At 43.0% G+C, this 144,179-nt stretch overlaps 3 protein-coding genes across 7 annotated transcripts in view; 2 read left to right on the top strand and 1 right to left on the bottom strand.

The window, feature by feature from the left end:
* Positions 1-28,762: 28,762 nt before the first annotated feature.
* Positions 28,763-102,224, top strand: LOC123824456 (aldehyde oxidase 2). Its single transcript, XM_045847600.1, has 36 exons — positions 28,763-28,816; positions 31,415-31,472; positions 33,686-33,782; positions 34,708-34,816; positions 36,214-36,340; positions 38,160-38,221; positions 39,285-39,374; positions 42,243-42,323; positions 44,113-44,257; positions 44,803-44,895; positions 49,581-49,732; positions 51,330-51,423; positions 53,392-53,501; positions 54,829-55,013; positions 55,717-55,894; positions 57,143-57,235; positions 58,351-58,520; positions 59,106-59,220; positions 60,733-60,855; positions 63,418-63,514; positions 63,988-64,112; positions 64,831-64,964; positions 67,141-67,228; positions 69,423-69,509; positions 69,694-69,885; positions 73,092-73,319; positions 77,352-77,447; positions 79,925-80,053; positions 82,054-82,128; positions 82,871-82,923; positions 84,317-84,431; positions 86,924-86,989; positions 87,101-87,289; positions 89,514-89,681; positions 98,712-98,788; positions 100,814-102,224. The coding sequence occupies exons 1-35, from the start codon at positions 28,763-28,765 to the stop codon at positions 98,763-98,765; spliced, it is 4,032 nt and encodes a 1,343-aa protein (XP_045703556.1). The 3' UTR covers positions 98,766-98,788; positions 100,814-102,224.
* A 12,889-nt stretch (positions 102,225-115,113) lies between these two features.
* On the top strand, positions 115,114-129,932 carry BZW1 (basic leucine zipper and W2 domains 1). 2 transcript variants are annotated; one of them, XM_045847589.1, is made up of 12 exons: positions 115,114-115,457; positions 116,826-116,899; positions 118,999-119,175; positions 120,294-120,388; positions 121,183-121,248; positions 123,005-123,140; positions 123,889-123,998; positions 124,141-124,311; positions 124,760-124,906; positions 125,416-125,554; positions 127,078-127,200; positions 127,607-129,932. In XM_045847589.1, the coding sequence occupies exons 2-12, from the start codon at positions 116,836-116,838 to the stop codon at positions 127,636-127,638; spliced, it is 1,260 nt and encodes a 419-aa protein (XP_045703545.1). In that variant the 5' UTR covers positions 115,114-115,457; positions 116,826-116,835; the 3' UTR covers positions 127,639-129,932. The 2 variants fall into 2 exon arrangements, with proteins under 2 accessions (XP_045703545.1, XP_045703546.1); XM_045847590.1 differs by lacking the exons at positions 115,114-115,457; positions 116,826-116,899 and having other exon boundaries at positions 119,098-119,175; positions 120,294-120,299.
* A 7,065-nt stretch (positions 129,933-136,997) lies between these two features.
* CLK1 (CDC like kinase 1) overlaps positions 136,998-144,179 on the bottom strand; it is an 8,583-nt gene continuing 1,401 nt past the window's right edge. The window contains exons 2-13 of one of the 4 annotated variants that reach the window (XM_045847602.1): positions 144,178-144,179; positions 143,538-143,766; positions 142,451-142,541; positions 141,962-142,028; positions 140,810-140,926; positions 140,553-140,719; positions 139,720-139,814; positions 139,496-139,625; positions 138,903-138,985; positions 138,221-138,300; positions 137,484-137,547; positions 136,998-137,366 (exon numbers count right to left, since the gene is read on the bottom strand). The exon at positions 144,178-144,179 is cut by the window's right edge and continues 159 nt beyond it. In XM_045847602.1, the coding sequence (XP_045703558.1) occupies positions 137,223-137,366; positions 137,484-137,547; positions 138,221-138,300; positions 138,903-138,985; positions 139,496-139,625; positions 139,720-139,814; positions 140,553-140,719; positions 140,810-140,926; positions 141,962-142,028; positions 142,451-142,541; positions 143,538-143,766; positions 144,178-144,179 (1,269 nt within the window). In that variant the 3' untranslated portion in view covers positions 136,998-137,222. Of the gene's footprint in view, positions 137,367-137,483; positions 137,575-138,220; positions 138,301-138,902; positions 138,986-139,495; positions 139,626-139,719; positions 139,815-140,552; positions 140,720-140,809; positions 140,927-141,961; positions 142,029-142,450; positions 142,542-143,537; positions 143,767-144,177 lie in introns of those variants that run through there. The other 3 variants (XM_045847601.1, XM_045847603.1, XM_045847605.1) reach the window with 3 other exon arrangements.

Raw genomic sequence — 144,179 nt, forward strand, 5'->3', positions numbered from 1 at the left:
AACTTACTTTTTGCAACAGCCTGGATGGACCTAGAGGTAATTATGCTAAGTGAAATAAGCAAGTCAGAGAAAAGCAAATGTCATATGATCTCATTTATATGTGTAACCTAATGAACGAAATAAACTGATGAACAAAGTAGAAACAGAGGCATGAACACGTGGAACAGACTGACAGCTGTCCGAGGGGAGAAGGGAGGGATGGGCTGGATGAAATAAGGTGAAGGCATTAGCCGAAGGACACACATGCATGACCCACAGACACAGACACCAGTGTGGTGACGGCCAGAGGGAAGCGGGGCAGGGGCTGGGTGGAGGTGGGCAAAGGGGGGAAAGTTCAGACATCTGTAAGAGTGTCAACAATAAAAATAAAGTTAAAAATAATAATAAAAATGAGAGTTGCAAAGTTTATTTCAGATTCTTTTTACAGGAGCCTTCCTTACTTTCTGTCCAACTTCCCAAAATTAAAGCATGAGCTCCCTCTGCTGAGTGAATTAATATGTCGATGAAACAGAATTGAAAACATTTGTGCAATGCTTTTTTTGCCATAACGTTCTTAGAAATTTGAGCAATTATGAACTACAAAAATATATTTAAAAAAACTTACGACTGTAATGTGGGGTGTAATGTAAAGGTAGACAAAAGTAATTTAGAAGGTAAAGACTCATAAAAATAAGATTCATTTACTTACATTGTTCATAGCAGTCTTTCCAGATGTGTCAGCCCCAGGCTGAAACACGTGTGTGGTGGACCCACCGACCACACCCCCGTGAAACCTGACAGAACATTTCCAAGGACGACATCAGGACCTGACGCAGTGATCAGCTACGCCTGACCCCAGCACCAACAATCAGTAGAGCCTATGACCCCAGCTCCTTCAGCCACCATTATTAATGTTTTTCCCCATATAACCCATCTCCTAAAAGCAATCGGAAGCCAGGTCTTTGAGCACTAGCTTACCTGTGATTCCAGGACTAGAACCATTACTTCAACTAATAAACCCTTACTTTCTTGGCTGAAAAAAAAAGACTTAGAAATTCACTAGTTGAGTTTTTTGCCTAAGCACCGACTCCTGTCATGGTGATGCTTTGTAACTGCCATTGATATAATTGCCAGGAAGTATTCTCAAGCCCCTGTTCTTACACCTTCCCTATTGTCTGGCTTCAGTTCCTCATAGTACTAATATGTGAAATTATATTACTTATTTATTCATTGGTCTTCTGCTGCTAGAATGCTGACTTCCTGAAAGCAGACACCTTGTCCGTGCTTCCAGCCCCTAGAACCATGCTTGGCACACAGTAGGTGCAAGGGAGGCAGGCAGGTCAACAGTTACTTACAGAAAGTCACTCAGCATTAGGATTTAATCAAAGAACAATTCAGTACCAATCATAGGAAACTGGACACAAATTTCGTAGGAAATGAGAGGAAGGAGAGAATTAATGAAAGCATGGTGGAAGAGGTATGGAATGAAAGCTCGACTTTAAAGATGGGGAGGGTTTAGTCAAGTAAGACCACAGAGGATAGGGCGAGGGGAACCATTGTGCTAGACGCTGGAGATTTTTTTTTTTTAAGAAAAGGCATGGACACTGCTCTCATGAATCCTACAGCCTGGTGGTAAAAACAGATCTCAAACAAATAACCACACAAATAAACTATGAAATGTCAACTTGGACAAGTGCTGCAAAGGAGAGGCACATGATGTCAGAGGAACAGGTAACAGGATGACCTGACTTTAATGGAGGTTAGGGAAGGCTTCTCCCAGCTGAGATCCAAGGATAAGTGGGTATAACCAGGTAGCGGTGGTGGGCGCAGGGCATGCCAAGCGCCAGAGACCAGGAGCAGCGCTGTGGCTGGAGAGTGAGGGGAGAAGGCAGGTAGACCAGACAGCACCTGGTAAGGGAGCACTGTCTTTGTCCCAGAAGCAGTAAATGATCTAATGGTTTCAGTAGTTTTTAAAGAATTCCAAGTTATTTTTATTCACTTTTCCCTACTTTTCTGTCCTTACAAGATAGTCTACAAAAAGCATGCTACTCAAATAATCAGAAAAATATGCAACATTTGGGAACAAGAAAGGTGGCATTATATGCCCACTCTAGCCTCCACACCTTATTCTTTCCCAGGTTGACAAAATACGAAGGTGTCTCCTTTTCAGGGCTGTCCCTAGATACTGGCCACAGCCTGGCACAGCCTCAGGACATCCTGGAGGATGTCACCCCAAAGCTCCCAGAGGAGAAGACGCAGATGTAAATCATCAGAGAGCTGGACAACAGATCAGGAAATGGCAGTTTGTTCTCTTCCCTACCCTCTGGGTGTGGGCGCCCTAGTAAGGAAAGGTCGTATCTTCCAATATTTCTACTGTTTCCTGCTGAGTCACAGAGGTTGCCTAATCTCAGGTATTTGTGGCATAAGCCACTTAAATGATCGGGATTTAAGGAAGGAGGGCTGTTAATGCCCTCCTGGTGCCCCCGCCCATGACCTAGATCTTGTCTGAAATTATCTGTTGAGGACCTATCTTGTCCCAAAAGGTCTATATTTAACAGTGCCCAAAGGAGCTCTTTAACTTGTTATCTAATAAGGACAACCAATGGATTTATAAAGAATAACTGACCTGGTGACAAATACAAATGAGAAAACACAATTTACTCAAAATTCGAGGGTAATTCTATATGATAACAACTATAATATATAACACACAGGTATAAAATATTCATATAAACTATAGTATTCATATCAGCAACTATCAACTACAATAACACAGCAGAGTTATCCTTGTTAACTCTCAGCCTCTCGGCACAAGAGAATCATTGGGTTGTGTCTGCAGCCCAGTCTGAGTTCTCTTTTTGCATTTCTTCTGGCCTCTCCTGGACCCTGTAAATCTCACATTCAAGGCTGCCTCCGGTAGAATGGTCGCATCTCTTAGGAGGGCCTTTAACCAGTGAGAGCAATCGGAGCAATCTCAGTCATCTTCTCTGCCATCCGTTGTTCAAAGTGAATTCTTCAAAGATGAAATTCTCATCAAGGGCCTTCCCTAGGAAGCAGCTTCCCCAGACGGAAGGTTGTGACTGTGTGTTACCCACAGACACCTCCCCCCAACACACACACAACTATTTCCTCGCCTGTAAGCACTGTGCTGCTGTCGTACTGCAGCCAATTTTGTTAGATTGTATTGTGACAGCAGTCATATTAGTGTGCCTTTTAAAAAGGGGGAGAGGGGTGTTCACAGTGCCTGCTGGGAGGGTAAAAGCTTTGCCCGTCCTGCAGATAATCCCTGTCTCAGGAGTGCTGCCTGGTCCCCTCTTTTCAAATGCCCTGCCTCACCCACACCTCACCTTCTCATTGCTCATCCTCCTTTTCCCTTCCTCCTCTTCATCTTAGTCAGTTTAGGCTGTTATAACAAAATGCCACAGGCTGGTCATTTGTAAACAACAGAAATTTATTTTCTCATTGTTCTGGAGGCTGGAAATCTCAGATCATGCCACCAGCACGGTCACATTCTAGCAAAAACCCCCCTCCTGGTTCATAGCCATGGCCTTTGCACTGTGTCCTCCTGTGGTAGAAGGGACTAGGCGTCTCACTGGAGCCCCATTTATAAGGTACGAATCCCATTTGTAAGTGCTTAGGTCACCCTCATAAACTAAGCCCTTCCCCAAGGCTCCCTCTGCTAATGCCATTGTCTTTGGGAGTTAGGGTTTCAGCACATGAATTTGGAGAGGTCACACTCAGACCATAACCCCCCCCACACACACACACACACAGCCCACCCTGCTACTGCCACCCAGCGGCAAGCACCCAAGCCTGCCCTGGCCGACCTTTTCTTGTCTATCATGCAAGCTACACATGCATAGTTTCAGAATGAACTCTTCACACATCACGCATAATTTGAGTCCCTTCAAGTCAGAAACTAGAAATAGGTGGCAATGAAGTGATTTTCACTGTCTTCACAGTTGCTGTTTTATAAAGAAAATAAAAATAAATATTTTCAAGGATTCACTATGCCTGGAGGTTTTTTTTTATTATCATTCTAATTACCTTGTTAGGTTGGAAAGAAATATTATTGTTTATTTAATTCAGCATTCACAGTAAAAGCCCCAACGTTACTGATTAATCTTTCTTTTAGTCCTTAGTAGGTCATATTCTGAGCAGACGTTCCACTTCTGACACCAACCTCATCTGGGGTGCAGGTAATTATATCCTTGACGTGGTTTCAAACGGTGGGCTGCTGATGCCAGTTTCATAAACATAGTGAACACAGAACTGAGGGGTAATATGAACCCCTCATTTATGTCATTGGATACAGAACTAGCTTTCCCTTTTGCTGTGGATAGAACTGAAAGCACACAGGTCGTGAGGTTAGTAGGTGGAAATGAGATATTTCAGCTAATCGGGAAGCACTAGTAAATGCATCTCCATTTGTCTTTCTACTTTTCTATTCATTATCAAGAGAGAAAACACCTACAGTTGAAATATGGGGCTGGCCAAAAAGTTCATATGGTTTTTCCCATAAGATGTCTCTAATAGCGTTTAGTTGTCTGAACTTCATTTGAAACAATTTTGTTAGATTGTATTGTGACAGCAGTCATATCAGTGTGCCTTTTTTAAAAAACTTATCAAAATTGGTGAATTGTTGTATAGCCATTTTAATATTGAAAATGGAAGAAAATAAGTGAGGTTTTCAACATATTATGCTTTATTATTTCAAGAAAGGTAAATACACAACTGAAATACACACAAAAAACATTGTGCAGTGTATGGAGAAGGTGATGTGCTTAAATGTGTCAAAAGTGGTTTGCAGCCCTGGCTGGTGTAACTCAGTGGGTTCAGTGCTAGGCTACCAGCCAACGGGTTGTTGGTTCGATTCCCAGTCAGGGCACATGCCTGGACTGCGGGCCAGGTCCCCAGTGGGAGCTGTGTGAGAGACAACCACACATTGGTGTTTCTTTCCTTCTCTTTAACAATGATTAAAATTTAAAAAAAAAGAAAAAAAAAGTGGTTTGCAAAGTTTCAGGCTGGAGATTTCTTGCTGGAAGAAGCTCCATGGTTAGGTAGACCAGTGGAAGTTGATTGCAATCAAATTGAGACATTAATTGAGAACAATCAATGTTACACCACACAGGAGATAGCCAACTCAAAATATCCACATCAATAAAGTTATTGGTGAAATTGAAAATGCACCTTTTGTTTTATGGGAAAAAAACACAGGAACTTTTTGGCTGACTCAATAAGTTTGTGATCAGTGTTATACAACAAGACTATGATGTAACAGACACTAGAGTTTTATTTTAGTGGCAGATTTACTTTAATAACTTTATGACTTACTATCTGTCCCAGACTTATATGTTTAGTCTCTAAAGAGATCCATTACTTTTCTAAGGTTCATACTTTTGTACCTTTCATGGGTAAAGTATAACAGTAGTGAAATCCTCAGGAAAAGATTCATGAGGATAACAAGACATCTTTCATGGTGTCAAGAGCCTATTAAATATAAAATATCTCATTTTATTTTGACCTTGTCAGGTAAATTAATTGGAAAAGCAAGTTCCAATCGGACCAGCCTGGTGAGGGGCCCCTATGTGGTGAAACAGAAGACAAAACAGAACACTTCTTGGTTTACCAATGACACGCAAAAAATCAGTTTCTTTTTCACTTGATTTTGACTAAAAATTTTGAGTCAGTTTGACCCACTATTTTATCCATCAAGCTGGCTTCTGAATGTCTTCCACCTCCTTCCACGAATCAAATCCACCTTCAAAGGGTAAAGATTTATCACCACAGAGACCACAGGCTTTCAAAGAGTTCCCAAAGTGCCCGAGGAGGACAGCACTACTAAGATAAATGAGTAATCCCTCCCAAGGTAACTACTTCAAGGAATGTAACATTCGTTTGCAAGTCCACGTTTCAGGATTTGGGTTTAAAATAATCACATGTGTTGTGGCTGTCTTCCACATATTGATGTTACTGCTGTCATTGGCATTTTGTTTGCTGATGTCACTATGCTCATGAGCAATACACCTGTGTTCACCACCAACCCCCTCGGGGCATTTCAACTCTTCAAACTCACCCACACGCTCTCTTCCACAACACACCTATCTGGCTGTCATTGTTGCCACATTCACCCACTGATTCAGATCACTCTGCCCTATAAATCACACATTGTAACCTTGGCAGGGTGCCTCTCATTAGCTGGAAGAGTTCTGCTCTGTTAGCACTGGCAGGCTATTTTTTCCAAGCCAGGGCCCCGAGATACTTCAGGATATAAACAGATCAGGGAAGAGTCATGATGGCATTGTAATCATGTGAAAGCTCCAACTGCTTGCAGCACACAGCCAATAAGTCAAGTGACAAGGAGCTGGGGCAAAGAAAGTGACTTTATTCGGGAAGCCAGCAAGCTAAGAAAATGGCAGACTAGCATCCTAAAGAACCGTCTTGAGAAAGGACAGAATGCAGACTTCTTTTCTATCCGAGACAGGAGGGGGTTGCCATCAGCAGGTGACTGACGATCACAGACATCTGGACGTCAGCAAGGGTGCAAGGGTGATGGTGGAACTTCAAACTCTGCTTGCCGTGGTCTCGGTCACAAGGTTCCTACAAATCCTTTGATAAACAATCATTATTTTTGTACATACCTTCCTTATCTCCTTGGGGAGGAATTCTTGAGCGGGGAGGTTGTTTTAGTAATGTCTAGGCTGCAGGCAAGATTCCTTTAATGATCAGCAGGTCTGTGTGCAGGTCTAAGCAGAAGTTGCTGACTTGACGTGTTGTGGGAACGGGGCAGCCGCAAGCAGAATGAAGTCAGGGAGACTGATTATTTTGTTCTGTTGCCGTATGTCTAGCTACTCTTCAATTTCTATTACAATATGTGTGACTACTCTTCAATTTGATTTTAACTTTACAATGCATTTTAATAACAAGGAGACTACTGGATTTAATGAAATATAATGTAGTTCAGTAGTATATGGTATCTTTAAATGAAAGGCTTTTTTTTCCTTAACAGATGGAACACTGCAAATTCCTTTAAAGGATCATTTTCTTGCTGGAGCAGCAACTGCAAACCTTAAGCCAGAACAAGTCCTTGTGTCTGTTTTTATTCTTGTCACCAGAAAGGTACAAGATTAAGAAATATATCATGTCCACTTTCATTTGTTTGGTTTCAGCCACTTTATTTTTATCTTGAATTACATTCAACGTCATAAAAATAGAATTTGCAGCAAATATGTTATACATGCCTGGGTTAAAACAATAATAGCAGGCTCAGTGTTGACCTGATTTATTTGGAACTTCAGAACAGTGCATTGCTTTCTTATTCTTCTTCAAATGTTCTAAACCTAGGATCCTTGGAATCACAAATCATGTCACTGAAAAAGACTGATATGCTTATTGTGCAGGTAAGAAGATTGAGGCCAAAAGAAATGTAATTATTTCAATATGATTTCACAGTGAATGGGTGGCAGAACCAGGACTAAAACTCCATGGGGCACATAGAAAAGGCATTGTGATGCTCCCCAAAACTAATCTGCAATGCTGGCGGAACACAGGTTAATGTTGACAAAATCCATTTCCACCTTCAGCGGAGATGGGCATAGGACCAACTTCTTTAGTGGGAACTGAGGACAAATGCCTGAATGAGCACCTCCTTCATGGATGGAAACTAGATAAAAATTCTGAAATTGAAAGGCATTCTTCAATTTTCAAAATAAGATGTTTGGGGTTAATAGCATCCCACCAACAGGGGGCAGCAGAGGCCATTTGTCCCACGGTCCAGTTTTATGAAAAGGGGTTTTCCTCTTGAGCCTTCTCTGAGGCTTTAGAGTGCGGCGAGAAGACAGATGTTATCAGATTTGTTATCAGAGTGACAGTCAGCCCTGTCAGCTTCAAAGCCACTTTTAGAAGTCTTGGGGGGAGTTCCAGCAAGATGGAGGAATAGGTGGACGCACCGTACCTCCTTGCACAACCAAGATTAGAACAACAATAATTTACAGATAGAATAATACTCAGAACTGATAGAGGATTTATCTGAATGGAAATTGGACAGCCAAGAAGTTGAAGTAGACCCATACATCCAGACTGGTAGGAGAAGATGAGCCGGGCGGGCGCAGGGCTGGTGCGGGTCGGCGGCGCACAGAGGTCGGGGAAACTTTGGCGCAAAATCGGCGCGACAGCCATCCAGGGTGCCAGAATGCAGTGGTGATCCCTGAGTACGCAAGCTGCGGCTGGCAGGCCCAGTGAGGTGGCGATTGTGGACCAGGGCAGAGCTCGCAGCCCAGGATCCCAGAGAAGGGTCTGAGCCCAGGAGAACGGAACTACCGCCATTGTTCCCTCCCATCCCCACTCCCGCCCCCACCCCCACATATAATGTCACAATCTAGCCACTGGGGTGCCCAGCCCCGGTGAACACCTAAGGCTCCACCCCCCACCGTAACAGGAGCGACCAGACCAAAAAAAAAAAAGAGAGAGATGCTCAAATAGAAGAACAAATCAGTGCCCCAAAACTCATCCTTTTGAGCGACTAAGAAACAGCCAGTTTATCAGATGCGCAGTTCAAAACACTGGTGATCAGAAAGCTCACAGAATTGGTTGATTTTGGGCGCAATTTAGATGAAAGGATGCAGGTTACCATAAAAGAGATGCAGGAAGATACACGGAGGAGAGCCAATAGTGAAAGGAAGGAATCTGAGTCTCAAAACAATACAGTGGACCAGAAGGAAGATAGAATCAACCAAGCAGGAAAGCATGATGAAATAAGAATTCAAAAAATCAAGGAAAAGCTTAAGAGCATCCAGGACACCTTTAAACGTTCCAACATCCGAATTATAGGGTGACCAGAATGGGAAGGGGAAAAGCAACAAATTGAGCACGTATTTGAACAAATAATAAAGGAGAACTTCCCCATTCTAGCAAAGGAAATAGACTTCCAGGAAATCCAGGAAGCTCAGAGAGCCCCAAAGAAGTTGGACCCAAGAAGAAACACACCAAGGCACATCATAATTACATTAGCCAAGGTAAAAACGAAGGAGAGAATCCTAGAAGCAGCAAGAGATAAGGGGACAGTAACCTACAAAGGAGTTCCCATCAGACTGTCAGCTGATTTCTCCAAAGAGACCTTATAGGCAAGAAGGGGCTGGAAAGAAATATTCCAAGTCATGAAAGACAAGGACCTACATCCCAGATTACTCTATCCAGCAAAGCTCTCATTTAGAATGGAAGGGCAGATAAAGTGCTTCTCAGATAAGGTCAAGTTAAAGGAGTTCATCATCACCAAGCCCTTATTTTATGAAATGTTAAAGGGACTTATCTAAGAAAAGAAGATAAAGAAAAGACATGTATAGTAAAAGGTCAGCAAACTCACAATTATGAACAACCACACCTAAAGCAAAACCAAAAGAAACTAAGTAAACAACTAGAACAGGAACACAACCACAGAAATGGAGGGCACATGGAGGGTTAGCAGCAGGGGGTGGGAGGAGGAGAGAGGGGGAAAAGGTATAGAGAATAAGTAGCATAGAATGTAGGTTGAAAATAGATAGGGGGAGGGTAAGAATAGTACAGGAAATGTAGAAGCTAAAGAACTCATAAGTATGACACATGGACATGAACTAAAAGGGGAAACGTGGGTGGGAGAGGGAGTACAGGGTGGAGGGGAGAGAAGGGGGAAATGGGACAACTGTAATAGCATAATCAATAAAATATAATTAAAAAAAGAAGTCTTGGGGGAAGTAGGCTCTTCACTGGGAACAGGGCTAAGTGGGGACTAAGAAATCAATACACAATACACCTGTATGCACATACAATACATATTTTATCTTCCTTATTACAAAAGTGAAACATGTCCTTTAATGAACATTTCACAAAATTGGAAAAATATAAAGAAGAAAATTAAAATCTGTAAGCCCACATAAGTAATTTGAAAATATTAAAAACTTGATTCTCATGCAAATCTGAAGTAAGCACATGTCAAAGATTTCTGTAACTCACTAACAAGGGAAACAGCAAAATGGCATAACTAAATGAAGGTAAACTTAAAACACTGAGTCAACAGGCACTGAAAGGATGATGAAAGATTTCCAGTTTAGATACTCAACTGGTTAATATCTTGCAAAGAATAAAAGTAGGAACTTTGAGAGCACAAATAATTTAATTCATTACTGGAAAAAAATCCACATGTTTTCATGTAATTTCACAGATTCTAGGCTCTAATCAATAGTAAATAACAACTCAAAGAAATGTTCCCCATGAGAATCATTGGGTGAGTCTGTTAGCGTGTTCCAATATGACATGCAAAGGACATACGGTCATTCTTTTGCCTTTCCAAGTCTTGGATAATTTTTCTCAACACAACACTATAATTTTAATAGATCCTGTTCAGTCTTAAGTGTTGTTAGGGTGTAGGAAGAAGGTGGAAGCTACGCTCACCTCTTCCCAGGACCAAACTGGAATTACGACTAAATTAAAGATCATCCTTGACTTCCAGTCAAGATAGTGACATAAGTCAACACACCTCACCTCCTCACGTGGCTACATCAAAATTACAACTAAACTGTAGAACAACCATCATTCAGAACTGTCAGGAATTGAGCTAAATGGAAGTTCTACAAGTATGGAATTAAAGAACAAACTACATCAGGACTGTTAGGAGGGGTGGAGATGTGGAAGGTCTAGTGGTGGATAAAAATTAGGAGGGATATGTCAGGAACACAGGGTCCCAGCCCCATACCAGGCTCCCCAGCCCAAGGTTCCAGTGCCAGGAAGTGCCATTGCCATAATTTCCAGCTGTAAAAACCAGTGGAAATTGAGGGATTTTCCTCAATTCACTCAGACAAGCAGCATCTGCCTTCAGTGAACCCCATATCTCTCACTAAATTGCCCCAGGCCCAGCACTAGCAGCAGCCAGCCTTGGTTCACAGATTGGCCTCACCAGAACACCTCCAAGCCCAGCACAAGTATCAGCCATCTGAGATCACTTTGTAGCTTATGCTGTGCAACCCTGGACAGAACACAGGTGGTGGGTGACCTTGGACACGCCAACAGCAATCAAAGATCAACTACAATAGGAGGGTATATATAACCCACATGATGCACATACCTCAAGTACCAGCTTGGGTGATAGAGGAGGCTGTGCCACTGGATCCTACAGGACACCTACTACATTAGGCCACTCTACAAAGCTTGGGAGATGTGGCAGCCTTACCTAATTCAGAGAAACAAACATAGGGAGGCTGCCAAAATGGGGAGACAAAGAAACATGGCCTAAATAAAAGAACAGACAAAATTCTAGTAAAAGAACTAAACAAAATGGAAACAAACAAGATACTAGATCAAGAGTTCAAAACACTGGTTATATGTATGCTCAGTGAACTCAGGAGCAGAGCAGATGAACTCAGAGAGAACTTCAACAGCATAAAAAAGGGTGTAAAATCTGTAAAAAGGAGACAGTCCAAAATGAAGGATACACTAATTAAAATCAAGAATAACTTACAGCAGCTGTCCTCAACCTTTCTGGCACCAAGAGGCAGTTTTTCCATGTCAGGGGAGGAGGACAGATAAGAGGCAGAGTTCAGGAGGGGGTGGGGGGACAGGAGTTGGAGCTCAGGAGAGCTTCACTTGCTCACCGCCCCTCACCTCCTGCTGTGGACCAGGTGGGAGGGAGCAGGAGAGAGAACAGAGTCAGAAGGCAGAGCTCAGACAAAAGGTTTCCCTTGTGTCCCAGTTTCTAACAGGCTATGACCCAGGGTTTGGGGGTCCCTCATTAACAGGAAATCAACAACAGAGTGGATGAATCCAAGAATCAAACCAGCAATTTGGAATATAAGAAAGCAACAACAACAACAACAACAAAACAAAAACAGCAGAACAGCAAGAAGAAAAAAGAATCCAAAAACTTGAGGATAGTGTAAGGAGCCCCTGGAACAAGTTCAAGTGTACCAACATTCACTTCATGGGGGTGCTGGAAGGAGAAGAGAGAGAGCAAGAAATTGGAAACCTACTTGAAGAAAATAATTCCCTAAGTTGGTGAAGGAAATAGACATACAAATCCAGAAAGAGTAGAGAGTACCAAACAGGATAAACCCAAAAAGGCCCACACCAAGACACATCATAATTAAAATGCTAAAGGCTAAAGACAAAGAGAGAATCTTAAAACCAGCAAGAGAAAAGCAGTTAGTTACCTACAAGGGAGCTCCCGTAAGACTGTCAGCTGATTTCTCAAAAGAAACTTTGCAGGCTAGAATGGCCTGGCAAGAAATATTCAAAATGATGAAAAGCAAGGACCTACAGCCAAGATTACTCTACTCAGCAAAGCTATCATTTAGAACTGAAGAACAGATAAAAAGCTCCCCAGACACACACACACACAAAAAAAGCTAAAGAAGTGCAACACCACCAAACTGGCATTATATGAAATAAGAGTCACAAAACACCAATTCGAAAGAACTTATGCACCCAATGTTTATAACAGCATTATTTACAATAGCCAAGAGTTGGAAATAGCCTAAGTGCCCATTGGTAGATGACTGGATTAAAAAATTGTGGTACATTTACAAGATCAAATATTATGCAGCAGAAAGAAAGAAGAAGGAATTCCTACCCTTCGCAACAGCATGGATGGAACTGGAGATTATTATGCTAAGGGAAATAAGCCAATTGGTTAAAGACAAATACCATATGATCTCACTTATAAGAGGAATCTAATGAGCAAAATAAACTAATGAGTAAAACAGAACCAGAGACATTGAAATAGGGAACAGACTGACCACTGCCAGAGGAAAAGGGGGATGGAAAAATGGTGGAAAGAAAGGAAAGGAAACAGCCAAAAAACATATATGAATGACCCATGGACATGGACAACGGTGTGGGGAATGACTATGGGTGCAGGGAGTGGGCAGAACAGAGGAGGGAAAAGGGGGAAAAATTGGGACAACTATAATAGAATAAATAAGAATAAATAATAAATAAAAGAAAAAGAAGATAAAAAATACGAACAATAAAATGGCAATTAATACATATCCATCAATAAGTGAATCTAAAAAACAAAATAAGCGAACAAGCAGAACAGAAATATAATCATAGATATGGAGAACATTTTGATGGTTGCCAGATGGGAGGGGGGCAGTGGTGTGGGTGAGAAAGCTGAAGGGATTAGGAAGTACAGTTTGGTAGTTACAGAACCGTCATGAGGATGTACAGTGCAGCACAGGAAATAGAGGCGCCAAAGAGCACATACGCATGACCCAGGGACATGGACAACAGGGTGAGTGTTGCCTGAGGGATTGTGTGGGGGAGGGCAAAGGGGGAAAATGGGATAACTGCAATAGCATAATCAATAAAATATAATAATAATTTTAACAATGCAAGATCCACCAGAATATTTGTTTCTTTCAAAGGGGTTTTACACATTACTCAAGTTTAAGTACCCTGCTGAGAAGACTAGGAAGCAGGTTCACAAACTGACGGTCCACATTTGATTTAATTTAAATATTGAATATTTTGCTATTCCCTGTGCCTTTTATTTCTGATGTCGTTCCAAATATTCGTTTTTAGAATGCCTGCCAAATTCTAATGGCCCATCTTCAGCCAGTCATCAGGAAAAACCCAAAGGAAAGATGGGAGGACTGGGTGAGTGTCCTCTTTATTATCTCTGCCAGGAAAAGGCAAAACTTGTGTTGGCCACAAAGCCCATTTAGTTTTTTCTGTAAAGTAGAAGACACATTTTTCCTTTTAACCAATAACTTATGGATTTGGATATTTTGAGTGTGTCGGCTGTCACCTGCATGGTTGAGCATTCTTGTTCTCAATGTCTCAGTCTGATCACTGTCAACTTCATCCGGTCTACCTGACCATGGAGCATCGTCCAGCAAGAAATTTTCAGCACAAAACTTCGCAGCACTTTTGACACATTTGAGCAGTCACAGCACCTTCTCCATACACTGCACAAATCGTTTTTAGTTTTTGCATTTCTGTTGCATTTTTACCTTTCTTGACATAATAAGCATAATGTGTTGAAAACATCACTTATTTTCTCCCATCTTCAATATTAAAATGGCTACACAAAAATTCACCAATTTTGATAAGATTTTCGAATGCACGCTGATTATGACTGCTGTCACAATACAATCTAACGGAATTTTTTCAAATGAAGTTCAAGACAAGTAAGTGCTACTAGAGCCATCTTATATGGGGGGAAAACCAAATGAACTTTTTGGCCAACCCAGTACATCCAGATATGTGTAAGTCCTAAGTGTGTGGGCTGGTTGCTGGTGCCCATTCAAGAAACAAAGCATTTATTAGCGTTTACCTCTGCTTTTCCAAAAGAGTGAAAGAGATGCCTGTGTTCATTACTCATCTTTGTGGAAGAGTCTGATTTCTCGCAGCATGGTAACAGGGGAGGCTCTAGTGTGAAGCACACCGGGGCTGCTGCTCCTGCTGTCACTGCCTGCTGGGACAAGTCGCTCCGCCCTGCCTCAGGGCCTTGGTTTTCTCAGCAGAGCAGTGGAGATAATAACAGTCCTAATAGCAGGACTATTTTTAATAATAATTATTACACTTAGCATTAGTATTATTATTTCCAGCTCTACCCAGTCTACTCCAGCAGAGAAGCTGACACAATATACTGAGATAGCCAATCAAATAATTTGGAAAAAGTCGGGGTAAAAATACATACATACATGCACACACATACACATACATGTGTGTATTTGTGTGTAGCTATACATCTACCTGTGTACATGCCTATGTAACATAAGTACAGGAATATGGACTAGCCCCTTCTTAATTTAAAAAAAAATTCCAGCCCTGGCTAGTGTAGCTCAGTGAATTGAGCACAGGCCTGCAAACCAAAGGGTCATCGGTTTGATTCCCAGTCCAAGGCATATGCCTCAGTTGTGGGCCCGGTCCCCCATTGGGGAGCGGGCAACCACACATTAATGTTTCTCCCCCTCTCTTTCTCCTTCCCTTCCCATCTCTCTAAAAATAAATAAATAAAATCTTTTTTTAAGCAACTCCAAAACCACAGGGTCCCAGAGCACAGCTAGCAACTGCTTTTAAGCACCTCCCTTGAAAAGCGTGACCTACGGCTTGTACCAAGCACAAATCTCACGTGAGATGAATGCGCAGAGCTTGGTGCAAACAAGAGGAGGCAAGCCCAGCATGGAATTTTTTATTACTTTCCCTAAACTTATATTTCTTTGTAACCAATCATCCCTTCTGGATTGCAAAAGCCTACAGAGGACCAACCAGCCTGTCAGCTACTGGATATTTCATGTAAAGGATGTTTTTGCTTTGGTTTAGGTTGCACTTGGGCAGGGATGCTCATCAATCTGAACAGATACCTGCAGAGCCCTGCAGCTCTGCTGTGCCTGGTGTTAACCCTTCAGCCATGGGTGCTAGGGGTGTGGAAGGAGGTCTAGAGGAGGGCCAGGGACTCCTTGGGGCCATAGGTGTTTACCAACCAGGAGGGACACACACTGACCCACCGCAATAACTGCGCACTGGAGGGGAGGGCTCAGACACCAATAGACCTTCTCCCTGGGTCTGCACTGGTACTCTTGCTGCTCTGATCACCGTGGCCCATTATGGGAGAAGCAGAGAGAGGCCTTCAGCCATGGGTGGGAGCTCTGTTCATCTCCAGGACCCAGAGCACTACAGGTAATCAGACCACCGGTGGGGAAAGTGCCTTTTCTTTCATTCCTGATTTCTCTTCTCAGCGGCTACCTGGCGCATATGGGTGGGGAGAAGAAGGAAGGTGAGCCTCGTTCATATGTTGTTTTCAGAACCTGCTGTTCTGAGACTGAAGTCGACTGCCCAACTGGGGCTCCAAGGTAGAGCGGGACCATGGTGTTCACTGCCTTCACAGTGTGCAGTGTGCACACGGACACATTTCTATGCTGTAAATAACAATCAGTCTCATCCTGCCAGCGGAAGAACCAGGGACAGGTATAAAACTGTAGTAAAGGTCTATTTTAAGTAAATAGTATTTCCATCATGTGTTTTCTCTCAGCACAGGTCCTTAGGACTGACATCTTTATGGATGCTCCTCTCAGCACAAACCCAGCCCTGGACATTGGGCAGGTGCGTGGTACCAGACCACCCCACGGGGACCTGTTGTCGATTCCATTCAGAGTACGATTTCCCAGAGTTCTCCAAAAGTTGTTTATACCGGGTACAAGTATTCTGCACTATATATCATATATCAGTATTACACAAAAAATAGATAAAAATTGAAAGACAATTCAAGAAACAGTTAACAATAATTGTCTTTGTATGGCAGAAATATGTATTTTATATCCTGCTTTATAATTCTCCGTGCCTTCTCATTTTTCTTCAATGAACATGAATTAATGTTTGTACTTAGGGAATATTATATAAGCACATAATCATACAGTTACATTATTATTCATATTAATATTGAATATAAGTAGACTGAAAATTTTAGAGAAATATAAGAGAAAAAGAAATGCTTAAAAACAACTTTTCTCCTCTTGCTGTTCTGTTTTTTTATCTCACAAGTAATTAATTAACACACCCAAAATCTTTTTAAAATTTAAGTTAAAACCTTTCCAGCTGTTGGTGTAGCTTTGCCATTTTCCCCCACCCCCCAGCCTTGTTACTCAAAGTGGGGCCAACGGGCCAGCTCGCCCAGACCTTCCAAGTAGCACCCAGGGGAGGCAAGGCTGCCGGTCCACAGCCTGGACCTGAGGAGCTGGACAGCTTGAGCAGCTTGGCATCGAACCCCAACCCACATGTTGGTTTCATCTGCCAACAGCTTCCTCCCTCCCTAAGTCCTGAGGAGCTGGTTTGCCTAGATTGGCCAATGGGCTTTCTAAGGAACAATTTAATTGGTCCCTCGGTGTTTCTCAGAATGTGGTTCTCAGACTCTGCAACAAAAGCATCTATAGTGTTTCTTGGAAATGTGGATTCTTGTGCCCACCCAGGTCCAGACTTCTCCATTGTAAGTTTGCTGGGCTGGGACTTCTACTCTGCACATTTAACCTGCACCTGAAACTCATCTTAAGTCTGTAAGTCTGACAACCGCAGCTTGCCTCAGGTCCCACCTCTTCTTCCCCTTCCAATTCCCTCCTACCAGCATGTTCCTGCCTCTTTATTGCCTAACCAGGGGTGTCAAACTCATTTTCATCGGGGGTCACATCAGCTTCGAGGTTGCCTTCAAAGGGTCAAAATAATTTTAGGACTATATAAGTATAACTACTCCTTAACTGTTAAGGAGTTGAAATTATATCTGGCCCTTTGAAGGCAACTGTGAGGCTGATGTGACCCCTGGTGAAAATGAGTTTGACACCCCTGACTTAAGCAAAGGCCAAAGGGAAAATGTTATGGTCGGGAAAACCCTACATTTGTCCCACTGGCAAAGGAAAGAAAGCCAGAAGTGTCTCACACCGGAACTCTTAGAATTTGATCTTTTCCTTTAGGGACTAGCAATTGGATGTATCCAAATTGAGCATTTAAATTTGTTTACTTTATTCTATAATTTCATAATTCAATAAAATGCAATGTGTAGCTCTCCTTCAATTTTTTTAACCTTAAACCTTTTTTTCCTAAGAGCATAATAGCTTATAAATAGGACTTAATACAGCTTTTAACAAAAAAAATTAATTTAATAAAAATATTTCTTCCAACCCACCATGTTTAAAATTGATCTACTCTCCATCATAATTTATAAAAGGAAGTAAAGAAACCTGGTATTATAATAAATACAGTATCCTAGTTTCATTTATTCTAGTTCACGTTCCTTTAATGTTAGCCTCTTTTTCATCTAATTCAACAGGCATTAACTGAGAATTTACATGCCAGGCACCATGCTAAGAACAGAATACAAGGCCAGGCCTCAGAATGCTCAGTGAGAGAGGAAGTGAAGCAAGAATGAGAAAGAGAGAGGGAGGGAGAGAGAAAGGGGTGAACGAGGAAAATACCCTGAGGACCACCTTGATGGGGGTTCAAATGCAGTGAGCTCGGAGGAAGCAGGTCATAAATCCACCCAGTGGGTGGTGGGAGGATTCAAGAGTCTCTGAAGTGTCAGTTATTCTTCAGCTGGAACTTGAAGGAAGAACAGGAGTTTTCCAAGTGGACAAGCTGAGGAGGGGATCAGGGAAGAGAGTCGGGAGAAACTGCCTTCACAAAGAACTGGAGGTCTGAATGAATATGGTGTGTTTGGAGACTTGCCCAGAACTTGGCCAGTGCTGAAGTCCTGGAATGTGGGATACCTGGGCGAGAAGAGCTAAGGGTGAGGCCAGGCAGAATGGCAAGCACCAGACCCTGAAAGACCCTTGTAAACACTGCAGTGCTTTTCAGAATGGCTGGCTGTGGTTCAGAGCTCCATTTTTAATCACGTTGGAATACTTTTTCGACCAACATCATATGCTTATAAACTGAAATGTTTGCCTGTGGATTGAAGGAGCACTGATCTGAGGCATGGCATTAGATGCCCTGGAGACACTGAAATACTGCCCGGCAGCATGCTTTATTTTCGGAGCCCAGTTGACTACAAAGTCCCCACTGTCGCTGAAATACCAGAAGCATTGTATGTCCCTTTGGTGTGTTCCCAAAATCCCATAGCCGTCTATTCATCCAAGGTAAGAACTCAAGACCCCTCTCTCAGCCTCTAGGGCTGCCATAACAGGGTTCCAGATGGGCTGCTTAAACAACAGAGGTCTATTTGCTCACAGGTCTGGAGGCTGGAAGTCTGAGATCAAGGTTTGATTTTTCTCAACGGCTTGTCTTTGGCTTGCAGATGGTCATCCTCACTGGGTCCTCACATGACCATCCTTCCGTGTGTACATATGTCTGATGCCTCTGTGTGTGTCCTAATTTCCTTTTCTTATAAGCACACCCTACAGACCTCATTTTAACTAAATGGCCTTTCTAAAGACCTTATCTCCAAATACCATCACATACTGAGGTACTAGGGGTCAGGACTTCAATATATGAATTGGAGGGGAGCGCAGTTCAGCTCATAACAACCTAAACCTTCAAGAAATAATAAAACAGTCCCCTGAATTTGCTTACTTCTTGAAAGTGCAGATCCCAAAGGGAGAGGGCGGGGGGGGTGCTGAGGCGGCGGGGGGCAAACATGGCTGAGTGGGGCTCACTGCCTTCAGAAGTACAAGTAGAGTCTTCACTCTTGAGAGACATCGTGAAGCATATTTAAATCAAACAAAAAGTCAAACATTTTGGTTCATGAGGCTAAGTGCCACCGTGAGATAAAAGTGAAGCTGTAGGCAAATTTCACCAGCCCAGAGCCTTCGTTACTCATTCATCCTGCATGTCCTCCCAGCTCAATTCTTTCTTGCTTGCTGAGTCTCCTCACACGCTCCCCAAGTCAGAATGGGCTTTCAAACAAGTGTCTCACTGAGGATTGATTTGCTCTGAGGTGTTCACAGCCACAGATACAAGAAGCATTGACCCACACTCCCTGGAAGCCCTGGGGTCTAACTGGCCTACGTAGACTTCAGCCAATATTCTCAAACACAAGCGTACAAAAAAACACATCTTCTCCAACTTAAGTGCTATTCTGGGCCCGCATGTGGCCAAGACAGATAGCAACTTTAACCTCAGATTTTCAGGAAATTACCTCTCTTTCTTAGGAGTAGGTTGAAGTGTAGAGGAAGGTAAGACTCTCTCTATGAACAGCCCTTGTCTTCACTTCTGCCGCAGACTTTGGCCAGGGATGTTTCTAAAGATGGTCCTGACACAACCCTGCCTCTAGGGGTCTAGCCACACCCCTGCCAGTTCTGCTCCAAATAGGGATAGGACCTCTCTGCTCTCACCTCCCCTCTCCTCTCAGAGGAAGCACCCCCTCCTCACTTCAAAGAAACCCCTTCTTTCCCCCACTCCACATTTCCCTCTACGTTTGCTTCAGAGGAAAACCACAGCCTGGGACAGTCTTTGTCTGCTTTAAACCCTTTGTCCCATCTCTCTACTAAGGCCCTAGGCACAGACCAAGGACCAGACTACTTTGAAAGAAGAAAGAAAAATCAGTACAAGAAACATGGGTGAATTATTCAAACTATTATGTTTCCAAAGGAATTCCAGTCAAGATAGTGGTGTAGGAAGACATGGCTCACCTCTTCGCACAACCACATCAAAATTATAACCAAAATATAGAACAACCACCACTCAGAACCGTCAGAAATTGAGTTGAATGGAAGTCTGACAACTATGAAATTAAAGAAACGACATCCATCCAGATTGGTAGAAAGGGTGTAGACATGGATTGAGCTGGTCCCACATCTGCATGTGGTGGATAAAAATTCAGGAAGGATATCTCGGGAGTGAGGAGTCCCAGCCCGACACCAGGCCCCCTCAGCCCACAGTTCCAGTGGCAGCAAAATAAGTCCCCACAACTTCTGGCTGCAAAAAACCATAAGGGACTGAGTTGGTGGAAGAACCTTCTGGAGCCCCAAGCAGTCCCTGTTAAAGAACCCACACTCAGACTCACATTCCCTCTGAGCTCCAGCACTCTTAGCAGCTTGAAAGGCACCAGTGGTATACAGGGAGAAACTGAAGCGTCTGGCATCAAGGCCAGCAGAGGTCATTGTCCCTTTTTTAAACCCTCATCCCACAGACCTGGTAAGCGGGTATCTTATCTGAGACTCCATCAACCTGGCTACGACTGTTTAACCTGCCTTGGAGATCCCCAGAGACTCCACCCCACCCAACTTATGTGCCCACCCAAGCTGCTTTTCTATATGAATGGCTGGTCTTGGCCCATGCTTCACAACTTTCTAAATCCTCTCAAACAAGGAACAGTTGGCTTCAGTAAGCCCCAAGCCCTGCACTAGCAGCAGCCAGCCTAGATTCACAGCTTGGCTTTGCCTGGGAATCTCCAAGCCCAGCACAAGTAGCAGCCATTTCAGGCTGATTTATAGCTCAGGCAGGGTGGCCCAGGCAAAACACAGGTGGTGGCTGACCTTAACCCCAGGACCAGTGCACCCAGTGTAAGGACATTATATATATACAATGTGTCCACGCTGTTGATTCAAAAGTACCCAACACACACCAGGGAAGCTGGTGCATGTGAAAACTTCAACAGGCCACTCTCGGAGGCAATCACCTCACTGTCTTTCAGGCTCAGCTACAAAGACTGTGGCTGTTTTGTTGTTGGTTGAGCTAAACACAGATTGTTTAGGGCAGCCATTTCCAACAGGTGTGCCACGGCACACTGGTGTACTGTAAGAATTTTTAAACACGCGATACCAGACTGAAAGAGGTCAGTGTCCCTGACCAAATAGTCTGGTATTGCATGTTTTTAAAAATTCTGCAGCACACTGGTTGAATTCTTGCTGGTCTAAAGGCCAAGTTGAAATACCCTAGAGGGCACCAAAGGCTTTGGTCTTCTTGACCTGGGCAGAGAACAGGAGTTTTCAGCTGCCCTGCTGTCCTGATGTCCTGAGGAGGACCCCACACACACATCAGCATGGGGGTGTAGACGCTGGCCATTCAGATGCACTCTACTCAGAGGGTTATAAAGCCAGAAGAGGTGAGTGTGTACATGAGAGTGTGCGAGTGTGTGTGTGTGTGTGTGTGTGTGAACACAAACTAGTAGTCCTAAATGAACCATGCACTTCTGACAGACTTTTGCCCTCCTTCTCAGGGATCAGGTAAGGCTGATATGTTCTTGGGGTCCTCTGTGTTTTTTGCCTTATCTGATGCAGTGACTGCTGCCCGAAGGGACAGAGGGTTGACCAAGACCTTCACCCTAAAAAGCTGAGCACCTCCTGAGCCGACCAGGAGTTGGCTGGGCTGACCTGTGTGGACCAGTTCACTGATGAGGCACAGGTGGTGAGTGCAGGCTCCTGGGACAACCCCCCCTTTACATGGACATTTAGGTGCTCCATATGAGTTTGCTGACTGTGACAAAATTAAAGGGCAGGTTTATTTTTTCCCCAATGAAAATTCTCATTTTTCCTCCACTTGCTACTTCCTATATGCTTCAAAGCAACTGCAAAGTGAGTGAACCTCTTTAAATGATGGTTTCATTGTTTCCAGCCCCAAAGAAAAGCACAGTCCATCGTGTCAGTGCTCTGAGCAAATGGACATGTTGGTTATTTCTTTAAACATTTGGTCAAAATGCAGTTGATGTGGTATTTTAATCACCTCAGTAACTAAATGAGATTAAATAGATTTCTGATCTGGTCAATTATCAGGAAAGTATCTGTTAAGCAAACCAATATAAAGAATCTAAATGACAATATCAAGTCATGGGCACACACTAAAATGAAACTAAAAAAAATAGTTTCATTTTCCAGCTGCTAAAAAATATATCTACAACTATCATAAGAGATTATTCCTACATTCAGCTGCTTACTCTAGCCCTAAATGAGTCTGACATGAAATTAGATTGCACTTTATGTCTTTTGAAATTATAGGGCTTAGAATAAGATGCATTTTATCCCAGACATAAGTTTGTGAGAATGAAGAGATTTATGACTCAAAGTTTGAAAGAAATATGAAAAATATATTATTTTGGTAAGAATAAAAGGACATTGACTTGTTCTTTTAAAAAAAACTATTTTTCTTCTAAACTACAATGTTTTTCATATGATACTTTTTTAATAAAAAAGAAATTTATTTTCCTGAAATAAAACGAAGTTCTGGAGGAGCCCAGGGCAGCCCCATGATGCCATCGGGGCTCCAGGCTGCTTCCACGCTCCTGCTCACTCTCCCTGGAGTGTGGCTTCCAGTCAGTCCCGTGCAGACAGGATGCTGGCGGCACCCCCGGCGCCCTGACTGTGTCCCAGGAGGACAAAGGAACAGAGATAACAGGCTCGATGGACACGCCAACAGAATTCAGACCTCTTTTGGTCTCAGTTATTTTGTTTTATTTTAATGGCTCTGAATTTCAGAAGTTTTTATTTTATTTCCATCATTAAACAGATTTTCTTCTTTGGCCTATGTAATTTTTTTTTGCTTTGTTTTGTTTTATATTTTTCAGTTGCAGGGGACATTCAATATAGTCTTGGTTTCGGGTGTACAGCATGGTGGTTAGACATTTATGTGACTTACAAAGTGACCCCCCAGATAAATCTAGTACCCACCTGACACCACACATAATTATTACAATATTATTGACTATACTCTATGCTGTGCTTTCCATCCTGTGACTGCTTTGTAAGGGACAACTTTGTACTTCACCTTTTTCACCCATCCCCCACACCTCCTTCCATCTGACAGCCAATAGTTAGCACCTTTTAATTATTCTCTGTGGTTTCAGTCACTGCATGACCATGTTTAGGATGCACATTTTCACCAAAATACACAATAAAGAATCAAAATTCTTCTGAAGATCTAGAGCATCCAGGGGTTATTGTCTTAGTCCATTTGGGACTATAACAAAATACTATAAACTAGGTGACTTTAAAAAAACAAATATTTTTTTCTCAGTTCTAAAGTCCAGGAAGTCCAAGGTCAAGGTGCCAGCAGATTTGGTGTCTGCTGAGCACCTGCTTCCTGGTTCACAGGCTGTTCTCTTCTCACCGAGTCCTGATTTGTAGGAAGGGACAAAGGAGCTCTCTGAAGCCTCTTTTATAAAGGCACTAATCCCACATATGAGGGCTTGGTCCTCCTTATTTAATCATCCCCCAAAGGCTCCATCGCCTAATGCCATCACCGTGAGGGTTAGGAGTTAACCTATGAACTTGGGCAGAACACAAGCGTTCAGACCAGAGTCTTCTGCAGCTAGTTATAGTCCAAAATTCATGTCCTCATAGGCAGGGAAATTGCTCTCCATCTGTGAACTTGTGAAATTAAATATGTTCTATCCTTCCAAAATGCATGGTGGGACAGGTATAAAATACACATTCTTGTTCCAAAAAAAGAAGTAGGAAAAAAAAAAAAGGGATGGCAAGTCCTAAGCAAGTTCAAATTCTTAAGGCTTGGTAATACTTGTCTTTGGCCAGATATTCTGCCCTCTGAGCCCATTCCTCATGCTCACCCAGATCCAGGGTAGGAAGGGGTTAAACAACTCATTTGGCATTCCTGACTTTCTCCTTGCCCTAAGGACCAAGCTGTCCTCCAGATCACAGTCCTTGGGGTGCAAATTTCCAAGCACTTCCCCAGCTTGTGGGGAGGGGACCCCTCCCACACACAGCCTGAGGCCTCTCTGGTATCAGCTTCCCATAAGCCCAACTGCCACCTGGCTCAGCAGAGGCTGACCAATCAGAGCTGGGAGGGGGGGGAAGAGGCCTCATAGTCAAAAGGGTTGAGAATGGAGGGTCTGGAACCAGGACCACCCCAAGGCTCAGAAACAGTGCCCCACTCGTGGTCTGCTCACCGTGAGTTCCGTCTTTGGCTTTTGAAGAGCTCACAACAGACAGCGGCACACCAGGGACATGGAAGTGTGGACAGAACTTTTCCATTTACATCAGCAAATGGAAATGGCAAGGAGTTGTTACAGGTTTTCTAAAAATAGGTTTGTTTGTGTTGTCGGGGAGAGCAGTGTCATTCTCAATATTAAATCTGTCATTGGGTAACAGGGTTCTTTGACATAACTGTTAGGTAGGATAGGAAGTAAACCAAGGCAGGGAGGAGGAGAGAGACCTGTCTCACCCACTGGGCCAGCAGCCCCAAGCCTGGTCCGAGGAGATGGCCAGGTGTTCTGAACACAACATGCAAAGACAGCACGGGAGGAGGGGAGGACTCAGTGAGACTCAGCGCTGGGAAAGGGAGACTCTGTAACAATTACACCAAGACAAAGAGCCTTTACCAGCTGAGAAAGAAAGGCTTTGTAGCTATACATTATTCCCAAGGTTCAGAAGGGGGAAGGAGGAGAGGAACCTAAAAGCTAAGGTATGTAATCCCTGAACCCCAATAGTCGGAGCACTCAGATTAGCTGAATGTCCACTTGTAACCTCGGCTCAAGTGTATAGAACAAACTTACTAACAACTTTATTTCCTTTCTACGTGGGACATTCAGACTACCCGGGTGCCAGCTTGCAGATTTGTGCTTGTGTGTGTTTCATAAATAAACTTGCTGTCTCATTTCCAGTTTACGTGTGTGTCTCTCATTTGAATGGGTCTCTTGCAAGCAAGGCAAGAACCAAGAAACAAGCTGGTATCATAACTAACTCATAAAACCTTTCTTATAACAAGTATACAAACCCCTGAGTCTTCGATGGGAGTTTCTCTCATTCACCGGAACAATCCATTTAAAAGTGAAGAAACTGAGTCTGGAATAAGATCTGAGAGAAACACTTGGCAGAGACGGCCTCCCACCTTTGTTCACTCTGCAGCGAGGGATTTTTAGACGGAGCTCCCAGAGCCCTGGGGCTTCTGAAGGAGGAAAACGTGAGGTCTTCAGGCTTCGCTCCCAGCGCACTGAGCTAAGCAGTAGCCTTTCTGTTGAATTTGTTCACATCTCTGGGGGTGGGGGGTGGGGGGGCTCAGGGCGGGGAGAAAGGGGAAGTAGAGACAACTGTACCTGAACATCGATAAAAATGATAATAGTAATTTGCTCACACCTGATAAAATTTCATTCAAACAAAAGTTTCCCTGGTCAAAACAAGTTTGAAAACACTCTTGAAAGTTATTCAAGGTCAGTTTTCAGTTTCCCAGTAATTGATGTATTTAGTTCCCTTAATTCAAAGTACTTTTATATCTTCCAACTCTAATACTATAATCTGGTTTAAGAACCCTAAAACTGGTCTTCTCCATTAAACGCTTGTATTTTATGTTGACGCTGGAGGGTTTCTTCCTACAAACATGGGGAAACGCCGTGACCCACGGGAGGTCATGGCAGCGTCCCCACTCCTGCAGATAGGAAGTGTGTGCTCTTTTGCTCACTGGTTTCCCTCTGTTAAGGGGCAAAGTGGAACGGTGAAGAGACTGTAGACCCTTAACAAACCCTGTATCAGCCTTCCCCTGCGTGCAAGCAGCCATAAGAAGGGTCTTCGTCTCCATTCTCTCCTTCCCCAGCCTGCCCCCGCCATTCCCGGTCTCACAGAATCAACTCCTACTCATCCTTCAGGCCTAGCTGAACCTTCCTCAGGCCTTCCCTGACTGTTCTCCCCAAAACAAAGCTCATCTTCCTGTTCTCACAATGGTAAATATTTAATTGCATGTTAATTTTCCCTCCTATTAACCATGAACTCCTTGGAGGAAGAAAACTTGTAGTGAAAACGTGTTTTTCAGTGTGCCTTATCATTTAGTGTATGGCCTGGTGCAAGATGGATGCTCAGTATCTACTGGGTGAATGAATGAGTGAATGAATGATGTCTTCTTCATTTAAAGTGTTTTAGATTATCAGTCAAGCATTTATTAACCCCTGCAAAGAACAAGTTGTCATTCACACTGACCATCATGATTGGTACAACCAGCTATTCTAACCTCCAGGAGCATGTTACCTAACTGGGAAAATGAAATGCAAGCATTGAAAAGATGACTACCAGTGTCAAATAAGAGACTAGTTTTCTGGTTCCTGGTTTATTAAATGAAAAGTAAAGAAGTGATTGTTTGGCTCTGCAAATGTTTTTAGAATTGGGAAAAAGGACACAAGGGAAGTTTGACGCTGCTTTTTGATGGTAGATAGAGAGGGAGGGGAGGGAGGGGGGAGGGAAAGGAAAGGGAAGGTGACCACAGCGGTACAGGAACAGGGGTGTTATCCCTGCAGACAGAAGAGCCTCTTCCCACGTTCAACAAATACTTATGGGGCATTTACTCTTCGGTGAGCACCAGGCTAGGCCCAGGGGTACAGTAATGTCTGCCCTCATGGAGCTTTCATTCCAGTGGAGAAGGCAAACAATTTGAACCAGAATCCATGTAGGTGGTAATGAGAGCTATAGAGAAAATGAAACGGGGTGGTAGAAGTGAGCATGACAGAGATGCGACTTCAGATTGAGTGATCGGGGAAGCGCTCAAATATCAAGAAGGCATCAGCCCTGCCAAAGTCTGGGGGGAAAGGCAGAATACATAACATGCACTAAGGCCTTGGGACAGGAAGAAATCCAGCACATTCCAGGAGCAGGGAAAGGGCCAATGTGGCAGGGATTATGAACACGGGAGAGACTGGGTGACTGCATACTCAGAGAAGGGGTGGGGCCAACCCCAAGGGCCCTCCACGGAAAGCTTATGGGGTTTTGCTAGGTGTGATGGGAGGCCAGTGGAAGCGTTCAAGTAGAGAAATGCTAGGTTTAGGCAGAAGAATGATGAGAAGAGTAGTCTGGCTGGAGCAGGAGACTGTTTTTGAAGAGCAAAAAAGAGTCTGAGGCCAGAAACCGGGACAGATTTTGGAGGGCTTTGCACATGGGGGCAAGGAATTTGGTTCCCGTGTTGTAGGCCTCAGAGAGCCACTGGAACTATTGTTGGCAGAAGTAGCGTGATCAAAAATTCTGACCCGGGGGCCCTACCTTACTCACAGCCTGCATCATCTCCAACTTCCACTCTCACAGCCCTGTTGTGGGTTAATTCAGCAACTTTATAACACGTATGAAACACTCACAGACACCCTCAAATACATGCACATGCGCTGAAACACTCATCTCCACAGGTGCACGAGGAAGGGTATGCCTGGGACCTAGGTACAGAATTATAAAGTTGGAAGCTTCCAGCTGCATTCGCATTAGGGATGTTTCTGGACTAGCTCTGTGGTGGGAAAGATCCTGAAGCCACATCTGGACCATGTGGGAAAGAAAGTCTTCCTTCGTTATCCAGGCCAAGAGGACGGCAGGTGTGTGCTCTCGCTGGCCTGAGGCACAGCCACACTGTGGAGGACACAGGGTTGACTCTAGCACGGCACGCCAGGGTTCTGCGCACTCATGAAGGAAGTGTTGGAAACAGAGAGGTCTTGCCTCCTCCCCTGAAACCAGACCACCTGAGCAGCTACCTGCATCACCCATAGGTGAGGCCAACTCCTGGGCATTGCTTTGGCTGAAAAAATAAGAACTAGTGATTTTATCTAGAGATATCTAACTAGAGCTATTCAGCAAGATCAAAAATGAGATTTTTCTTTTTATCAGGGAATCTGTCTATACGCTCGCAGGTGTTGGGGTTTTCTTACTTTCTTTTTTTATTGCATTTTTGTCCATTACCACTTATCACTGATAGGTGTTTTAATCCAGGAGATCTTGGTTTTAGTTCCCACTTTGTCGCTTACTTTCTGCATGGTCCTGAGCTACACAGGTCTTGTATCTGTCAGAGCCTCTGTTTATTTATCTGCAAAGTGGTTGCCTTGGCTAGATCACTCTTTTCCAGCGGCCCAGTCCTGTGGGTGGGAGGAAGTGGGAGGGTACACAGGGGCCAGGTGGATGCAACAGCCCACACCTCCACTTTAGGGCACAGACTGGAATTGTCTGTATGATTCCCTTCGAGGATGTATTTCTGCAACTAGAGTCAGATAAGAGTTGGGAAAAGTGGGAGGTCCACTTCTAGCTCTCCTTGAGAAGAAGGAAATCCACCCAGGATATATTGCTGGGGCTGAGACGGTGTGCAAGGTGGTTTTAAGCTTAAATGGCTGTTAGGGTTTTCACGCTGAGGTCCTCCGACTTCAGAGAAAGTGAGAAGAAATGTGGCTTCTGCACAGAGCAAGCTTTGAAGCCGGGATTGGTGGGAGGCAAAGTGATGGTGAGAGGCGGGGCCACACAGGAGCCCTAGATTAAAGAGGCCAGAGAGCCAAGGAGTCTCTGCCTCCTGTCAAGCTCTCTAGGACTGAGCTTTCTGCTGCAGGAGGGATTTTAGTGCTTGGCTTCAAATCCTTTGTGCCCAGTTCCGAGACTGGTGCCGAAGCACATCTCCACTTAGAGTTGTAAAGCGACACCTATTTACAGCTGCAATGCCTGATCAGTGGAGATCGGATGAGTTGGTTTTCTTTGTGAACGGGAGGAAGGTAAGTGTTGGGTATTTGTGATAGCGGAAAACTACTAGCTTGGGAGGAGCCTTTGTGGCCCATTTGGGTGGAAACCCCTCCAGTCAGGGATTGGGAAACCATACTAACTTGGTCTGTTCCCCACTCAGCCAGGCTCAGCCTCTGGAATATGGGGAGGCAGTACGGCACTGAGGTTAACCCATTAGTCAAATATGCTGGTTCTAATCCAGCTCTGTTATTTCCTGTATAAACTTGTGTAAGTTACTGCTCCTCCCTGAGCCTCAGAGTACCCATCTTCAGAGCTGACTTTCTACAGAGATCGTCAAGATTAAAAGAGAGATGCTTCTTCATGGATTAAGAATCCCCTCAATGCCTGTAAAACGTAGCATTGAGCTGGAAGCACTTTACCTAGTGGCATATCTTGATCTTCCAACTCAAGAGGAGAAGAAAGAGAGCTTTCTTTATTTTTCTATCTATTTATTTTTCTATTTCTCCATTGTACAGAATTGGTTGAAATGTAATTGCAGTCAGTTTTGAGTCCCCTCTTTCCTTGGGTTATGGAAACAGAGAAACTTTTCCTAAGTCTCAGGAGGAAGCTCTATGACACCAGGAGGGGGCGGGCTCTCCCCTTGTCAGCTTCCCTGGTGTCCTCCCCTCCCGTCCACACAGGCCACGAGTTAAGCCTCATGCCCTCTGCCAGAACCCATCCTTTCCTGAGTCCCTGTCTTTTTTTAAGCATTTTTAAGGTTTATTTATTCATTTCTAGAGAGGGGAAGGGAGGAACAAAAAGAGGGAGAGAAACATCAATGTGTGAGAGAAACACCTGAATAGGTTGCCTCTCGCTCACCACCAACCGGAGACCTGGCTCACAACCCAGACATATACTCTGGCTGGGAATTGAACTGATGACTTTTCGGTGCGCAGGCTGGCACTCAACCCACTGAGTCACACTAGCCACCTCTATCTATCTCTTAATAGAATCATGCTGTAGCTCCCAAGGCAGGTGGCTCCTCTGGGGTCTCACTACCTGTCCTCCAGGGCACCACACACCTAACTGGGACTCGATCATGTTCACCTGCTGCTCACCCCACGGCTTGGCTCAAGAAAGGACATAGAACACAGAGGCTCTACATTCTCATCATTTTCCTTCTAACTCTCTATCTCATATCCAGGCGCTGCAGCCAGCAGCCACCGTACTATACATTTGTCCAAATATATACTCAAGACCTGAGTCCTTATTCACTTGCTTTACTGCCCTAGACTTCAGAGGCTCCTTCCCTCATTTTCTGTTCCACATCCTCTGTGAAGTGGATGCAACTAGAATGGGGAATAACTTAAGAGTTGGAGAAAATATAAGTGTATGTGGTGGGGGTTGGAGTCAGCTAGGTAATGAACATATTGCCCAACTACATTCTCAGTAAATGTTTTTAAAGAACCTGGGGTAGGAGTAAAGGCTGGCAGAGGAGGGCTTCTCCTTTTGTTGGTTAGGAGCTCCCTAGAGATCCAGAAAGCAGTTGAATTTTAACATCTCAACTTGGAAGCACCTTCCTGTACTTTTTAAAATTATTTGAGGTCACACTAGTTCGTGTTTCTCTTCTGAGTAGAAGAGAAGAACCAAATGTGGTGAACTCTATCTTCCTTTCCTCGCATGCAAGAGAACAGCTGGAGGGATTTGCAGGACACCCCAAGGCAAAGTCGAAGGAGATATCCCCAAATAAACAAAGGGGAAAGGAGAACCAAACAAGGTCCCTCCATGGCTTATTGTAAATCCCCCACTTTTTCAGGTGAGGGGGGGCAGAAATTCTAGTGTTCCACGGAAGCCACCCTGGGGGCCTGAGCTGGGGTGACGAGGTTCACTGTCAGCTGCTCTGCCACACGGCACCTCCAGGATGGCAGTGGCTCGCTCCGCCTCCCCTCTCTGCCAGCAGCTCTTAAGATCCCTGACGTTATCAAGTGTACTCCCCACTAGAGGTGTCTCAGAGGCACCAGCATGGAAGCTCTTCCTACCCAGCTTTCTTCCTTCCAGGATCCTTCATTAAGCGCACATTCACACGTACAGCATCCAAGTCTCCCCCAGTTTGAAATATTTCAAGAGTACGAAAGACTGGGCTGGAAGATCTAGGAAAATAGTGGAGCAAACCTGAAGGACACGGCTTCCAGGGCACCTTTACATAACCGTGGCTTCCAGCTCTCGCCACATCGGAGAGCATTGTTGCCACCTTTCCTGGGGAGTCTCCGACTCTGTAAATGTATGTGAAGGTTGTTTGCCCTCAGATCACAGAAAAGCAGGGCAGATGAAATCATGCCTAATATTATACACCAATCCCTAAATCAAGCAGGCCACGACAGATATTCCACTGGGTCACTGATTCAGTCCTCTTTTTTTTTTGGTTATTTATTTATTTTTAGAGAGGGAAGGGAGGGAGAGAGAGAGAGAGAGAGAGAGAGAAACATCAATGTGCGGTTGCTGGGGGTCATGGCCTGCAACCCAGGCATGTGCCCTGACTGGGAATCGACCCTGCAACACTTTGGTTTGCAGCCCGTGCTCAATCCACTGAGCTATGCCAGCCAGGGCATGATTCAGTCCTCTTAATAATCCCTTTTCTGTTTTCAACGCAGGTGATAGAGAGGGATGTGGACCCAGAGGTCACCCTGCTGACCTTCCTACGGAAGAACTGGACCCTTTTGATCAAAGTCTCAGCCGTGTCTATGTTTTCCTTAACACCCAGGCCTACCGTAATTATGAGAATCAAACCCTCCATCCCCAAACAGTAGGCCCCCTTGGCCCTCGCTCTGTGTTTGCAATGGTCAGTGGTTTTAAGGATATTAAGTTAACTAGGCTCTTTACAGAGGATGAAGTTTCTCCCGAGTTTCTTATATCTTGATTTCAAAGCAGTGAAATAAAAGCTAAGCTCTTTACTTCAGCATTAATTACCTCTGCAAGGGCCTTCCAGACCCCAGGAGGGTGCTTATGTAAGGGAGGCTTGTGTTTCATGTTCCCTGTCCTGGGAAACAAAAACAAAAACAAATTTTCCAGATTCAGGAAGAGCATACATCAGAGAAAAAGGTGGCCTTTTCCTGCCTCTATTTCCTTACAGCAGATTGCCTCCCACCATTTTATATTCTGAAATTCAAATTTTCATCACGGCAAACATATTTTAATTGATAAATCTAATGGATCATCCAGGGAAGACAAAAACAAAAAAGGCAGAAATTACAAATTGAGGGAATCAGCCCCTGAATAAGCGTTGGTTTAAAGCCATGGTTTTAAATCAGTTGTCAATGTTTGAAAATTAGGAAATCTCATACATATTTTTTAATATTTTTTTAAGATTTTATTTATTTATTTTTAGAGAGGGAAGGGAGGGAGAAAGAGAGAGAGAAACATCAATGTGTGGTTGCTGGGGGCTGTGGCCTGCAACCCAGGCATCTGCCCTGACTGGGAATCGAACCTGCAATGCTTTGGTTCTCAGCCTGCCCTCAATCCACTGAGCTACACCAGCCAGGGCTCATACATAGTTTTAAGAAACAAGATTTCTAGCTTCTCATGAAAGATGGGAAGATAGTCATCCCTGTGTGGCTAGAGTCTTGCTCAGAGGTGAGTAGGGATGGTCCCAGGCCCCAGTGCCGTGTGCAGGGTGGGCTCTCCTGCTACAGCCAGCCCACTCCGCTGATTCACATAACCTCTCTGATAAGCATTTGAGGTTACGACCTAATTTAAACAAATAAGCCTTGTGACTTAAAAAAAATCCAAAGTCTTCTTAGCCAGTCTAGTTAATTATATCCAATCCCCTAAATGTTGTGGAAATGCGCCACAATGACGGAGAAGGCAGAATAAAGAGGTGGAGCAGAACCTGCTTCAAGCAGCAGCAGAGGGACCCTCGCGGTGGTCTGTGAAAGTAGGATGGGAGTTTTCTCCCGAGGCTCATTCACTTGCCTTCAAATGCAGTACGAATTACTGGGCAAAACTAGCAACACAATGAAATGCTAAAAACAAATTCTCTTCCAACTGCATAAGTAAAACGAAGAAAAATGACATAACCATTATCCTATGAGATACTAATGGAAAGCACGTGAAGATAAAGTAGGTACTGTTTGGTTGGCCAAAAAGTTCATTTGGTTTTTCCCATAAGATGGCTCTAGTAGCGCTTAGTTGTCTTCAACTTCATTTGAAACAATTTTGTTAGATTGTATTCTGATAGCTGTCATATCAGCATGCATTTTTAAAAACCTTACCACAATTGGTGAATTTGTGTGTAGCCATTTTAATATTCAAGATGGAAAAAATATCAAACACTCTCAGCATATTGTGCTTTACTATGTCAAGAAAGGTAAAAATGCAACTGAAATGCAAAAAAGATTTGTGCAGTGTATGGAGAAGGTGCTGTGACTGATCAAACCTGTCAGAAGTGGTTTGCAAAGTTTTGTGCTAGAGATTTCTCGGTGGACGGTGGATACTCCATGATCAGTGGACCAGTAGAAGGTGATAGCGATCAAATCAAGACATTAATTGAGAACAATCAACATTCTATCACACAGGAGATAGCCGACACACTCAAAACATCCAAATCAATAAAGTGATTGGTGAAAATGAAAAAAAATGTGCCTTTTATTTTATGGAAAAACTAAATGGACTTTTTGGCCAACCCGATACTCTTTCCTATTTGTGAGTGAGAAAACAGCAGGGAGAGGTTAATACAGTTAGTGTCACACAGCTAGCAGGTACAAAGTGGCCTTTACTGAGAGCTGGAGGCGATGACTTCTCAGACCCACACCCCCACGCACACCCACCCAAAGAAGACTTTCCTCACTAGCAACACTCCAGGGAGGCAGCTGTAATGGAGGCCACACGTCCACCTTGGCATCTTTTCCTTGACCACCTCCTTCCAGTGGGCCTCACGGGAACCAAGGACGCCTGCGGAAGAGGAGGCTGCGGGGCCTGTACTGTGATGGTGTCTAGGTGTGACCCTGTGTCCAAGGAGATAAGGTATCCTCCCCAGAAACCCAAAGGCCAGATGAGGACTTTGATACTTTGCCAAGCTTGTGTTCTCATCTCACAATTAAAAAAGATCCCTCTAAAAATTTGATAAAAGCTATGACCTCTCCACTCAGACAATGCATATATTAATTATGTGTTGCACACAGTTTCAGGGAGATCATGGACCTCCCGAGGCCCATAAATGCATTGCAAGTTCAGAAACCCCAATTTAGGACAAGCATCCATTTTACAGTTGAAAAAGCTGAGGCTCAACAGTACCTAGTGACTTGTTCAAGGTCATACAGCTAGTAAGTCACAGGACAAGGACTCAGAACCACGTGTTTTGGCTGACACTAATGCCCTTCATATTGCTGGGCTGGAACGACCCTGCAGAACAGGACCTGGCCCATACTTCCCTCTGTAAATTAAGGACCAGATTCCAGGACTTGGGCTGCTTTCAAATCCACTGGACCCCCACAAATCAAGAAATGGCCTCAGAACACAAGCCATCCAACACTGTTCAGTGACCTCATACAGGGAGTTTAAAATTAACAAGCAAAAAACTTCACCACTGTGGGTAAAAGACATGGGTGTGCCTTTGCCTGGTATGGGGTCAGTGTCCTAATGGATACATGTTGAGGTCCAGCCCTACTCCTGGCGACACAAGTCCATTCCCATTGAGTCCAGACCCAGGTAGTCTGTTCTGGACTTACAAAGTTTTTCTGAAGTTCAGAATGTCCCTAAGGATCCCCACTTCTTCCTGATAGCACAGAGTCAGCAGAGGGGACCCTTCCTCCCTGCCCCACCTCCAGTTCCCATCTCCCAGGCTGAATGATAGGCCTGGGGAGCTTCCTGCTGCCCTGCTTGCTTCCCAAGTTCCCCATAAGGCGGGACTGTGTTATTCCCCTTGATTTTCCTTACTTCTCATTCAAAGACACTTCTCCATCACTGCGTGCCTGGTGCCCATCTGCTCTCTGTATGGAGCTGCCGTCACCACTGTGGAAGGTGTGGGAAGCATGAAAACCAAGCTGCACCCTGTGCAGGTAAGAGCACATGTTGGTTCTTACCTCTTCACTTTATCTTTTTAACGGATGCTGAACTGACTGGGCTGCTTGGGGCTTCCAGGCTATGGTCAGGTCAGCAGAATCTTTGGCTGCATATTGATCAAGATAATATCTGTTAAGTGATTTCAAAGAAAGCTGGAAATCCATCCACATTTTCTTAATGATCATCTTTTTTCTTACTTTGTCTATCTGAATGATAAATAGGATTATCGAAACATTGATTAATACCTATTGGACTATGATATGGAATAAATAAACAAAATAAATGTCTCTGAAGCTAACAGGATAAAATTCAGGATTATTCCCTGTGGCCTGGAGGTCTTGGGAATAGAACCAGAAATGAGGGTGCCTGCACCAGAGCACAAGGACAGTCCTTTCTCCAAAACTTAACTTGAAACCTGGACACAGAGGCTGGTTTTAGGAGTGCTGTGACTTGCATTGGCAGAAAACAGTGATTCCTCTGTCATTGTCACAGGGATTTGGGGATTCATAGGTCCAGATCCACCAACACCACGGGTCCTTCCAGGCAGGAGGAGCCTGGGTTTGACCACATGAAAACTGATTCCAGGGAGGGCAGCCAACACTAAGGACCCAACAGAGTTCATAGAGTCTTGGAGAAGGTCAGAGAGTATGTTTACACCAAGGGTGATAAACCCAACTCCTAGGATAATCCTACGTTACATTGTGAAATCGAGCACAGGGCTTCCCAGATGTTCATGTGCCTAGGAATCCGCGGAGGTTCTTTAAAATGCAGGTTCTGAGACAGAAGGTTTGGAGCAGAGGCCTAAGGTCCCACATTCCTACAGTTCCCAGGTGGAACTGACCCCCCTGGCCCAAGGACTACATTCTAAATAGCAAACATCTAGAACACAGACCAAAATCTTGGAGCTTTGAAAGCAGAGCTCCTTTTGAGCCAACACAAAAGAATTTAAATAAGAAAGTAACTGTGAGGTCAGCAGTAGATCACCTCCAAGTTAATCAGAAAGAGATGGCCCTAAGGTCAGAACTAAGCTGGTCAAGAAGTAAACGTGTTGAAGAAAATGGTTTTTAAAACCTACCCATAATTTCCTTATAATTACTGATTTCTGGGGAATTCTTCTCACTCTGGGAAGGGAGGCTGGACACTGCTAATTCCCAATTAGAAGGATCTTGACATTTGAGCTTGAGAATTGATTATAATGATAGAAAATGGCTTCTGAGTCACTTCTTCCAGGAGCAGAGTAGGGAAGGGGACACTGGCCATCTTCGATCAAGGGGAGGAGGGCACAACTTAGGGAATGAGTTCCACCCTGACTGGGGAGAAGCGGATGTAGACCCTGGGGAGAGGAGGTGGCAGCAGGAAGGCAGGGCCTGTAACCATGTATGTGTGCTTCCAGGAGAGGATCGCCAAGAGCCACGGCACCCAGTGCGGGTTCTGCACCCCCGGGATGGTGATGTCCACGTACACGCTGCTCAGGAACCACCCGCAGCCCTCAGAGGAGCAGCTCATGGAAGCCTTGGGAGGTAGGTTTGATGCAGGGAATACTCACCACCCCCAAGGTCAAGTGGGAAGTGTGCCTCAGACTACTTCACCCCACCCACAGCGTCACCCCAGCCCCACTCAGGGACCACCTTGGTTGTTTCTAAAGTAGCTACAATTTACCCAGTAGAAAAGAACAGCATTTGCTGAAGTGACCTGCACAGAACTAACACAGTACATGTGAACCACACCCCCATCTTGACACCCCACTTCTCTATCCAGTGACTAATGTGGCTGCCTCCATTAGGGCTGTCGTAACCAAGAACCACAAACTGGGTGGGTCAAAACAACAGGATGTATTCTCTCACAGTTCTGGAGGCCAAGAGTCTGAAATCAAGTCTGAAGGGTCTGGAGGATCCTTCCTTGACTCTTCCTAGGTTCTAGTGGTTGAAAGTCACCCTGACTCAAGATTCATCACTCCACCCTCTCTCTCCACCTCCTCATGGCCACCTACCCTGTGTGCCAGTGTCCAGATTTCCTTCTTACAAGGACACCAGCCACTGGATCAGGACACACTCTACTCCAGTATGACCTCAATTTAACAGGGGTGCATCTGCAGAGACCCTAATCCCAAATAAGGTCATGTGTTCAACTTCCAGAGCTTAGGACCTCAACATATCTTTTGAGGGGATACAATTCAGCTCATCACAGCCCTTCACACATCAACAGGATCCTTTAAAATCTGGAATGGGTTTAAGTTACTAAGGAAGAGTTCATAAGCATATCCCTTTTGCAGGGTTAATAAACATCATTTTCAAGGGTCAATAATCTTTAAACTAGTCCTGTGTTAGACACACAAATTCTTAGACTGAGGCCTAAGTTCAGGCACACTCTCCTAATGTGCCAGCTGCTAGCGGGCTTCTTTTACTCTCTCTGCTGCATTGCAGGAAATCAGATCAAGTCACCTAAAATCTCCACCTTCCTTGGGTCCTTCAATAGCTCCTCCCCCCTCACATGTGGCCAAGCCCACCCTCCTTCACCAGGCATTCAGAGAAGTCCAGCTGGACTCACTAATTCACGCTTCCTCCTCTGCACCAGGACTCTCTGCTGGCCAGTCTCCTCGCAATCCCTAGTTTCTCTGCATATTTTCACTTCTGCACCTTTGCTCAAGCTGCTTTGTGAATCCTGAATGTCCCTCCCCTGCTCCCCACCAACTCACTGCTTTCTCATCCTGCAAGCCTGGGCATCTTTGTGAAGGCTTCCCAAATGAATTCTATTCCACATTGACCCTTCTCCACCCCCACCTGCATGCTTTCATCCTTGGAAATTTGAGGTTCTCAGACTTTACCATGCAATGGAATCACTCACAGACCTCTTAAATGCAGATCCCTGGGCCTGCCCCTGGATGTTCTGATCCAGGAGCATTTTTAACAATCACCCCCAGGAAATTCTGATGTAGTGACCAAAAAGCCACTGGGGAGCCCTACGAACAAACTGTCCAAGGCATGATTCTTTGCTCACGTAGTGCCTTAGAAATGACCTGTATTTTTTGTGTTTGAGGATCCCTGTATCTTTCATAGTGGCTGAGATATAGTTGTTGTCAATAGACACATGTTGAATGAACGAATAAATTAACAGATGCATGCCAGTGAAATCACCAAATGGACTATTGTCTTCTTTAGGACAGAGAATAGAACTGGAATTGAGGTAGTGAAAAAGATAATATTCAGAGAAGAGAAAAAAAAGTATTGAATGGTCTGGCAGACACTTAAATACTCTAAAAAATACCTCAGCCTATTTTAACTTTCAAAAGAAACCAGTAAAAATAAAGCCTACTGAAAGTCATGCTCCTTATTTTATTAGGTAATCTGTGCCGCTGCACAGGGTACCGGCCAATCCTCGACGGTGGGAAGACCTTCTGCACGGTGAGTAGGTGACTGTGGGAACACCTCACAGAGCAGGAGTGGCAGCCCGAGACATTTGTGCAGAAACAGAGAACTGGAGGATCTGGAAGTACTTTGCTAGATACTTAGAAAAAATTATTTAAGGAAGAGAATACAAGAAGTGAGTTAGGAGTAAATGGGAAATAAAGGAGCCAGCAGATGGAAACCTGCTTTAAACCTGATTCATGGATTGTTCACTTATTCCTAGTGAGTGCCATGCAGACCCCAAATGTGTGGTTGCCTAAATGGTTTTCTTTTTTTCATCTTTTTAAAATTTTTTCCTTCCTTTTTCTATTATAAGTTCCTTATATAGATAATAACATTCATTGTTCTCAAGTCTTACATATGCTAAAGAATAGACAAATAGTTACTGCCCTGAAAAGCATCTTAGTGATTAACTTTACCTCCAGGATTTTATCGAAGAAAAATTCAGAGATGTACATAAAGTTGTATGAGTAATAAACAGAAATGTATATTACAATGTGATTTATAGTTAGAAAACATAGGGTAAAACCTAAGTATACATCAATAGCAACTTTACATATATATATCCAGAAGATGGATTATTATGCACTAAGCAAAATTATATTTTAAAGATGTTTTAATAATATGGAAAAAAGATTCCCAATATAAATGAACAAATAAGTAAATAAATAAACAATAGGCAAATGAACAAAAAGGCAAAATAAAAAGTGCATTGTATTATAAAGATAGTACAAATATTTATTATGTACAAATATTGCCAGTGGAATAGGGTAATGATAGTTTATTTCTTTTGTGCTTCTCTACAATATATTCTATATTATTGCTTTATACTATAATTAAATATTTTCTATATGCTATATGCTATAAGTTTTATATAAATTATATGTATTACTTTACTTTAAAACGAAGAAGAAAGATCTTGTGATGTTCCCTATTCCAAGGAAACCACCAAAAGTGATGAAAAATGTCATCTCATTGAAATTGCCAAACCTCTCAAGGCACACACCCATTCACATATTAAAAAAAAAGTTTTTCATCTCAAGGCATTTCGCCTTCCTAGGAATCAAATGGCTGTCAACAGAAAGGAACGGGAAAATGCTGCTTGGATCAGGGAGAAGAAGATTCTTCCTCGCGTGGCAGGAATGGTGACGTGAGTCCCGTTATTTGTGTTGTCCTCTCCCTGAGAGTACTGCTTGGTGCTGCTGGCCCAGTGCTGACACCGCGCATGTCATCCTCCACTTTACTTGAACGAATGTCCAAAGTGCCTGCGCGAGGAAAGCCCTTCTCACTCGGGAGGTGGCTCAGGTGGTGACTCAAAGCTGAGGCTCTGACTCTCCTCCGGGCTCTCTGGGAGCCTGAAACAACAGAACAAAATCCGGCTCAGACGAGAGAAAAAAAGACCTACCCCAGCACCGATGAGCCCCGCCCCCGGGTGGGGAAGGGCTTCGGTGCCTGGCCTACGCCTGCAGAGCGGTCCTCTGTCACCGTGTCCCCCTGTCTGCACTCAAAGGGCCCTGCAGCCTCAGAAAGGCCGAGGAGCCCGTCCAAAGTCACGTGGTGCGTTCATGCCCTGCACGAACTTAGCCTGAAACATCCCAGTCCCCGGCTTTGCCCTCTCACAGATACCGGTTTTCAAAATAAGACCCACTGCCAGGTTCTTAAATAACTTATTTGGAGGAGCTGGAATTCAGGGTAAATAGAGTTGGCTCCCTGCAGGTGAGGAAATCCAAAGGAACCGAGCTGGCTTTAGAGGAAACGGAGCCATCATGTCCCTCCTGAATCGCTTCCTGTTGCTCAGCCCTTCCTCAGTTCCCTTCGTGGCCTCCCACTGCCCTATATTTTGGGTCTGAAGAAGGTGTGCGATGAACAGAAGGGCGTTACAAGGACATTGGCCACACCCCCCGACCAGTTCACAGAGAAGTAATGGCTTGGGGGGTCAGTGCAATCAAAAGTCTGACTCTCGTTGACGTTGTGGCCTTGGGAACTCAATCTGGGCGATGATCCAGCTCTAGAAAGCACCTGACTCACTTTGACTAGACTCAAAAGAACGCATGAGGGAGGACCCCAAAAAGCCATGGAATTTTTTTATTAAAAAATTGTGTATTTATTCTTACATGTTTAAAGTTCAGTCACTTTCTCCATTGGATGCAGTACACCTATTTAGATTTCTTTTCCTCATTCTGTTTTGAACTCATCTATTTTGATACCTTTCAGTGTTTCTGCCGTTTTTTTTTTTGTTTGTTTCACCTATTTACAGCAGCAAAATGTTTCCCTCTGAGGAGTCTTTTCATTTGAGGAAACAAAAAAGTCACTAAGGGTGAGATAGAGGGAACAGGGAGGGTAGGACATGTGGGTCATGCCATTCTCGGTCAAAAGCTGCTGAACACTCAGCGTGGTGCAAGCAGGTGAGCTTGTAATCACCCTTCATGAAACGGGCAAACTCATTGAAAGAGTCTTCAAAACAAAATTTACTGGTGCCAAACGCAGCCTCTCACAACAAGGCTAGCTGGCACACGGATACAGATGGGTTCCTAGAACACTCGCCTAGTGGGGGCAGCCTGTACCCCAAGGGGCTTACCCTCCAGAAGATAATTCCAGTTTTTTTGGAAGCATTCATATGTGCCCTGATATTTCTTCATAAAGAGAAACACGAACATAAAGCAGATCTTATGGCCACCGAGCCACTTGTCCTTCCCCTACAGAAAAACAACACACGGAAAGCCACAGTCTGAGAAGGCGAGCATGGATGCAGAGCAGGTGAATTATCTTAAGGGAAGCCTTCTAGAAGACCCCTCTCTCCACCCGGGTAGTCCTGACGTCTGCCCCTAGACGCCCCCTTCTCTTTAAGCTACGAAAATGTCCCCCACTGAGCAACTGTCGCATCTTGGCCCAGCACCTGTCAAGGGGAACTTTTAATTCCTCATTAGGTTTGTTTGACACTTTAATTTCCAGACACAATCTCATTTCTAGGTTTTAGAGATACGCCACATTGCCACTCCCAGTGCTGCCTACACTTCCATCCCCAGCTAACACAAAAACTGATCACTCAGGTACCGGCAGTCAGGCCTCCATCTGGGGCTTTGCTAAGAACCTTTACCAAGGCACAACTGCAAGTTTTCTTTCTAGATCCTGAGAAAGCCTCAGAGGGAGAGCAAAAGATCAGGGGCGTTGGATAAATGTCAGGCCACTTTACCTGTCGTAATTACCCTTCAAAATAGACATTGTTTCCACTTATCCTTTTAGAGAAAAGGTTAAACACCTTTCCATAGGAAGGGTCGGAGTCGTGCAGAGCTAAGAGTGGACACAGATCTGTCTGCCCCCAGCTTCTCCCCACGCTCCACCCCCTGACAGAGACCTCCGCCCGCTCCCAGAGCGCCCTCCCGACTTCCCCGGCCTCTTCGGGGGTGTTTCCTGGGAATAAACATTGGATTCAGACAAGATTACCATTCAGGCAACTTCTCACTGTGCTTTAGTTTTCTAATCGTCCAAACGGAGATGCTAAGGTGCTCTCTTTGCATAGTTGTTGGGAGAATTAAACAAATTACTAGTATGTGTAAAGCACCTGGAAAATAAGCACTCCATAAATATTAACTCTTGCTATTAAAGTTCGGGGGGGGGTTAACACATGGGCACATTACTTTTAGAGTCATTTTTACCGAAGCTACAGGTCTTTTCAGAGCTTTTAGCATTTGGAAGCCTGGCTTGACAGATGAGAGGACAGTGGTGTGAATTCCAAGCTCACATGACCTCTGATAGTTTTCATGGACTCTGCTAATGTTCTCTCAGGGACTGTTTGAAGTATCTCATAGAATACCTTTTTCTTCCTTCAGTATTATATTAATGGCAAATCAATACTTCTCTTACAATAAAATGCTTCCTTAAAACAGTTTGGTTGGAACTATTCCCCTGGACAAGGAGAGTTATTACTATGTCCATTTTGTCTAATTAATGTAAATCATTGTGATGTTGCTTCCAGTTGAGCTGTGCTGATGCGCCATCTTCTCTGCCCTTTATACAGATTTCCACAGAGTTATTTACAAAAGACAGGTTCCAGCCCTTGGACCCTACCCAGGAGCTCATATTTCCCCCAGCACTCTTGGTAAGATGAATTGGGTGTTTTACGTGCTTGTTAAAATGTCACTGGTTGTATACTCAGTTTCTAAACCCCCCTTTCCTTCCTGTGTTGTGGAAATGTTTGACCAGATTCACGTGCTTGTCCCTGCTCTGCTCACCAAGGCCTGGCCGGTGATGGACACGTTCGCCAGAGCCTCAGTGAGGCTGCTTGTTGAACGACATCATCCTTACCCTCATCATTGTCATCTAGCATGCGTCCCCATTGACTGTCCAAGCCATACAGCTTTGCTCAACTCCTGACTCGATCTTTCTGGCCACTCCAGTACAGTAACCCTAAGGGGCCCTTCCATCCTCATGCCCCACCCCCACCCCCATTCCTCACCCTTCTCTCTAACAGCATCTGTGTCTTTCCTCTCATCATCCAGTGGTCCCATTCTATAAAAGGACTAAGTATGAATGGGGTTCTGATGTGTTTATTCAGGCATTCGACAAATATTTACTCATTCAGCCACGTGCCAGGCACTGTTCTAGATACTGAACATACAGCAGGGACCAAAACTACACGAGGACCTTGAGGAGATTGTGATCTGGGGGGAGAGACACAAAATAAGCAAGATAAGAGATACAGAGTATGAACAAGTGAGAAAAAATAAAACAGAAAAGAGGGATAGGATGCAAGGGGCTGCAGTTTTAAATATCCAGTGAGGGAAGACTTCTCTGAGGGGGTGGCATTTGAAGGAAGTCGTAAAGGAAGAGAGGGAGTCAGACTCAAAGATATGTGGAGAAGAGCAAGCCAGGCAGCGTGACACAGCAAGTGTAAGTGTGGGGAGGGTGGGAGAATGCACCTCTGATCGAGGACAGAGCAGGGCCAGCCTGGCTGGGGTGGGGCAGAGGCAGGGGCGGAGGGGAGGGAAGGCAGACCTTCCCGAACTTCCTTACAGCTTTTACTCTGTGTGAGAGGAGAAGCTACTGGGGAGGCTGAGCGGAGACCGGGTTTGCTCCTTTCAACACTGTAATAGGATGTGAGGTCGTGCAGGCTATTGGGATGGGCATAGTTTGCAGAGGGGCAAAGGAAGAAGCAGGGAGCCCAGTCAGGGCACTGATGCCCTCCTAGGAGATGGTGGTGCTGGACACGCTGCCACTGTGCAGGTGATGAGGAGCAAGTGGGTTTCAGAAGAAGAGCCAACAAGGTTTGCTGTTGGATGTGATGTGGGCTGTGGGAAAGACAGAGGAGTCAAGGCTGACTCAGGGCTTTGGGCAGCTGGAAACCAGCCATTTACAGAGAAGGGGAAGACTTCCCAAAGAGCAGAATGTTATTCCTTTTGGGGATTCTTTTGGGAGGCTTGGAAGAGGATGAAATAAGAGGATCTTGGTTTTAAACATATTGAATCTGAGATGCCTATTACACATCTAAGAGTAGGCATTGAGAATTCATTCAGATAAATGAGTTTGGATTTTAGATGAAAAATTCAGGCTGAATGCATTAATTTAAGAGCATTATTATAATCATAATTTTTAAGGCCACAATACTGAATTATGTTAAATTAATCTATACTGAAATGTCAGTGACAGGTGCCAGTTCACATTGTCACTTGTCTCCAAAGAGCTACCCATAAACAAGTCTTAAGCTAAAGGAGTAAATATCAAGTTATGGAAATTCAGACATGAGCCAATGGGTGTAGTGGGCATCTATTTGGTCAAGTGCAGCCCAGGACTCCTGAAATCTCTCTAAAGGAAATACCTGCACCTGGGACCTTGCCTAATTCAGGAAGACAGGTGTGCCCTGCGCCCACATATTTGTCATTTGCACGTAGAGAATGGCAGAGAACCCAGAGAAAAGAACCCTGACCTTTCGTGGAGAGAGGGTGACCTGGATCTCCCCTGGGACCCTCAAGGATCTCCTGGAGCTGAAAACAAAATACCCTGAAGCCCCCCTCGTCCTCGGCAACACCTCCCTGGGTGAGTGATTACCACAGTTCTCACGCTCCGTTAATGCCAAGATGCACTTACTCTCCCCTGTCCGGCTCCCAGCCTACAGGCGCTGCTCTTTAAGGATAACACCCCATCCTTTATAATGAAAGTAATATATTATAAAATACACTGTTATGTCACATGTTAATAATATAATGATTACATATTATAGAATTACATTAAAAGTATAATGCAAACATTAATATATTCTATTACATTACATTGTATTATTTTTTTAAGATTTTATTTATTTGTTTTGAGAGAGAGGGGAAGGGAGGAAGAAAGAGAGGGAGCGAAACATCACTGTGTGGTTGCCTCTCACTCACCCCCTACTGCGGACCTGGCCCACAGCCGAGACATGTGCCCTGACTGGGAATTGAACTGGCAACCCTGTGATTCTCCAGCCAGTGTTCAATTCACCAAGCCATGCCAGCTGGGCAGTATCTAAACATTTTTATGAAAAATTTCTCATGCCAAAAAAAAAGGGATTTTCTCTTTCTTAACTCTGTCTAAAATATATATTTACTTTTCAGGACCTGCAATGAGATCTCAAGGACATTTTCACCCAGTTCTCCTCTCTCCTGCTAGGATTTCTGAGCTGAGTATTGTGTCTACAACAAGTGAGGGTGAGTTCCTGGTGTTGTTATAAAATATCAACGAACCAATCCCTGCACTAAACTTCCACTTGAAAATAGTTTGGAAATGCCTCATTCACTTGTCTTGCCTGGCCTTTCTCTAACTCTTCTTCATTTTTCTGATGTGATGTACATCCCACCAGGAGACTTTACTATCAGAACCTTTGCACAGACGATGAGGTATTCAGAGGAGATCATCCAAGACCTTGTAGCCACAGGCAGGATTCTTGCCTGTTGAATGCCATCGTGACCTAGAGACAACAAATTTGCTGTGTCACTTTGATGGGAAGACGGCAAGGGAAAACAGGTGCTATCCATCTGTTGGCCGAATGGTCAATTCCAGGGATCAAAGATATGTGCAGGGGGAAAGTAGGAGAAATACTGTCTGGCACTCAGACATGGGGACAATGGCAAGAGGTCAAGTGGGGCAAAGGCCTGCCTGGGGTACAACATTGCAAGAGCCTACCACATGCAGGTATCATCAGGCAAGGAGGCATTCATCAAGTGGGAAGGAAACATGCAAGACTTCGCCTTCAAGATGCATGGATTTCCTTTGACAGAAGGAACTTTATTTTACTCCTTTCCACATCCCCCAGAGGTTCTAGCAAGTAAACACATGCATGTGAGTATTGTTCACGTACATAAGAGCCCAGTCAATGATTTAATGGGAAAGCAAGTGAATGGATTGACCAGGAACTTGAATTTGGGATGCAGAGAAATAGTAACTTCCTGAATTTAGGCAACAGGAGGTTGACTGAACTGAAAGCAGGCCACCGTGTGTTTGCGGGGGTCAGTGGTGGGCAGTGGAGGGGACCCGCCTTGGCTCTATCACTTGCCATCCAGGAGCCCTAGTTTCCTAGCCTCTAACCATCATCAGCCAAACTTAGGCTGTGCTGCAGACCAGCAAGCCTGTCCTTCCCTAGCCTTACCCTACCCACTCGCAAGGAGAGGGACGCTGCCTGGTTCGGCTCAGCACCCTGGCTTTCCAGCTTCAGCCTTGGGCCAATTCGGGCAGCACACCTGCACACCACTCAGAAAATGAGGGGAATGAGCTTAGATTTGCCTGAAATCTTGGTGTTGACAGAAAGGAGACGAAGGGAACCAAAGTTTGCCACCCTGAAGTTATTTGGGGGGATATTGATTTTAAGCTGTTTATTAAGAAACCAGACTCAGAGGCAAGCTGTGACCCTCCCTCCATTTCTACCCAAAAGATTCAGGCAGAGAAACCTGCTTCAGGAAGGAGATCTTAGGATGCAGCCTTTGCCTCATTTGAATTAAGTATGGCAGACAGAGGGCTTCAGACAGGGGACTTGTTAGCTACATAACCCCTGGGTCCCCTTTTTTTTCTGAGTCACCTAGCAAGAATTTCCCTGCCATGTGTGTTCCGCTCTTCCTCAACCACCTATAAATTGTCCATTCTCGCTTCTGAAATCAAAAACCCTCTTCCCTCTCTTTTCTCCTCTGTCCACAGTGTCTTCTCCACCCAGTGTTACCTCGCTGTCTTTGGAATTTTCATGTCTGTGTGAGTTCCCCATGCGCATGTATTAGAACTTGGTTTTCTCCTGTTAATCTGTCTCTGTGAATGTAATTAGCCCAGCCTAGAAGAATTTAGAAGATGGAAGGAAAAGCAGTAAATTTGTTAGCCGCTCCACACCCCCAGAGAGAAGAGGAAGGGCAAATAGTAAAGTGGATGGGTTGGAAGCTGAGACAACCAGTGCCAGCGGAAGGTTCCGAAGGTGTGGATGGAAAGCCTTCCCTCTACTCCTTGCCCCAGGCCACACTTAGTTCACCAGTGTCAAACTCCTCTGTAGCATCACAAACTCTCACCTCAAACAAATCTGAAATAAAATAAATAAAATAAGCTGCTCTATTGAAAAAGGTGACAGACTTTTCAGCATTTCCCCCCCCCCACCCCGCCCCTGTCACTGAGCCCCCTACACCTGCCCCCGAGAGCCTTCTTCAGGGCACAATTCACAATCCTCCTCTTAACTCGGGTCCCTCATTTTATGGATGAGGAAGCCCAGAGGCAAAAGGAGAGTGTCCTTGCCCAAGGTCTCTAAACTGGCTGCGGGCCGGGTCACCAAGCCACACCTCCCCCACTTCCCACTCGGAGATCTTTTGTTACTGCCATTCTCTGTCCCAAAGCCCACCCCAAACAGACGGCTCAGTTTGCTTTCTGCAAGCAGAGCAGGGCCAGATTCTGAAATCTGAGGGAAAGACTTTGCTTCAGAACTTCTCAAAATTGAAGTGTGAGTGCCCTCTAGTGGTCTCCAGGGATGTTTCCCAGGATTCTCAAACTTCCTGAGGCCTGGAGGAGTGAAAAGGAAACTGGAGGGCAGGTGTCCTCTGGAGCCAGAGGTGCCCCCCACCCCATCAGCACCCCCACCCCGAAAATAAATTTCTTCAGCAGCATATGTTTGTTTAAATTTTGCATTCTAATCTATGTCACCTGCATGTTCAGCTCACTATACATTTCTCCCTCAAAATATAGTTTAGTACAATATGTTTAATACAGTAAGTGCTCCAGAAAATCACTGCATCTTTATCCCATAGACCCATGAACTCTGAGAAGCATGGAGCTGAAACAAAACCCACATTCTGAGAATCACACCAAGTTAAAGCTCTTTTTGACTCCACTGAAACTCAAACCACGTTTTGACCAAAGATGGAATACAATACGAATGGAATTCCAGTCAAGAGAACTTTCTCAGTATGCGGTGTCGCACCTAGCCCAAAGTGAGGGGGCAGTGTGAGCGATGGAGATGGCCAAACAGAAGCCACAGCGGATTGTCTGGGCTTCACCTGAGTTTGAAATCTGTGCTTGTGGGGACGCAGGCAGCAGAGCAGGCAGCGGGCAGCTCACTCTCCCATAGGGCTGAACTGCCCTTTTCTACACAGGCCAAATAGGAGATGGTCCCGCTGGCCTGTGTGATGCTTCCAGCCTAGAAAGATGATAACAGTCTTTTTGTTTCTGGTTTCTTCCCTACGAAGAAGACTCTGGGAAGGAAGACTTGTATGAAGCAATCTTGGTCTGCCCAGCGTTCCTGTGGGGGAAGATAAGGCCAGGATTTTTGCAGAAGTTGAAGACCAAGCTCCAAAAATAGGAAGCAACAGACCATAGCTGAGCAGTCTGGAAGGGGATCCCAGGTTACAGAGTATTTTTTATGAGACACTGAAACAGCGAAGGGGGAGGACCCTAGGTGGAGACACTCCAGGGAGGAGGAGCGGTTCGGTTGCTTTTCCGCAAGATTTGCTCAGCAAAAGCAGCTAGTGGTTTCCCTAATCAGTTAGGTTAGCTCAGACGATTAAAGCCGCGGGCGTTGTGCACGTTTGTTGGCAGAGGCGAGGGAAGTATTGTGTCAGACCATTTTTAATGTTGATTCAAAACAAAGCTATGTGAGGGGAGTGACATATTTTCAAAGATGAATCCATGAGAAAAAAATCAAAGTCCAGCCTGCAATCCGCCATCAGAATCCTGCCCTGGAAGTGATGAAATCAGTCTCTGCCTGTTAGTGATTCACCCTGTAGACCCCAAAGAAGAGAAGGATTAATGTGTTTTTAATGACCAAGTAGACTTTATATCAGGAATGGAAGATATTACATTAGAAAATCATTCAGTTTAGTTTATCACATTATCATAGTAAAAGAGAAAAATCTTGTGATCACCTAAGTAGGTAGAAAAAAAACTTAATAAAAATTCAACACCTACGTATAATATATTAGTAAGTTCAGGGCCAACTAGGAGTATAAGGAAACATTCTGAACCAGATAGTGGGTGAAGGATAATTTTAAATGACTAAGTCATCTCCTGATGATTGGGGTGACCTCTTCACTTCCAAAGATTGATCTAAACACTTTATATCCACGCCATAGAGACACCCCAAAGCCAGGGCTAATATCCTGATGATAATCACAAGTATGGCTGCAGTGGCTATTAAAATTTTGAATTACTTCCTTGCCAGGTAGCAAGTAGCACCACTCCAATCTTCCTGGAAGCCCTCCCATTGTTGCTGTTTCCCCGTCCCTCCAAGGGGACCCCCCAATATCCCCACACCCAACAACACTCAACATAATCCCTGTGGCAGCTCCTAGCACAGGCTGTGCTCATTCCAATTGGCCAGAGCCCCTCATGCAACTAATTGTTGAAGATTTTGAGCATCAAGAGTAGCTAGTTATAGGGTGCATATCAGCAGTCACAGCATTATTGATTTTAGACAATGGCCTAGGCAATTGAAAAGCCTTTGTCATTATTTTAACGACATCAGGTTTATTCCCTTGAATTAGAAAACGTCATTGCACAGCCTTGGTGTGGTCAGTCAGGAGAAGGTCACAGAAAGTCCCAGTAGTGTCTGCTACCTGCTGGTTGTTACTGTCATTCCTTCTGTGTAGCTTCTACTCCCTGGCGTTTGTTCAAACAAGAATGTAGACCAGCCCAGACGTCCTAACCCTGGCTGCATAGGAGAACCACCCGGGGAGCCTTTGAAAAAGCCCCAGGCCCAGAGATTCTGCTTCAGTTGACCTAGGAAGCAGGAGACCGGGCTGTTTTCGAGTTCCTGGCGATTCCCTGAGCAGCCAGGGTGGAGAGCCCCCATGCTACGCGAACACCAAGGCCCTGGCGTCATGATTACATGTCAGCTCCTCCTTCACGTCATCTGTAAAAACAATGTGTTTTTCAGGGCTGACAATTGGTGCAGGCTGCAGTCTGGCCCAGGTGAAGGACATCTTGGCTGAGAGGGTCTCTGAGCTCCCAGAGGAGAAAACTGAGACATACCAAGCCCTCCTGAAGCACCTGCAGAGCCTGGCAGGCCAGCAGATCCGGAATCTGGCGGTACGTCCACCCGCCGGTCCATCAGGCGCACGCGCCTGTTTCTCAGTCTCACCGAAATGCTGAAGTGGGCACCGGCAGAATCTGTGTGCAAAAGGGCCTCAGCAGATTGAAGTGACGGGCATGATAAATATTTAATATTTAACAAACATTATTGAATAACATACTTAAATATTTAATGTTTAACAAACATTATTGAGTAACATACTTAAAGGAGGACTCTGAGTGAAGTTTAATTGAATAGCCAGGTAGCACTGTAGGGGGAAAGGACTTCACGGTTGTGCCAATTTTGTAATAAGACTGTCAAAGAACCTAATTTAGTCTGAGGCTGCAGCAGCAGAAGTAAAGCACCTACAACAAGGAGGGTAGCCTGGTCTGGGCCAGGCTGCGTAGACCACAGCTACAGCATAATGCTCAGATCTAGGAAACAGGTTAAGGCCTGGTTATCTTTGATGTCAGGAGAGAACAGAAGAGACATGGTTTAGGTTTTCAAAATATAGTCTCCCTCTCCTCCATACCCCCAATGGTGTATTAGAAATCCTAGGGATGTAGGGGTTGGGGAAGGACACGTTTCCTTTGAAAAACCCTTCAAGTGCTTTCCAAGCGTTCTCTCCCCCATCAAGAGCTCCAACTGACACCCCGGAGCCTGGCAAGGAGATGGTTGCAGGAGAGCGAGGGGCTGGGAGCCGTGTCAGGAAGAGGAATGGCGGGGGTGGGGACAGTCAGAGGGGTCACGAGAGCTGCTCCCAAGTATTTATAGACTCCTGAGGACAGATCGATTTATTCCACGTGATCAAAAGGGTAGAAGCCTGTCCAATAAATGAGAGTCTAGGGAGGAAGATTTCAGCTCAGCGGAAACAAAAACTTTAAAATCAAGCTGTCCCCAGAGAAACTGGGGATCCCTCTCCCACCAGTGTCACAGCCTAAACTGCAGCAACCCAGGTGGGCACTGTGGGCTCCGTCACTGCGGGGAGGAGGGCGTTGAGCTGAACGGCCAACCATTGGCCTCCCACATTCTGAGATACTATGGCCTCGACTCTATCTGAGTAGAGTCTTGCACAAAGAGGGAAGAGGCACCCCCTGCTCTAAGTGGTATGGGTGGGTGCTCAGAACCCTGACATGGTCCGCGTGAAGTCTGTGCTGCGGCCAAAGCTGAGTTGGGGGCAGTTCAAACCTGGCCACTGAGCCTCCCTGCAGGGGTTTGAACCCAAGTCCTGGCCCTTTCTAGCTCGCAGACCTGGTTCAAATCTCACAGTTTCTCTCTGCCCAGCGTCTCCTTCTGTAGAACAGGGAAACAGCATCAGTGTCACTAGGTTGTTGTGAGGATGGGTGAACACGTGTGGAAAGGCTGACAGCAGTGGAACACACCGAAAGCTATGCGAGTGTTAGTTAGTGACGGTTCCTCTCAACCCAAAGTAGCCAGTGGGAGGGGGGCCTCCAGCGCAGGCCGAACTCCCAGGCAGTGTGAACAGAGTCTCCCCTGCAGAGGAAGCCCAGGGTCCCGGGGCTCTTTCGCTCCCAGAGACGGCCAAGAGCAGGTGCTGGCGGGGCAGAGGATTCGAGGGGTAGAATGCCCCAGGCTGTGACTCTCTCTCCTTAGTCCTTAGGGGGACATGTCATGAGTCGGCATTGCTATTCGGACCTGAATCCAATTCTGGCTGTGGGCAACGCTACCCTCAATCTGATATCAAAAGGTAAGCTACACTCTGAGCACTCAGTACACTCTGAGCAGCACCTGAAGGTGGGGTTTGTTTTTGGTTTGGTTTGGTTTTGTCTTTTTCTAAGGATTCCCTTTAAGTCAGAGCCCTTGTCTCTGGCTCTCAATGCACCGTGGGAAGCTCAGGCTCCTAGAGGAACCCTGGTAAGCTCAGGCTCCCAGAGAAAGGCACACTGATGCAAACGGGTGGCTAGTGCCTCCTTCCGGCACTACCCCACGTTCACACAGCCCCCACCTGGGACCACAGCTCAGTCAGCCCACGAATCAGCCAGGCGTGGGGTACCAGGCTGAGGCAAAGGCTCCCTCCTTTTCACGCTCCCATGGACCTCTGCCCCCAGTTGCCGTGTGAGTGTGGTGAGGACACAGTGCAGACACCTCGCCGTCTGGGGGTGAGAGGAAGGCAATGATTAACTTTACATAATGGCTGAGAGGGATGTTGCCTTGGCGCTGCTCCACGTTAAACTATCCTGGTCTCCCTGGAGGAGCTCAGCCCCCACGCTGCCTCGGCTGCTCCAAGGATGCTGACACTCCCCTTAATGGGCACTAACTGTGAGCCAGGCCGCGCTGGACACTTTACACACCGCATGTCTAATCCATCCGGCCACCTGGCTGAGGTCACCTGCAGAGGCACGTGGGGTGGGAACCCCAGCCTGTCCGATTTCCAAACAGGTGTGCTTGCCTCTTGTCCATCAGGCTGCTTCCCCATCTGTTCTCCCTTCTTTCGCACACAACCCATCACACACCCACTGCTGCTGTCCATCCCACTCAGCACATCCATTATTCCCCCCTGCGTGGGCTGACACGGGCCCAGGCACTGGGGTGCATAGCCGGACTGTGTGAACTTCGGGGGGTGTATGACCAGGAATTCTATCCCAGGCACCGCAAACCTCCTGAGGGGTTTGTTGGCCAACACCATCCCATCCCTGATTGGTGGGAACCCAGTGTTGGGAGAGACTTGGTAGCAGAGGATAAGCTCTCCTGTCTCCATTCAGCTCTGCATGGGGCCCTCCCAGGAGGGAGGAGAGGAAAGGCCTCACCCTAGACGGCCCGTCAGCCATGGTGCTGAGCCCTGCAGGCCTGTGGTCCAGGGCGGCCCCAGCTGACCCCCTAAGACCAGGAGAGAAGAAGCGCAGACTCTGGGGCATCAGGATAGGAAGGACGCCTCCTGCACTCTCAGTAGGAGTAGTAAGGGTAATGAAAACGTCCTTCTGCCGGGCTGTCAGTTGTCAGCCCCCGGCTTAAGGTCTCCAGGTCTCCGTTCTCCCAGCTCCGCCAAAGCACCTGCACCCTGAGCTCAGCCCAGCCCCAGTGAGGCCAGGGCATGAGCTGGCTGACCAGCAGCAGGGCGGGCCAGCCAAGGTCAGCTGGGGGTCCTGTGGTCTCCCCACTGCACCTCCTGCGGAGCCACACACTGCCTTCTAAAGCCAGAGGGGACTGCATGGAACACTCCGTGATAACAATGGGGCTGAAAGGTTTTGTGCATTCTTCCCTTTCCTTTAAAATTATCTGGCTTAGGAGCCAAAAGGAGCAGTAAAAACAAAAAGCAAACCCAATGGTTTGAACGCTATTACTAGTGGAAACAAACCCTGTCTCGGGATAAGTTATGTGCTGGCCTTGATCACAGAATCGAAGGAGTGAGGTTTCAACAGCCTCTGCTGAAAGATGAAAACCCACACAGGCCCGGCAGACCCTGGAGGCGGGCGGGAGGAGACCCGGTTCACACAGCGCGTGTGCTGGTGAGAGTAAATGCCAGGCAGCGGCCGCCACCCCTCCCGGTGGCGGTGGCAGAGGCAGCAGAGACCTGACTCCCGCACACTCAGACCTCTGCACCACTCGCTGCTGAGGAAGGTGCCCTTTTCTCCTTTGCTGCTGACATTTAAAAGTTCAGAATAAATCTCACATTCCTTGTTGCCACGGTGAAAGAAATGTCATTTATCCTCAACAGAAGGCATGCGGCAGATTCCTCTAAACGAACATTTTCTTGCTGGGTTGCCAAGGGCAGATCTGAAGCCCGAGGAAATTTTGCAATCTGTGTATATCCCTCACTCTCAAAAGGTAAGAGTCCCCTGGTCACTCTTGAGAGTTGTTTTTCCCTTTTCATCACTAAGCCCAGTCATCTTACAACCTTGAAAACAGATAGGAGGAAAATAACTCTGCCAGGAGAGTGATAACTTCCTGTTCACTGCTGCTGGCACAGCCCCAGGGGCCTCCCGCACCCGAGCAAGCAGCCCCAGGGTGTGGATTTAGGGTGTTGTTTCAGCTGTGGGGTGGGGCCTGATGGGGGCCTGCGGTCAGGTCAGCCGTGGGTCCTGCTTCCTTGTGTTCGCCAAACGACTCCGAAGGTGGAAATTACAGCTCTCTGGCCGTGGAATGAGCTTCTCAGCCTAACTCACAAGGAAATGGTGGCTGGGCCGAGCCTCCCCACCCTAGCACAGGGTCCCTGGGGTTGATGTGGCCACCCCTCGCCCCCAGCGGTGAAGGAGGCCCTCTGTCCTCACTCGCTGTTCCCTGTGCCTCTCTCCAAAATTGTACCTGAATCCAAGAGCACAGTCTTCCCGGAGAGAGGCAATACAGACACACGCACGCACACACACATACACACAGATCCAACGCCAGGAATCAGCTGGGTTGTGCAGGAAGTCTTGTATTAAGTCATGCTCTCCGCCACATGGGGTCTTCACTTATTTTGCCTGTGGAGTGAAACCTTTGAACTGTGCTTGCTACCTGTCAAACTGTGTAAAGGCCCCGGGCAGAAAGACAGGCAGACTCAAACACAGCACCCACGGTGGCCACACAGATGTAAACACGCCTGAGACACAGGCCATCCCCATTCACCCCAGGCCGGCACACCAGTGGTCACGGTGCCAGGAGGTCAGTGGGGCAGCCAGCACCCTCCTGACTCTTGGTCCTGGTCCAGGACTCCTTAGCGCTCTGTGGGAAAGTTCATTTCAACGCCCTCGTGAGCTGTGCAAAATGGAAAGCCATGGTTTCTGCAAACCAAGGTAGACGGGGGCTCTCTTGTGCACTTGGGCAAATCGTGTGGAAAAGTACTCCTCCAGCCTCACAGGGATGAAGGGGTCTGAAGACCACAGGGAAGGGCACCTGGAAACCAGAGTGTGAGGGGGCCTCCTGACCTCACAGGAAAGGGGTGCAGAGGTCCCTGTTCCTTGAGGGCATCAGGCCTTGCGGGGGGGGGGTCTTTGCCAGGACATTGTTCCCGGTCCAAACGAGAAGGCAGCCAAGTGCCCTCAGATCATCCTGCCAAGTGTCCTTTGTGTCCCTTTAGATTAGGTCTAAGTGTTTACTTAGTGGCACCAAGAAGCAGAAACGTGCTCTTAGTGTTGACATATCGGATAACTCCACGTGGTTTCTGTCCCCACAGTGGGAATTTGTGTCAGCCTTCCGGCAGGGTCAGTGCCAGCAGAACGCCTTGGCCGATGTGAACGCCGGCATGCGAGTCCTCTTCAAGGAAGGCACAGACACCGTCCACGACCTGAGTGTCGCCTATGGAGGCGTCGGGGTGGCCACCATCAGTGCTCACAGAACCTGCCAGCAGCTGCAAGGGAGGTAGGCAGTGAACCCTGCACCCCGCGGGTGAATCGATGCCAAAAAAAAAAAAAAGAGAGAGAGAGAGAAGAAAAAAGAAAGTGGAAATCTGGCTCAGGCAAGTGTCGGCAAAGCCCTGAGAAGATGGAAACTCCTGTGTGTAGAAACACTGCTTGTTCTTTCCACAGTTTTCCTACATGAATCAAACATTACTTGACTTGGATTAATGAGGTGGCACTCTTTGGGTGCGGAACACGACAACGGTGAAGAGGACTGCCTCCAGCCCCAGTCCCCTCGTGACATCCGCATCCCAGCAAGTGCACACCAGGCGGCGTCCAGGCGGCCCCTGCCCCTCCCTCCGCTCGGGTGCAGCCTCTTTCTTCCTCTGGAAGAGCTGCCCCCAAGTCTGAATTTTGTCCAGTTCATAATGGAGGTGGCCCTTAGTGGTCTGTGTATTTAATGCCAGGTTCCAGCGTGTTTTTGGCTCTTGAACACACTTGGTTCATGTTCAAGGAACAGGTTTCATCTGTGCCGTGCCATGACCCTCCGCCCACCTCTTGCTTCCGTTTTCCTGAAGGGCTTGGTTAGGTGATTTCTAAGCTCTCTTCCAACTCGTTAACAAAAGACTCTGGGGTCTCTAGATGATCACCATCCAGTCACTAGAACCTGTCACGTGATCAGAACAGCCCTTTAACTGGTCCCTCCCTGCCTCCAACCCTCCCAGGTGCTGGAATGAGCTGATGCTAGAGGAGGCTTGCAGGCTGCTTCTGGATGAGGTCTCCCTCCCAGGCTCAGCTCCAGGGGGCAGGGTGGAGTTCAAGAGGACTCTGGTGGTCAGCTTCTTCTTCAAGTTCTACCTAGAAGTTCTGCAGAAACTGAAGAAGCTGGTAAGGCTGTCCTCTGTGCCTCTAAGTGCTTGGGCTTGTGTGTGCACCTTGCAGCCACAAGCTCCCAGCTTTTCCACTAGGTTTGCAAACTGTCGTGTGGGCAGCCTGCACCAATGCCTGCCACCTGTTCTGGGTCGGTTCCCAGCTGCCCCTCCTTCCGGATTCCTAAGGCTCGAGATACCAGACTGTCTGCCACCCACAGGTGTTTACCGCATGCCCTGGGCAGTGAAACTTTATCGGTGCCCCTGCTTTGGCATGCAATTATTTTTCTTTCAAAATCACTTGGCGAAAGTATAGGCACATATAATAAAGTACACCTATTTAAATTTAGTGAGTTTTGGCAAATGTGTAAACCCATGTGGCCACTGCCTGAGAGAAGACATAGAACATTTCCATGACCCCCGAATTACCCTTTTGCCCCCTTACAGCCAACCCTCCTACCCCTGCCCCTAGGCAACCAAGTTTCAATTTCTATATGGAATGTAAAATAAAACTTTATTTTTCAAAAATATGAAAACTTATTTGCATGCTAATATTTAAGTAGCTTCTTTCTAGATTTTCTGATTATAAATTTCTGGAGTAGTTAAGCAAAAGATTCCCTTTCCCCTCTCCGCCCCCCCCTCCCTCCATCCCTCCCTGCCCCCTCCCCCAATTATGATGACAATTCTCACCCTACTTTGTACCCCCACCCCAACCTCACCCCAACAGTCCAGCGTCCCTGAAGTGTCTGATTTTCGTCTAGTCAGACGAAGACCCTCACCAACCACATTGCGCAGGATAATCCTTGTTGACCTGTGATCTCTGAGTTAGAACACTTGATGGGTTTCCGGGACACACAGGCAGGCTTTCCAGTGGTATCGCTCTCCGGAGCAGCCGAGCAGCCGAGAGAAACAGTTAGTATACGGGCTCTTTTGTGTACAGTGAACTCCAGCTCATTCTGGAATGGCTTATTTAGCCCCCAATTTTCTTACTTCTCCCATCTGCCAGCCGCTCACCTCACCGGCAGGCCTCCCTCTCTCCTCCAGGTGACTGAGGATCAGATTCAAACCAGTCAGTCCAGTTCCTCAGGGTGTGGAGAGGGAGGGCAAGACACTTTCATACCAAGTATCATGCCTGGGAGGTGAGGGGGGGATTTGGGTTATTCAGGTGACATTGACCATGCAGGTTCATGGAAACTTTAGCCAAGAAATTTTCTCCTAAATCAAAGCTCCACTTAATCACAAACTAATCAGCTTATTTGTGTTGTTTTGAATCTTCACTCAGGACTACCTTGGCTCTCCTGAAGTTTCAGACCTATTCCTAAGTGCTCTCGAAGATTTCCCTGTCACAGTACCCCAGGGAGTCCAAACGTACCAGGTCAGTGAGTTTGAATTAACGGAAACTTATCCACTAAGAGATGAACTGCAACTGTGTGAACAAGCCAGCAGTTCAGAGTTGCGATTTGCAGTTCTGACTTTGTAGCTTTTGCTAGCCCGTGAACCCTTCGTTTAGGCCAATTCAGGGAGGTACTAGATCTGAGACCAGGCCTGAGCAACTGCTACATGCACGCAAGGCTGAACCAACCTGGAGTAGTTTGAACATCTAAGGACTGACAGCCTCTTCAGACTGTCAAGCCAATATCCTTCGGGCATTTGTTTGAGGAGCAGCTGAGCCTGGTGTAGGGGAAGGACAGCACAGGAGAGCAGCCAAGGCTCAGCCTCCACCCCCATGCAAATGTTTCATCTGGTCAGCAAAACAAGAGCCCTGCATGTAACTGAAACCACCTGGCCTTGAAGGACAACTTAGAAAGTATCTATTATTCTCTACCAGAGCACCACTCCTCCCCCGCCCCATCTCCACACACCACACACACGGATCTTCCTGAAGAAGAGTTCCAGGGTAAACATTTTGCCCATTGCTTTATACCCCCAGCGATGTTTTTATGACCCTTACAGGGGCAGCCAAGGCAGCTTAGTCTGCATCCGGTGGGCTCCATTGCCATTTGCCGCCCCCTCCCCCACCAGGGGTCCTGCTCACGCCAATAAGCAGGCCTTTGGCATAGATGTTGGTCCCTTGCCCTCAGGAATTACATCACTTTAGCTTCCACCACCATGGTCACTTCATACATGAACAGGATTCCTGGAAAGGCCAGAAAGGAGGGCAGGGAGACCCTCTCATTTCCAGAACGAAGGGGCAGAGGGGTACGGCTTAGAAAAAGTAGATACCGAAAGGAGAAACTGTGGGGCCCCCTCACCTATTTCACAATTTTGCTGAAAAGCTGGCCCTGTGTGCGGTATTGCTACATAACTGAAATGACCATTTCCCAGTGTAGTTACATCATTAAATTGTCACGCTCTTTATCTGACCCACACCCGAGTTTGTTGCCCAAGGGTGGCCGTGTTTTCTCAATCCCGAATTGGGGGTCTTGGTCACTGTCCAGGCCGCTTCTGAAGCTCCAGCTTTCCCAGGGCAACTCTTGTCTTCCTCTGCAGAGGGTGGCTCCTTGCCAGCCCCTCCAGGACCCGGTGGGACGCCCCATCATGCACCTCTCAGGCCTTAAACACACCACAGGGGAAGCCATGTTCTGCGGTGACATTCCCAGGCTGGACAGAGAACTTGCCATGGCTTTGGTGACCAGTGCCAGAGCCCATGCAAAAATCATGTAAGTAAATGAAAGGCTTTCAAAAAGCCTTTTGAAAGCACACCTGGAGGAACATGTCCATTCTTCTGCATGTGCTCAACCCAAAGGACCTAAAGTGGAAAGAGTAAAGAAAAGGTCATCAGCCCTCCCCCCGCCGGAGGAGGAAGAGACAGTGTCTGGAAATGGCTACCATGGAGAAAAGAACAAAAACTACAGTTATGGGTCTCTTGCTTCCATTCCAACCTCACAGCACCTCACCTCCCCACTGCAACCTCAGGCAGGGCTCAAAGGAATAACTCTTAAGTACAGCTGATATTCAGCTGCTGATAAAATACTGAAATATGTCATTGCCGAATGGTAAAAGGCCACACCCTAAGCTTTTTAAGGATGCCCCTTTGCAACAAGCACACTGGACCCTTCGGCAGCTCCTCTCCCGGCAGCTGAAGTGCTGCCCCCTGGACCCTGCTCCATGGCCAGTCAGCTCTGCCCAGAGCCTAAGCTGGACCAGCTGTTACACGTTTTGATTGTTAGCCAGGCTCTATCCCTCGTCGAGGTCTGGGCCCTCGAAGCTTGATGTCTACCTCTTAAATATTTCTCTTTTTCCAGATCAATTGATTTTTCCAAGGCCCTCAAACTACCCGGGGTAGTTGATGTGATAACAGCTAAAGACATTCCAGGCACCAATGGTGCTGAAGACAGCAAAATTCTGGCTGTAGATGAGGTACGGAATATGCCTTTCCAGATGACTCGTGTAGACAATCACCAAGGTACCACCTCTGGCCGGCTTCTCATGGCCTCGCAGCCCTCCCTGCCACTGGGAAGAGGGGGGTGGAGGTAGAAGTGCCAGTTCTTCTAGCTTCTTTCTACCCCTAATGTCTTCATTCAGACAGACCTACTCTTCTGGAGTCAGGAAGTAGCATAACAAAAAGAAAAGTTATTACAGAAAAACAGCAAGTCTTAGTTTCCCACTGTGTGCTCCTGAGTCAATTTACCCTCATCTGAAAAATGCAGGAGCACACCTGTCTCAGGATAGAATAGAAAGATCTAGAAATGAGAGTACAAAAAACACAGCCACTCCCTGTTATTCTCACTGCACTCCCTCCCTTTCTGGACCAACCAATTCCTTCGCCTGCCACCTACCTTGCACACTCCATGTTTAACAGAGCTGCTCCTGCCATCTTTGACCTTTGACCAGGCTACAGTCACTCACTGAGCAGCTGTTTCTGGGCCAGACTACCACGGCGCAGGTTCCAGCTCCACCCCTCACTAGCTGCGTGTCCTCGGGTGTCATCGCCTGTGAAATGGGAATAATCACAGCATCCACCTTGTGGTGCTGATTTTAACATGAGTTGATACATGTGAAGAGTTTGCAGCAGTGCATGGCGCGTGAAGGCTCTCGGTGCTGGCTGTCGTGGCCACATCTCCGTGAGTCCACGCAGACGGTTTCTCCCCTAGCCAGGGAATGGATCCCTGTTCTTTTAGCTGAACACCAGGCAACTGTTTAGGAACTGTATTATCTGCTCAGGCTGACATGACAAATACCATAGACTGAGTGACTTAAAAAAGAGAAATTTATTTTCTCGCAGTTCTGGAGGCCGAAAGTCCAAGATCAAGGTGGTGGCAGGTTTGTTTCTCCAGAGGCCCCTCTGCCTGGCTTGCAGATACCCATCCCTCCCTGGGTCCTCACCAGGGCCTTTCCTCTGTGTCCGAGCCTCCCTGGTGTCTCTTCCTCTTCTTATGAGGACATCCGTCATGTTGGATGAGAGTGTCACCCTCATGACCCCCTTTAACCTTTATGACCTCTTTAAAGGCCTTGTCTCCAATGCAGTCACATTGAGGGGTTAGGGCTTCAACACATGAATGGGGGTATGAGAGCCAGGTTCTACAATAAATACTTCCCCTAGCTTTAATCTCTGAAATGACACCATGCATGCAATACAGTGAACCTAACTAGATAGGACAGAGCAGGCTCAGGTCATAGCCGATCTCATACCCACTCCGGGGCTTACATTCATTAAGTAAAATGGCCAGTGGAAACATCTGTATTATTGAAATTATTTTTTAATTTGAAAAGTATTTTAATGTTTTAGCGAAACACATGCAGTTGAATGTGACTTCAACGTGGTTATTATTACTCAGCAATGACAACTAGGACACCAGCCACTGGTACGGTGGACCTAAGCCTACTCCTGTCCAGAATTTTCTCCCTGCTTCACGTGTGTCTTTTCCACAGGTGCTGTGCGTGGGCCACATCATCTGTGCTGTGGTTGCAGAGACAGACGTACAGGCAAAGCGTGCAATTGAAAAGGTAAAGATCACCTATGAGGATCTGGAGCCCATAATCTTCACCGTGGAGGTAAGCTGACTGGTCTCTCCCATGAGGTTGTAGAATTAAAAGTACTTTTGTAAATACCTTAGGGCAAGACTAATTCAGGGCTCTAATTTTTTCTCGTCACTGGCTTGCTCTGAAAAGACCAGCTCTCTCTCTGAAAGATACTACTTGTACGAATTGAAATTAGCCTTGGCTCCAAGAAACAGGAAAAAATACTAATACAAATTTCTTTTTCTGTTACATTCAAAAAGTCTAAAAGTGGTCACTCCAGATTACATGGTATTCCATGTGTTGGTGATCTGGGCTCCTTCTATCTAGTTATCCCTCATGCCTGGTTTCCATTCATACTTTGACCCATAATGGCTGCTGAAGCTCTGGCCATTACATCCACATTCCAGATAGCAGAGACAATGAGGTGATGATGAAGGGCATATACCTGTCTTTAAGGACAGTCCCAGAAGTTGCACATATCTTCCTGTACATCTCATTGGTTAGAACCTAGTCATATCCCATGCCTAACAGAAAGGAGAGCTGGGAAATATAGATGTTATTCCAAGTAGTCAGGTATCTACCAAAACTCAGGGATTCTATTACTTGAGGAAGATGATGAGACTGGACATTGGGAACAATCATGTTTTTAGGGCAGAGCCCAACAGCAGTGGGATTCTTACAATGGAATTCCACAGAAATCTCCACTCGCATTTCTGAGAATGGATGAGGGAATGCGAAAAATACTTAAGTTAGAATTGAAAAATCCAATGTGGATTGGGGTTTGCAGGTTCCAACTCTAAGTTCAGAGTAATTGAGTTAAGAAAAGCTTACTTATTTGTGTAGCTGTGATCAAAAATAAGTGTTTTTCAAAGGCCCCAGTGAACCATTTGAAGACTTTTAAATGTGCCTGAAAGGTACAATTTGTTTAGTATTCAAACTGTTTCATGATCTTTCTAAACCAAATCACCTCTTATCCAAATTCCTATCTTGCCAATTCTGTAAGAAGCCCAGGCCATTTTTCTAGGCCCACTCCCCTTCCTAGGATCCTAATATGGGTTTTTACATTTTCAATTCTAATCCCATCTCCTCAAGGGGAAAATGGTGCACCCAGAGGACATACCCACCAAATATCCTCAGACTCAGGAGGGTTAGAGATCCAGCATTTCCTCAGAATAGGACTGCCCAGAGTCAGCAAAAAAATTATTTTGTAAACAAAAGTAGGCAACAAAATACTCATACATACCAATACTTATTCACCCATCCATTCATTCATTTATGTGATTATGCGTGTATGTGAGACAGTGTAGGGTAGTGGTTAAAAGCACAGGTTCTAGAAGCAAACTGCCGGGTTTGAATTCTGGTTGCACCAATGACTAACTGTATGACCTTAGGCAAGTTACTTCGCTTCCCTGTGCCATGGCTTCTTCATCTGTAAAATGGGGTTGATGATAATAATGCCTACCTCATCAGGTTGTCCTAAGACCAAATGAGTTTATACATGTAGAATAGTGCCTGGCACATAATTAGTGCTTACTAAATATAGCATATACTATTTATAAGATTATATTATGTTATGACACATTACAGTATGGTGATAAACATCCTTCCACATGTACTGACGTGACTTACTGAGACCTTGGTACAGCAGAAAATGAAAAAGTCAACCGTATTTTTCATTTTCTGCAGCTTTGACCCATCAAGTGTTCAACACTAGGCAAGATGATTCTGAAAACTAAACCTGGGCTGACTCCATCACTTGTTTGCACTGTCACTTGGAGAAAATTATTATAACTTCTCTATGCCTAGTTTCATCATCTGGAAAATGGAGATCATGATAGAATTTACATTAGAATGCCTGTTAAATACACTGTATATTGTACAGTGCTTGACACAAAGCTCTAGACCATCACAGTGCCTCCAGACCTCAGTTCTGAATATTTTCCTAACCCTTGTTGGTTTCCTCTATAATCTAGAAGACATTCCCTCTGACATACCACCTCTGTGGCGAGCCCACTATTCTAGTACTTCCTTGCTGGTGTGGCTCCATTGATGTGTCCCGATACATGGCGATCTGGGGAGTTGGGTGGCTTTTGATTGCCAGCCCTGGCTGGTGTGGCTCAGTGGACTGAGCACCAGCCTGTGAACTGAAAGGGCACATGCCTCGACTGGGGGCCAGGTCCTAGGTTGGGGATGTGTGCAAAGCAACCCATTGATATTTCTCTCGCACATCAATGTTTCTCTCCCTCTCTTTTTGCCTCCTTTCCCCTCTCTCTAAAAATAAATAAATAAAATCTTATTAAAAAACTGCCGGTGGGCCCTGGCTGGTGTGGCTCAGTGGATTGAGTGCCGGCCTGCAAATCAGAGGGTTGGCAGTTCAATTCCCAGTCAGGGCACATGCCTGGGTTGCTGGCCAGGTCCCCAGTGAGGGGTGCATGAGAGGCAGCCACACATTTATGTTTCTCTCCCTTTCTTTCTCCTTCCCTTCCCCTCTATCTAAATTAATAAATAAGTAAATAAAATCTTTTTTTTAAAAAACTGCTGGTGGAGGAAAAAATACAAAGAATTGGGCTTTTGTGTTTTGTTCCTGTCCCTTAGGATGCCATAAAACACAACTCATTCTTATGCCCTGAAAAAAAACTTGAACAAGGAAATATTGAGGAGGCATTTGGAAAAGTTGATCAAATTATTGAAGGTAAGAGACTCAGGGTGTTTGATAGGATCTTTGCAGGATTCTGTTCTGAAGCAGGCATTGGGAGCATGTGATTTCCTCTCAGAAAGACCATCTTCTAAAGTCTTGGCACTTGGCCAAATTTCTCTTAGCTCTCTTCTTTCCAATGTGTGTGTGTGTGTGTGTATGTGTGTGTGTAGCTTTTGAGGGTGGGAGGTCGGGAGCAACCTAATAAATAGAAGAAAGACTCCTAAGACATTGAATGAGTCAAGGGCAGAGAGAGGAACAGAACCAGGCACTTTCACCTTGTTACCCACCCTGTGGTCTCTGGCACAGATGCCCGCAGGTGCCACAGGGTGAATGCTGACCCATCAGTTCCTCAGTCAGGACAAATCCATGCTGGCCCGTTTATGTCTTGCTTGCTTTTGAATTCCCCAACATGGCAGTTTCCAACCATCATACACCTTCAGGAATTTCCCTGTGCCTGCCCTTCACAGGAGAGGTCCACATTGGAGGACAGGAGCATTTTTACATGGAAACACAAAGAGTGCTTGTTATTCCAAAGAGAGGGGACCAAGAACTGGATATTCATGTGTCAACGCAGGATCCAGCCCATGTGCAGGTGAGGCCCAGGACCACCCCGACCTCTGTAACTTTCCAGTTCTCTCATGGCCTTCAATCCCCAAAGCCTCATAGTTGGTGGACATTTTACTTAGAAGACAAGCAGTGGACATCAGTGGAAAGCTTAAGACCCCAGAGCTCTTTTATTTTTTCTGGTCTTGTGAAGTAGTAAATAATAGGACAGCCAGAGTCACGTTAGATTGAAAGAGTGCATTCATTTGCAATATGCTTAAATGGACTCTGATCAGATGACAGCATGAAGCTATAGCTGTACTTGGTTTTCTCTAAAATAATTATTACAGCTAACCTTTAGAGTAAAGCCCTCACTTTATAGTACATTTTCATGTCCCCAGTCACAACAGCGCTAGTTTCAGCTGCGAGCACTTCTTTGGTAGGTTGTCATGAGTTTGCTATTGTTCACCTTGTTGGGACAATAGGTCTAGGAGTTTTTCTAGGATTTCAGCTTCTGGCAGGAATGCAGGACTCAGTTTCCCTTCTGGAAAATGCCATTTTTTTCTGCTGGAAAGGCTGTTCTGTGACAATGACCTATGTTTATGAACTCAGTGGGGCTCCACAAGACACATTCAGACTGTGTCAATCTTTTTTTTGTACTAGCAGTAGATGTGAATGAATTTTGCTGTGATGTTGTGTTTCAGCAAACCAAAGTCTTCATTGCCATTTCATGCTTGTAAAATTTTTCCCATATCTAACTTTTATAGAAAACTGTATCTTCTACGTTAAACATCCCAATCAACAAGATCACCTGTCATGTGAAACAAGTGGGTGGAGGTTTTGGCGGGAAAATAGGAAGACCAGCTATCCTCGGGGCTATTGCAGCTGTGGGAGCTATTAAGTAAGTGCACGGGGGCCACAGAAGGGTGTAAAATGTCAGAACTGAGGGTGTATCAGTGGCCTGAGAGTCACTTGGGCTGCTGTCATAACCACCTATCGCTGGGTGACTTAGCCTCCTGTCTCTTTTTTTAAAAAGATTTTATTTATTTATTTTGCAAGAGAGAGGAAAGACGGAAGAAAGAGGGAGAGAAACATCAATGTGCAGTTGCCTCTCACACACCCCAACTGGGGATCTGGCCCACAACCCAGGCATGTGCCCTAGCTGGGAATGAACCAGTCGCTTTTCTGTTCGGGAGACCGGCACTCAATCCACTGAGCCACACCAGCCAGGGATCTTTTTTATTTTAATTGTAAATATAATACCTGCTCTCCTAGAATTATCAGAAAAGTCTTTTGTAGATAGGACTTGAACATGCTAACTTCCTATAAAAGGGAAAAGTGGTGTCATTCGTTGAACACCTGCAGGGCTGGGCCTGCCCTGTCTCTGAGAGTGGAGTGCCTACAGGGACAATGCGGCCCCGCTTTTCCTTCCTACTCTCAGCTGTAGACCCAGTGGGGTGAGGAAAGAAAGGCTCCCACCACCTGCCTCCCCGCACCTGGGAAGAGCTGGCTTTTCAGTGTGTGCTCAGTGACCTATGACATGTCCAAAGAGCTCCTGGGCTGACCTCAATAACGGCTTGCTCCTTCACTGTGTATGCTGTGCGTGGTGCTGGCTTTCCTGTTCTTTGTTCATTTTCTTTTCTTTTTCTTTCTTCCTTGTTTTAAATTTTTTTATTTTATTTACTTATTTTTTGGTATTTTGTCAGAACCCCAGTCAGCCTGTAAACGTCAAACATCCTGGTTCCTTTTGCAACTTCTGTGTAGTTCAGAGCGAGGTCCTAAGACACTCAGATAGGTGTCTCCTTCTGCAATGAGAGGTAGAGAAAGGCAAGATCTGAATCTCATCTCCAGTTGTTTTTATAATGAACCTCTCTCTACTCACACCCACCAAGGGACCCAGCAAGGGATAATCAGTTCATTTTATTCCCACCAGGCTTGTGCCTTTAAGACTTCTCAAGCATGACTGCACATTAGAATCATCTCCAAAGTACTTAAATCCAACGGCTAGGATGCTCCATACTGACCCAGCCATCATTATATTTTAAACTTCCTAGTAGTTCTACTGTTCAGCCAAGTGCAGAAAATAGCATCTTAGGCCATAAGCCTGCCTTAGCACACACGTGCCTTGTGTTAAGTGATCTCCAGAGCAGCATTCCCAAATGGCTGATGGTAACAGTCTTCCTGGCTCATAGAAATTCCTGCCTCCCCATCCAGACCCACTTTATCAAAGTCACCAGAGAATGAACCCAGAAACTGAACATTTAACTGATGCTCCAGGTGGTCCTCACCATTAAAGAAGACCAGGAAACTTTACACTAGAATCATCGTTTTCAACATTACCTAAAGACTCCTGCATCAAAATTGCTGAGGAAAATGCAGATTCTAGGGCCCCTCCCCAACCTATTCAGTCAGAGTCCTAGTGCTCAGGCTCAGGAATCTGCATTTTCACCAGCACTCCAGAGGATTCTTCTGTACTCCAAAGTCTGGGCATCTCTGCCCCTGAGATATAGAAAGACCAAAGCTCCTAGCTACCCCGGGACCCCAACTTGGCCAACAGCATACCAGTCATGGGTGAGAAGGAAGATCCAAATCCAGACATCCTAAGACACGGGTTGGCCTTTTTTGCAGTTGTGTTGTTAAGTTTGCATTTATCTGTTCACATTCTTTGTCCTTTGTTAGTGGTGGGGATATGCAGGAATGGCTGGATGTGGATGATTGTCAAGTTTAAAGCCATAACAACAGGACTTAACTGACATGTGACATTAATCAATTTAGCTAGATCTAAATTATAGACCACAGAGGCAATAGTAATTTTGCCATACACTAATTCAGATCAATGCCTAACACAGTGTATGCATTCAATGAATATATATGGAATGGATGGATGGCTAAATGAGTGGTTGGATAACATGGGTGGGAGGGCAGATCAGGGATGCATGGGTTGAAAGGTAGATAGATGGATGGCTGAGTAGACGGTTTAATGAGGGGATGGATAAAGAGGTGAGTGGGTACTAGGTGAGTAAATGGGTGGGTGGGTGGGCAAGAAGGAGGATCTGACTAAGATTTGTTTTCATTAGAACTGGTCACCCCATTCGTCTTGTTCTCGATCGTGAAGAAGACATGTTAATAACTGGGGGAAGACACCCACTATTTGGAAAATATAAAGTGAGTATTGAAATCATTAAAATACCTTATTTTATTTCAATGGTTTTATTCTTTTCTATTATTTTGATTTTGCTGAATTCTAAAAAAAATAATTTTAGCATCTAAAATATTCAATAAGGATGTTGTGTATTTGAATACTCATAACAATTTTATGAGGAACTTTTAATAAATATAGTATAAAATTATGAGGCTAAATAATTAAAATACTTGCTAAAAAGCACTATTGAAAGAATAAGGATTTACTTTAGTGTTTCCTCAATGACAAGGAAGAAACCTGAAAGAAGCTACAAACTTGTTATGCCAAAACTTCACTTAACAAGTATTTCCACTAAGTGGTTATGAACGTGTCACAAAAATTTTTGCAAATAGGAAAAAAGAATCCACTAACAAGTAAAATAATTTTAAATTATTTCAAAACACATTTATTGCATTTGATGCAACTGTAGCATAAACACTATTAAAAATACTATTCACATCTGGTTGACAACAATACTACTCTTCAATTTTGTGACTGAGTTTTTAGAATAGTTCTAAAAAACATTTCCCTATCAAACATGCTTTGTTTGGGAATTGCTTATAGCATACAGGTAACTAAACTTGTCACTGCCTTAGATTACTGAACTGTTATATTCACTGTACTACTAAAGCCAGGCTTTTCACACCACAGCACAATTTTATTTCTTCCATTGGCACTAGTGATTTTTATAATTAGAGAGGAATAAACCATTTAGCTGACATTTAAACTTTGTATTCACCTTCAAGTGCACAGGAATTAGTACAGATATTATCATCTTCTGAGGCACATTCTGGGATGGGGGCAGTTGGCAGAGTATAGTGGTTGCTGAGTTCTTTGGTTTGGGCCTACATTATAAATCAGGATATATTTATATTACAGTTATGAGACTGTTTTAGCACTAGTCCTTATTAAGAAGATTGCAGACTGAAAATTTTTGGTAATTATAGTAATATAAAATATAATTAAAAAGAAGGAAATAATCAGATTTTCTTTGAAATCCAAATTTTTTATACTCTGGTTTCTCTTCAGATCGTATAAATCTTTTGCCTTTTTTAAAATCCAAATTTTATTTTATTCTCAAAGAAATATAATCTTACTTCCAATATAATAATATGTATGTGTGTATACATGTATGTATATGTCCTCATTCAAACTTAGCTAACAATGTTTTGCTTGGTTTTTTGGAACTATTTGTAAATTAGTATAATAGATATTGATGTGTGATAAGTTCTTCTAAAATTCTTTAAAAGTTCATATGAAACAGCTTAAGAATTCTCTCTGCTATCTTTGCTTAGTGTGCTTTCTTCATGAAAAGTTAAACCTCAGCCTAGACTTTGTCAAAATTACCATGAATTCTGAATTTGTGGATTTTTCCACATGTCCTAACTGCTCTGGTTTATCCTCTGACATTTTTCTCAGAGTAGATGACAATCACCATATAGTTGTATGGTTTCATCAGTCGTATTTATCCCTGTTTTCAGAGAGACAAAGGGGCCAGAGCCAGTCCTTCTCTGGTAGAACTACAGCAGGGAGTGGGGATTTTTCTTTTCAACCTGGGCTGTACAGACAAACTGGTCTAGGTGGTGGGAGGCGGGTGGCAACTTCTGAAAAAAATGCAAGGCGCCTTCTGTGAGTCTCAAGAACAGAAGCACTAACCCACATTGGTTCCGTCCACCCCCAATTACAAAGAGCCTCGCAGCTCGGTACAATGGGAGCCGCCACTCCATGGTTCGTTTCCGACCTCGGCTTCCAAAGTTTCCTGAAACAGGATGCACTGTGCTTCATTGAGATGCACGCTGGAATTCCAGAGACTGTTCCATAACGGGGAAAACCGCAGTCTAAATTAGAAGGAATACCAGTAAAAAATGAAGGAGAATCTTCCAAAAATAAGGAAGAAGGTAGCAATTATATGTCTGGAGATAAGCAAGGACTTTAGAATTTCATGCTGACTGTGTAGCCAGAAAATTACATGTTGAAAGGAAAGGGCTCACAGAATTCAGGTCAGAGGAGGCCTTTGTCAGCCAGGTACTAAAAAGCAAAGGAATAACCAGGCGTGGGACACCACCAAGCACACAGGAGCAGTGTCTGTCTTCAGTCCTGCCCAATAGTGGAACAGGGATGTGGTTCCAACTTGGCATGTAAATTTCAAACATAAAAATGTCCATCATTCGATGACAGGTGGGATTCATGAAGGACGGGCGAATCGAAGCTCTAGACATTGAGTGCTTCATTAACGGAGGGTGCACACCAGAAGACTCAGAGGCGGTACGTGCATCAGAAACCAGCGTCCTTGGTAGTCAGTAGAATGCAGAATTTCTACATGAGTCTTTACTGAGCATATTTCCTCAAGTACTCACCGAGTTCCACAGCAGCTCGACTCTGTGTACTTGACTTTTACAGAAAAGAAAAACTGTTGTCCATTATATGTGAATATCTTCTATTCCTGTAGGTAGCAGAATTTCTTTTACTAAAGCTGGAAAATGCATATAAAATCCAAAACCTCAGGTTCCGGGGCCGTGCGTGTATGACCAATTTAGCATCAAATACGTCCTTTCGCGGATTTGGCTTCCCACAAGGAATCCTAGTAATAGAATCTTGCATCACAGCTGTGGCAACCAAATGTGGTCTTCTGCCAGAAAAGGTAAGGTTGTAATTAAGGTCACAACCAAGATTGCTGAAGAATCAGATGATGTGTGAAATCAGCTACCCAGGGAAATACCATAGAACAGCGATTTTCAACCGGTGTGCCGCTAGTTTTTAAAACATGTGTTACCTGACTATTTAGTCAGGCTCACAGTTCTTTTCCCTTAGATTGTTGAAGAAAAAATAACAACATCCTGCACCCTGAGTGCATTGCAAAGTAAAAAGCATGTGCAAATGACCTAAAGATCTAATGCCTCCTGATTCAGAATTCATGCAGAGCCACGTAAGATTGGATAAAATGAGCCACCTCAGAGTGTATTTGCCTTGTAAGAGAATGGCACAGGGGAATCATATCTGGCCCAAAAGAAAATGTGCAAAATTTCTTGCTTTTTCTTTTCTGGTGATCAAACAACTAAAGCCACTAACAGACTGCTGACTTTGCTGGAGGTGGGCTAGAACAGCCGCAGTCCCAGGGTCTGCAGCCATTGCCTACTGTTACCAAGCACCAGAACAGGGACTGTGGAGGGCCAGCTAAGGCATCTGCTCGGGGTAGGGAGAGAGACGCCCTGGTTGGGCCCTGCTCTGTAAGGAAGCCTGAAGAAAACAAAACAAAAAACAACTTGAGGAGGGACAGAAGCCTCTGTATTTAGTTCAACAATAAATGAAAAAGACTGGCAAAAAATGGTAACAGCCAATACAATAACTATCTGATGTAAATGATTCAAAATTATACCTGTTTTTTTTGACAGATCAGCAGAAAGTCTAATACATTTTTTGGTGTGCCGCAGAATTTTAGTAATTATTTCATGTGTGCCATGAGATGAAAAAGGTTGCAAATTTGCTGCCCTAGAAGAACCACTCAGTTTAGCCCTGGATCAGAATTCAAGATATATTCAGGGCTACCTAAAAGAACTCACCTCCCTCTCCTTATCTTCCACCCTTCTTGTGCAAAGATTTCTTTTTCCTTCTTTTAAAAATCTGTACAGGAATAAATACTCTTTTTAAAATGCAAACCCCATTGAAGTCATTAAAATAAAAAGCGAACATCTCCTTTTATCCCCTTATCCCTATTGGTTAAAGGTAACCGTTGTTAACAGTTCCATATTTATTATTCTAGTCATTTTTCTATGGGTACCACCCATCTGTATTCATACACACATAAACATTACCGTATGTCTGTATGTGTACATATACAGTTGTTTACCAAAATGGGACCATGATAAACACATTATTCTGCACTTCACTTTTTCTGCTTGACCGTAGGCCAAGGCCATCTTCCTGTGGCAATAGAATGATCTACTTCCTTCTTTCTCATGACTGAATAGCTCTATGTAATATGCATGTAGCATAATTTATTTAGCCATTCCACTACTGGTACACATTGAGCTTGTACCCCATCTTTGGCTATTAAAATGAAGTTGCCCTCTTTGTATAGTGCAAATTTACAGAAGTGAAATTGCTAGTATACTTGAAAACTTTTGAGATACTGACAAAAGGATGCCCTCCAAAAATATTATTTTGTACCATATGCTAGCAGATGCACAGAATATACAATATGCTAGGCAAGAGAGGGGCAGCCACTGGCAGTTGAGGTCATTGTTGATAACACTTTCTGCTCCTCCTAAATTCCAGTGGGACCCCAGCCCACTTTTTGCATCTCAATCCTGTTTCCTCAGTGTAAACCCTCACTCTCGCAAAGGCTCTCTGTATATTGTCCTTTGACCCTCTTGACCCTAAATTCACCAGGTTTGGGATCTGTGATTGTCAGCGTACTTCCTCCACACAAGGGAGCACCTAAACACAGCAGAAGTTATCCTAAGAGAAGTCACTTCAGCTGTTCTGTTGACACAAAGGAGGAAGACATCTCCTTGGTTTGGCAGGAGGGCAGTCAGGAGAACTTTCTGGAGCAGAGGGCACTTGAGATAGGCCTTGAGGAGTGATAGGCACCGATATTGAAAAGGTAGTCAAGGCCAGTGGAACAGCTTGAACAAGGAGAGGCACATTCTTTGTGGCTCAGTTTTCTTATCTATAAAGCGAGGCCAGTATGACTCAGTTCACAGAGTTCCTGCAAGATTCAAATGAGTTAGCATCTGTTAAAATATCTGTTTTTATAAACTAGATAGTGTCATTGCAGTGTTGCTACTGATGATAATAACTACTTCATTTGTTAGTAGAGTGAGATGAGGATAACAAGAAACTCCTGAGGTGACTCAGTGGGCTCCCCGTCTTTGTCAGGTGCTGCAAGCTTCCAGGATGTGAGGCTCACCCCAATTCACACACACATTCAAAAAGATTTGACTTGTTGACAAAAGAAACGCCCAGATCTGTAGAGAAATTTTTGTAAGAGTTCATCTGAGCCAAGCTGATGACACACGCCAGGAAGCAAGATCTCAAATGCTCTGGAGAGTAACAGTTTGGCAGCTTCTTTTATGCATTTGGGCTTAAGGAGGGAATGTAAGGAAGATTACCTGGAGGTGGGAGAAAGCAAGGCGGGCATTGGATTGCAAAATAACTATCAAGATTATGTGCTCTCTTGAGGGTGGTTGCAGCTTATTTCAAGGGTGTATTAGCCTAGATGCACGGAAACAGTGGACAGGGCTTGCTTAAGGCAAAGGTAAACTTTTTAGTAAAAAGTTATATGCCTGGGTTGGGACTACCCACCCTGACCTGCCCAGTTAGGAATTTATGATCAGATCACCCTGTGAGGTTCCTTCCCACAGAATCCCGTTTTTCATCCTCAGACCACACATTTCAAAGGCAGTTAGAAGGCTTGGAGAAGATCTGCTATTTGTCAGTAGCTGTAGTGCTGTTCCTCTCTAATGGAACAAATCGTCAGTTATGATAATAAACCCTTGCTTTTATATGCTATTTACCAACTCTGCTCCACCCCTGAACCTTGTAGGAAAAATCTGCCTCCCTAGGCTCCTTCCCCACCCTGACCTTCACGGGGCGGGGGGGCGGGGGGGGGTCACTCTCATACCCTCCGCTCTCAGGAGGGAGAGACCGTGACTAGTGGTTTGAAGAAGAGATGAGAAATAACCTCCATTGTTTTTGTAAAAGCACGTGCTATTCAAAGAAAAAGAAGAAAGAGCCTGTCTTTTCCCACCAAAGTTTGTGCTTTAATGGGGAGGCTTTTCAAGTCTCTCTTTTGCAGTCAGTTTCTGTCTGACCATAACGATTGACTCAATTTTCCACCCATTTCAGGTTAGGGAGAAAAACATGTACAAAACTGTTGACAAAGCCATCTACAAACAAGAATTCAACCCTGAGCCCCTGATAAGATGCTGGAACGAATGTCTGGACAAGTCATCCTTTCACAGCCGAAGAACGCAAGTGGAAGAGTTCAATAAGAAGAATTACTGGAAGAAGAAAGGCATTGCTGTTATCCCCATGAAGTTTTCAGTCGGCTTCACAGCAACAAGCTATCACCAGGTAAGTCCTGTGTGTGGTAAATAACTCTCCTGTCAGACACACTCGTAGCCCAATCAGCTCACGTTGACAGGGCACTGAGCCCCTCCCCCTAGCCCCAGGGAGGAATGAGCAGCACCCATCTGCAAGCACTTTCAACACAGTGCAGCAGAAAAATGCCTCAATGGCAGAAAGCAGCATCAGCGAGCCTGCAGCCGTGTGACTGCTAGGATGGAGCATTGACGGCTCCACTGACTGCCCGATTCAAGAAGGGAACAAGAGCCCACAAGGCCTGCAGTGCTGTGCTTTAGGAGCTCAAGGGTCTCCAGGCTTGGGCAGGAATGGGCTGCTCTCGGTCTGTGCCCCAGACCCCACAGCACTCCTCAGTGCACACTGAGTCTTTAGGCAGAGAAGTCACTCCATGTTGTCCTCGCCAGCTATTTGTTTCAAGCCACCTCTCCCAGGAATCTGTGTCAGTTCTGATAGGGAAATGAGGATGGGAGGCCCCCGAAGTCCTCCCAGGTGGATTTGCGAAAGGAAGAGGCAAGTCCCTCAGAGGCCCTCTCCAGAAGGGAGGAGGAAGGACGGCATCTAGACGCACCCATTAAACGGCACAGGACTGGCACAGAGAGTCTTCCCGGCAATCCCAGTGTGTCGTCGACGGGAAAGCTGTTTAAAAAACTGGGAAAGATTGTGGCCTCCCGTGATTGTCCACCAAAAGCAGAAAAATCTTCCATGCATTAGATCTAAACATAAATCTAACAATGCATTAGATCTCCCTTGTGGGCCTACCATTGAAAGCATTCTTCCACTTACACCCAGTTACCGACAGCCGACACACACTTGCACACACACCACAAAACCTGCCCTGTGGAAGGAAATCTGTCCTAGGTAATGAAGCAGTTTCCCCAAATCCCTAATCTACTGGAGTCAGGCAGACCCGAGAAATCCCTGGCCCTGACACTTACTGGCTGTGTTACATTAAGCAAGTTATTTGACCTCTCTGAGCCTCAGCTTCCTCAGTTACGAACTGAGAATGATAATGCTCTCTCAGGACCGATGAGAATTCGATGAGATAACAGCACTTGGCAGGGTTCCCGGAACACCCTGTCCTGTCGTTATCCAGGGCAGCCCATCCCCAGGCCCAGGAGGTCTGACACGCCTCTCAGGGCCATGGCTCTTCTGGCATTAGGAGGAGGCTCCCTGACTCCCGGGTCACACTTCTGTTCCAGTCCAACATGCCATTCTGTAAAGAGGTGCAAGAAGGTTAACTGTCACGTCTATAAGCCCGGGCTGAATCAACGGCTGGGGCGTAAGAGATCCTGGAGAGTCACGTGTATAGCTTTTCCTCTGATGCCAAATGCCGTGTCTTTTCTGTACCAATTCTCCAACACCCACTGGTGTCCAATAATTCGATTCCATTCTGACACCAACTACCCAGAGTCAGTGCAGACTCCGGAGGTCAAGGGCTGAGTCCCACAAGGCTAACCCCCTTCCAGATGCTAGCACAAACCAGGTGCCCAGGCTACTGGCATTTCTGCCCAGCTGATACAAATTGGGGGGTTTCCACTACCTAGCCCCTCAGGTTTGATAATTCACTACATCACCTCACAGAACTCAGAAAAGCACTTTATTTATGATTACCACAAATTTATTGTGAATGATACTGCCTCAAAACAGCCAAATGGAAGAGAGGCCCAGGTGGGAGAGCAGGTGCGAGGCTGTCAGGTCCTCTCCCTCCAGGCCATGGGGCCCACCAGCTCGTGGGTGTGTTCGCCAACCCAGAGGTTCCCAGAAACCCCTGCTGTTTGGGGGTTTTAAGGAGACGTCATTACATAGGTACGTTTGATCACATCACTGGCCGTGGGAGATTGAAGTCAATCTCGAGTCTGTCACATCTGCCCAGAAGCCAGGGAGTGGGGCTGAAAGACGGGACTCTCTGAATGGCTGGTGTTTCTGACAATCATTCCCGTGCCCTTCCCCGCAACCCTGCAGTTACCTAGTTTCCTCCCGTGAGTTATTTCATTAGTGTACAAAGGACAGTAAATTCCTAAATTCTGTGGAGTTCTTTGGGGAAATTTGTATGTATTGATTTTTAGAGAGAGGAAGGGGAGGAGAAAGAATGAAAAACATCAATTTGTTGTTCAACTTGCTTATGCATTCATTGGCTGATTTTGTATGTGTCCTGACTGGGATAGGACCTGCAGCCTTGGTGTATCTGGATGACACTCTAACCAACTGAGATACTCGGCCAAGACCAATTTCATGGGTTTGAGGAACCCTGTGCCAAAAACCAGGGGCAAAGACCACACATTTATTTTTATTATACCACAACTCCCCTCGCCTTTATGGCTGTCCCTCACTGAAACCACAGCCTACTTTCTGCCAAATTCTCATCTCACCACAAAAAAAACTTGTTTAAATCAAGCATAAGTCTCCCTTTGAAAGGCCACCAGCTTCCCCACAGAGTTCCAAATTGATGCACTCAAGAAGTACCAGGCTAGGAGCTGAAGCATGTCATTCCAGGTCAGCTGATGACTCATGAAGCTGGAACACCTACTCCTTAAACTAGGCATGAGAAGCACTGCCCTCACAGGGAGTCAAGAAGGCCCTCAGTAAATACTATTCTTAGAATCTGTACGCCTTGATGCTCTGGAATCCCTCCTGGGCCTCCAGGCATCTCCACACAGAATAAACTGAAGCCCTAGCTGCACCTCCTCCTCTTCCCTTTCCTCCTCCTCCTCCTTGAAGAAAAAATACCACATTTCCATTCATCCAGTTCAACAAACATTTCTTTAGTGTCTCTGTGACTCAGACCCACTCCAAGTTCTCTTCAGGTCACAATGACAAAAAAAAAGACTAAGTGCCCTTCCTCTTCCAGACTCTCACAGAAGACCTGCCACTCCCTGTATTCTCATTTCCTGTGGCTGCAGTGACAAAGTACCACAAACTGAGTGGCTTAAAACAACCAATTTATTCCCTCGGTTCTGGATGCTAGAAGTTCAAAATCAAGGTGTTTGCAGTGCTATGCTTCTTCATAAGGCTCCAGGGAAAATCCTGCCTTACCTTCTCTTAACTAAGTACAAAGACTATTTACAAATAAGTTTACATCTGAGGTTCTAGGTAGACAGGAATTTGTAGGGGACACTATTCAACTCAGTACATCCTGCAAGAGAAGGTGCAGAGAAGGGGGTAATCAATCCTTCCCAGAGGGGAATGAGGAACGTTCCCAGAAGTTTTGACAGAATAGAGACCATGGGATGTGGGTCTGAAGGCTGGGGGCAAGCCAGGAGGAGAGAACAGCATACGTGAGAGCACAGGTCAGACAGGAACCGTGGCAATGCCAGACTTAGAAGCAAGGCAGGAAAAGACAAGGATGAAATGGGAAAAGTACAAAAGACCAAACCCTAAAGGGCCTCATATTAGAATAAGGAGCAGGGCTCTCCCTTGAAGACAATGGGGAGTTCTTGTCCCTCTTGCCCAAGTGGCAAACTGTTCTCCCTTCACACATTCATTCAGTGTCACTTTGGGGAACCCTTCCCTGGCTCTGCAGAAGGAGCTGGATCTGCCCTCCCAGGTCTCCAGGGCACCTGTGGCACACCTGTTTATGTCATGAATCATTCTGCATTCTAATGCCTTGCTGTCCAGCCTGGCCCCCTACTGCACAGTGAGCCCCTTGAGGAAGAAGCACACCTTGTTCATCTTCATACATCTAAACTGAGCCTAGTTTGGTACATAACACATGTAAGTGTCATACTTACAAATGTTTAATTCACTAGTTAAGTGGATTGCCAGAGATTTTAAGCAGGGGTGTAACTTTCAGATCATTGCAACCAATACCCACAACTCCTGAGTATCCCAAGGGACTCCTACTAAAACCAGGTTCCTAACTGAGAATGTCTTTACCAGCAACTTTTGCACAAAACGAAACTGAGCCTCAGAATCCTGCTGGGAAAGGAAAGCTTGCCTCTCTGACCCCACTGCTGCCTCGCTTCTTATGTTGGAGCTCACTAAACACACACTGAGCAGTGCCTTCACTGTCTGTTGTTTTTCCAGGCAGCTGCACTTGTCCATATCTACACAGACGGGTCTGTGTTGGTCACACAAGGAGGCAATGAACTGGGACAAGGTATTCACACCAAAATTCTACAGGTAAGATAAAGAAAATGAAGTCACTAAATTCTCTATTCGTGGTTGACATGACTGACATTTGGCACTAATTTTAGGGCAACTGACAACTCCCTGAACTCAAACCCTGAGGTCTTGACTGAAAAACTTCTTATACACCAAATAGGATGGCCGAAGTGTGGAAATCACACACAGGTGCCAACGCTCCTGGAGCTTGGCTGGGTTCACGGATGGAGGTGGTTGTTAGTGAAAACACCAGTAATGAGCCTTGGAGCACTGTGGTAGGAGTGTTGTGCAGGCTTCCCTAGCGTAGGAGTCTCTCAGCTTTTCTCTCTCGAGACCCGTGTGTATAATTTTTAAAGTTTGGACAACAATATTACCATATTATTTTGAGAAGTAAAGACAAGTATGTCCTCAATATCATTCTATAATTTTAAAAGAATATTTTAAAACACACACATATATATATACACACACAAAAAAAGTATGAAGATATCTCAGGAGAAGAAAAAATAATTCTTTAAAAGGGAAAAGTTTAACTTCATGACAAATTTACTAGATTGTTACAGCACACATCTGCAGCTTTTGACTGTCCAGCCCCTGAGCTACTTTGGATTACACCTCCCACATTCCAGAGAGTTCTGAAGGACTCCTCAATGCTGGTGGCTTTCCGCCCCATCTTCCCTGCCTGGTACTGGTACAAGGTTCATGTGCACAGATGTTTAAAAAAAAAAATCCAACAGTCAAAACGTCAGAGTTTGAAGTAAAAAAAGGTATATTAATCGAGAAGGCCCAGCTGGAGGAGGTGGGGGCACGTACAGCTTCTGCAGATCCATCATCATTTTCTTTTCCTTTTGTCTTTTTCTTCTTCTGCAAATCCATTTTTAAGAGAACCCAGAATCCGGTCGTCTTTTTTGTCATCAAGGGGAGGGAGGAGGAGGAGGCAAGAGGTGGGCGAGGGCCACAGACAGCAGGTCCCGACAGGGTTCCAAGGAAGAGCAGAATTTCTAAGCCTCTTCATTTCCAGTTAGTGATTGGCTTGTTGACCCCCGCTGATCTGAGTGCATCGGGAGACTCCTGTAAATCTTTAACAAACAGTCATTACTTTGTACATATTTCCTCACTTCTATAGGAAAGGTGACAAAGGACTGTTCTTTAGCAAAAAACTCAAGCCTCAAGCAGAATTTCTATAGTTAATTATTATCTATGGTAGGAGCTATTAACCTGAAGGCTAGAATTTAGATAGTCAGAGAGAGCAAGCATTTCACTCTGTTGCACTCCTTGCCCCAATACCCACCATGGATACAGGCACAGGACCACCTGGCCAGTCATGGTCCCTGAATCCCAATGGATGCAGAGATTGAGCCAGGAAGAAGGCCCGTGATCAAGCAAGGCCAATCAGAGTCCTTTCTTAGGACTGTTTTGTAGATACTGGGAAAAGGAGCGGTCATTGCCCTGCGGTTATTTAGCTGCTTTGCTATAGGCCAGGGGTAGTCAGAGGTGAGTCTTCCATGCCACGGAGGAAGCCTGTCACTATTGGGAATAACATGGCCATCACAGAAAGAGGAGCAAATGTGAGAAGCTCTGAGAGGACCCTGGTGAGACCATAAAACCGCTAGATACAGACATACATGAAGCCACTTCCATCTCTCCTTCCCGATTACATGAGCCAATAAATTCTCTTTGGATTTTAATCATCAAGAACTGATAGAATTGCCTTTCTTTTTTCATTTTGCATCTTTCTGGGAAAACTTAATCACTGAATGGCATTAGTCTGAAAGTCTGAAGATTGGCATTTGGGAATAGGTACATACCTACAGACATCTGGAGAAGGTGTTTTTGCAAAAAAAAAAAAAAAAAGATAACATCAACCAGAATAATGCTTGTTTTTCTTTTCCTGCCTTATCCCCCTTCCTTTCTTTATTTTTCATTTCTTCTTGATTAAATATCTTAATTTCTACATGTGTCTGCTAGAAAACTGGAAGAAAAAGAACAGAAAAGAAAAAAGTGAACAGCAAATACTAGAAGAATATAAGCAAGTGGGAACAAATAGAAGAAAAGGGGGAGGAAGTTAAAGTTCAGGTGAGGATGAGGGCAAAAAAGAAGACAGGCCCTCAGGTCATTTCAAGTTCATCTGACACTGATGCCAACACAGGACCAAGTTCTGAGTCAGCCAATCTAATCTCCATCTCTCTTCCTGCCATTGTCACCAAATAAATATGAATAATATAAGCTTGGCCTACATTCTACACATGTAAAACTTAGAAAAAATGAAATCTTCAGCATCCTAAGGTATGCTGAAAATTTTAGGATCCTAAGGCACCCTAAAAAATCAGCATGAGGCTCTACTAAAAAGTGGTTTTAATTTTTATAAGACATTATATTAGGCTTTGAAGGACATCATGAACATAATAAAAATATTAATTTTTATTAAGAAAAACAATGACTCAAATTTTCTTAGAACTCCTCACTGAACTTAAAAATATTTATTTTTCTCCTAGGTGGCCAGCCGTGAATTAAAAATACCCATGTCTTACATACACATCTCTGAAACAAGTACAGCCACAGTGCCTAACACAATCGCTACGGCAGCATCCATCGGTTCAGACGTCAATGGCAGGGCCGTGCAGGTGCTTCTTCCTGTCTGTCTTTCCTGGGGTACTTTTACCACATCTCTGGTTTTCTTAGCTGGATACAGGCACAAATGATTGACTCTAGAGAAGTCATCTGTGTCACTAAACATAGGCATAGGTTGATCAAAGTGTCAGGAGAGTGTGTTAGTTAGTTGGAGTTGGCTAAACTGAAGTGACAGACCCAGAACAGAATGGTTGAAACCCAACAGGAAGTCCCTTTCTTGTACACATAGAAGTCCAGAGGGAGCATTCAGTCATTCAAGCACCCAGAGTGATGGCAGTTCTTCCATCTCCAGCATGTGGCTTTCAAGGTTGCCCTGAGCATCATCATCCAATGAGCCAGAGAAGGGAGAGAGCATGGAGGGCAGGCCTGACAGTGATGCAAGTCACTTGCACTCATCATCCATTAGCAGAACCAGTCTCAGGGCCACAGCTAACTGCAGGGGAGGTTGGGAAGTGGTGGGAAACCACATACCCAGCAACTATGGAAGGAGGGGAGAATGGATTTTGGTGCACAGGCAGCCTCTGTCCCTGAAAGACACAGAAAGAAGAAATTTGGGCACCAAGTAATGCAGAGCTGTGCAAGTTTCACCTGACACAAGCAAGGTCTGGTAGGCAGGTAGGCAGACAGAGTGCCAGCCAGGTAGAAAAGGTGCAATTAAAGTGTCTATGTCAGTGGTGTTCTACCACAGTACTCATCCTTTCTGTTTGTACTTATCTTCAAACTAATGTTTAAAAAACTGATAGTTTTTACTTTTTGAGAATAGAACCATGACTGCATATTCCTTCACTCAAATATCCGATTGCATGTACTTTTGAAGTAATATCTATTTGCCTTGCTTCTATTATGAACTGTCCACTTTTTTTATGGGGATGCTGTAGAGGCATATTCCCTTACTCCCAGAACACTACACTTAAGCTCCCAAGAGGAACCACTTTAAATTCACTTATCTTTGTGAGGACACACCTAAGGAGCTCAAACACCAGAGATGCTTTTTACTCAGAACAAATGTGTGGGTGGGAATCCTCAAGTTCATCAGATCCAATTTTGGATAGACTCAAACACGAGATAGGAGTAGTTCAGTGTATATGGGAGTTGTCAGCCTAAACTAAGTATTAATTCATCTTCTAGAAGAGCAGTTTTCAACCAGTGTACCACAAGAATGGTTAAAACACATGATACCTGACTATTTAGTCAGGGGCACTGACCACTTTTCCCTTATATTGTCAAATTTAAAAAATGACAATAGCCAACTGATGTGAAGTATCAAAATTATACCCATTTTATTGTCAGATTGGCAAAAAAAAAATTTTGGTGTGCTGCAGAATTTTAGTAATTAGTTTACATGTGCCACGAGATGAAAAAGGTTGAAAATCGCTATTCTAGCACATTGAGTGTTAGGTTTCAATTTTGAGTATCAGAAACTTTGTAGGTCTAGGTTATCATAAAAACAAACAATTATTTTCTCACTTTACACCCAAAGCAAAGTGCATCACTGCCAGACTTCGATGGTGGATAGATGAACAGAGAGAGGGTGGGACAGAGTTGAATAATGTTTCAGACCCAGAAGGATATTGGCATGTGATGGTTGTAGATTGGAAAGCACAAATTTCAATGAAAATAAGGTGTTTTGTTGCATTTATTTTAATGGCTGGGAAATACAAAAAAAAGTATAAGTCAAAAATGCAGAAAAAGAGAAGGAGGAATTAAGAACGTGAATATTTTTAGAAAAGGGACCTGAGAGTAGAGATTCAGCTGAGCCTGTCTTTTCACAGGAAGTGAAGTGGGAAGGGAGAGACACCGCAGTAGCTGACACTCTTCTCAAGGCCAGGGGCCGTGCTGTCATTGTCTCTCTGTCCCCCGTGCATCCAGCTCAGGCAGGCACTCCACAAGTATTCACTGACCCAAACAATGATCACTTAATATTCTTCCACACAAATCCTAACCACTAGGCTGGCTCTCCTCTAATGGGAATTCACTTCTTTACTGCTTCAAGGATGCTTGTCAGATCCTTCTGAAACGCCTTGAGCCCATCATTAAGGAACATCCAGAAGGCACATGGGAAGACTGGGTAAGTGTTCCACTCTGTTACTACACATGAGAAAATAATGCAAACCAGTGCCAAGAGCACCATGGCAGCCCACAGCTGCACCAAGGACAGATGCTTCTTCCAAGAGTGGGCAAGATCACCAATGGCCCAAAGGCTGGGACGGCTGATCCATGGTGTATACCAGGTATATGTGGAGAGAGCACACTGCGAAGAGGAATGGAAATGTATGAAGAATACCAGCAGGCCGTGCCCACCCTGCTTAGATAAGAAAGAAGAGGAAAAGAGTGAGCCTTCCTCAGAAGCACACAGACATACACACAAATGATGTGATGAGTAAGGAGGAAGGAAACTAAGACATAATTGCTATTTAATAAGTCCCAAGGGAGATGACTCGTGTAATCCAACTTTACAATACCCTGTATATTAGCTCGTTAGCACAGTTATCTCACACTTGCACACGCGCTGTCTGGAGTGCTGACACTTGGGAATGCAGGCCCGCACACCTTGTGGACGAGCCCGTGCATCATGGGTGTGCACCAGGGCTCCATTTGATTTGTTTCTTGCAGAGTTCTGAGCTCTGTCAGAAGAAAACTGGTAGTGGACCAGCTGAGGGAAAGGATATTATGTTGAGTTCTATTATTGGTAACAAAGCAATAGCAACAAGGATCAGATGTCAGTTTTAAGACATATTTTCATTTTGAATGTTTTCATGGTCACCTGTCCAATGGTATATTTATTTTAACTAAATATGCTCATTCTGCAGATAAAAACTGCTTTTGAACAAAGCATCAGCCTTTCAGCCACAGGATTCTTCAGGTAAAAATTGCAATAACATTTTGACTTAGCTGAGAACATGTGAGGTGACCCAGTCACTCTGGGCCTCCACTCTCTCATTTGTAAAGTATGTTTTCATTTTGTGGTCTCTGAGGTCCCTTCTAGGTCCCAAAGTCTGTGACTTCGCATAGGCCTTTGAACCATGTCCAAAGATATACTAAATAAAAATACTCTTATTGGGTAAAAAAAAAAAATAAGACATGATTTACAGCAGCTAATCATTATTTACTTTTCTTTATTGTGGAAAAATAAAGAATAATAACATTCTTCATTATGAATAATAAAAAGAAATAACTTGAAACCCAATTTTGCAAATCTTCCTCCCAACACCATAAAAATCTTTCTTTGTTGAAGCTCCTCTCTAGACAGGAGGAGTTGGGCAGGTGACCACCACCCGTTAGCATTTGTGCATGTCCAGCGGTGGGGGGCCCTCGGTAGATGCAGGTTGATGGAATGAAGCCCAGAGAGGAGAGGAGAGCTGATCGTCAAACTCTGGAAGTGTATGACATTAGTTTAACAATGTAAGGAAACAAACCACCTACAGAGAGTTGGGGGGTAGGGGGGAGAGAGAGAGAGAGAGAGAGAGAGATCCTTGTGAAGAAAGAAGGAAAGGGGGTAAGAGTGCAGCCCAGTGCCCTGTACATTATGAGTCCTGAATTCCTGAGTTCAGTTACCAAGAAGAGAGCAAATCAGCCCCGAGCTGGGTACACTTTCCATTATAAATTAACACATTGAATTGCCAGCCCTTTCTTTTTTTTGATCAGCTACAGGATCCCTCAGCTGATAAAATCAACTGAGGTTCTCAACGTGCAGAGCTAAAGCAGATACCTAACCTGTCAACATACAAATCTGGAGGTCTGAGCCCAAACTGTCTATTGGCTTTTCGCTATTTGTGACATCCTAACTGCAGCGCAGAGAGTATCCTCTTGAAAATGGAGGCAAAGATTAGTGTTAGTCCAGCTAGGTTGTAAATACAGGTAGAAATTTAAGTGAGTTGAAAAGACAGTGTAGCCCTGGCTCAGTGTCTCATTTGTCGGGAGCATTGTCCTGCACATCAAAACGTGCAGGTTTGACTCCCAGTCAGCGTACATAACTAGCCTGCAGGGTTCAATCCCTGATCCAGGTTCATATAGAAGGCAACCAATCCATATTTCTCCCTCACATTGACTTTTTTCTCTCTCTCCCAAAAATCAATAAACATATCCTTGGGTGAGGATTAAAAAAAAAAGAAGAAGAAAAGAAAAGGTAGTTAAACAACAATGAAATGCTATCATACCTTCATAACTTGGTAACTTTTAAAATGAATCAATATGGTTTGCAAACGCACACCAACACAGGCACACCCCACACTGAAGGGCTTTATTTCTTCCATCAGGGGCTACAAGGCCTTCATGGACTGGGAGAAGGGGGAGGGAGAACCGTTTCCTTACTACATCTACGGAGCAGCCTGTTCCGAGGTTGAGATTGACTGCCTGACAGGAGCTCACAAGGTAATATTAACTTCCCTCCTGGCAAGCTAAAACAATAACAAAACCGCATTGTACATTAACAGCCCAATTTCATTATGTAATACTTGTGTACCGTAAGAACAAGAGTCAGTTTCTGTGGGAATGTCTAGAGATCCAGCTTTATCCTGAATTTCCACTTAAAAAGTAGTTCAAGAAGGAGTTGCTTGTGAGCCTAAAATGCATTGTTTCTTATTCTACTTCAGACAATAAAATCAACCTTCCAAAATTTTTGTACACCAATGGGGGGGTTATTTCTCAAGGAAGATTAAGTTATGTAATCTGAAGGACTAGGTAATTTAGCAAATTTTCTTGAGTGATCACTTTGAAAGCACGTAGCAATGTGATAAACTTTCTCCAAAGTCAATTATCCCAAGAGTACTACTGATGTAAAGAAATAGATTGAGGATGGGGAGAGAATGGGAGGGCTGTAAAAATAATTTTGTGTCTGTTATTTAATTGGGCAACCAAGAAACTATGTACTGAATGGAGTCATATTTAAGCAGAAATGAATACCCCAAATACTATTCTGGGAACAGAGATTACAGAAACTTTTAATAGAATGTAGTATAGTCCAAAGTATAGTCAATTGTTAGGAAAGTTGCAGGATTGATCAATGATACATCTAAATCCCATGCATAAATCATTCCAATATCATCTTGAACCATCCTGCCCCAAAATAGAAATGGTCAATTCATGTAAAATAGAAAGGACTTTGCTAATATGGACTTGTAAATCTTGTCAAAATGTCTTTGATTTGCCCCATTGTTGATTAACTTGTCCACCTCTTAAATATTATGTGAATTAGACTTTTAAAAATACAGTAAATGAAGGGATATCTAAAGAGCCTTTACAGGTCACTCAAGTTCATCCTTAGGACACACTACTATGATGTTTCCCTTCTCATTATAGATCGTTGTTAAGAAGTAACTCATGAAACAGGATCACAGATTGCTCAAACTGTGTGTCCTAATGTTTGTCGCACCATGACACACACAGATAATGGTGTTTGCACGGCACAGTGTGGCAAACGAGGAATGCATGGTGGCAGGTGATCAGGCTGCCCCCAAGGCCCAGATGTCAATGCCACTGTCCAGCCTCAGCGTTGGGAGCCCTGCGCCCCACCTGAGGCTCCTCACTAGATGGGAAGCTGTTGTTAGAAATCAACTCATTTTCTTTTTTATTTTTTTAAAGATTTTATTCAACTAGCTTTCTGATCCTCCACCTTTAAGGTGGTGCTACCCGATTTAGCAAATAAAAATACAGGATACCTGGTTAAATTTGAATTCAGATAAACAACAAAATAATTTCCTGGTATAAATATGTTCCATGCAATAGTTGGGACATACTTATTATATCTGGTGATTCCATCTGAGGTCCTTGGTATAAATCCCCAAAGGAATGGGCCTGATGGGATGGATCTTCCAGAATGTATGATGCCTCCCTTGTTATAGATTAAGGCCCAGTCATTCAGAATCAATAGTTTATCCTTTTAATTAGAGACAAGCCAGAGAATGTGGTTAGTCAACTAAAACACCTGATGATTCAGTTAGTGCAATGCCACCTCTTCCTGTTGTCCAGCACCCACAAGACAAAATAAAACAGGTTTCAAGATGGGAGTAAATTGAAGGCAGCTCTGAGGTGTGTCCGGTCTCCTGCCCTATGGAGGCTGAGGATGTGTGCAGGCTTGTCCCAGTGCCCACAGCAGGCTGTTTGCAGGGCCAACGTTTGAGTCAAAAGAGCACTTCCTATTCAAAGAGCTAGATAGAAAGCATGAGCCCAGGTATTGGGCCTGAACAGAGACTGGTGGTGTTAGAGTAAGGACTGGACGGGGGGCAGAAGGAAAGCCCAGAGATCTTCCTGAGACAGACTGCAGGCATTTAGGGGCTTTCTGCGGCTCTGGAACTCCCTGTGTGCGTGTGCTAGGTACCAAAACAGAAGGGCCTTGTTAGTGTGATGTTTCTCGGGGAGGAGTAGATTAGCAAAGTCTAAGGTGGTCTCAGTATTTGCCTTTATTGTGTTTCAAGACCTTGCAAACCCCCAGATTCATATATGCTACTATGGCTGCACGATCTCCTTAGTAACACAACATAAAAACACCTACACTGAACCATCATGAGGACTAGATGCGTTCATGAGTCATATTAGAGCAACAAATCCAGGTTGAGAATCAGATGGACAACCAGGCTGTTATTTACTAAGTGACACTCAAGTACAGCAACATGCCATGTTGAGCCACTTAAGAGGGACTTTTGAATCACTTAAGAGGAGTCAAGGCCACGAACACGGAAGACCCTGGGGCCAGCACTGACTGTGAAGAGCCTAGCAGCTGCCTGACCACCTCTGCTGTCAGTGCAATGCCAGTGCAGTGTTAACTAACCAGCGGGGGTTCTGGAAAAACTGGGGACTGCTTGAATACATCTTTAAAATCTTTTCAATTCAAGTTTTCACACAGAAGTAATTTTGATTTTTGGCAGAAAATCAGAACAGACATCGTCATGGAAGCGTGTAGCAGCCTCAATCCAGCCATCGATGTGGGGCAGGTAGGTCCCGGCCTGCTGAGATGCCTGCTGCCTCCTGAGGGCCTTGCGGAGTGGGGAGCAGCCTTCTGAAAAGCCTCTGGTCTCACGGAGCTGGACGTGTTTCCCCTTCAGGTGGAAGGCGCATTTATTCAGGGAATGGGCCTTTATACCACTGAGGAACTGAGATACTCCCCGGAAGGCGTCCTGTACTCACAAGGCCCAGACGAGTACAAAATTCCAACTGTCACCGACGTCCCAGGGGAGTTCAATGTCTCCCTGTTGCCATCGTCACCAAACCCACTAACCATCTATTCCTCCAAGGTAAGCACCCAAACCAGCCACTGGGCCCTGTGGTGGATCGGGCAGCATAATGAAGGAAAACAACAGCCAGACAAAATAAAAAAAATAAATGTCGACCATTCTACAGACCTGCTCAAGATAGGCTGTTAGAATTTGGAGATGAATCACCTAGAGAAGAAGCCCTCACCAGGGCTTACAGTGAGAGTCGGGGAATTCTGGGCCAAGGTTTCCTGTATTAAATCCTCTGTCACTGAGAACTCTAAAATGCAGCAAAATCATCTGTTGGATAGAATAGCCTTTTCACTTCAGAACCTTCAGACTAAAATATTAAGTGAGAATGAGGGCACAATGCTCCTGAAATCTTAGAAAGCAGCAGCAGTAGCATGAAGAGAAAATCCTGCACAAGGCCTCACAAAACCTGGATTCCAGCCCCACCCGCTCTCGGTGATTTTAGGCAGATCACTCACCTCCACAGGGCTCAGGGTCCCCAGCCACACCCTAAAGTAATCTAAAGCGATGCTTCTCAACTGAGGCACAAAGGGGTGGGGACTTTGGCCCTCAGGAAACATGCAGCAATGTCTGGAGATGTTTCTGGTTGTCACGACTACGGGGGAAGATGATACTTCTCCTGGGTAGAGGCCGGGATGCTGCTAAATAGCCGCCGCTGCACACGGTAGCCCTCCACAGAAAAGAACTACCTGGCCCCTGTGTCACCGGTGGCAGAGAGCAAAGACACCACCCCTCAGCGATTGCTGCGTTGGCGAAATTGCAAATTAAAATAAAGGCCAGCGAGTGTTTGCATGGCTGCATGCAGGTACTTGAAAACACCCTCACTGTTGCAACTTCATTTAGGTCTGAGATGTAGTATTAAAACTTTGTTTAAAAGTCTTTTGGGAGATTTCTTACTAGTGGCAGCAAATTAATACCAAATGTAAATAAATAAGTGAGTTCACATCTATTTTCTGGAATTTTATCATTTCCAAACTGGATCCAGCTTGCAGCCCAGGAGCTTCCTTAGGGCTTATGGTGATGAGGAGGGGCAATCTTGAAAGGAAGGACATTCAACAGGGCCTCTGGGTTCTCTTTGGACAGGAAATCACTCAAAAGGGAAAAGGTGAAGGATGCTCTGAGCCCACAGAAAGCAGCTTTCGGGCCACCAAGAGTAACAGGGCAAGCAGGACCCTTGGGTTTCCGTGGTTGTGGCTAGCCACCCACAGGCAGACCTGCAGGGAAATCGTGAGTGTGCAGGTGTGCACGAAGTATGCTAAGCAATAATAACAGGGAGCTATCAGGTACCAGGTGCTGTGCTGGGTGCTTTTGCACTTCCTCAACTTCACAACATCATGTCAGACAGGTATCAGTCAGATGCATTGCCTGCATCTCGCTGATAAAAGGAAAAGAACTCAGAGAGAGAATCTCACCCAGAGAAACCTGGGGAGTGAGGGCCGGGACTCAGCTTCAGTGTGTCCAGCTGAGGAGCTGCACACTGGGGACACTGGCCACGTCTAGCCTGCAGATGTGTTTTCCTTGCCCCTCAAAGTGTTTTTCAAAGGCAGAGAATTTTACTTGAAAATGCAAATATCTAAATTCTCTTGAGAAATTGGATGATCTGATCATTTTGGATGAATTTCCGGAAGGTGGCAATTAGCTAGAACTGAAGAAAGCTTCCTGCTTTAGACAGGACACAGGTATCTCAACTTCACCATAAACCCCCTACAATTTCTTATTGACCTTCATCTTTTCACATCACTCATTCATGTTACCCATTTCTTACAGGTGGTGGGCTTGCAACCCATCTTCTGGTACCAAAGCCCGGACTCTTTCTCCTAGACTAGCCTGCCTCTCCCGACCCTGGAGTCATAATGAGGCATTTCTCTGCCCGTGAAGCAGGCCAGTTCAAGCCACTGAGTGTGTTTTTCTGAATAGGGTACCCTCACCACACACATACGTGCATGCGTGCACACACACACACATGCACACACACACACACTCTGCTCTTGCCTATAGAATGAAGATTTAGCCCAAACAGGATTAAAGATATGGGAAATTCATGTGGTGTTGGGATTGTTAAGAGCACTCAAGCTTCATTCATTCAGTAAGTCGATCAACAAACATTTATTGAGAACCTTTTGCAAGACACTATACTAGGGTTTGGAGATACAACGGTGAGCAAAACCTGGCCCTTGATTTCTAGTGACTTGTAGTCCAATGTAGAAGCTTCTAAAATGAATGTGCTTCCTTGCAGGGCCTGGGGGAGTCTGGAGTGGCCCTGGGGTCATCTGTATTCCTTGCCATCGCCGATGCTGTGGCCACAGCACGCAGAGACAGAGACGTAGCCGAGGACTTCCCAGTGGAGAGCCCAGCAACTCCGGAATGGGTTCGAATGGCCTGTGCAGACCGGTTCACAGAGATGGTATGGAATTATTGTTCCGTTTCCTAATAGGTGACTTTCCTTTTTCCTGCTTCTCATGCCTCTTAGGTAAATTTATAATCTGTGTCTAATCAAATTATAAGATAGAAGTTAAAATCAGCCATAATCCCATTAACCAGGAATCACCATAATACACACACACACATAATTTCAACCATCTTTTTAAAAAAAAACCACATTATTTATGTATAGATATACAATCTTTTTTTAAAGATTTTATTTATTCATTTCTGGAGAGAGGGGAAGGGAGGAAGAAAGAGAAGGAGAGAAACATAGATGTGTGAGGTTGCCTCTCGCAAGCCCCCACCAGGAACCTAGCCCACACCCAGGCGTGTGCCCTGACTGGGAATCAAACCAACAACCTCTTGGTTCACAGGCCAGCACTCACCCCTCCGAGCCACACCAGCCAGGGCCAGACACAGGATCTTTACACTGTTCCTGGATCTGTCATCGTCATCGGTCTGACCGCCCTCCATCCACCCATCCTCTAACTCATACATGTTCATCTGTAAAATGTGCCTTATTTATTATACACTCCTTTACAAAATCAGGACACCCCTGATGTAAGTGTTTGAAAAGATTTGACCAGTGTAGATGGGAGTGACTCTATGAGCCTCGTTCACAGGAAATCTGAATTGAGAAGATACTTTTTCCCATGAAAGATCACTTAAAAAATAGTTGCTTAAACCCCAAAAAATCCCAACTGGACAGACTCATTTTTCCCACAAACTCATAATCTTTATTTATAGCCACTGACATAAGTTTTGGAGACAAGGGCAGGGCAGAATGTTTAACTTCTTAATAATAAGCTCCTTGTTACTAAGACCACTTAGACCATGTGGAGAGTGACCGTTTATCCCTCATGCATACCCTGACCTGCAATATTCCTGCCACCGCCAACCTCATATATATTTGAAACAATGAGAATATAAGCCCTTCAAATCCTTGAGGAGTCAGAGATTCAAGAGTTCCTCTGTTGTGGTCTCCAGTCCCGCCCCCCATACCCCCGCCACTGCCCGCACTGTGCCGGTCACCAGCAGGAGCCGGCCGTGAGTGGGGCCTCCCACGGCAAGCAGCATGGAGGGAGTCCTGACTCGTGGTCTAACAGAGAGCACCAGAAACAGAAAATAGAGATTCTTTGGCTACTTCCTGTCGCAGGAAAAGGCAATACCCCTCCATCCACGTAGCAAGGCAAACCAGAAACCTGGGAGTTGGCCTGGCATTTCTCTCTCTCGTTCTCAGTGGCCAGTCCTTCACCATGTCCTGTGCATTTTAACCCCTAGCAATCTCCTACGCCCTCCATTTCTAACCACTCTGCTGTGCATTCATTAAACAAACATTTGTTGAGTATCTACTAGGTGCCAGGCATTATTCTGGGTGCTGGGAATACAGCAGTGAATGAAAGAGAACTATCTCCACTTACTCTCTGGAGCCCCTAAGTCCAGCTACCATCTCTCTAGCCTGGGGAAGAGCAGCCTCCTAGTAGTCTCCTGACACCCACCACAGCCAGAGATCTGCAGTGTGACAAATACATTAGGTCACTCTAGCATCCAGGTGGCAAACACAAGGACCGAGGGCCAAATCCTGCCCTCCACCTTGTTTTATCCAGCCTGGCACCTTGTTTCTACCGGGTGGCAGCACCGAGCTCCTTGCCCCTAGTTAAGGGGCAATTTATACAGTCCTAAAATTACATTCGGCCCTTTGAAGGCAACCGCAAGGCTGATGTGGCCCCTGGTGAAAATGAGTTTGACACCCCTGCTCTAGCATGTGCACAAGGTGAAAAGGTCCCCATTGCTCTCAAGTTAAAGATAAGACTTTGAAATCTGCCCTGCCAAGTCTAGAAACCTGCAAAGTCCGGTGTGGCAGGCCCTCACCCAGCTCTCCAGCCACATGCGGCCTCCCGCCTGGCCCACTCTCCACCCCACCACACTGCCTTCTTCCGTCTGTTCCTTGTATTAAGGACAGAGGCTCCGCCACGCTCCGGCCTCTGCTTGGAACCATCTTCTTTCTTTTCCTCACCTGGCTAAGCCCTACTCGCCTTTCACATACTAATCATTTTCAAGAAATTAACTAGATACTTTCCTTCTTGCACAGCTTGAGGTACCCAGCATATAGTGGTGACCCAGATACAGGTCCCTACTCTTAAGTTGTTTACAGTGGTTTACTGTGTAGCAGAGGGAAGAGAAACAATTCCTGTTCACTATAAGTGCTTGGCTGACTCTCGGTTATCCCTGTGCATCAACAGAACGAAACTTTTCTAATGTAGCCTTAACCTTTTCTTAAAGTCAGAGGAGTCGTGGATGTGGCTCCTGCCTTGATCCTCATCATGTAATCATTCACTCGTCCAACATTTGCTCAGCCCCTTCCGTGGGCCCAGCACCACTGGGGATCTAAAGACATAGTGAGCTAGTCAACCTTTGCCCACATGGAACTTACATTTTATTGGGGAAACCAGACAGTAAACGATATAATTTCAGGTGATGGTATACCCTGTGAAGCAAAATGGAAGAGTAGGAGGCTAGAATGCAATAAAGAAACTTATTATAGTTTACTTTTATGTAGTTTATTGAGAAGTTTCTCTGGGTGTTCACATTTAAGCTGAGGCCTGGATGAAGTGAAGGAGCAAGCATAAAGCTGGTGCTGGCATGGTTAAGGCAGAGAACAGCTAGTGCAAAGGCCCTGAGGCAGTTTCAATGGATTTAAAGTAGCCTTGGACTAGGTAGCTCACAAAAGTAAATAATAGGCTTCTTCCTAAGTCTCTGATCTTGGTGCCTGGTAGAAAAACTATAACTGGAAGCTTGTAATTGTTCCTTCTGACAGAGAGATCAAAGAAATAGAAGTCAGTGGTTGTACCACTGACCTTCACGTCAGCACGGTGACACCTGGACAGTCCTTCCCATCCACAGCTTTCCTGGCAACTAGCCTCTGTCACAGTCAAGGTCTAGTCTTCAGATCTTCAGAAATTGTGTTCGTCCCCTCAGCAGGCCTCCTGAAATTCTAACAACCTGGCTCCCCATACTGACCAGTCTCCTTTAAGCATCTTAAACAATGAGCCTGTATCAGCATTTATATTGGATCAAACTACAACATGGTTTTTAAACTGGAATATGTCATGATTCTCACCATCATACAGTACTGTACTGTATTAAGAAAATTTTAAGAAGCATACATACTAACACTTGTTGCATTTGCCTTTGAATGGTGTTGTCAAAACACAGCTTGCTCTGACGGATGAGAAGACGAGAGGGTCGGATGTCCGTGCGCAGGAACTCGGGCACTTGGAAGTCCAAAGCCTCCCCTTTCAATCAGCCCCTTGTAACCACAGGGAACATACTCCTTATAATCATAAGGAAAGTAACAGCCTGACTATGTCTGTTCCTTACATAGAAATGAGGGGTGCCCCAACTGGTGTGGCTCAGGGGGGTGGGTGTCATCCTGCAAAGCAAACCGTCTCCAGTTTGATTCCAGGCAATGACGTGCCTGGGTTGTGGGTCAGGTCCCCAGTTGGGAGCGTGCAAGAAACCAATGGACTGAGTTCTCAAACCAGAGAATTGAGTTCTCTCTTCCTCCTTTCCCTTCTCTCTAAAAATAAATAAATAAAATCTTAAAAAAAAGAGAAATGAAGGTCAAACACAGTACTTTTCCTTTTGGAATTAAATAAAATATGCATTCAAATGCATGTAAAAGCACTGTGTAAATACAAGTTACTCTGTAAATATTAGAGTTAAGGTCTCCATCAAATACCCATAACTGTTAATGACCTTCAAAATGCACCCCTCCCAAAGGCTGTAAAAGTTTCCATATTAAATCAAGTTGACCTGGTGAGGGCAGAAAAAATGACTCAAGACTAGCAACCTCATTTTTCATGGATTATTAGCTTTGAGCTTCAACAAAAAGCAGGTGTTAGTAGGAAGGCTAGAGCATTTTTGTTGCAAAAATTCTTCTTTTTGAGCAAGCATTTACTGTATGGAAACACTGTCACACGTGTGGCTTTGGTTACCTTGCTAAGAGTTGTTGCTTTTATCTGTGGGCCCTTTCTGAGGTAACTTCTGGCCAGAGCGGGGGAGCTGATGGCGGTTGCAGCTCTGAGCCCAGCAGAGCAGCCTGGCTCAGCCAGACGTGGCCGCAAACGTTGTGTCTATATACAATATCCTTTTGGGGAGAAGGAAGAAAAGTGTATTTTTTGGAAAATGTTTTTATATAGTCATTTAAAAACTATTTTTTAAAAGAGGACATTTTTATTTATTATAATTAACACTTTTAGGTTAGTACTTTTCCTTGGAAATGGTGATTTCATTTTTTAAAACACCTTTAGGGTTCTTCGAGCCAGTGTGGCTCGGTTGGTTGGAGCGTTCCCATGCACCTACGGTCACGGGTTTAATCCCTGGTCAGGGCACACACCTAGGTTTCGGGCTTGATCCCCAGCTGGGATGCATATGGGAGGCAGCCGATCAATGTTTCTCTCTCTCTCCCCCCCCCCTTCCCAGCCCCCAAATCAATAAATGTATTTTAAAAAATTTTAAATCTTTAGGATTCAGAGACAAAAAGGATTTCACTGCCCTAAAAATTAGAGAAATACTGCCTTGGAGAATTTGGCAGTAGGACAAATATGAAAACCTTGTTCCCTTGTTATCACTAGCAGCAAAATGTATTTATCAAAGTAACTACAGAGATGTGGTGGTGGGGGGCAGCGGCTGCCACGGTGGGGAGCCACGTCAAGCCAATTAGCAGATTCAGTTTCTATCTCCTGGAAACTGAAATTAGGCAATTCAGCTTAGAAACAGTCTGTAAACAGGTTTCAGCTCACCCCACATTGTGAAGGGGCACATTTATAATGCTGACTCATAAGGAATCCTTGCGACCACAACACATGGCTATGTCACGTGTCAGACTGAGCCCTGGTTCTGTGGTAACTTAATGAGAAAAAGCTTTTCATTCCAGACCAGTACTGAGTTCACATTGGCCGTGCCTGCCCTGCCCCTGTCATTCTATCACAGTGACTCAACCCTTTTCCTCTCCTGGCACACATAAAACGAATTACTAAAATTTCTGCGATACACCGAAAAGTAAATTTGTTGCTGATCTGACAAAAATTTTGTTCTATTGTTGTATGGGATTTTGTCATTTTTTTCAATATGACAGTCTAAGGGAAAAGAGGTCAGTGCTCCACGTATTAAGAATTCTCATGGCACACCAGTTGAAAATAGCTGTTCTCTAAGGTCGGCCCTTACAGTCCCCACTTTGTAAACCCTCCTCCACCCCCCTCTCCCGCTCTCCTTCCTCTGTAGCACTACCGCCATCACCACCCACACATCTCATTTTCTCTCCCTGCTTCCTTTGCCTTTCTAGTTGCCCAGACGCTGTGAGAGCTGGCAGCATTCACAGTGCCACCTGTTCAGTAGAGGCAGCCCTTCCTACCAGATGTAGGAAGAGAGGCGTGTGAACATCTCCGGTGCTGCAGGCAGCCTGGTTTACCTATGCTCCTCTCAGCTGGCTCGCCCCATGTCCTATGCACAGCCTGGCATTGCTCTGAGCTGGAGAGCTGTGCAGCCCGTCCTGTGAGACTGCATTCTATTTCCTATGGTTCTGGAACCTTCACCCACAACACGTAGAAACATGCAGTCTCCTGACTGTTCTGCTGGAAGCTAAGCCACAAATAACTGGCAGAGCTTTGAAGCAGCACAGACACACCCAGTCACATGGACCGTGTGAGATGGGACGCAGATGCAGACGGCACGACTCAGGAGGTGACTCAGAGTGGCGGCGCCCACAGTGTCTTTCCTCCTCAGAACGCCAAGCATACTTCCCGTCCCAAGACGCATGCACACACACACATACAAACACACAAACGCACACACACTTCACATTCTTTTCCCTCCGTCTCACACTGTCTTGGAAGAGGTTTTTTGTCACTCTAACAGGCTGTGTAACATGCTCGTCCCAGGACGTAGGGACTCAATCTGTTCTCTTCAATGCTTAGACATAGGCCCTTCTTACTACTGAAGGTGGATTATCAGATACTGTTATTAAGTGCATATTTTTGTATCTAAAATCTCTCCTGTCTTCTGGTCTCTGGAAGGTGACTCCTTTATGTGGGAGAATCAGGGGAAGAGGAAAGAGAGGGGAGGCACTAAAAAACGAGGAGGACCAAGCTGGAGGCATCCCTCAGATTAAGGATGAAGCTGGAGGCATCCCTCAGATTAAGAGAGGGAATGAGCAGGGCAGGATGTAAAACAGGAAGGAGTAACAATGTGCTGCTTTAACTTAGTTAACACAGGGCCCTGGAGGCAGAGGGACCTGGGTTGGAATCCCAGCTCTACCGTTTATGATTTATTTATATTGTCTGATCACTCCGTTCCATTACCTATAAAATGGGGGGCGGGGAGGAGTGCAGAGAATAATTATAATTACTTTACAGGGTTGTTGTAAGGTTTAACAACAACCTTGACAACACACGACAAGTATTTAGCAGTTGACCACATGTAGACAGCAGTTGACACACATTGATAATGATGACGATTGAGTCAGAAGTTTCCAAGAGCACCTTCAGTGTCAGCGACTCACGAGGTGGACTCGCAGAATTTAGAACACTGTATGTTCATGGTTTGGTTTATTACACTGGAAAGATGCAGATTAACATCAGCAAAGGGGACAGGCAGGCAGAGCGGAGTCCAGGAGAGACCGGGTGTAAGCTTCCAGTGGTCTCGTCCCAGTGGAGCCAGGCAGACAGCATTTCATTCTCCCAGCAAGAATGTGTGAGAAGATGCACAAGGAAGGTATTGCCAGCCAGGGAGGCTCACCTGGGTCTTGGCGTTCAGGTTGCTTCCTGGGCATCAGTCACATAGGCCTAGGTCACCTGCATAGCTGACCTTAGCTACTCAGTGTTCAGCCGTTCCAGAGGTCATTGATGCCACAAAGCCCAAGACCTCAGATAAACAAACATACTCTTATCAGACAGGATATTTCAAGGGCTTAGGACCAGGAATGCCCAATCTTTTGGCATGTCTGGGCCACACTAGGAGAAGAAGAGTTGTCTTGGGTCACACATTGCAACACGTAACCACAAAAAAAAAAAATCTCATAATGTTTTAAGTAAATTTGCAGCTTTGCATTGGGTCACATCCATAGGCATCCTGGGCCTCTTGCGGCCTGTGGGCTGCAGGTTGAACGCTTCCAGTGGTGTTATCTCCCAGAAGCTGGTCAAAGGCTAAATTTTTCTTTAGAATGTGCAGGGTTTGGACAACCCAGGCCTGCTGAGTTGATCTTTTACTACACAATAATGAAGATGAAGATGATGATAAAGAATTCTGGATTGATGGCAACTACTACTGACATTAGACCTTGACACCAATGGGACTGTACACAGACATGTCTCAGAAGCTGAGATTTATCTGTGAAGCTGTCTCAGAAGCTGAGATTTGTTCTAAAAGTGGAATCAGTCTGGATGGCCATCATGAATACATTGCGTTCATTACAGCTACCAAGAACTAACCAGGGAGCCTGACTGGTGTGGTTCAGTGGGTCAAGCGCTGTCCCACAAACCAAAAGGTCACCAGTTCAATTCCCAGTCAGGGTACATGCCTAGGTTACAGGCCAAGTTCCCAGTTGGGGGCATGTGAGAGGCAACTGATCAATGAATGTTTCTCTCTCTCATGAATGTTTCTCTCCATCTCTTTCTCCCTCCCCTCTCTCTAAAAATATAAAGTCTCTAAAAAAAGAAGAAAAAGAAGAACCAACTAGGGAGAAAAAGAAGGAGGGAGGAAGAGGTTGATGGCACCAGGCCAGGGAGAAGAAGATACAGGGAAGATCAGCAAAGGCCAAGGAAGAGCAGCCTGTCCCAGGGCTGCATCTCTGAAACCAAAAAAGAAAGTTATGTCTTTACTTAAGCTGCTGGGGAATAAATAAGACCCAAGAAGCCTGAGGTAGCAAAATAACGAGTATTGATCTGAGTTCCAAAGTGGAAGAGCACACCCTGGTCTGGTGGAAAAAATAAGAAGCAGGTTTTAGACGAGACTAAAAATTGCTGTCACCATTAGCAGAAGAGTTAGCCTGAATCTACCTCAGACTAGCCTGGGGAGCTCTGTCCAGTGCCCAGCCCAGCCCAGCCCAGCCCAGGTGGGACAGGCTGGTTCTAAATAAGGTACCCATAGCAGCACTAAGCAGAGAATCAGGGATGTCCCTTTGACAAGGGCAAACCCAGGCCTCCATTTACATTTCAATATAGAATAGGAAGGAACAGTAAGGCTAGAACTTGTGAAGATTCCGATAGGAGTTGGGGGTTGTTTTGTTTTTGTCTTCTTTTTGTACTTTTGTGAAATAAATACTAGGAGAAGAACTTTTTGGAATATCCATAACTTTTCACTATTTATGGGTAGTTTGTGCAAAAATCATTTGGCTAAAGGTGTAGGCAAAGCTGTTCTCCAATCACTAGTGGCATGGAGTCCAGGTCTATACGCCCCGACGCAAACAGCTCTCGGCTTAACCACTTCCCTTTTCTATCCTCCCCAGCCCTGAGAATGTTTTCATGGGGTATTCAGATGTGGCAGTGGGGTGGTTGGTAGGGTAATAATATGGGTGTGATCATTTATAGTTTTAATTTGAACATTTCACCTAAAATGTCATATGGTGTGCTTGAGTGTGATATTGCTAGGTTACCAGAATTACATGCTTATGATTTCATAATAAAAGATTTTGTAATTTAAAAAATGGGCATTATGGTGCCTGACCCTGTATAATTCTCTTTGAGAGTCATGTCTTGGAGGCAAAGAAGTTAGGTAGCTAGTCAAGTGCCTCCTTACTTAGCAACTGAAGTGGAGCAGAGATAACAACTCCAGACCCCTCTGTCTCTTCAGAGGTGTCACTGGAAATGGAGGGTACGTTCCTTTTCCCAAGATAATCCTGCCTCCTCCCATCAGAAAATGCTTCCCAAACTGACAGGTTTGATATCATTTTCCTGGTGAAATGTTGCAATGGTATTTTGAAATTAAGTTGTGAATTTGCTTTCTTTCTCAGATCCCAAGAGATGACCCCAAGACATTTAAACCTTGGTCTATCCCTGTGGCATAACACTGCTGTCATTTCTTTGAAAGGTAAGATCAAAAAGCTGAAAGATACTTACTCAGAAAGAAAAAAACAGATCGGCCACTTCTTTGTGTTCTACAGAAATTTAGGATGGCAGGAGGCAGGTATAAGGGTACTAAATGGCAATGGAAAAAATATAATAAAGATTAATGAAAAAAATAAATAAAAGGAACAGAGCAGATACGGGGGGATTTAGGATGGCATTAGTATGTAAATCAAGTTTCATTTTTAAATATTTTTTTAAATTTATATTTGGAGAAAGGGGAAGGGAGGGAGAAAGAGAGGGAGAGAAACATCAGTGTGTAAGAGATATATCAATAGGTTGCTTCTCACACGCCCCTACCTGGGGATCTGTCCCACAACCCAGGCATTTGCCCAGCCTGGGAATCAGACCTTCCACCTTCCAGTGTGCAGACTGGCATTCAATCCACTGAGCCACACCTGCCTGGGCTCACTTTTAAATCTTGTTCAATATTTTAATCCTTTAACACCAAACAAGCATGACTTTTGATACTGACAAAGGAAAGTCAGGGTGCTTTACTTAATATAGCCCTTTTCATTTTCATTTTAAAATAAAATTTAAAATGAGAATGCTGAGGATTAATATATTTTAAAAACCCTACTCCCTGATATTTTTTGAGAATCACTACAACTTGAGTGCCATATACATCACATTAAAATCTACTGATTACTGCATTAATTAGTTAGTACTATTTGGAAGAGTTACCCAATTGCTTTCATTGAGTTCAACCGCTACAGTTTTGTACTGCTGCCTAACACCAAATGCAGAGCACCAAGGCCTGGAGGGCTGACCCCGAAACTACCTGGGAAATATATGCTGATAAAGAAACATAGTTTCCTTGCTAGAAACTTAAACTGCTTTTCTGCACACTTAATGGGCACCATTAGAAAAACTGAAAGCAGGCCAGAACTACATCATAGATTCAGAGAAACAATATTTTTAATCAAACTCTAATTTTCCAATTAAATGTCTAAAACAACCCACAAGTATTAACATACATATGTTTAATTCCATTTTGCTTTGTCAGATGAGAATTTGTATCAATGGTTTTGCTAGATCAGACCAAATAATTGATGAGATTTTCGTTTCTCCTTTCATACTAACAACAAAAATTAAAACAGGCAACACTTAAAATTATACACCCAGGGAAGGAGGGCAGAATACACCCAGGGAAGGAGGGCAGAATATCTCTTTCTCTACCTCTTTCTTTGTAAGTCTTAAAGTTAAATGTGGATATGATGGTAAATCCACTCTAATTCCTATGTAAATGAAAGTATGTAAAGTGCATAATAGGATTGTGCCCAACATTAATACTCATCAAAGGATAACTACACACACACACATACAGGTGTGCTAAATACCAAATTCTAACAAATTGGAGACCACCAATGAATAAACTGAGTCATCAGGTTTTTGTATAGACTTTAAAGACCATTCTTTGATTGCAAGACAAATTTAACAAACAAGACAGCCCTGGCTGCTGTAGCTCAGTGGATTGAGTACCAGCCTGTAAAACAAAGGGTCATTGGCTCGATTCCCAGGCAGGGCACATGCCTGGGTTACCGGCCAGGTCCCCAGTAGAGGGCATGCAAGAGGCAACTACATATTAATGTTTTTTTCTCTCTTCCTCTTTGCCTTTCTCTCTAAAAATAAATCAATAAAATCTTAAAAGTTAAAAAAAAACTTCTTGCCACTTTAGCACTTGCAGCTGTTTCTGTGTACAGAATTTTCTCCATACTGAGCAATTAAAACAAAATACAGATATAAATTGTATACTGATTCCTTAACTGTCATCTTCGGCCTGCAATATGTATGTGAATCTCTGATCTCATCCAGCTTCTTATTTTATGAATGAAGACATGGAGGCAAAGGGAAAATAAATAACTGCCTAAATGTATTTATTCCCATCCATAAAACTTACTAATCCAATTTTTCAACTATTTATTGTTCTCACACACAAAGTTGAGGGATTTATACACTTTTATAATTATTCTCTTCTCTTTCTTTCCAGGTACTTCAGTTACTTACTAGTGAAAAGATGGCTTGTTAACCTAACTGGACTCTGCACTGTTTTTCTTACACTATTGTGAAAAAAACAATGACACAAAATTTAGAAACATTATTCAGATCTGATTATACTAACAAGATGAGTCATTATTTACACATGATTAACTTAGACTTTCTAGCCTAGAGTCCACCAGCCAGACTATGCAATGGTCACAGCAATCAAGTTTAATGCTAAGTTGTTTCTGACAGTATCAGGTGAACATTGCATTAAAAGCAAACTTTTCCTTTGTGTCCATCCAGTCTAACTGGGCTGGTAATACAAGTTATAATCTAGAATGAAAGACACTTCTCAGTAAATAAATGTGTAATTACTTCTTCCAGGGATGTATTTGATTCAGTGGCCACTGGTAGGGACACCGCAGAGTGCTACAAGGTTTAGGTTTTATTTTGTTTTTACTGTGGATTGGCTATGGGTCTCTGTGTTTGCACCTGGCTGCAAAGATGTGGTATTTTCCTCATGTAGATCCGCTGTTCAACTGACTGGTATTCTTTTGGAACTTGGAGGGCAAGCAATGTAAAATTGTTTTCAATGTAGTATCACAAACCCTTTTATTTTTAAATTTATTTATGAACAACACCTCATCTGATATCAAAGTTTCCAAAATACTTCATTGCTCAGTTTCCCATATATTGAAGTGAGTAACACAGAGCAAAAAGTTAAAAGTTGTAATTACACCTATGTTACTAGTTGGAAACATGCAGGATCCACCAAATTTCATTGTGCAGTTGTAGTGGCCTTCAGAAAAGGAGAAACCAGCTTGACTAGAAAGTCAGGGAGTAAACTGACTCTCTGTCAGCCAGAATTCACATGATCAGGCTCACGAAGCCTTTGACTGTAGTGACTCCTTGAAGTGAACGAAGGGTAGGCTGAGCTGAGAGAGCTTGGAGATTGGTGAGAGAAGGTAAACATTAGACAAGTCGAACAGCCTGGAGGCTGAAGGTCACAGGAGGCACTGAGCCCATCTGATTGAAGGGGCTGGGACACAGCTGTCTACAGGCTCATTCGCTGCCATTGGAAGCTCCACTAGGCCACAGGAGCCCAACAGAGACAAGACAGGAACACAAAGAAAAAGGAAACATGACCAGAGAAGTCACTGGCAGGACAAAATTTATGCAAGATTTTTGAACACGTGAGCAGAAGAGTTGGGAAACTTAGTGGGAGTAACTGGGGTAAAATAGGTTGAAAGTAAAAAATATATTTTTAAAAAATAATTTAAGCCCTGCCAGGTGGTTGGAATGTTGTCTTAATACGTCAAGGTTGTGGGTTCCATCCCCAGTCAGGGCACATACAAGAATCAACCAACAAATGTATAAATAAATGGAACAACAAATCAATGTTTCTTTCTCTCTTTTTGTCTCTCTCTTTCTTAAAAATCAATAAATAAAAAATAATAATTTTTAAATGTTTTGTCTCTTGAAAGCAAAATCCATAACTGTGTAATCTAAATGAAAAATTTGTTTTACCATTTGTATCATTTTAAATATTGTGAATAGAATTTTTAATTGGTCTATTAGGGCTACTGGGCCATCCATTTGGATAGAAATGGATTTATTTTCCATTTATCATTACTGGGAACTATAAAATTTAAAACAGAGGGGTCTGAATAAAAGTTATTCATGTGACTCGGTGCACTAAAATCTGGATGGTATGGATATGCAAAAAATACTTTTTTTTAAAGACACATTTGAAGCCACATACTTTAAACCAATTCTTTGGGCTCAACAAGCATTGTTAAAGGATGAAAGATGAAACTTAATAATAATTTTTTTGAATAAGTAATACATTCACTTGGCTCAAAAATATGAAAATGTGTCCTGTGCAAGGACTTACTCTCAGACCACCCACACCTAGCCTATTCTCCCACAAGCACAGAGTGCAACCACTTTTATTAGCTGCTTTTCACCTTTTTTTTCCTTCAGAAATAGCTGGTCCCAGAATGTCCAGCCACTCTTGTCAAGATTAGAGCCACTCTTGGTTGGTCCCACACACGGGTGGGACACACAGGCCACCCGTTGGGATGTTAGGGGAAGTCTAAGGGGACAGGACAAGCACCTGGTTCCTGTCCCTGTTACGCCAGCTGGACCACTGAGCAAGATGCTGTTCCCCTTTCTCTGTCCAGGCAACCCCACCCATTTCCCCACATCAGCAGTACCCTGGTGCCCAAAATAGTGAAGAACTGTGACTCTTAACGCTCCCTTGGCCCTGTGGATCCTCCTATTTCTCCCCCCAGGGTCTTGGGTGCACAGGAGGCATTTACTCTTGTCTTCTGAGCATGGATTCTGAGTGGGTTTTCCCACCTGATCAGGAAAAACAACCTGCTCCCAGATCCACTCCCAGAACAGTGAAATTAACACTTGACCAGTCTCATATAATTGGGTAGATAAATAGCAAAAAAGATATGCTTTTTGATACCAGATGCCAAAAAAGAAGTTAAAAAATAGGCTAAAATAGTTGGAGACAGAAAATAAAGGCATTTTCTCAGTCTCTCTGCATGACGTTGAATGAGTCGATACTAAGATATCACAGAACATAAAACAAGTGATCTTTCCTCGGCCCGGCCACCACAGCAGGACAGACGGCCCCATTCTCTCTTAACTTCACAGTAGATGATGTCACCAGCTGTCTAGCTGGTCTCACTCCAAACCATTCTGCATGTAGCTGCCAGGATAATCTTTCTCAACATCTGTAATCTCCACCCTCACTGGGTAAAAGAACAGCATTCTTTTGAACAGTTTCTTCTTCCAAAAAGGACTGTACTATCATCTGTGTAGCAGCCACCTGTTGTTTTTATCTGCATGGGGTCTTTTCCTTAGCAAAGTCACCTGTTCTCCCCTCCATGTACTCCATCCAGGAGGGCTGCTGGGAAAGGTGTGGGATGAGCTCGGTCAGAGTCTCTCTCCTGAGAGTTAGACAGTTGAGTAAGGTAAACAAGGTCAAAAGGGCTCTGGTCCAGATGGCCTGGATAGCCAGGCCATGGAGAGTCAGTCCACCAGCTCTGCTACTGAGATCTTACAGGTGCCCTGTCCCTATCCATGTCAAGGCCTGCTTCTTTCACTCTGACCTCGAGACTGCGACCTTTCCAACTGGATTAGTTTCCTATGGCTGCCATAACAAATTACTACAAACTGGGTGGCTTATATATTTATTGTCTCACAGTTATGGAGGCTAGAAGTTTGAAATCAAGGTGCTGGTAGGGCCATGGGTTCTAGAGAAGAATCCTTCCTTGCCTCTTCTGATGGTGCCTTGGGATTCCCTGGCTTGCATCCAAATCATTCCAATCTCTGCCTCCATCTTTACCTGGCTCTCTTCCCTGTGTGTCTATGTCCAACTCTTCCTCTCCTTTCTCTTATAATAACACCTGGGTCCCCTGCTCGAACCCAGGACTACAGCTCCAGTGTGTGGGCCCGCAGGAGGAAAGGAAATGAGCAGTGAAGATGGAGGGGGAGGGAAGTGAGGAAGAAAGAGAAGGGAAAGGAGCTGGAGAAAGAGAAAGTTCAGCCGTGGCTGGCATAGCTCAGTGGATTGAGTGCGGGCTGGGAACTAAAGTGTCCCAGATTCGATTCCCAGCCAGGGCACATTGCTGGGTTGCAGGCCATAACCCCCAGCAACCGCACATTGATGTCTCTCTCTCTCTCTCTCTCTCTCTCTCTCTCTCTCTCTCTCCCTCCCTTCCCTCTCTAAAAATAAATAAATAAAATCTTTAAAAAAAAAGAGAAAGTTCAGGGAAAAGGAAAGGAGGAGAGAGAGAAAAGAAAGGAGGAAGAGAAGGAGAAAGAAGAAAAAAGGAAAGGAGAAGGGGAAGATGAAAGGGAAGGAGGAGAAAAGTAAGAGTAAAGAGTAGGAGACAGAGAAAGAGAAGGAACAGTTTAAGGGAAAAGAAGAGAAAGAGGACAACAGCATCTGGGCAAAGCTCCTGTTGGAGCCCCTGGAGAAAAATAACCAGATCCTAGTGCTGGGCCTGTGTAGAGCAGGAAAGACGAATGTTCCCCACTCTGTAGCTTTAAAAACCGTCCAGCACAGCAAGGCTCCCACCCAAGGTTTCAGTACAGCGCACGTCACACGTCAGCACTGAAGACAGCCAGACAGAGTTCTTGCAGATAGATGGCAGTGAACATTTCCATTCCTATTGGGAAATGTATGCATCCAGGAGGATACTCCTGATCTTTGTGGTGGACTCAGCAGATCACAACAGATTACCTGAAACCAAGAAACACCTTCTTCAATTAATTAAACCTCCATCATTCCTCTGCTTGTGTTTGTAAACAACAGGACCTTGAAACAGACTATATCACCTTACATACTCGTATATCCGTGAACCTTTGGCATTATCTGAAGAGAAATGATGGGAAGAGCTTCTTGTTTGGAGCCCAAGTGACTGAAAATGGCTCAAAGATATCCTCCACCACGTAAGATGCCCAAGACCTGATTGCACACCTGGCGACAGGTATGCAGTGATGAGGCCCAGGCCCCCTGTGCAATACACATGTCACCAGCAGTGTTGCATGGCAGGCTTGATGCCAAAGTTTCCACTTTCAAATAAAAGAATAAGCCACTTTCTATTTTCCCAATGCATGGCATATATACAAAAATAATGTTAAGCAATTAAGAGCATAATTTTATTTAGATTTTGAACTTTAAAAACATTGGTAAAGCAGAGTATTTGGGGGAATTTGGAATTTTAATCAACAAAATTAAAGTGAACATCAGCAAGCATTTATTCCATTTGTTCTTTTTCAATGACATGAGGTTCATATTAAAATATTTTAATAAATTTTTCTCTTCCAAGTAACAAAAAAAGACACACTAATCACTGGGTTTAGGGCCCCCTTTAATCCAACATGACCTCATCTTAACTAATACCTGCAAAGACCTTATTTCCAGACAAGGTCACATTCTGAGTTTCCAGGAAGACATGAATTTGGGAGGACATTATTCAACCTACTATACCTCTTTCTGAGGCTGACATACAATTTTTGGGTAGAAGTGCCCCTCCCTTATGTCCTTCTATATCACCACCTGTTTATCTACATATGTGTCCTCCCAGGACTGTATTTTATCCACCCTTTACTTCAGGGTGAATCTCAAACCAATACTTACCCTCGGTTGGCTAAGGAAGAGCAAACTGATGTCCTCTATTCAAACAGAAAGTATTTGTGAAACCTATACTGTATAACTCAGATACACATGAGCCAGGAGATCTAAGGATTTTTTTTTTTTAAAACAAGCTGTAGTTCTTTGGTAAAGAAATCAGGCTTCATAATAGTATTGGATTTTAATCTGTTGGAGTCCCTATTTATTTCACTTGTGCATGTTAAGAAAAAATTTTCCAAAACTTGAAAATAAGAGGAAAAACATTGTGGGTTGTTTTGCTGTTGTATTCCAGCTCTAATAAGCCTGTTAAAGAGTAATTGGATGCTCCAGGGCTGCCCTGTCCAATATGGTGACCATAGATAGCCGCATGCAGCTATTTAAATTTAAACTTAGTCAATTTAAAAATTCAGTTCCCTAGTTGCCCCAGCCACCTTTCAAGTACTCAGTAGCCACACATGGCTAGTGGGTACAATATTGAACTGCACAGTGGAGACCATATCCCTCATTCCAGAAAGTTATATCACCTTCTGTACTGACAGCACTGCTCTAGGGAAATGTAATTTATGTATTTACTGTTTATTATGGGGTTCAAGACTCTGAAAAGTTAGGTCTCGAGGTAGGCAGTCTCTAGAAGCTGGAAAAGGCAACGAAATGGATTCTCCCGTCGAGTCTCCAGAATGAAGAAGACCTGCTCACACTTTGATTTTAGCCCAAGACAATTGGTTTTAGCCTAATGAGACCCATTTTGGACATCTGACCTCCAAAACTGTAAGATAATAAATCTGTATTGCTTTTGGCCACCAAGTCTATGGTAATTTGTTATGGCAGCAACAGAAAACTAAGACAGGTGTTCACTTATAGAACAATGAAAAATTGCAAATGATTTCTGTGTAGTTGAAAAAATAACCCTGAGGTTTCAGTTTTTTGCCCTGTAGAGTATTAACAAGTTTTGTTTTGGGTTTTGTATTTCATGGTTTTTTTTGTGTGTTTTTTTTACTAACTCTGCAAACTTATTCTGACATATCAGTTTTTGATATCTTCCTTTGAACTTATGTTATCATCTTTGCTCCCTCATTGACTATATCTTTGACCTTGCTCACTACATATTGTGTAAGAGCCATGCTTTAATATTTTTAAAGTTAGATGCTGACATGCAGCTAGCAAAGAAAAAAAAACAGACACACAGGACTTGGAGGTATTTTTATGGCAGAAGAGCCTATACAATGAACATAGTTATTTACAATTTAAACGAAGAAATTTCATGTTCTCTCATAAACATAATTTATTAATTTATCAGTTACAGCATCTTTTCCATTCAGTGCACAAATCTTTTTTTGTGTTTCAGTTGTTTTTACCTTTCTTGAAATAATAAAGCATAATATTCTGAAAATGTTGCTTATTTTCTTCCATCTTCAGTATCAAAATGGCTACACAAAAATTCACTAATTTTGATGTTTTATTTTTCTTAAAGATTTTATTTATTTATTTTTAGAAAGAGGGGAAGGGAGGGAGAAAGAAAGAGAGAGAAACATCAATGTGTGGTTGATTCTCATGCGGCCCCCACTGGGGACCTGGCCCGCCACCCAGGCATGTGACCTGACTGGGAATTGAACTGGCGACCCTATGGTTTGCAGCCCGTGCTCAATCCACTGAGCTACACCAGCCAGGGATTGATACATTTTTTTAAATGCATGCTGATATGATAGCTGTCACAATGTAATCTAACAAAATTGTTTTGAATGAAGTTCAAGACAACTAAGCTCTATTATAGCCATCTTACAGAAAGAAAAGAAACAAACTTTTTTGCCAACCCAATACATATATGCATACATGCAATACACATGCACATGCATCTATGATTGTGTGTGTGTATATATTATAATATTTAAGGCAGGTTCACAAGTGTTCTATAATCATCTATCCAAAGCATAGTAATATAAATACTTTTCCCAGATCATTTTCCAAGGGAAGCAATGTGCTTTTCAAAACATGCCTTTGTCATCTTCTAGTAGCTAGAATAAGGACCTATTATTAGTTGCCCTCGAAAAAGAAACATTTATCTAGCTATTTCCACCACCAAAATTCAAGTAACAAGTTACGAGTTCACATGTTGCACCTAGCACATTTCACCTAAATAGGTTGAAATTTTACATTCAAAAGTCCTATGGGGAACTTGCCCCAATGGCAGAGTGATCAGCAAATCCTGTCTCAAAAAATACTAGAGAACTTGGCAAAACTGCCCCAAACTACCATTTCATGACTCCAGAAATCAACCAAAGTCTAATAACAAATACAGAAGTGCTTATTTATGAAAAACTGCTAAACTTTAGGTAACAATAGGGGTCTATGGCACTCTTTTCTGGAAGGAAATAATAAAGATCAAAATGGAAAGCCATGAAATAAGAAAACAAAGCGAAACATAGAGAAAAATTAATGAAACCAAAATATTTTGTGTCTTTGAAAAAAATCCACACAACCAATAAATCTGTGGCTATAGTGACCAAGAAAAAAAGAACACAAATTACTAAAATTAGGAATGAAAGGAAAATAACCAACACCTTTATAGATATTAAAGGGATTATCAGAGGATACTGTGAACAACTTTATGCCAACAAATTAGACAACTTAGATAAAATGAAAAATTACCAGAAAGACACAAATTACCAAAGTGGACTCATAAAGAAATAGAAAACATGAACAGATTATAAGGACTTGAATTATTAATTGAAAATCTTCCCACAAAGAACAGCCCAGGACCAAATGGCTTCACTGATGAATTCTATCTATTCCAAAAAGAAATAGTGTCAATCTTACACAAATTTTATAAAGAATGCCAGGAATAATTAAGAAAATATTTTCATTCATAAAATCAATTTTAATTTAAAGTAGGGAAGCCAATCTGGCCTATCAATGATGAAGAAAATTTCCAAAATACTGTTATCATAAGACATTGTCTTGAATATTGCTATTATTTTACCAAAAACCTTATTTACATACTGGAGTTTGCAAGAACTACAAATTACAGAATTCTTAACTGAGCCTTGAAGTCTGAATAACAAAACCTTGCATAACACTAACAAAGATAAATAAGATCTCAGTCTCAAGGTAGTATATTATAATGGTGAAACCAGACAGTTTGGGTTGAAATCAATCTCTTCCATTTATTAACTCCATGACCTGGGAAAGTTACTTGACCTCTCTATGCCTTAGTTTACCTATTGATAAAATGGGACCCATAGTAGTACTGACATAAGAAACCTCCAGACCTGTAGAGAATATTTAGCAAAATTTATTTGAGCCCAAACTGATGGCAACTTCTGGGGAACAAGATCTCAAATGCTCCAGAGAATGACAGTTTTGTGATTTCTTTTATGCACTTAGAATTAAGGAGGGAACATAAGGAAGTTTGCACTAAGAGAGAAAGCAAGGCTGGGATTGGATAACAAGACAGTTAACAAGATTATGTGCTTTCCTGAGGGTGGTTAGCTTATTTCAAAGATGTGTTCAGCAAGAAACACAAGAACAATGGACAGGGCCTGTTTAAGGCAAAGATAAACCTATTACTAAAAAGTTACCTGCTTTAAGTGTGGCTGCCCATCAGGACCTCCCCACTTAGGAATTTAAGACTGTATCACCCTGTAGAACTCCTTTTTGTCCACAATAATTTCTAGATCATAGGGTACTTTTTTGTGTTATATGTATATATATATATATATGTATATATATGTATATATATATATAATTGATTATGCTATTACAGTTGTCCCATTACCCCCCCTTCATTCCCCTCCACCTTGCACACCCTCTCCCACCCACATTCCCCCCTTTAGTTCAAGTCCATGTGTCATAAGTTCTTTAGCTTCTACATTTCCCATACTATTCTTGCCCTCCCCCTGTCTATTTTCTGCCTACCATCTCTGCCACTTATTCTCTGTACCTTTTCCCCCTCTCTCCTCCTCCCACTCCCCTGTTGCTAACCCCCCATGTGATCTCCATTTCTGTGGTTCTGTTCCTATTCTAGTTGTTTACTTAGTGTCTTTTTGTTTTTGTTTTAGGTGTGGTTGTTAATAATTGTGAGTTTGCTGTCATTTTACTATACATGTTTTTTATCTTTTTTTTCTTAGATAAGTCCCTTTAACATTTCATAAAATAAGGGCTTGGTGATGATGAACTTTAACTTGACCTTATCTGAGAAGCACTTGATCTGCCCTTCGATCCTAAATTAAAGCTTTGCTGGATAGAGCAATCTGGGATGTAGGTCCTTGCCTTTCATGACTTGGAATACTTCTTTCCAGCCCCTTCTTGCCTGCAAGATCTCTTTTGAGAAATCAGCTGACAGTCTGACGGGAACTCCTTTGTAGGTTACTGCCCCCTTATCTCTTGCTGCTTCTAGAATTCTCTCCTTCATTTTTACTTTGGCTAATGTAATTATGATGTGCCTTGGTGTGTTCCTTCTTGGGTCCAACTTCTTTGGGACTCTCCAAGCTTCCTGGACTTCCTGGAAGTCTATTTCCTTTGCCAGAATGGGGAAGTTCCCCTTTATTATTTGTTCAAATAAATTGTCCACTTGTTGCTCTTCCTCTTCTTCTTCTGGTACCCGTATAATTCATATGTTGGAACATTTAAAGATGTCCTGGAGGTTCCTAAGCCTCTCCTCATTTTTCTGAATTCTTATTTCTTCATTCTTTTATGATTATAAGTTTTTTTCTTCCTTCTGGTACACTCCATTGATGTGAAACCCAGCCTTCATTCCATCACTATTGGTTCCCTGTACATTTTTCTTCATTTCACTTAGTGTAGCCTTCACCTTGTCATCTAATATGTAACTAAAATCAACAAATTCTGTGAGCATCCTGATCACTAGTGTTTTGAACTGTGCATCTGATAGGTTGGCTACTCTTGGTTGCTTAAAAGTACTGATTCTGAGGCTTTCATTTGTTCTTCTGTTTGAGCCATCTTTTTTTATTCCTTTGGTCTGGCCGCACCTGTTACGTATGAAGGGCAGAGCCTTAGGTGTTCACCAGGGCAGGGCATCCAGTCACTGGGTGGTGACGCTGTATGTAGGGGCAGGGTCTGAGAGGGAACAATGGTGCTTGCTCCGCTCTCTGTGGGACCTCAGTCCCTTCCGCCACTTCCCCTGAGCAAACTGGGTCCCTCTGGTGCCAATTCCTGTGTGGGTGGTCTTGTGCACACCATGGGTCTTTCCAATGACCTCTCCTGTGAGGCTGGGAGTCTCTCCCTGCACCTCAACCCCCACAGGTGTTTTCAATCAGTGCCCCAAGGCTCTATTTCCCAGCACTGGGATCCTGGGTTGCACGCAGTGCCTTGCTTCACAATCGCCGCCTCTCTGGGTCTGCCAGTTGCCACCCCTCAGCTGGGGTCTGCCAGCTGCCACTTGTGCACCTAGGGTCCGCTCACTGAGGTCTTGCTCTCCCTGGATACCTTACACGCCAGTCCCAACGCTTTCCGCCCAGCTGCCCGACTCCACCCCTCCTGCAGGTCTGGGCCTATCAATTTTATTTTAACTCCTTGGTTGTCTGACTTCCATACAGTTCAGTTTTATATCAGTTCTGGTTGTTATTCTGTTTCTAAATTGTTGTTGTCCCTATCTTGGTTGTGTGAAGAGACACGGTATGTCTATCTATGCCTCCATCTTGGCCAGAAGTGTAGATCATAGGGTAGTTTTGAGGAGAAAGATTAATATATAAAGTGCTCAGAAGAATGCATGTGTACCCGCTATATATAAAAGTAGCTAATATTTTTTATTAGTGGAACAGAGTATCTTTTTTTTTATTATTTATTTATTTTTAGAGAGGGAAGGGAGGGCGATAGAGAGAGAGAGAGAGAGAAACATCGATGTGCGGTTGCTGGGGTTTATGGCCTGCAACCCAGGAATGTACCCTGGCTGGGAATCGAACCTGGGACACTTTGGTTCCCAGCCCGCGCTCAATCCACTGAGCTACGCCAGCCAGGGCTTGGAACAGAGTATCTTTAACAGACTTCACAAGTGAAAAAAACAGTTTTAGGAGAAGAGTAATCAATAGCACTAAAATCTTTCAGTTTTGCATTCAGTGGAGACACCAGATAGTGTGGATTGGTGTTGCAGATGAAGACAGGGTCCAGGCTCTTGGTGATCCTGAACAAAGAATTGAAGAGTCTACACAGAATTAAGTGAAGCAAGAGAGATTTATTAAGAAGAGTACACATCCCAAGATTCAGGAGTGGGCCACCTCTAACCAGAGAATGGCCCCCTTCCCGAAAGGGTGCAGGCTTTATTGGGTCCCATAATTCTCTTTGATTGCTCACATGGGGAGGAAGCTGCAGTGCTACTTTAGGATATTGAGGCAACAGTACAACGGAAGCTCTAGTGTGCAAGTGTAGCCCCTTGCCAGGTGCCTCAAGGGGATTTTCAGAAACCAGGATGCTGACTGACTACAGCTGCACAGTCTCAGGACTTCCTCATTCCTATTCTGTCTCCTGCCTCATTGGGACTCTGGGGGAAAAGGCTTCCCTCTGCTTCTCACACCCAGGCCTCCTGATTCCTTTTATGGGCCAGGCCCTTCACACTGCTGTTTGCTCAGCATGGAAGGGCACAAAATCTGGACTCAATAAATATTTAATGATTCAGTAAATGAATTTGGTAGTATTTTAAGTGGAAATAACAGCTAAATCCCTGGTAACGTATGAGGCTGCCATGTGGGGTGGGCAGTCATGCCCCAGGTCTATAACTTCTTTAATAAAAGGCTAAGCCAACCCTATCTACTTTTCTTGTGCAGCTAGGCTGACACATATTTGAAATGCCAGATGTAATCCTCTTTTCCAGACCCCTCAAAGGCATAACGACCCTCAAGAAAGCACATAGTCTTGTTAACCCTACTGTATTCCAGTCCCCACTTACTTTCTCCCACTTTCACAAAACCTTCCTTTCATGCCTTCCTTTATTCCAAATGTATAAAAGAAACTTCAAACCTGTCACTCTCTGGAGGATTTGAGATTTTGCTTCCCAACATATGTTGTCAGTTTGGCTCACATAAACCCTTATAAAAATTCTCTGTAAGTTTGGGCATTTCTTAAGTCAACACATGTAAGAAAGCATGACTGAGATAAAAGGTACAGAAAAGAGAAGCCAACAAATACAAAATATGAGGAGAGGTAACAGGGGCCTTTGGAGCAAAGTTTTAAGGAAATAGGTAACAACACCTTAAATAGCTCAGAGGCCAAGAGGGTGAGCATTGAGAGAATTACTGGATTTGGCAATCATCTCAGTGAGGCAGGAGATAGTCAGGAAGGAAGCTCCAGAGGCCCTGCAGGGCTGAGGTAGAAAACATCTATACATGACAAAGACCCCCTAAGACGGGTTGTTCCTGTTTTCTGGGATAACTCTGAATCATAGAATGCACCTGCCCGCTACCCCTGATTCATTATATCATTATAATGAAATAACATTGTGGGACTCCCTTCTCCAGTAGCCAATCAAGAAAGTCATGGGAAACCACACATGCGCAGTAGCTTTGAAATCCAACTCCTTGTACCTGTGCAGGAAAAGCCCGCCAAAGACTAGCAAGGGGGCTTCTGCCCCTATAAGAATAGAATCCCCCAGCCCACGTGTCCTTTTTCTTCTCTGCTCAGAGTTGGCTCACTCCCGTGTCCTGTGGTGTGTACTATCACTTAATAAACCTCCCCTCTTTCTTTATGCTGTAAGCTTTGTGTGTTCGGTTCAATTCTTTGTCCTCGATCACTAAGAACCTGGTTACCTGTGCACACCTGTGACATCAGGAACTCTGAGAAAGCAATTTTCCCTGAAGTTGGGAGAAACAGGGGATGAGGGTAGATATTAAGGAAAATCAGTAAATTTATGTAGGCTACTTTACCACAATATTTGATAAGGAAGAGAAGCAAGATCCAGGGAAGGTGATTTTAAGGACAAACCCTGATTTGGAGGTTTCTCTGGTAGGAGAAGAGTAAAGAAGCAACAGAGGTAAACAACTGAGGTACAAAGAGGGAATAAAATATAAGGCTAGGTCCTGGAGACATTGTGCACTTTTTTCTGCTGTATTGTAAAGTCCAGTGCTTTTCACATGCATTATCTTTTCGTCCCCCAGCTCTCTGATGGATACGGCCTCTTCTCCAGCGGTTCTCAAAATTGAGGTCCCTGTATCAGCAGCATCAGCATGACTATGAACTGCCGTAGTTAGAAACACATATTCTTGAGTCCTATACTGTCGCGGACCCCCTTGCGTGGGGTCCATGGTCTTGTAACTGAAACAAAAGAAATTCACACGGACTACTGAATCCTGTGGAAAAGGGAGAGTGGCTTCTCTGTCAAAGGGAGCAAAAGCCTCAGCCCTTTCTCCAAAGAGCTTTTATTATCTTACTGGGCACATTACAAGAAGGTCCTCATTAACTATGCACAGGCTGGCTTTAGGTGGTTACCTTATACAGAAAACAAAGGAGAGGATGCTGGTAATCACATCACAGAAGAGGGATATTTGCAAGTGAAAGGACACAAGTGGTTGAACTGGTTACACTGGTTCTCGGCAGGTTTAGGATGGTTTTTAGGAAGTTTCTTAGCAGCAAATGTTTGCCACTGGGGGCTGGGCCCATGCCACGCAGGATGGTCTACTACATCACACCAGATCTTCATAATCTCTGTGGGTGAGGCTGAGCAATGTGCTTTTAAATACCCCCCAGGGGACTCTGATACTCCCCAAATTCCCACAACTACCACACTCAGGAGAAAATCACAGGAGACTACTGCAAGGAGACTACTGGCCACAGTCCGAGATTAGAATTCCTTCCTAAACCCTGGGCGTGGGGGGGGGGGGCTCTTCCTCGCTCTTAAGGACAGAGTGCAGGACCCCACCTGCCTAGCACCATAGAGCAATGTCACCCCGTTTTGGACTTAGTCTGAGCTAGTTCTACCAGCCCGGCTGGGAGCAGAGGCAAGGCCAGACCAAGAAGAGGAAACTTAACCCAATAACTCAATGTCCAAACCGCTACCAACACCGTCGCCCCGCCACGCCCTCTAGCCTCGACTTCCGGCGGAAGAGGAGGGGGCCGCTGGGGTTAGGGACTGGGGCGAAGGTCTCCAACTTTCTCGAGATTGGTGAGGGTGATGGGCGACTTTTGTTCTAACCCTTCCATGTGCTAACAGGCCGGATAACGGCGCCGGGAGAGAACAGAGAACGATAGGCTAGTCGAGGATAAGTGTCCGAGAAATCTGTAACTCAATAATGGAATAAAATAAGCCTTGAAATTCCTCTTTGCTTTCCCTACTTTCCCATCCCTAGCCCCAGGAAAGGGAAAGGTACAGGCTCAAGTCCAGGAGAGGGGCGGGGCAAGACGCCAGAGGAAGAAATCTCGCGATAGAGGACTGGTGGGGCGGGGGTAGCACTTCTTCCCTCCTCCTCGCGTTAGTTCCGGTCGCAGAGGAGAGTCCGCCGCAGTTGTCGCCACATCTGGAATTTCTGGCCCTTTTCTCTTCGCCTTAAATTCGGTGAGGCTTGGCGCCCTCTTGTCTGGGGTGGAGGTTGCGGCCCCTCATCACCGGGTAGAGAGCAAGGGAGATGGTGGCCCTGTGCCGGCCGGGTTTGGATGGGCCCGGGGGAGGCCGCCGCATGAGGTTAGGCCGGGTCCAGAGCCAGTTTTCCAGGGCTGGGGCCGCAGCCTCATCGGGGAAGCCAAGGGGCGGTGGCCCGGGCCGGAACGTGGACCCCAGAGGTGTGTCGCGGCGGAGGCAGTGCCCGAGACAAGCCCCCCTCCTGCCCAGCCCGGCCTGGGTAACAAAGCCACTGTGGCCTCTGTTGGGTGATGTATGCGTGGGGGGTTCCGGCGGGTGGGGCGGAGGAGCCGCCACCACCACCGCGGCCGCCTCCACCGCAGCTGCTTTCGCTGGAGGGCGGGCGGATGTACGGGGCGGCTGGGCCCCCGGCGCGAAGCGCCTCGGCTCCTGTGGTCCGCTCTTTGCGGCGGACCCCGGCGACGGGGTCAGTAAAGAAGGGGCTTCCGGGAGAGGTGTAGCCCTTGTGGCGCCTCGCCGGGCCCGAGGGGATCCTGGGCGAAGTCATGGGTTGTCAGTCGTTCCGGCGGGAGGTACAGGAAGGGTGTGAATAGGCGGACACGTGCCCTTTGAAGAGGGCTTGGATTTGTGGAGCATGGGCCAAAGGAGGCTAGGCCCGCTGACAGTTAATTTTACAGACGGGGGTGGTGAAGCAGTCGGTGGGATCACAGGTACGAGAAGGGAAGGGTTTCTCAAAAGACGGTATTCATCTTTTGACAGCATCCCAAAACTGACGTGCACGATTGACTAGGTGGTAATCTCTGTTAGCCTTCTGTGGTGCTTAGATAGCGCAGGGTGTTAGCGAATTTGAAGAGGAATGAGAGAGAGACCCAAAAATGTTTATGGTGGGTGATTTGCTGCCAATCACTGGCTGTGTAAAGTCATCTAGAGGTGTATTTCACATTACATCTTCCAAGGGTTTCTTGTCGGGCAGGGGTGTCCAACCTTTTGGCGTCTTTGGGCCACACTAGAAGAGTTGTCTTGGGCCACACGTGAAATACACAAACACTAACGAAAACTGATGAGCAAAAGAAAAGGTTTTAAGAAAATTTACGGTTTTGTTTTTGGGCTGTGTTCATAGCCATTCTGGGCTGCGGGTTGAACACCCCTGTGATGGAGGGGAAATGCAGGTTTTGAAATTCTGTTCATGAAAGCGAAAGGAATTACTTTTGCCTGCTCAGGTATATTGTCAAGACAAAGCGGGTATTCAGCTAGTTGTACATGTGACAAGAACAAGGTTTGATGCTTTGTTTTTGAAATGAATGTCATGGCACTGATTTTTAAGGCCTTATTTTCTTTTCCTAGGGTGTCTTTTATGAATAATCAAAAGCAGCAAAAGCCAACGCTATCAGGCCAGCGTTTTAAAACCAGAAAAAGAGGTAAATTTATGTTTTAAAAATGTCTCTCTTCAAACCTCCAGAATAACTTTTATATCTTGGGTCTTCTGGCAGGCGGTTGCTCAGTACTAAAACCTTAAGAGAAAATGCCAGAAAGGAACTTGAATTTCTAGTTGATAAACCCTTATTATTTCTAAGTAATTTTATTTGAAAAATGTGAGTTGAATTTTTAGTGGCAAATTTCATTTAAGCAAATTTTTGCTTGAGAGAAAAGGTTCAGTTGTAAAAAGAGCTCCTAATGTGATCACTAATTTCACCCAAACTTTGTGAAGATACCTGAGAGGCAAATCAGACTTAACCCATGGAAGTTAATTATGGAACAGAGTTCACATTGTAATGTTTTGATTTTTTTTAATTAAACATTTCTCATAGGCTTAGTAAGAAAAGTACTAAAATTATATGGATGACTTCTGTATTTATGGGAATTTAGATGAATTTTGAATTGTGTAGTGAGACACTACTACACTAGTGATACAAAGTTAAATGAGATGTGGTCTCAGGTATATTTTATATCCGGTTTAATATGTTCCCCAAAGCTTCTTGGTGTTGCTCAAAGGCACATATCAACCTTATTTCATATGAGACTTTAAGGAAAAAGAGAATTGAGTCAACTAATGGCTATAAATTGTGTTTTTGTACTTCGAGTAGAGATACTTTGAGATGTATATTACAGAATCTTTTGTAATCTTTAACTCGAGGCTCCTCGTAGTAGAGAGACCAAAGAGTGATTTGTTGCAGATTCATTTATTTACATTTAAGCCAGTTTTTCTCAAAAGGAGGAACAGAAGTTGGAAACCAGAACAATTTAGCAAAGATAGGGAAGAGTCTGTATCCTCTAGAATATGTGGATTACTGGCATCACGTTTATTTTATTATTAACATCAGAAAGAGATGTCACTTCCCCGCTTCCAGATTGCTTCCAGATTGAGATCACTTGTTAGGAGATGCCCTCCTAATTCTTGATGATTGGGTCTTGGATAGGGTGAACAACCATCCTGATTTATCTAGGACTGTATATAGATCCCAGAACCACAGGCCTTTCAATGTTAAAAACAAGAAAGTCCTGAGGAAAAGAGGGAAGAGTTGGTCACCCTCATTCTGTGTGAGCATTAAGGTAATATCTAACTTAGAGAAATCAAACCCTATCATGGAATCTGTAATAGCAATTCAATAGAAGATGTGTACCCAGGGCACTGTTCTGAGTGCTTTCTATCTTATTTATAACATTTAACATTCCCAACAATTTTATAAGATAGGTACTACTCTTAAGCACCATTTACAATAGGAAAATTTATGCATAAAGAATGAAACTATTTACTCAGACAGTTAAAATGGTGGTGATCAGGATTTGGAGCAGGCATTTTGACTAGAGAATGCTTGCTCTTAGCTACTAGTCTTGAATTTCTCCAGCCTTCAGTTCTCCTTTATAGTGGGAACAACAAGATCTACCTTGCAAGATTGCTACAAGGATTGAAGCAAAAGATCTACCGCAGTTACTGTCATATATTGGATCTTTAATAAGTATCAAAGGAGTGGGGGTTTTATTTTCGTCGTTTTTTTTTTTTTCTTCTTCTTTTTTTTAAGCATACAAAGTGTTAGGGTCATTTAAAGAAAATAATTAACAGCTCCAGCTCCCGTGTTTGGACAAAATTTCACTCAGTGATAAAATTTGCCTGAGGTTTGGAGGTTGACCTAAATTTCAGAAAAGCCCAGAGGCAATGGAAGAACATTCCAGATAGTAATTGTCCCCTGGTAGTAGGAACACACTAGTTTATTCAGCTCATTTAATGAGACTTACATGAAAAGATAGTGGAAGAATAGCTATACGATTCTGTGCTTAGGCAATCCTGCCTTAAACTAGTAGAGGGGAACTTGCACAGGACATGTGTTTAGTCTCCTGTTTATTTGTTAGTGTTCCAGGTCTTGGGTAATCTAGCTGTGTTTGTTTTCTAGCTGTTGAAATAAATGAAATTGTAATGAATGTAATTAACTTATTCAGTGATTATAACTTCATAAGGTGGTAGTTTCCTGGTGTTTTGATAAACCTTTTGAAACTAAATGTTTTGGGGTTTTCCCCTCAGATGAAAAAGAGAGGTTTGACCCTACTCAGTTTCAAGACTGTATTATTCAAGGCTTAACTGAAACTGGTACTGATTTGGAAGCAGTAGCAAAGTTTCTTGATGCCTCTGGAGCAAAACTTGATTACCGCCGATATGCAGAAACACTCTTTGACATTCTGGTGGCCGGGGGAATGCTGGGTAAGTGCCTGGTTTTGTGGGAAGTGTGCTACATGGAGAAGATTGTTAGAATCCAGAATATGAACTATTTGACAAATTAAAATTAATTTCAGCCTTTGTTTTTAATATGACTACTAGATTTGAAAATACACTGTGTGGTTTACATATTTCTGCTGCACAGTGCTGCTTTAATGTAACTCCTGCCTTCACCAGCAGCTCAGGATGTTTTAACAGAATGTACTACTTAGTTATATATCTTCAAATGATGATGGTAATTTCATTTCCATAGCTCTTATGAGGTATTTCAAAATATTTTATGGCAATATTTATCTAGGCCCTGATTCTAGGGCCTTGGTGGTCTTGACCCTCACCACCAAGCTGACAGAATTAGAACTCCATCAGTATATAGTATGCAGAATGGAGGCTCAGAAAGGCTTCAGTGACTTGCATGCAGTCAAACAATTGCTCAGTGAGTGGAACTAGGAACTTAACATATAGTCTAGTGCCCAGTCAAATGAATTTTTCATTGTATTACCAGTTCATAATAAGAAATATATCTTACTATTCATAATACTATCAGTAAGCCTATTTATAAAAATTTTTTTAAACACTTACTAAGGAGATTTTCAAACATATCCTGGAGAGAATAATGTGATAAACTTTTGATCTGTTACCTAACTTCAATAATTATTAACAATTTCATCCCCCTTCCCACGTATTTTAAGGTGTACATCAGACATTTTTTGTCTATAAATACTAAATGTATCTAAAAGAAAAAGTATTTAATCTGTGGATATTTATAGCCAACCTCTTTGGAAGCTTGAAGGGAAGTTTTCTATATGTAAAATTACACACCAAAACTAACTTTAAACATCTCCACTTGGGTGACAGATTTGGCACTAATGATTGAATAGCTAATGCAGCAAGTTTCATGGAGTTGCTAAAGTGGGTTACTTTATTCCTGTAAATTGTTTCACTGTTTTCAAATGTATTGAACCAACCTAGCCATGTTGCTACTGAGAAATTGCTTTCAAATCATGTTAGAATTTTTATAATTTTATTTTATCACAAAGTAAGCATGAAATGATTACTAATTTTAAATGAAGGTCACTGCAAATTTTTTGTAAAATATGCCTTAGCCCCAGGTGGTACATTGGCAGATGACATGATGCGTACAGATGTCTGTGTGTTCGCAGCACAAGAAGACCTAGAGACAATGCAAGCATTTGCTCAGGTAAATAAAACTTGACATAATAATTTTGGTTAGCTACTATCCATCTCACTGATGTTTAAGAAAGAGTACTTTTAAGAGGGTACAGGGAGATTTAAGGAATTTGAACTGAAGGTTTAAGGCAATGCTCTTGGTGAAATATGATAAATTAAAAACTTCAAAATGTGTTGAGAAAAACAATTAGGAAAAGATTGAGTTAGCTCTTCCTGTTTGTCCCTCTGGAATTAATCCATTAGAAAAAAAGTCAAACTGAAAAGAAAATCAGTTCCCTGTCATGATTTCCATCATGGAGTTATTTTGCATATAACTTTTCAAAAGGTGAGTGAGTTATAGGCAGATAGGTTTACCAATCAGAATCTTACTTGAAGCTTTCATGTATACCAGTAGGTATGTTCGCATTATAGTGAGCAAAGAATTCCAGTATATCTTACAGATACTGTTATTGATGTCATTACAAAGACGTAACTGTATTTCATGATCTTACTCTGTTAGTATTCTACAAATGGGTAAAGGACTTATATTTGAGCGATAATTAGTCTTTGCTTCAATACTGGTAGTAAAAATTTGTTGCAGGGTGCTATTAAAGTGTTAACAGTATTGCATTGGTACATTGCAGGGTTTGGGAATGGATGGACTCTTCCCATGCTAATTTAAACAGCCTATATCTAGTGAAAGGTTCACTTCTTTGCTGTTCTCGAGATACCATTGGAGGGATCTCACTGGCCCTAACCCAGATCTTTTTATTAGGAGTCTGTACACAGGAAGTCATCATTAAATTTCTTTATTCTTCTTCATAGGTTTTTAACAAGTTAATCAGGCGCTACAAATACCTGGAGAAAGGTTTTGAAGATGAAGTAAAAAAGGTATGAGGAGCAATATGTTTTGTGGAAGACAGTAGGTTGAGGTCAAAGAATGGAATGTTAAAAGCTAATTTTGCTGCAGATTTAAGATAATTTTCAATGTAACTGCCATTTGGACTTGTTAATCACGTCCCCTTTTCGCCAGTCCCCATCAGGTGACCATCAATTTGTTCTCTGTATTTATCAATTTGTTTCTGTTGTTTGTTTATTTATTTTTTTTAGGTTTCTACATGTAAGTGAAATCATATGGTATTTGTCTTTCTAATTGACTTATTTCACTTAGCAAAAATAGCCTCTAGGTTATAGGTGGCAGACACAAGGTCTGTAGGCCGAATCCCACCCTCCACCTTGTTTTATCCAGCCCAGCACCTTGTTTTTCTACCTGGTGGCAGCACTGAGCTCCTTGCCCCTAGTTAAGGAGTAGTTACATTTATACAGTCTTAAAATTATAATTGGCCCTTTGAAGGCAACCATGAGGCTGATGTGGCCCACAGTGAAAATGAGTTTGACACCCCTGCTCTAGGTCCATCCATGTTGTTGGAACTGGAAAGATTTCATTCTTTTTGTGGCCAAGTAATATTTCATTGTATGTATGTACCACAGCTTTTTTTTATATCCACTTGTCTATTGATGGGCACTTGAGTTGCTTCCATATCTTGGCTATTATAAATAATGCTACAGTGAACGTAGGAATGTATATATCTTTTTGAATGAATGTTTTGGATTTCTTAAGATAAATACCCAGAAGTGGGATTGCTAGGTCATATGATAGTTCTTTTTGTTTCTTTTTCTTTTTTTTAATCCTCACTTGAAGGTATGTTTATTGATCTTTAAAACAAGAGGGGGGGAGGGTGGGGAAGAGAGAGAGACATTCAAGTGAGAGAAACATTGATCAGTTGCCTCCTGTATGCGCTCCAACTGGGAATCAAACCCGCAACCTTTTGGGGTGTGGAACGATGCTCCAACTGAGCCACCCAGGCAGGGCTGGTAGGGTTTTTTGTTTAGTTTTTTGGTTTTTTATTTGTATTTTTAGTTTTTTAGAGGAGCCTCCATACTGTTTGAGATTATTTTATTTTTAAATTTTATCTATTGGTTTGGGGAGAGCATTGATTCATTGTTCATTATTGATTGATTTTTATATGTGCCCTGACTGGGGATCAAACCCACAACCTTGGTGTATCAGGTTGGTGCTCTGACCAACTGAGCTACCTGGCCAGGGTTTTTGAGATAATTTTAGATACCTAGGTAGGCTGTCTCTGAAATGTAGTTTGGGGGTAAACCATTTAGTTTAATTTGCTGTACATTGTTCCTTAGCCCCATGTCCAAACAATGGCAAAAGCCTAAAATCAAAGTGGGGTTTGTTCAGAAGATTAGAAGGTAGAGGACTAGAGTTAAAAACATTGAAATAGAAATTTAGCATATTTGCTATTTGAGTCTTAGATGTGCTGTATATAGGTGCATAGAAAATCTGGTAATGCTTTTAGTAACATTTATAGGGTATCAGACGCTATTCTAACTGTTAACTCATTTACTGTTCACAAAAACCCTGTGAAACAAGTTTTATCAGCATTTTACATATGAGGAAACTGAGACGCAGAAGTTAACTTGAGGAAGATCACTTAGTTAATGAGTATTATAATTGAGGCAGAAACTTGGGTGGTACTCTAGAGCCCATACTTGTCACCAATATAGTATGCTTTATTGCTTCCCTTTGTATAATACAATTGCTCTTTTAACCCATAACTATTTCCTTTTATAGCTGCTGCTGTTCTTAAAGGGTTTTTCGGAGTCGGAGAGGAACAAGCTGGCTATGTTGACTGGTGTTCTTCTGGCTAATGGAACACTTAATGCATCCATTCTTAATAGCCTTTATAATGAGAATTTGGTTAAAGAAGGTAATTAACTTTTAGTAAAGGGTAGTCTTTAGTTGTCTGAGGGTAGGATAGATAAGAGCATGAAAGATGAACTGATACAGGATATAATTTATCTAGGTTTGACCTGTGTAATAGTGTTTTTAACTATCCTTAAATTGAGTAGTTGCATTTAAATTCATTAGACATTTGTTGTATACTTTGGGCATCCAGAGTTAATGGCTTGCTTTAGGCATACAGCAAATATCCAGGGTCCAGATGCAAAGTAAAGAAAATTCAGTTCTGTGGTAACTCAGAAGATGAGTTCCAATTGGGAGACTTGGAAACTTGTTTAACAGAGGAAGTGCCATTGGGAAAAATGTCAAGCTGAAAAGGGAAATAAGTCTCATATTGATTTCCATAGTTAAATTATTCTTTAGAATAATAAAAGGCTAATTTCTTTATTTTACTGAGAGTACTGAGTATGTAACATGCATTTTAATATTAATATTTTAATTCTCACAACAACCCTGTCAAGTGTAAGAACTGTTACATTTATTTTATACATTGGAAAACAGTTTAAGTAACTTGACTAAGAATACATAACCAGCAAATGTTAGAATAGAGAAATTGGAGTTAAATGGTAAGCAGTAGCAGAAGGAAGTCCAGGGGTAAGTGTGCAGATAAAGTGAGGAATCCTGTGTAGTTGAACTCTATGGAGGGAGGAAATGGAGAGATGCAGAGGTTGAGTCCAGGATGGAACTTCTGTTAAGTATGCTTTTTTCTTCTATAGGGGTTTCAGCAGCTTTTGCTGTAAAGCTCTTTAAATCATGGATCAATGAAAAAGATATCAATGCAGTAGCTGCAAGTCTTCGGAAAGTCAGCATGGATAACAGGCTGATGGTTTGTAACTTCTTTCATTTTTTTTCCCATTCTTGCTAGGAAAGTGCAATAACAGAACTTTGTCATTTTAACCTGTGAAGAAAAACAGTTTTTCTTAATCTGATTTAAAGATCATTTACTTAACATTAAATTCTCCTTTCAGGAACTTTTTCCTGCCAATAAACAAAGCGTTGAACACTTCACGAAGTACTTCACTGAGGCGGGCTTAAAAGAGCTTTCAGAATATGTTCGGAATCAGCAAACCATTGGAGCTCGTAAGGAACTCCAGAAAGAACTTCAAGAACAGATGTCCCGTGGTGATCCGTTTAAGGATGTAAGATATTTTTGTTTAAACTGTCATTATATGGCCAAGTTTCTGGCAAAGAAAAAATTTTAAGTATTTCACCAGAGTGGGCTTTAATAGCTGTAGAATATTATGCTGGGGCTTTGCCTCTGTCTTTTTCATCCTTAGTGCCTTATTGGTGTCCAGAAATTGTCATACTTGGGGATTTTGTAGGGTGTAAGCTAGTGGACAGTCCTGTTTCCATCTCAGTCCTTTCCTAGCCAGTTTGCCTATGTGTAAACTAAGGTTTGAACTAGAGATCCACCATTCCAGGTCCAAAAGCTCTTTGATTACATGTGGTACACATGTGGTGGTTGCTGCTTGCATGGAAAGGTCTTTTCATGCTTTTGTATAAGTTCTAAGTTTGATATATGAAATATGTACATACATAACATGCATACATATAATTTCTGATAACTAAATTTGGATTCTTTTGCAGATAATTTTGTATGTCAAGGAGGAGATGAAGAAAAACAACATCCCAGAACCCGTTGTCATTGGAATAGTCTGGTCCAGTGTAATGAGCACCGTGGAATGGAATAAAAAAGAGGAGCTTGTAGCAGAGCAAGCCATCAAGCACTTGAAGGTATTAGATCTGTTCTGTAACCAAACATTCTGCTTCTACACTGGGAAAAGTAAACTGTTACTGTGCTTTTTTCTAAGAGCATTTATTGCATTTGTGGTTCCTGGGAATAATTTACCAGTAAATAGACAACATACTAATTATTGATACAACCTTTTAAAAAGTCTGACTTGGACTTTGGTTGGTTCACAGGTTAAAAATGAATACTTGCTGGAAAGTAGCTTAAGCCTGCAATTTGGTGTTTGCCTTTGGGAAAATTGGCAAATAGAAGCATTTTCTTCTCTTTCCTATAAAATATTAAACATTGTATTGACAGTTAACTGGAATTCTTGATGCAGTTGTTTGTTTGATATAGATGCTTAGCAGATTTTTCTGCTTCACTACTTTTTTATTTCCACTAAATAGATAAAATTCATAGTGGTTGTGGAAGATGAGTTATGTTCTATATTTCAGAAACTTTATAATAGATGGCCAGCAGAATGAGTAACTAAATCTTTTCTCCCCTTCAAAAGCAATACAGCCCTCTCCTTGCTGCCTTTACTACTCAAGGTCAGTCTGAGCTGACTCTGTTACTGAAGATTCAGGAGTATTGCTACGATAACATTCATTTCATGAAAGCCTTCCAGAAAATAGTGGTGCTTTTTTACAAAGGTAATTTAAAATTACAATTTTCTGAACACAAAATTCTGAAGAGTAGTTGTCTGAACACCAGCTCCCTAAAATATTTTACTCTGATCACAGAATTGAATTGACTGCCATTGAATCGGGTGCTTGTTTTTTTGTTTTTTGGGGTTTGTTGTTTTTTTTTTTTTGTTTGTTTGTTTTTGTTTTGTTTTGTTTTGTTTTAAGAATGGGGCCCTGGCCAGGTAGCTCAGTTGGATGGAGTGTTGTCCTAATATGCCAGGGTGTTTGGAGTTTGATTCCCATTCAGGACATATAGAGGAATCCACCAATGAATGCATGGATAAGTGGTGTAACAAATTTATGTTTCTTTCTCTCCTTTCCTCTCTGTCTAAAATCAATATAATAAAAATTTAAAACAGAAAGAATGGTACGAACTCCCAAGTAGTCCATGCTTCAGTGGTTATCAGCTTGTGATTAGGTTTCTTAAAAGTATGTGTGCCCCTACTTGCTGCCACTTAGATTATTTAGAAATAAATCATAGAAATAATTATTTAATTCTTAGTTTTTCCAGTATTGATCTGTGAAGTATATGGACTTTTTTTTTTCTTTTTTAAATAAAGCACAGTACCATTTTCATACCTAAAAACAAATCAGCCTTGACTGTTGTGGCTCACTGGTTGGGCGTCCCACAAATCCAAATGGAAAGGTCACTGATTTGATTCCTGGTCAGAGCACATGCCTCTGTGGCAGGTTCAGTCCCTAGTCTCTCTGCTTTTGGGACATGTGCAAGAGGCAGCTGATGGATGTTTCTCTTTCTCCCTCCCTTCCCCTCTCTCAAATAAATATATATTTTTTTAATTAACAAATATCCCTGATCATTTCTCAACCTTGGTACTACTGATATTTTGGGCCAAATAACTGTGGCTTGCTTTTGTTTATTTTTTAGAAGAGGAGAGAGGGAGAGAAACATTGATGTGTGGTTGCCTCTTGAGCACCCCCTACTGGGGACCTGGCCTGAAACCCAGGCATGTGTCCTGATGAGAACTGAACCAGTGACCTTTCAGTTCACAGGCCAAAGTTCAGCCCACTGAGCCACACCAGCAAGGGCTCAAATAACTCTTGTAGGTCACTGTCAACCTGTACACTGAAGAATGTTTAAAAGCATTCCTGGCATCTGCCCAAGAGATGTTATATCAATAGTACTTCTCCCCAGTGTAACTATCAAGAATGTCTCTAAACATTGTCAAATGCCCCTGAGGAGTAAAATTGCTGTCAGTTAAGAGAATCACTGGTTTAAAACATTTTTTCCTAGCAGCAGGTTCATACTTGGGCAACAAGTTGATAAAAAGTTTTTTTAAATCTCAGGCTCTCATTTTGTTTTTTAAAAAATTAATTTGTTGAAAACAATTAGAGAATGTTTGAGTACAGGATGCCCCCCAGTAAGATCTTTGTTGCCATGCAGGGATTTGCACCTTAGTTGGGTTCTAACTATGTGGTTAGAGACGTGTACGAAAACTACCTGAATGTAATGATCATTCTCTTCTTTATAGCTGAAGTCCTGAGTGAGGAGCCCATTCTGAAGTGGTATAAAGATGCACATGTTGCAAAGGGGAAAAGTGTCTTCCTTGAACAAATGAAAAAGTTTGTGGAGTGGCTCAAAAATGCTGAAGAAGGTAAGTCTTTTGTGCAGTTAGTTTGGTAAAGCCAGAGAACTGGTTTTAGTTGGCCATCCATAGAATGAGTCCACACATGCTGCCTTCTTTGATTCAGATGCCATTTTGTACCTAGAGTACAGATTTTTGTAAATTTATTTGAGGTAGGTGAGGAAAACTAGATTTTAATTATTGAAATATTTTGGTGGCCATAATACTAAACATTCTTTGGAGAAAATTTGAAAATTTTGAGAATATCTAATATTTACTAATTGTGCGTTTATAAATGAATACTTTTGAATATGCCCGTATTTTAAGTAGGACATTAATAAGATCCTTTAATTATCATAAAAAGCTTCACAATTATAAATGAGAACTTGTTTTCTGATACTGTATAATGCTTGACTGCATTTTCCCCCTTTTCTAGAATCTGAGTCTGAAGCTGAAGAAGGTGACTGAATTTTGAAACTACACCCTCAGTAAAGCAAACAGGAGTTGTAGATAAAATGTCATGTCTCATGTGTCCTGGTTCTTACATCTTCCTACCTCCCTATATCAAGCATGATATAAGGGCTTTCATAGCAAATTTTATTTTAACTGTTTCTATGGTTACTGGAAATGTTGGGTTTAGTTTCAAAAACCATGTTGTAAGTAGCTACAGGAGCTATAGATTTGAATCTAATGTTGCATTAGTCTTTTCAGTTATCTTCTACCTCCTGTATTTTCTACTGTAATAATGTAATTTAAGGCCTTCCACAATGAACAGTTCACTTTTTTCCTGGGTTTTCTATATAAAGTTTTCAAGATATGATTTGGTTAAAAATAATTTGTTATAAAAATTCTGTTTGCAAATTAAACTGTAAAAGTATCCAAAGTCTCAAAAAGCAATGATTTGTGTGATAATTTGGTGTGCCCAAAGCCCTCCTCATCCAGGAAAACCTCATATACAGCAGTTGAATTCATTGACATGACTCTTGAGTATTTGGGCCATTGCTTCCATGTTAATATTTTCTTAATTTTTAACCCTTATGTCTTGAGCTCAGTTTTTTGTTCTCTGGTTTCCATTCCTTAGTGGAGCCGTGGAGAACAAGCTTGAAAGTGAGGTCTTTGGGAAATTGTACTTGGCAGAGGTGGTGGGAAGAAGGAAGTTGAGCTTTTCCCATTGAGAAATTTCTGCATTCCGTTGTATCTTTCCAGGCAAAATAGCTGGGTATTCTTTTCATACCATTTTCAACTGTACCTTAGAAAAATCTTGTCACTTAACAAAGTTAACACTTGTCATATACTTAGATTGGTAGGAAAGGACTCATGGAATAGTGTGAGTAAAGGAAATGCCTTTACCCTAGTTGCCTTTTATTTTTAATTGCCATGAACCACCTATCTCTTCTATACAGTTTATTCATTTATTTTAGTGGCTGCCTTTTAATTTTCATCTTTTCTTGCTGTCATCCATCTATATATGTATGTAGTCAGTAGAAAACAAAATATGACCACACTTTTTGGTGGAAAGAACTTTATCTTACATGTGAAGATTTTGGAAGTTTTGATTGTTGAAAGAAACTAGGTTGGAATAATGCCACCAGAGACTGGGTGGAAGTTGCCCCTTTCAGAGGTGCCATTTTTTTGAGCCAAGAATTTGGTGTTTAGCAGTTCATCTGGAGGGAATAATGTGTAGTATAATTTGAAATAAAGTTGTATAGTAACCTTAAGGAGAGCATTATTACTGATATCATTGTGAATGGGGTGAAATTGTTAAATGAATAACTTTGATCAAGTTTTCATGCACAGGCAAAATGTATTCACTAGGTTCCTACATAGTGATCTGCTTTTACTTTGTAATTTGTAGTCCTCAAAAGACTTTTTTAAAAAAAATAAAGTCCACCCTTATACTTAGGTTATGTAGGTCAGTCTTCTTTTTTTGTAAATTCCTTGTTAATGTCCAGTAGAAAATGTATGTTATACATTCAGGTGTCTCTACTATGTAAGCATTAAATAATTGCTCTTTTTGTCCTTGTAGCTCCCAAATTGTAAACACCTACACAGAATTCTGATGTAGTGGAAACTACATAACATTTCTACAACTGAATCATTGCATGTTACTGCTGTTCAAAGTGTACTCTGTTCTATTATATACTGTGTATAGTGAAAGAATGTGTAGTCTTCCAGAACTACATTATGATCTTTGTCTGATCATAGTTTTTTTCTTCATAATGACAAAGTAGTGTTTACTGACTACAATATTACAATAAATGAATATCACCTGTGACAGTATAAAAGAAAGGAAATGCTTTCTGAAAAGACTGCAGATTTTCATTTTGAATTTTAAGTGGTAATTTTGGGACTCAGCTGCCAATGCCAATTTATGGCCTCAAATATGTAATTCTTAATATAGATGTTAAAATTGTACTTGTATGATTGGATAAATGTTGACTTTCCTAACTTGGTGTCAGTTTCAAAGGATAAGTCTCTTAGATACCATAATTAAATGTGTATTTAGAGCTGGTCATAGTTTCTTAATCTTAATTATTCTGGAATATTGTCCTAGAGATATTTATTATGTTATTAAGAAAACTCCAAATACCAAAAATACCACAGGATATTTTGACACAGCATAATGATGGTTGTGAGAGGAAATGCATGTGACTGGGAGATTGGCTTCTAATTCAGTGTTTCTCCAAGCTCATTATCACCCTCCCCCAGGAAGCCTTTTTAGACTTTTCTAATAGTACCCCAATAAATTTTACTATAGATAAGCTACATGTGTATTGTATCTGTTTTATGTATTAAAAAGAGTGAGGGCTTTCTGGGTCCCATTTGGGGGTGATACCACCCCCACTGATAATGCATGCCCTGGCATGTCTTTTTAAAGAGGGGTGGACATAGTGATAGACATTTGCATTGGCAGACATATCTTCATGTAGATCAATATCGTGAAACAGTATATTTTTTTTCTCCCAGGGTCACTGGAAAATAGAGAATGTTAGTTTTCTGCCTCTCGGCCCACCATAGGCATCAGACAAGTAATTTCCCATTCATTTTGGATGTCTTAAGAGATTCTTACTTGATTGTAAATGTAACAGAGTCATTTGGGTTTCTTCTAATCTGTAAAAATCAAGTAAAACTCTAGATGAATGATTTATTTAAAGTTGAGCAAAACACTTTGATAAATGGTATTGGAATTTTACTGATGCACCTGCTGTCCTACTCAATTAGGTTGCTTGCAGAAACTGGCAAAACTATTGGGCTCTGTAACATAGGTGCCAAAATTTTACTGTGTGTTGTTGCTTAGACTGCTAAATTACCTTTGTAAAAATTTTCCTCAGATGCTATTGACAGGTGCCAGGTAAAGTAGGTTAATAAGCATTTCTGTGAGAATTCTGGTAAATGCCTTGCTATAATTTTTCATAAATATATTTGTCCTCTAGTATTTAAAGTTTACCTATTCACTAGCCTGCTGAGGCCTAAAGGTTTAAAACACAGTTTTCAGTAGGCTTTAAGTGGAATCTGGAAGATGTATTCAATACTTTTTAAATTTTCCAGTGACTTACAATCCTTTTATCCTGATTCTAGGATTATAGACCTCTGGATGAATTGAAAGAAAAGGATGAGTTTACAAGTACACTCAATCATTGTCAATTTAATAATAAGAAGAACCTTGGTTAAATTAAAAGCTCAATTGTTTGTGCTTATTATAGTGCCCTAGAGGAGACAGTGGTTAAAAAAAAAATCCACTGAATCCTTTTCTTTGCACATTTTATCTGGAGGAACCAATATCGTCAAACTCATATTAGAATATTGTATTAGTGCAGCTTTGGGAACTATTATGAATGAACTTGGGGTGCTACAAAGATATCAAATAATTGAGCTGTTCCATTTCAGGGAATTTCCAATCAGTATAACCAATTTAAAATACCTAAGGAAGAAAATTCTTGAATTTTTTTAAAGCTGAAATCCTTAAGGCTGTGCTTAAAAGTTAAGGGATAAACCTATTGGGGGAATAAGTAACCCATTTATAGACTGAAGCCTCTGCTTCAAAAAGATGTTCTACATTCTCTAGTATCTTAATAAAATATTTTCTCTGTAAATACATCTCATTTTCATTCTAGGTGGGGTAGTGGATGTTGGCATAGCAAACAGTTGAATGGAGAAAACGGGATAGCTGGTGATCCAGATAGTTCTTGGCACTGAACAAACTCAAGTACAGACATGCATACCAGTAATTATGTTGCTGCATCATTTCTGTTTAACTGAAATTTGCTTCTTGTCTGTCCTTTTGAGGTTGTGAATAAAATTTACATTAACTCCTTGTTAATGTAAAGAAAAAAGCAGTAACTGCCCTGGCATTGGTTGTGTATGCTAGTGGTCAAGTGCTCCAAGTTGGTTGAGGCTAAGCCCTTGTCCATTTTGACTGGGTGTTTTAAATGCCATCAAAGGGCCTGCTCCTCCAGAAATTTTTTTTCTCCAGACCAGTTTTGCTTTTGTGTGGCTCCCATGTACTTCAAACACATAAGCAAGTATGCGCATGTTTTTAGAAAATGCCAGCGTTTCACTTAATAAAATAGTAACACCACCTATCCTCTCCAGAAAGCTTCATGTCACTTCTCTTTAAGCCGCCGTGTATCATCAAGTCCTGGCCATTCCAACTCTAACATAACTTCTCCCCTACTGCTACCCTAATTCAGGCCACCAGCAGCATTATTAGCTCGAGTTGTCTTGTAAGTGCAAGTAAAATTCAACAGAATGCCAGTCAGTATGTAATGGAATACGTACACCCTGTAGTCAATGTGGTTCAGTTACATGGAAAGTTTTTTTTTAAAAATTTACCCCTGGCCACGTAGCTCGTTTGGTTGTGGGTTTGAGTCCCCAGTCAGGACACACATGAGAATCAACGAGTGAATGAATAAGTGGAACAAGTTGATATTCCTCCCTCCCTAAAGTGAGTAAGTGAAAATTGTAAAAATTTTAAAAAGAAAATGTAAACTCTCATTGAGCCATCATCCAGTTTCAGCTATTATCTCACTGCCAATTAGTTTGTCTACGTCCAGTCCCTTCCCCAATCCCTGTTGGAAGTTTTTGAAACAAAACCAAAATATTGTAACTTGTGGGAACCCTTTTCTGTGACTTGAAGGAGGCAGTTCTCTATGGACAACAGTGGTGATTGCTGGGGTGAGGGGGGTATAATAGTACCAAATGGTAATGGGGGAAAAATACAATAAAGATTAGATGTAAAGAAAGGAAAAGAGGAAATTCTCTTATATTGGGACCGGGGGCTCCCATTCTCACGTGGAACCATTTTCATGTGGAAACTTCCAGTGACTTTATCTTGTGCTAAACAAACTCTGCTTTCGTTGATTTGCAAAGCCTGTGATCTGGACCCTGACTACCTCTAACCTCATCTAATAGTCTCCAACACCCATTCATCTTCAACCACACTGGTTTCCTTGCTGTTCATTGAACATAATTAATTGGTACTTTTGCCTCAGTGGCAGTTACTGATTCCTTCCTGCCTGCACAATCTTTCCTGGGTTTTCTACATGGATTTCCCCCTAAAAACTCTGCTCCCCCAAAAAGTCATCCATTCAACAAATGCTGAGCACCTCCTGTCTGACATTGTTACAGGCTTTTAGTATATGCTGGGAATGAAATATCTGTCAGAGAACTTCCTTTCAGAATTGTGTAAAAATAAAGTTCCTGTAGGAAAAAAAAAGGGGGGGCGGCATATGAATAGTGTCCACAACAGAGATTGTGGCAATTTTAAGTAAGGTAGTCAGGAAATGCTTTGCTGAAATAAAGACCTGAAGGAGGAGAAAGTGAGATGTTTATCATCAAGGACAGCATTTGTTACAGGAATAAGGCCAGTGAGGCCGCAGCACTGCTTTAAATGAGAAAGAAAGTCAGCTGGTAATGTCAGAAAGGTAAGAGTGGCCCAGCAAATATGAAGGTGGTTGTAAGGACTGGTTAAACTGATAGGGAAACCTTCGGAGGATTTTGAGATGAGGAACGTAATACTGTGTTTCTCAACTATAAGATGCACTCCCCCCCCAAATTTGGGAGGAAAATGGGGGTGTGTCTTACAGTCCAAATGTAGCTTACCTGGTTCACGGGGGGGGGGGCAGTGGAGCGGGGTGGGGTCACAGGTAATTAAATATTTTACCACATTTTTTGGTTCAAAAATTTTTTTCTTATTTTCCTCTTCTAAAACCTAGGTATGTCTTACGGTCTGGTGCGTCTTAGTCCTAAAAATACAGTACTTAGTGTAATACACAAGTGGGAAACAAGGCCCGTGGGCCAAATCCGGCCCTCCACCTTGGTACCTTGTTTCTACCTGGCGGTAGTGCCAAGCTCTTGCTTAACTGTTAAGGTGTAGTTAGATTTATACAGTCCTAAAATCATGTTTGGCCCTCTGAAGGCAACTTTGAGACTTAATGTGGCCCCCAGTGAAAATGAGTTTGACTCCCCTGGTGTAATAGGTTCACTCTGGCTTCTGTCAATAGACTGGGGGTAGGTAGGGTGGGTCACTGATTCCATTGATGGTCTAAATTCTCTACCCTTGCCTTTGTTGACACCTTTTGCCATGTAAACTTGTAATGCCCTCCCACGTAGATTCTGGGGCACAGGATAACTCCAACCAATGGGATGTTAGCAAATTGGCCCTGGAATACCTCAGTTCCTGAGGCAGGATAAGCCTTTCAAATCTAAGAAAATAGGGTCCTAAGGTTTATATCATCCAATCTAATGCCTTTTATTTCCAGACAAACATGTAACCAATTCACTTTTGATTCTCAGGTCTTAAACTAGCAATTACCACAAGTGAGTATCAATGTCAGCATCTTCAATGGCAAAATCTACATATCTCAAAATGTAGGATTATAGTATAGTACAGAATTTAAGGCTTTTCTCAAAAAAGTTCAGAGAAATTTGCATAGGGAACTTTGATAGAACTTTTTTAAGTGTGAAGTAAATTAATCTTAAGGCTGTTGCATGGGACCAAAGGAACATGCAAAATATCAGACGTATGTACCACTTCTCCCCAGAACCAATAGTTTATGTAAATCTAGGCCACTATTCCAATTTTTTTAATTTTAATTCTTACCTGAAGATATATTAATCAATTCTAGAAAGTTAAGGGAGAGAGAAAAAACCCATCAGTCAGAGAATCAAACCTGCAACCTAGGTATGTGCCCTGACTTGTAATTGAACCTTCAAATTTCTGGTGTACATACAGGACAATGCTCCAACAACAGCCTTCCAGCCAAGGCCCAGTTGTTTTTCATGTATTAGACTAATTTTATAACTGAGGCAAATATTATATCTTCCTTAGTTTTATAAATAACACAGGCAAGCCCAGAGATTTAGTAACATTCCAAGGTCATACAGCTTAAGGGCTATATTTGAATCCAGACCATCTGGCTCTGAAGTTGGGATCCTTATTTTGGTAATAAGGAAGAATTTATAATCTCTCAGCCTTTAGTGTATTTTCAAAATTCTAATAAAATCCTCTTTTCAACAAATGGCTTGGGAACAACTAAACATTCACATGCAAAACAGTCTAGACAGACTTTACATCCTTCACCAATATTAACTCAAAATGGATTAGACTTAAATGTAAAACACAAAACTACCAGAACATCAGAAAACCTAGATGACCCTGGGCATGGTGACTTTTTATAGGTAACACCATCAAAGGTGGCATCTATGAAAAGATTGATAAACTGACTTAAAAAATTAACTTCTGCAGAAGGCAAAAAGAATACAAGCTACAGACTGGGAGAAAATATTTGTAAAAGAAACCTGTTAACCAAAGGACTGTAACCTGTAAAGGACTGTTAACCAAAATACACAAAAATTCTCAGAACTGTAAGAAACCTGGTGAAATTGGAAACATGTTCATACAAAAACCTGCATGTGGATGTTTATAGCAGCTTTATTCCAAATTGTCAAAACTTGTCCTTCAGTAGGTGAATGAACTGTGGTACCCTGAAACAATAGAATGATTCAGCACTAAAGTGCCCTGGCTGGTGTGGCTCAGTGGACTGAGTTACCACCCTGCAAACAGAAAAGTCACTGGTTTGATTCCAGAGTCAGGGCACACGCCTGGGTGGCAGGCCAGGTCCCCAGTTGGAGTGAGAGAGGCAACCAGTCAATGTACAGACTTTTCTCTCCCTTTCCCTTCCTTCCCACCTCTCTAAAATCTTACAAAGTAATAGAATGAGCTATAAAAAGACATGGAGGAACTTTAAATGCAAATTACTTAAGTCAGATACTTTCAACTTTCTTCATCTCATGGCACACAAACTTCTAAACTTCTGTGGCACCAAAAAATACTTTTTGCTGATCTGACAAATAAACCTAATTATAATTCATTCACAGTGGACAGCTATTCTTGTTAGCTGTCATTTTTTTTTTATTTGACAATCTAAGGGAAAAAGGGTCCGTGCCCCTGACTAAATAGCTATCGTTTTAAAAATTCTTGCAAGGTCAGCTCTAACCAAGTAACTTAGTAAGAGCATTTGTCCCAATATGCCAACCAAGTTTGCAGGCTTGATACCTGGCCAAGGCACCTACAAGAACCAATGAATGTGTAAGTGGAACAAATTGATCTCTCCTTCCCTCTACAAGAGAATAAAAAATCTTTCAGCACCCACACCAGTTGAAAAATTGCTGCTTTAAGTGAAACCTATCTGAAAAGGGTATGTATCCCTGGCTGGTGTGTCTTAATTGGTTGGAACATCCATGCCACAGACCAAAAGGTTGTGGGTTTGATTCCCTGTTGGGGCACATACAAGGCGGCAACTATTAAATGTTTCTCTTGTGGGCCCGCTATCTCAATGAAAAAAGAAAAAAAATGTCCTTGGGTGAGGATAAAAAGAAAATTAGGAAAAGGCAAGGCCATGTACTCTGTGATCCTAACTACACATTTTGGAAAAGGCAAAACCAGTGACAGTACAAAAGACCAGTGGTTATCACAGACTGAGGACAGGAAGGATGAACACAACATACTTTGAGAGCAGTAAAAATACTCTATGATGAAGCATGTCATCATAAATTTGTCTAGACAAATACTGTTAACACAACAAAAGTAAAGCTAAAGACTATAGACTTTGTGTGATTACATGAACATATGTTCACCCATTACAATAAATGTACACCCCCCCCCGTGATGGGTGTTACGGTGTGAGACTATGCATATTAGGGGTGGGGGCAGGAAGTGATCAGAAACCTCTGTACCTTCTTTTGCTGTGAACCTAAACTACTCTTAACACATTGTACGCGGGAAACATATGTTTTACGTTAACTGGTAGTAGAGTGCGCGATAAAAACTACCCGCAAACAATGTGTTAACAGTCTTAAAACTATGGACAAAAACCTGACATCCTTGATAACTCAGATTGGGCTGTAAAGGATTTGGAAGCTTAATGTCCTGAAGGAGCACAGGGCCTTTAAGCCACTTGCAGAGTCCCATTCAGAGGGAGACAGGAAAACTCCACTATTAAATATGAAGAGGAACAAAGCGAGAACAAAATCTTCCTGGCTTGTTTCGGTAGTTCTTTATATCCTGTATTTATTAATTGATTTTATTGGGGTGATACTGGTTAATAAAATTATCTAGGTTTCAGGTGTACAAGTCTATCATTTGTACATTGAATTGTGTGTTCACCACCTCATGTCATTTGGTTTAGAAAAGGCCTAAGTCCCAATGCTGGCAATCGCTAAAGAGGAAACCAAGTATTTCCAAAGAAACCTCCAGCAGAAGAAACACGTCCATTCGTCAGTGACGAGAGAAAAATAGTGCTAAAACCAAATTGTACATATTCATGTAATTTCATGAACAAAAAATTTATTCTGAATAAATCATTCTATACAGAAATCATTGAAAAAGATGTTCATTTTACTTGGCTATAAACTTAAATTGAACTATCCAAACAAAATAAACATGGCAATACAAATATTTAAGAAATTTACAAAAGCTGTACAAAATAACTTAATATTTAAAAATTAGACTGATGCAGTCTACAAAATTTGAGAGTTGTACAATTAGAGATCTATGTATTTTTTTTTAGGGGATAAAAGAAAGGATGCTTTAAGGCTTCTTTGAGAGTAATCCTTTTAGCTGGTTCATACTCCAACATTTTCTGAATGAGGTCAAAGAGAAGCTCATGTTCATCATCCTGAGAAAGCATAAATTCCTGAAAGGAAAAGAAATACAGTCAAACAGCTTTTTCTATCAACACATTGTAATTTTATTTATCCACCTCGAAAAGAGGGGAAACTCAAAGATCATGTAAATAATGACCCAGGCTTACCTTCAGAGGTTTACAGCGCCTTGAAACATATCTGCCAGCAGAACTGTTTTCATCCCAGTCCAATCTATCATGATGGAAATATTTACGTTTCCTAAGAGTAAGTTAATATCCATGTTTATGTTGACAATGAAAACTTACAATATCTAGCAGAAGTGATTGGTTTCATCAACTGTTATGTTCTTATAAATCAAAGACTAATGCTTTTTCAGAGATTTTTTTAACATTTATTTTCAGAGAGAGGAGAAAGATAAGAAAAACATCATATGTGGTTGCCTCTCAAGCATCTCCTACTGGGGACCTGGCCCACAACCCAGGCATGTGCCCTGACTGGGAATCTAACCAGCAACCCTTTGGTTTGCAGGCCAGCACTCAATCCACTGAGCCACACCAGCCAGGGTGCATTTCCAGAGATTAAAAAGCAGCCTATAGCCCTGGCTGGCGTAGCTCAGTGGATTGAGCGTGTGCTGGGAACCAAAGTGTCCAAGGTTCGATTCCCAGCCAGGGTACATTCCTGGGTTGCAGGCCATGACCCCCAGCAACCGCACATTGATATATCTACCTACCTACCTATCTCTAAATAAATAAAACAAAAAAGGGCAGCCTAGAGATAGTTACTGGCTTGCCAGAAAAGTAATCAGCTACTTAAATGAAAAAGTGTTAGTATGACTTCACTGTTTTACAGTTCTAATCAGGACAGATGACCAAGCGATACTAAAGGTAACACTCTTAAAACATACCTGGTTTTCTGTATCATGTGTTTTGGTAAAGGTCCAAGAATCCTTTCCATCATTGCTAAGTGCTCCTTACTGTCATGTGTCTAAAATAGTAATAATAAAAAAAATCTGTTAACTACCTGTACTTGCATGTTGTGCCTTGTTCTCATTTAACAGAGCTGCTACATTTCTAGTCCCTACATGATTAGACATGAAGATCACTAACAAAAGATCTACTCTCAGCAACAAAAAAATAATGCTTACAAAACAAGACCACCAAAGATTCCCTAATTCAATAGGTCTGATTGTTTCTACAAGGGTGTCCAACCTTTTGGCATCTCTGGGCCACACTGGAAGAAGAGCTGTCTTGGGCCACACATTAAATACATTGCAACACGTAATCAAACAAAACAAAACTCATGTTTCAAGTAAATTTAAGGTTTTGTGTTGGGCTGCATTCGCAGCCATCCTAAACCACATGCAGGCTGTAGGCTGGACACCCCTGGTTTATAATATACTTTAAAATAGTTTAAATAAAATGACAAACTATGAGGGAAATACCAATGCCCAGCAGCATCATCAGATTTACATAATTCTTATTTCTTTGTATTTATCTACAACTAAGTCTACGAAGCAACTTTAATAAATGTATTTGTGTTAGTGTTCATTCGCATAAACAAGCACTTTTCTTGTGCAAAATACTTACTGGGAATACTGTAAACCCAAGGTAGTATTCAATAAGAATACATCCTATACTCCAGACATCACATGGCTGGGACCATCCTAAGGCTGCAAAACAAAGCAAACTTAGAGGAAAAAATATCCTATTTCTTAAAAAACATTTTCAATAATGTGTATAATTTAATGTTTAAGCTGGTAAAGACCCCAAAGAAATCACTTAACCCAAGACTAAATATGAATGCATAGTATGTAAGAATTAGGGTTCAGAAGACACTGGTTTCAAGTCCTAACTCAGGCTCTTTGGGCTAGTGATTTAGAAAATTTTTTCCTGAGATCAAACTTCCTAACCTATAAAATGGGCACTACCTACCTACACAAAGACTGGACATGCATATTACAAACACGCAAACTGAATTCCTGAAGGTTAAGCCACTTAAAGTCCCAGAAGTGACTATTTGGAACAAATAAGAAATTAAAATCCTTAATGTGTTTTACAGTATTAATTCCTAAAAGGGAAAAAGGAAGTCCCACAAAAATAAAAGCTTGATTGGTAAGTAAATTTTAAAATCAGCTTCAATGAAGATAAAGGTTCCCAAAGGACAATTAACAAATACTTACCTAAAATAACTTCAGGTGCCCTATAATGTCTTGTAGATACCAATGTACTGTGATGTTCATCATCATATGTTGCACTTCCAAAGTCTACGACTTTAATATCTGGATTTATTAGAGTACGTTCATCACGTTTCTAAAAACCATAAATGATGATTAAGGAAGCATAATTATTAAGAAGGCATAAAATATGAATTTAAAACCATGAAGAAAATAAATTGAAGACTTACCATTTTGGGATTGTATGCCTCTGTGTAGTCAGACTGCACAAATAAGATGTTTTCAGGTTTTAAGTCTGTGTGAGTCAATTTATTACTGTGCAAAACTGAGAATGAAACATAAAATGTTGCTGTAATCTACAAATCAAAACTCAAAACCTAGCCAATCCCCAAATCCCTACCAACAACAACAAAAAATCCTGATGTCTTTTCCTCAAGTCTGAAAGGTCAACATTCAATAGTCTGCTAGAAAACCATCAAAACTGAAACCCACTACCCTCCTTAAAATATTAGTCTACTAACAGCTAACTCCTTTAAAAATGAAGGAAGAATTATCTTTCTCTTACGTAGCTGAGATTTGCCATTCCTTAATTTAAACCTAGTGATTCTAGGTTATTATTTTTAGAATCTGAAAGGCTCATAGCCTTCTATATGACAATGTATTGATATACTTTCACTGAATGAAATTCAGTAAAACTGACCAACTTGTTATCAACTACATCTTATTTATACAAACTCTTAAGTCATATTATGTTAGATCCCATTTTTTTTTCCATTTGACAATATATTACTTTCAGGTGTACAGCATAGTAGTTGGACATTTACAAAATTTATGAAGTGATGCTCCTGATAGGTCTGGTACCAACCAGACACCATACCGAGTTACATACCATATTATTGATTATATTCCCTATGATGTACTTTACATCCCTGTAACTGTTTTTGTAACTGCAAATTTGTACTTTTTAAGATTTTTTTTCCTCTTAGAGAAAGATCCAAATCCATTTGGCATTAAACTGTTCTCAGTAAACTCCAGTTTCTGGAAGATATGCCAAAGTACTTACAATTCACAGACTTGCATATCTGATATGCCATCTTCCTGATATGATCCAGTCGAAATGGCAGAAAACCATTTTCCTTAATAAAGTCATATGTACTAAGTCCTAGCAGTTCAAACACAATGCAAATGTGACCACGATGCTCAAACCACTCCAACATCTGGACACAGCGGCTATAAACACATAAAAAATAACTTAGTACAACTTCTTAAATTTAGAAATCTACTTAGGGGCACTTTTCTAAGTTGTATTTTGATACTTACAATGTACTGTTGGGGTCTGTTGTATTTAAGTGTTCCAGAACTTGTATTTCTGAGCGAGCAGCTTCACAGTATCTATCCACATTTTTAACTATTTTTACTGCTACATGTCTACCTCCCCTGTTAGAGACAGTAAGTACAAGTTTAAAAAAATGATAAACATACTTAACTGCATTTTTCTATCTCTCTTTTCAAACTGTACACTTCTACTTTGATTATATGCAAGTACTCTCTTCTAATTGCAACTCAATGTTAGCAACTAGAATAACCTTTGGGCATATGATAGGGTCCCTACCATAAATTATTTTTTGGTCCGTCAATTAAACTGTATCAACAGTAATTTAACAAAAATATTGGCTATTATCACCTCAATTTGCATGCCATTTAGGATTCAAAATAAATGTACACAAAGCAGTTTCTTCCTATAGTGCCTGTCACTGGCAATTATCTCAAATTTCCCTTTCATCCAGGTTACCAGAAAAATAGGGATCTGTGAAAACACAGTAAGCTCTATCTAGCTCTCAGAATCTGTAGAACAGTAGAAAGCCTCCTCTAACAAATCATTTAGAAAAACTTTGCCATTCCAAAAGAAAACATTTCAAACAGAGAACGAAAAAGGTAACAGATTTCTAACACTATGTTAAGACACTCCAATCAATTAATTTGATGAGCATAATTTGTGACACCAATTCAGAAATGGTCTTAGGCCTGACTACACTATTAGGATGAATTATGGCCCTTTCTAAAAATAAGTAAGTACTCTAAAGACTACCTCAATGCATATGGGGTAGGCAGAGCTCCAAAGACTCCCAACATAAAACCAAGGGTGAGAACCACTATGGAGAAGGAAAAAAAGGGGGGGGGGGGAAATGGAGAAGCCCACAATTCCCCCTACTGAGACAACAAAGTACTATTTTTTGGAATAACAGTCTGTTCTTAGCTTAAAACCGAAACTAGAGGCCGCATATATGAATTACTATTGCTTAAAAATACAAAAAGTTAGTATCTTTTACTGGGAGTTCCCTACATACAAGGTAAAGCCCAAGCTAAAAGGATAAAGACATATCTAACTCATGGCTAGACCATATTCTAAAGCTAAATGTATCTTCTATACTGTTGATCACTCCAAGTATAATCCCAGGCTAGGAAACTTACGCTTTACGATCAATGCATTCCACGACTTTTCCAAAAGCTCCTTCACCTAAAGTATTAACAATTTCATCTAAAAGAGAAAAATAAATCTCAGTCACACCAAGAAGTGAAAACATTTTACTTATCATAATAAATGCTATCAATGCAGATTATTCTAGTTGATGCTACAAATGTCCTTATCATTATTTCATTGGTCAACACTGTCAAAAAACATGTTAACTATTTTTAGGTCTAATTTCAGTCTTAAAGCTAATTTTATTTAAATTGATTTACTGTTCTGGAAGATCTACATAACATTAAATTTCTACAGAAAGCAAAAATAACAATTCCCCCCACCACCAAAAGAAATGGAAAAAAACAGAAAACAAATAAAAAGAAAAAGAAAAGAAAAACAGAGAAAGAAAAAGATTTCCAAATCCCTGAAATCTTAATCTATATATATATAGATTATGTTATCTGAAAAGTTAATAAGTGTTGAAAAATATTCTATACATCTTGCACTTAGTACGTCTCCACTCTGACAGATCAGGTGACCCTCCTCATCATCCTCTACACTCCTGGTTCTTTTCCTTCGGTGACTCTTCTGGAAACGTCAAGTGGGCGGCACCAAGATCATCCAGCCAATCAATATACCCGAGTGAATTCAGGGCAGAATACGAAATTCATTCAGCGGGGAGATATTCAGGCATTCAGATACACGCCAGGCCACAAACGGTTGGCAGGAGCAATTTCAAATTCAGTCCCCAGAAATTCACAGGGCACATAGTTTATGTTAACAGGAGAAAAACATGGCAAGGAACAGATTTTCAGATAAGATACTCAAAGTGGCAAGGCAACAAAACATAACACAATTGTTTCTTTAAAAAATGCTTAGGTTGTAGCATTCACTGAAATATAATTTAAGTTTCTAGTGTCCTAACATATTGCAAAATTGCAGTAATATTTACTTGTCAAAGTAGGCTGTGGCCAAATTAAGATTTCCTAACTAATCTAAGAAAACAAAATATTAAAACAGTAAATAAAATTAAAGCCCTAATTTTGGGGAGAAAAAACAATTTGCCATACAGTAACACCATGACATTGTAAATGCCATCTGAGCTATCTCCCAATTAATACAAATCCCATAATGTTCAAATCTGTATAGTGGTTTACTTAGTTAGTGAAAAATAGGATTAGAGCACATGCTTGCCTAGAATGAAGTTACACCCAATCCTTAATCATTCAAAAATAAAAGGCCCAGTCTATTTTTGTGCTAAGGCTTCAATTTATCAAAGCAAATCTGATTTAAGTACCATAAAAAAATCTGTCAGACTATTTTGCTATAAACTAATCTTAATTAACCCCCCCTACGTCCCTCAATGAAATGACAATTAGTTGCCAACTAGTAAACAAACTGTTACGTAACTAAATATGTACCATACTTGGGGAATTTCTTATCCAATGCACAAAGACTCCTGCAAGTTAAAACTGAAATGGCTTCATCTTAAACAGAACTTTCTCAAATGATCAAACACAAATTAAAGCTTTCCTGTATCACATGGGAGATAAAACTTTCAAAATGTTTTAAAAGAGCTCATACCCCATGTGAACGATGATGTGAGGTGCTGTGGTGAATCCTGTGCCTGCTTTTATAACTACTTCTTCCACTTCTACCAGAGGACTTGCTACTATGGTTCTGGTATCTGCTTTCATGGTCCCTATGGCGGTGCCCAGATTCACACCCTTGATTGTAGTCATTTCTGTATTCATCAATGTAGCGTCGACTATAATAATCTTTCTCATTTATGGATCTGCTTTCCAAATAATGGCTAGGAAAATAAAATACCCGTTTTTCAAAGCTTTTCGGTAATACTAAATATCCTCAAATTCTCAGTAAACAATACTCTTAAAATTTCTTTCTCCAGCTGCTGGTATCTCTCCACACCACGCCCTTCTCCTCTCTTGGAGAGCTGATAAAACCTTTACTCTCTACGCCCCCCCCGCAAAAGAACAAAACAACAACAAAACCTCGTTTTTCCCATTGACCAAAACACAAACCCACACAATCTTACAAACAATACAAGCCATCACTGGAAACAAAAAGGAATCACTGTTAACTTATTTTTAAGTGACACTAGTTTTAATTATGAAAATAGTGCCCCCCCCAGTTTTATTGAGACAACTGATGAGATTGTAGTAAAAATGTTTTTTTATATATCTATACATAACGTCCTCCTTACCT

Source organism: Phyllostomus hastatus, unplaced genomic scaffold, assembly GCF_019186645.2.
Source record: "Phyllostomus hastatus isolate PE091 unplaced genomic scaffold, TTU_PhHast_1.1 phas_contig_57, whole genome shotgun sequence".
In the NCBI taxonomy this organism is placed as follows: Eukaryota; Metazoa; Chordata; class Mammalia; order Chiroptera; family Phyllostomidae; genus Phyllostomus; species Phyllostomus hastatus.

What these genes read in the sequence shown, in the direction of transcription:
- LOC123824456 (XM_045847600.1), top strand. Translation starts at nt 28,763, where the DNA reads ATGCCTGATCAGTGGAGATCGGATGAGTTGGTTTTCTTTGTGAACGGG. An exon ending in AGGATCCAGCCCATGTGCAG is followed by an intron (nt 64,113 to 64,830) that starts GTGAGGCCCAGG and finishes TAACTTTTATAG; the next exon opens with AAAACTGTATCTTCTACGTT. An exon ending in CACCAGAAGACTCAGAGGCG is followed by an intron (nt 69,510 to 69,693) that starts GTACGTGCATCA and finishes CTATTCCTGTAG; the next exon opens with GTAGCAGAATTTCTTTTACT.
- BZW1 (XM_045847589.1), top strand. Translation starts at nt 116,836, where the DNA reads ATGAATAATCAAAAGCAGCAAAAGCCAACGCTATCAGGCCAGCGTTTT. An exon ending in AAGCCATCAAGCACTTGAAG is followed by an intron (nt 124,907 to 125,415) that starts GTATTAGATCTG and finishes CCCCTTCAAAAG; the next exon opens with CAATACAGCCCTCTCCTTGC. An exon ending in AGTGGTGCTTTTTTACAAAG is followed by an intron (nt 125,555 to 127,077) that starts GTAATTTAAAAT and finishes TCTTCTTTATAG; the next exon opens with CTGAAGTCCTGAGTGAGGAG.